We start from the raw sequence: 144,179 nt of genomic DNA on the forward strand, positions 1-144,179 counted from the left end.
AAATCATCAAGAATAACAATGTATCATTAGTGACAATAATCTTCATATAGAATCCACCACCACCATTATCAAAACCCAATTTAATAAATGTTGTAAAAATAAAGAGTACTCATCAAACCCAAAGAAAATGGTTTGCTACTCAAACAAAAGATGGTTTCTGGTGATGTAATTCCCATTGCTGTAAGGATTCTATGCTTTTAGATTGTAACCCTTCGTTAATGAAATCTTTCTGACTTGCCTCAAATAAAAAATATAAAAAAATAACTCAGTGAAGAAATCTTGATTTTTTTTTCTTCCAACAAATATAATCCTCTTGTTACTATATTTTTCTCCGATTCTGACTCTTTTTGATTTCGCACCTCTCTCGTATGAGCCCTCATCTTTAAACTTCGTCTTGTTAAGGTAATTGGGTCTGTGCAATGCTGTACTCAGTGTACTCATGTAGATTTTGTGAAAAAAAAAATGGGCCTGTGTCATGGTTTACTGTGCAATGCTTTGCAGTTCTTCTCCAAGAAAAATAGACAACAGGAAAGCAAAGAGGTTGTGGGGTTGGAGAGGGGGAAACAAAGTAAACAAAGATATGGAGGAGAGAAATTCACTGAGATTGAATAAATATGACAGAGAAAAACTATAGGTAGATGGGAAGATGAGGACTCTGAAACCATGGTTTTTTTTTTTTTGGGTAAAATAGTCTTTTGATAAGTCAGTAATTGAGTCAACAAGTATCAACGCCACGTAATATTTGAACAATTTTTCGGCCAAAAAATGCGACAATGTATCTTTACTCATTATTAAATTTACGTTGATTGTAAGTCCCATCACATAACATCTTATGATGGAATTACCACCTTATTCAAATAAATTAAATTAAGGTAGAATTCTATTCTTAAATCACTATTCATATTATTATGATAAAAATTTTGTTGCAATTTGTGCAAGTGCTCTACTTCCTTTAATCAAGAAATTGAAAAGGAAAGAGCTAGCAGAGCGTAAAATGGACAGAGACATAGATTATTCTTTATAAACTCATTTCATATAGCTCAGCATTTATTGTACTGACATACATACGTACCTTCAGATTAAAATTCATTATGCAATGTCACAAATTTGTAACATATGAGAATTTTAGATCAATTGATCAGAGTAGTAGCTAGCTTGCCATATATCACACCCCCAGAGATTCCGTCAAGCCATCTATGCTCTTGTCGTCTACATGGATTACTCATGCAATGGTATTAGTAGAATAGAGTGTAAAGAAGATTTTAGATGAGTACAGAATTTTATAGAATTAGTAAATTTTTGTGAAAAATGTTCTAGAAAGTTTGTAGGATAACTATAAATAGTTAATGGATGTCATTTTTAACCATCAAGTGAGCGTAACAAGTTCTAGGAGTGAAAGAATGTATTATTCCACTTGCTATTCCACATATCTCCATCAAAACAAAAACTTATTTGTTACCCTATGGATAATGTCTAGTACAATAAAAAAAAACTCTACTTAACTTTTTTTCTTTATACATTCAACAATAGATTTTGGTATTTTGTTCAAATTCTCTATTAGGATTGTTATAGTTTTTTAAGGTTAATTGGATGTTAAAGATTGATGTAAATTGAGTAAAGCAAGGTGAGGTCATTGCTTACCTATATAATTTTCAGAACTGTACAATTTGAAAATGTATTTGATTTAAAAAATAGTTTGCTATTAAATCATATTTGTTTGAAATTCATTGTGACGTTGAGCTGCAGATGTGATGCACTCATTGCAAATGATTGATTTAGGGGATTGTGGATTACACAACTTTTAAATTGCTAATTTGAAAAGCATTATGAATATGAAAAGCCAGAAAAATACACTATATATATATATATATATATATCTCTCGCTTGCTACTGGTTTAATGCAACAAATTGAGTGTTACTAGAAATTATTCAAGTTGTATAATCTCAAAAATCCAAAATTAAAAATTAAAATAACTTTTGCAACACAACACACTAAAATAATTATGGTTAAACAAAATGTAACATGTTCTTATTACATCATAATAAAGAATACTTTTTTGACAAAACTAAAGATACAAATGAAAACACTATTGCAATTTTCTTTATTTCAGTGCGAGATTATTGTTTGGATGTGTTCTCAACCTCTCTCTACTTTGTCATTTTCAGAACTTGAAAATACATTCACTTTTATTGGTGTTTGAGGCCAATGACTCTTTGTTCTTGCTTGTTATAGCCCCAATTACGATGCAACAGTTCTAGATGTACCATTCTTGAAAAGTAAATTCTGATAGAGAAAGGAAGAAACACAGGATCAAGCATATCTCATAAGCAATTCATATGGAATCAGCATGCTTTTTATCAAATATGTGTAGGGTAATAATTCACATTATAAACCTGAAATATTGCATAAAACGTATGAAAAAAAAAAAAAAAAAAAATCATTAAATTCCTAATTCGGATATATCCGAATACTCAAGTATCAAATTTGGTTTGTTTTAAGTTACTTCCTCTCTAAATCTACTAGTTTCTTCCTGAGCTTTTTGAAATAAATAAAGCGGGTATAGTCTTTGAAACAATAATTAGCATCTTTATTACATTAGCTAAAACTTATTTGTTCTTGTTCATTTCTATCACAACAAGATGGACTTTACCGAGGTTGAGAATGGACCAACTATTTTTTTTTTTTTTTTTTTTTACAGACTCATAAACGCCCAATTACCATGGACTAATTCATCTATCTATTATGCCAATGGTACTAAAAAATTCAAACAAATGTAGAACAATAAAGAGAAATGTAATTAAGGTTAAAACCGTATATTATGCAAGAAAAATATTTAACATTTTGTTGTGTTCAGCAGAAGATGAATCCCATAATTGTTTTTTGAATGTCAGTATTCTAGAACTGTGGGGGAGAGTTTCCAGCATAAATGTGGTGTTTATTGTGGTGATCATGTGTTATCTAACATTGCAATGTGGATTCCTAGTGTTTGGAAGGATGGATACAAGTCTTTCACTTTGCTCACATACAAGTTATGATTTGGTGCGCGGATGTAAGCTCAACGTAAAATATATTTTTTGAAGAAGATTTTTTTTTTTTAGTAAAATATTTTTTATTTTTGTTTTTTCGTGTTTGGCGAAAATATAAGTCGAGATTGAGGCTAAGTTCTTTGTAGCTTGTAAAATGACTTGCTGAAAACTGATGGGTAAATTATTTTTATCAAATTTTAATATTTTTTTTTTAGTAAATATTTACCTACACCAGAAAATAAAAAAATATTCTTTAAAAAATATTTTTCATCCAAACAAACTAGACTTACTATATGTGGAAGGAGAGGAATGAACATACCTTTTCTGGAAAAAAAAATTAGTCGGAAATGTGTTGGTCAAGCAAATTGTTGAATGCATCAAGAAGAAGCTGCTTTCTATAAAATTCAGTGACTGTCATAGTGCAAGGTCAGTCGCCGGTGGTGGTCTCTTCTGAGTAATGGGATGGACGGAGCTGCCATTGATGATTGATGTCTTTTGTTTTGTTTCCTTCACTCCTTGTTCTGGGTTCTGTTGTTTCTTCTGCTTGATTCGCTCGCAGTTGCAGCAGTGGTTTCCAAGTTTTATGGGCGGGGCTGGTTTTTTGTTTGGGCCTTGTGTCTGTTGTCTTTTTGGACTTTTTCTTTGGGCTTTGCCAGTTGTATTTTTCTTCAGTTTGGTTTAATATTTAATTACCGAAAAGAAAAAACATTGTGCTAGTTTAGTGTGGATGAATGAATAGGAATTAATGAGAATGGAGGTGAGAATTGAATGGAATGGAATGGTTATTCCTTTTGTTTGAATGTGGAATTATTTTGATAGAATGACTATTCTCTAAGAATAATGGGGAATGATGATTCCAACTTTAAAATTGGCACCGAACACGAGAATGGAAAAAAAATAAAATCATTTCATTTCACTTTCTTTTATTTCATTCCACCACACCAAACTAACCCTTAATATTTTGTGAGTAAGAGAAATGACAAACTCAACCTATAATATCAACACACCTATTTAGAAATGACGTAGATGAAATGGTTATTAAAAATTTAGAATCTAAAATTCGAATTACATTTCCATCTAATTAGATACTTAATGAAATTTTATGGGTCACATGGATTTCAAACAATACAACTTGAGTTAGAATAATTCAAAATTGTGTACAATATGAAATTAATTAGAAAATATTAAGGGATTGGCCTAGTTGAAAAAAGACTTGAGCCCGTATTTCATAAAGCATCATGACTCATGTTCGATTCCTCCTATGTGTAAACAATCTTTTAGGAACCACGCCAGTGAACATAGTATTAGCTTTATCTAATTCGTGTAGTGGCGCTTGCACGGGCACCATGAATTAGTCTGAACAAAGTTTTGAACACTTCGATTATCGGAGAAATAGAAAATAAAATAGAATCAAACACAAATAATGTAAGGTGTTGTTTGATTATTCAATTTAGCCCTTAATTTTAAATAGATTAAGCACTTATCTAATTAAATATCACTCAAAAATGTAAACTCACTTAAAATAGGATAAAATTTTAAATGACATGGTATCACTTATCATTAAATGCTAAACACTAGAAATTTTAAAAAATATTTATCTTTTAATTATCACTTAAAATTCAGCTTTTAAAATTTTTAATACTTAGTCTTATAAAACAACACCTAAGTCTGGAGTTCTTAAATATTTTATGATTTTATAAAATATTACTGAGTATATAATTACACATGGAACTTGAAATTTTGTTTGTATAGAAAGTTACAAACTATACAATACATATAAAAATTTGGATTTCGGAATTTTTAAATCAGAACTGAATTGGGAATATACTGGCCCAAGCCATCTAGCAAGGTTCTTCAACACTTCAATACGACGTCGCTTATCTCGGTGACAGTTGACAAAAAGACTTTCGTGTACGCCCGTGCCCTAAAACCCCCTCCTCCCACTGCCAGTCTTCGCCCTCGCCTTCGCCTTCGCTTCTAAGCCCTAGACCGTCGTCCTCTTGCCAGAATGAAGCTTGTCAGGTTCGTATATCTATCTCTAGCGATATTTCTGTGATTTGATGTCGATGCAAACATTAATGCTCTATTTCTGTTTCTGATGATGTTTGTTTTACTCCATATATACAGGTTCTTGATGAAGTTGAACAACGAGACTGTATCGATCGAACTTAAGAATGGAACCGTTGTTCACGGCACAATCACAGGTTTCTATCTCACTACTATTATGTTTTATTAGTGAAAAATCGAAAGAAATTTATATACATTATGTTTTCTGCCCTGCTAAAAAAAGGCACTAAAAGGTCGAGTCGTTTAAGCTTAGTGTGGAATGGATTGTGTTTAATTGGCGCAGACAAAAAAATTAGTGTCGAAGTGTCCCTGTTTTTTTTTTTTTTTTTTTCCAATCATATTTTCTTAAACCCTAATTTTCTCTTTGTAGTTTGCTAGTTCAATTGCTGAACAAACGCACATATGCTTTTGGCTACTAATGGAAACTATTAGTTGCTCAATATGTATTTTGGATTATGATTATTGCGCTTCAAGATTTGTTTTGTAAAACTATAGTCTTCGCTTTTGACAATGTTGACTCGGTATTTATGGCTTTGAATTGGCTTTTTTTTTTCTTTCTTCTCAGAACTGTTGGATGTATCAGGATTTTAAAAAAACAAATATTAGCACCTATGAACATGAGATTTTGTGGCAAGTTCAAATATCTCATTTATTATTAGTATAGCCTCTCTGTACTATGGTTCATTATTGGTGTATTGGAAAAAGTTTGGACTGCCAAGCATGGGAATGTGGATTAGAGTTTGAGGTTTCACTTAATGCAAATAATACCTAAGCTTTGGTATGCTGAACAGAGAGGGCTGGGGCCTTTTTTAAAGCCTCTCTAACCCACTTTTTCATTGTTGCCCATTCAAGATCGGCAATCTTAGGAGATTAAATAGAACATCCTTCATAATCCAATTTTGAACCCATCCCATATGTACAGATTTTCCAATTAATCTGACAACCCCACATTTCAATAAGGTGCTAGTCTCCTTTTTTGTTAATTTCCCTCTATGAATGATTATTGATTTTTCTTTATCAAAATGGAGTATTTATTTAGTTTATGTGAAGCTAGCATTTGTTTTGGAACAAGATCATCTATTAGCAAGCTACCCATAGCTTAGCTTAGTGTGATACTTAAGAAGAAGTTGTTACCCAGTGAAAATAGAGAATAGATCTCTGGGGAGTTTACAATTTCAGTCGGATCCAAGGTCTGGAAAGCTATTAGGTAGGAGCAGACTGAATTATCCGGATACTTAAGTATGTTATATATAATGGTTGAAGATGAGATTTTAGCATAATGGTATGGGATTATGCCCGTGAATATATCCTCCCTACAGCTATTCTGTATTGCATAGAAGTTTAGTTTGGGAACCTCCTTTTGAGCTCTTCAGAATTGCGAGTGAAACAGGATTGAGTTTTTATTTGAGATTTTATATGGTGGCTTGGTGTGTGGGGGATTGGGAGGATACATTGAGGTGGAATGCTGACAAACGCATTTGAGGGTAGAGATGCCTTCCAAGTTGTCATCATTTATGTGGTACGTGGATTTTGAGGTAATGATTACTATAAATAATTTGAACAAGTAATGTTAACTATGAATAATAGGTGTGAAATGATCCTAATTAATCCTGCATTTGCAAAAAGGCTGAAGAATCCACTTGTTATATTCTTTCACTGTGAGGTGGTAAGGGAATTGCAATCCCTATTTACTGTTCTTTGGGTTTTTGGGCTGGTGAATTTGTCAAGGAAGAGGTCATCAGCTTGACAAGTCACACCTTTAGGCCTTATGTGGAGCGCGTTGCTGGAGTAGAACATACAATCTTTTGAGGATAAGGAAATGCTTATTATTGGGATTCTGAAAGTGTTGCTAGAGGCTTCAGGTCTGTTTAGTTCAGTTTTCTATTTTTGGAGAACTGAAAATAAGAAAAGTGTACAGAAACTTGTTTGGTTGTTTTGTAAACTGTTTTTAAAAAACTCATTAAAAAAGGCTTGTTTTTAGGGAACTGCTTTTTGAGTTCTCTAAATACAGTTTCTTTTTCTGAGTTCTCAAGAACAAAACTATTTTCAGAAAACTGAACCAAACCAGCCTTTCTCTTTCTCAGAGGGAGATTTTGAGATCTTATTCATTATTTTGTAAATCTTTTTGAATGTTTCACCTTACATAGAGGGAGTCTAGTTGTGTGATTTACGTACACTGTTAGTGTACATGATGTGCTCCCTCTATTGCTTAGTATATTCATAATATTATATATATATATATATATAAAGAAGATTTGGTGGGAAAAAGCGCTTGAGCCAGGATCTTCAAATTTAATAAACTATTATATTGGTGTGTTTTTTTTTTTTTTTTTTTTTTTTGGGGGGGGGGGGGGGGGGGGAATGTTTTTAACGTGGGTCAAGACATAATAACAAAAAATGCTTATTCAAAAAATAAAAATGAAAGAATTTGGTCTGTTTTTTTAAGGATCTGCAAATAAAATTCATATTAGAGTAGGACTTATCAAAATAAAAAATAAAAATCATATTAGAGTAGGTCCATGGGCATAATAATTTTGGGATGTAGAGTTAGTGAGTTATAATGGGAACCAGCTGAAGCAAAGCAGACTAGTTGGTGGTGTTAAAGATATGACATTCTATAAAGTTTCATGAGGGGTGCCATGATCCCTCTCTGGTTATCCAGCGGTGAATTGTCGCGGTGACAGAAGTAATTTCCAATAGCAAAACTTTCAATATCATTGTTTTGGCTATCAAGTGAGTATTTCCAATAGCAATACTTTTAACCCGGTGACATGAGTATTTCCAATAGCAATACTTTTAAGCCGGAGACATGAGTATTTCCAATAGCAATACTTTTAACCCGGTGACATGAGCATTTCCAATAGCAAAACTTTCAATATCAGAATTTTGGCTATCAAGGGATTCAATGAAGTTGCATTTTGAACTTCTTTGTTTTTGTTTTTTTCGACAAAGGAAAAAATAAGGGTGGTGTTAAGTAAGGGCAGGGACTAAATTGAACTCTACAAGATGATATTTCATTATATTTGAAGGTGCTTTTTGGTGTGATGAAATTGAACATTCTCAATGCATCTGTTTTTTCTACTGTGTGTGTATATTCTGTCAAATTAACTTCACTTTTAGATTTAGAGTAACATAATTGGAGAGACTTACTAGTATGCTTATCTTTCTTCCTATGGGTGATTGGATTGTTAACTGAAACAAACATGTGCTTACATGTAAAAACTTCAGCTGTGTGAACCAAAGTTTCTGACTGGTAGCTTTGTTGGCTTGTTTTATTATAGGTGTAGATATTAGTATGAATACACATTTGAAGACAGTAAAGCTTACACTGAAGGGGAAAAATCCAGTGACTTTGGATCACCTGAGCGTGAGGGGTAACAATATTCGTTACTATATCCTTCCTGACAGCTTGAATCTTGAGACCTTGCTCGTGGAAGAGGCACCTAGGGTCAAGCCCAAGAAACCGACAGCTGGTATTTCAAATATCTGTGCCATTCCTTGCTATTTAATATAATTTTGGTTGATCCTGTTGGTACTTTCCGTAATCTTTTTTTAATGCCTTACTATTGTCCAATTCAGGGAGGCCTGTGGGCCGTGGTCGGGGCCGTGGTCGTGGGCGTGGACGTGGTAGAGGCCGTTAGATACGTTGCAGTAGTTGCAATTTTTGGAGCATATTTGTTTATGTAAACACCTGTGTCATGGGAGAGTTTATTGGGTTATGCCCTTTCCCAGGAGGGCTTCACCGAGTTGTCTTGCTGCAGGATAATTTCTAATGATGTTTATTATGATGACTTGTTTTCTAGACTGTTGAAATAGCGTGGTCCATTTACTAGATTATTTTGTGTCCATTTACCCGTTGTCTGCCCAGTGTGGTGGGAGATGTTTAATTCTAAGAGCTTTCAATTCTTCTACTTGTTTTAAGCCAATTCTTCTACTTGTTTTAAGCAATGGTGCTAGCGAGTAATAATTACCCAGATCATGGATTTTTTTTTGTTACGACTAAAATTCTTACGGTGGTCAACTGTGATGTGTCCCGGAGCAAACCGATTGGTATAAACTAATTTTCTCTTGTATTGCTCGTGAGTAAATACACGAGATGAAAATAATGTGAAGTAATCATTGTCAATATGAATGTTGAGAAAAGAACACAGTGGAAAAATAAACAAACTTCAAATGAAATTTGAATAATATTAAAATAAAAAAGAAATATTTGTGTTGGATTGGCACTCCATGTATAACCTACATCGATACAAACAAAAAAGTGTAGATGTAAGAATATGATTTCCATTTTATTTGTGTCACCAACCAAGATGAATTGCCAAAAACTTCATGTAGTTCAATAAAATGTGTAAAATAACACTAATATTCAATAAAGTGAGCTAGACAAAAGTATGAAAATACTTCTTACAAAAATAATAAAAGAAAAGTAGAAGTTTAAATTACTTAAAAGAGCCTAGAGTAAAATTTATTAAATATATGTGTGTATATATATATATATAATTTAAAATATATATAAATATAATGTAATATATGTATCTTTAAATCAAATAAATAATTTTTATTTTTATCTTTATTTAAAAATCAAATGAAATATAATGTTATATATATATATATATATATATATATATAAAGTCAAGTGCCAAATCATATGTCTATGAATAATTACTAAATAGTAATATAAATAAATATAAAAATAGCACATATTTTTCGTATGGAATAAATTATTTTATTTTATACAAATGACAAACCTTAATACTTATCAACGGGCCAGTGACATAGCGGTATCAGCCTCTTATCTCCCAAAGGAAGGTCAGGAGGTTCAAGTCTTAGAAGTTTTTTTTTTAATAAATTAATATTTAATTATTTAATCATGTGAGGACATACAAAGAGCCTTTGATACACACTAGGACATAAATAGAATTTTTGAAGAAAGATAAATTAAATTTATTTATTATTACTAATTAAAGAAATAGAATTTATAAATGTGGGAAAAAACCGTTAGAGAGAATGAGAAGAAAAAAATATATACAAATAGAAATTAGAGAGAAAAAATATTTATATAAATAGAGTTTTTATAGAGAGAGAAACAATGAAATTATGGTATTATATGTAGAAATGAAGGAGAAATGAATGATGGCAAAGATAAACCAGAATATATATATATATATTTTTTTATCCGACCAACCCGGACAATCTTGTTGGCCAATGTTGGGGTCAGAAAAATAGTAGAGCTCATAAGAGAATCCTATCTAGTTTTTTTCCCACATGTATAAGAAACTTTTTTTGTTTTTTTCATGAATTATTTCTTATTGGCCTGGTTCATTGTTTGAAAGCTTAAACACCTAAACCAAAAAAGAAAAACGTCAACGGCAGGGTTCGAACATGCGCGGGCGAAGCCCAACAGATTTCTAGTCTATCTCCTTAACCACTCGGACATATCGACGCGTTTGCTTGATTGTACGACAGAAAGATATTTAAAATAGGGATCCTGTATTTTTGATCAAGTAGAAGACGTGTTAGATGGACGTCATTGGTGGGGACCAGAAACCCGTGTTTGATGCACAAGTCACAATTCACACCATCGTTCGGTCCACGCAAAGAGATTGTATAAAACAAATGCTGTTGACCCAGAAGTTGGTTATACGCGTACATATACAATACACATCGTATAAGCTTTTGTTGCACAAGGAGGAGAAGGATTTTTGATTTGGCTTCCATGGGGCGATCAAAGAACAATGCACTGAAGTCGACGATCGTGGTGTTCGGAGCCCTAGCTTTTGGGTGGATGGCCATAGAGCTCGCGTTCAAGCCCTGGCTCGATAAGGCTCGAGCCGCCATGAACAAGTCTGACCCAACCCGTGACCCTGACGACGCCGACGACAAAGAATCTAAAAGTTCGCCGGCTGTTGATGATGCCTCCGACGACCGCCCCTAATCGCCGTAATTCAAAACCCTAGGTCTTTAGTTATTTAGATCTCTTCTTAGCCGCCTGGTGGATTATGTGCTTTGATTTTTACGGATTTGCCTGATATCATTAAACAAGCATCTTATTAGATCGTGGGTTACTACCTTGTTTGTCATTTACTTTCAATTTCAACTACCAGTGGGACTCTTTCGAATATATAAAGTTGATTTTATTTAGAACAGATATATATATTTGTTTGTTTGATGGGAATATATTTATCTGTTTGTTTGATAGGAATTTAATCCAACGAATCCATCTTATTCAGTTTCTTGGTGATGTTAGTATATTTTTAATTGAAAAAAAAAAAAAAAATATGGCATTTTTACAAAAAATTTCAATTTACCTTAAGTTGCCAAAAAACTTGGAACAACTTATATAATGCATCTATTTCTATATATATATATACATATACATTCATTATCATTAATCTTACTTTTATTGCATACTGGCTTACTTTTATTCCAACCACCAAACAAAATATTGTCTCTGACAGTTCAATCTTAGATTCGTACCGAATCAAACCATATATTCCAAACAAAATATAGCACCTGTTTTTCTCACACACCATGTAGGTCGCAAGTTCAATTTTTAGCCATGGCTGAATGATTTAAGCATCCCTATCTGAACTGATTGGTTAAAGTGCCCAACTCAAAATTCCATATGAAATATTGATATCATAACATATAAACAGTAACAATTAGGGTTCATAACTAAATATATGGTAACGAAATTTTATTTTAGGAAATTAGTTTTAGTTCATCCGATATATTGCGATATGAATTTGGACAAAAAAAAATAAAATAAATAAATATATTATATGAACTATTTCAAATTAAGGATAATATTTAAGTTCTTCTTAATGACAATGTACAATATATGATTACAATATTTTAGTTCATCTGGTATAATATGATATAAATTTGAATAAAAAAATTTAATATATTATGAATTATTTTAAATTAAGGTCAATGTCATTTATGATATTAACCAAAATTTAAAGATAAAGATAAATATAAACAAAATAATATCACGACACATCCAAATATGCCCTTAGTATTAATTAGTCACTTTTACTCACTTTGGTGCCATCTTCCCAAAATTTCTTTGAGATCTCAAATCATCGCTCTATGTGTACTACTATAAAAAAAAGTATTTCCCACTCTGTTTCTGGCAAAGCATACTTGTCCTTTCCTAATTGATTGATCCTTGTTAAACCTGATCTCACCTTTTCGTTTTCAATTTCAATTAATACAACAATACCATCTCTCCACATACTTGCGTACATGTGTGCGCATAAATAATATTTATTATGGTAAGTAAAACAAACAATTGCAACTCCTCAGCCACATGTTTTTTTTTTTACCTCCTCTAGGTTGTTCTACTAGTTTTGTAACCCATGTGCTAGATTGTTCTAATATCAAGAGAGTCATACAAATGGGCCTGTACTTGAAAGTTGTAACTATCTTGTTCAAATACTGGGACATGTACCATGGTGTTTGTTCAGCCCATTAATTGTTCAATACCGTACACTTTGTCCCGACTGACACCTAATGCAGTTAGACGGCAGGATGAATTTTTAATGTCTAGACGAATTTTTAATGTCTATTCAAATTATTCAATGTATCAATATTGTACACTTTGTCTCACATGATGCAATTAGACGGTGAGACGAATTTTTAATGTCTCGAAACCAATTCAATGCATTCAGTGTGAATTCGAATATTTTTTATTGAGCAAGTTTACGACTTAAACCTTCACTATTTCTCCCACAATATTTTTGTTAAAAGTCACTCTTACTGACATATTTTTCTGCGTCCATCCCTGCATCTATGTGACGAGACTGGTGCAAGTGAAAATTATCAAATTAGAAAAACTTTAAAAAGAAAAAAAAATATCTTACATTTTACACATTGGTTCAAGTCATATCATGTACCCGAATTGATTATCAATAGGAGTTGGGAAGGAGGTGGTTGGGTTGGTCATATATCCAAATCATAGAAGTGGTTGGGTTAATTGTCAAAATCTTAAATCTATGAGCGCATTTGAATAGATGTTGTCTCATGAAACAAAAGACAATCACTCAATTATCCAATTTGATTTGAGTAATTGCCTTATCTCAAAAAGCACGTACTTGTAAACAGTGGCAATGTGTCACTGTCTTCCATGTTAATTTACAGTATTAAGTAGGTCTTGACATTGAAACTTGTTCATTATTTATGTTTATATGCTATAAGTAGGTTGAAGATTTTGTGTTTTGTGATAATGTGTTGGAGCACTTGTTGGGTCAAGACGTTGGCTTTTGAACCACCTTCAATTATGTGGTAATATGAGAGTAAATGTTTTTTTTCTATTACCACATGTTGGTCACCAATAATAAGTTCAGTGACTGATTAAAATCTCAGAAATTTTGACTACAAAATATATTTTTTGAAAAGTACCATTTCCATGAATAAACAAATTCTTCTTTAGGTAAAAAAAAAAAAAAAAAGTTACAATTTGAGAATTTGTTTTTAGTGGTCTTGGGTTTAAACTCCTAATTTCTAGTCAAGATTTTGATTTCGAGACTGGTAAAAAAGAACAGAAAAGAAAAAAAAACTTGAAATTGTAATATATTTAAAATATTTATGTAAAAGTGGTAAAACAAAGTTATTAGCTGTCAGTAAAATTCTTTTGAAATTTGGCATTCATGAATATAGAAGAAGATCAGTGTCTGTTTTATACATTTTCATCATTTTGAAGAAACATGAGGAAATAATGAATAAATTACTTGCAAGTACAGAAGAATTTCTTTATTCATGCAAAGGGTAAAAAGGAGAATAAATTGCAAAGTGGACTCACCCGAACCCGACAATGCAATTGGATTTTTCCCAAAACAAGCCAAAAACAAGACGTTCGATTTCCCGTACATGCGATCACACCTTGCAGAACTCGTCCGTGGGTCCTACTTTCTTCTGATCCTCCCTTCTGACCATTTAAATTCTCCACTGTCCATCACCGAGAAGGTACTTTACTGGAGTATTATATTAATATGTGTCACCGGCGAGACCCAAACCATAGAAGTTCCACAAGCATTATCAATCCATTCACGAGAAATCTTCGAAAAATTGAGAAGAAAGTGACCGCTTGACCCATTCTCGTGAACCCATTTGCCCTCAGATCAGCTTGCGGTCGGTGAAAACTCCTTAAATTCGATGAATAACTCAAACTCTGTCCAAAAATCAACAAGGCTTCATTCTCTCTGTGCCCATCTTTCAATCCCTCATACCCATTTGTTGAGGTGTGTCAATTCTCTCTCTATATCTCACTAGATTGGGTTTCTTCATTTGGAATCCTGATTTTCTTTAACAAAATATTTATTTTGTACAATTAACAATTTTTTTTTTTTATTTGTGTAAATTAATCTGTGATAAACTAGAAGAATGATATACGCATGAATCATATGTGACTATGTGTTGTATCTGCCACTGATCAATTAGCCTTTGATCTTTCTTTCAACCGGGGACTTATTTGCTAAAATTTAGGTATTGGAAAATTTAAGTTTCTGCTGTTATCTTCCATCTTTTTGATTTGCCAGAACGTGCTCTTTGTATGATACACAGAATGTGCTCTTTGTATGATACGTATGTTTTAAATTATGTGTTTGTGCACATATGAGTTCATCTGTGTGTGTATATAACTTGTTTATGTAATTACATTGTTGATATTTCAAGATTTTTGTATAACTGAGTCGCGAGAGCTTGTCATATCTCAGAATTCTACTTTTGTCTAACACAGTTATACACCTTGAATTAGAACACTCCTACTTTATAATTCTGGGTGAATCTTTTAATTCAATATTTGTGATTGGAAGCCCCTCTCTTGGATAAGTTTGCATTTTTAGGTATTCTCTCAAGCTTCCCATTGCATGTAAACTGTAAATTTGAACGCTACCCATGAATTTCAGTGTTTATCTAACTTATCTGTGTTTTGGTTTTCGATTTTTAACCATTTTCAGATTTGCAATACTTCAACGTGTTGATTTAAAAATTAAGCTGTCTGCCGAACCCTTTCTTACACATCTATTGGCACCAATGATTTTATTCTATTTTTCCCAACAAAATTTGTACCCTAAGCTGTATATGGTAAAAGTTTCTTTTTGGTTTAATTCAAGACAATTTTTTTTTTTTTTTTTTTTTTTTTTTTTTTTTTTTTTTTTTTTTTTTTTTTTGGATAAGTTAAAAAACAGACATCCATGTTTTATTCTGATTATAAGGAGTTGGCTAAATGCATCCATCTTCTCCGGTCGGCTATTGTTGAATTCTTTGATGGCACTATTCTAGAATATATGTTTTTGGACATAATACCATAATTTTACTTGGTTTGGTCGTACTTGTACATTCTTATACCCTATTTCTGCTTCTGCAATTCATGTTAATGCCATGCCCTAGTATTGGATTTTGTCTATATTATGTTTTAGCTGACCCGGACCTACTTGGTTTCTTATGGTATGGACATAGTTAGGAGATGCAATTAACCTGCATTTGCCCGATATGAATTTTAAATTTTAAATAATTCTGAGATAAATATATTGTGGACAAGGGTAGGTTTTGGACCCAATTGACCCTTTGCAAGTCTCCCGTTTGGTCTCTAGTTGTTCTATTACTTCTTCCTGCTTGAGTTCCATTGATTTTGTTTTGAAGTATAAGATTCAATAGTTAATTCAAGGATCTTTCTTGCATTGTTGCTTCTGAAAGAGCGAATACCCGTGACGTTGAATAGTATCACATTGGCCTCGTTGTGGCGTTCTCTTTTCACTTGTTAGCTTTTAACTGGCGGTACTCTCTTTTTAAAGTGGCACCTAAATTTGTTGGACCCTATAATAAGGATGCTCCAGAAGTATTGATGTGTGTAGCTTCATTGGTTTTGTTGGAGATAGAATTAAATTCTAATTAAGCACGATTGTTTGGGAGGAGTAAAACGCAAGGGTTGGAAAGAATGCTTTCAGCTCATTCAAATTTGTTCTGTGGAAGAAATTACGGCTACTTTTGGGGTTATGTGTGTAGAACTTTGGAGGGTACCTCTTTTTGCTATAATCATATATAGCATGGTCTGTTTCATCTTACCGAAGCTCTCCTAATATTTTCAATCTTTGGCCCCTCCTCCTTTGAAGTCACAGTTGAATATTGAAGTCACAAGACCTTCCGAAAAAGAAAAAAAAAAAAAAACTTGAAGTCACAAGTTGTAACACAAAAAGGTTGCCATGGATATATAATATATTTATAATAATTTTAGTATGAAGGAACCAGAGTAAAAACTGACACAAGTTAATTTTTCTTATACTTATAAAGTTGCTATAGATCAGAACATGACAGATGTCTAAAAAAGTAAAACCTATGCCTTCTAAAACGCGTCAAGCTTGGCTTACAAGTTGCTTCAGTAGTTGTCGATGAGCTTGAGCTAAGATATCTTTATCTCGGGCAAGCCTGAGCCAATTTTGAACAGTGCTGCTTTCAGCTGAGCTGAGTTCAATCAGCATGAAACCCTGTTTAGCTCATTTGCAGACTTCTGGCAACCCTGTTTTTGCTTTCTCTAGACTGCTTTGCTTGGGTGGAAAGAATTTCTGGCAATTTTATGGGAGGCTAGGAACTTTGTGACTGCAGATCTAGGGGCTTGAATCACACTAATCTAAAAGGGGATTCTCTCATTGTGATTAATTTGACCAACCCCAGAGAAATGAGTAATTAATTTTCCTTTTTACTTCATCATTTCGTTTTGTTGGGTAGTGAGTTGATTTCAAACTTCGGAGGCTTGACTTGGCAAGTGTATAGTAGTTTCAGTTTCTATTTTCCTTTAATCTGTCATATATCAGGAGTCTTTTGATTTCTTTTTCCTTCCCTTCCTTGTGGAAGAAACCTTCTCCTCCTTTCCTTCTATTTCTTGTAAAAGTAAATCAAAACATTTATGGGGAAAAAATACACTAGTAGAGTTTAGAAGACCCTAGTTGCAACCTAATATGAACTTAAATCATCACATACTACAATTAACTTACCTTAAATTTTCAACTTGACTCCAATTTGAGCCTTTTGAGGGTAGCGTTTTCTTATTCCATAGGACCGTGATGCGTAGGATCCCACAAGGCTGCACTTGGTTCTGTCCAAGTTTTTTGAAATTGGGATCCTAATGGACCAATGAGGGATCCTTAGAATAGGATTGTTCAAAGTTATATATATGAGAGAGAGAGAGAAGTTTCAGACTTGTACATATTCATCATCCTCAAACCTAATATAGTGTACAAGGCTTATATAAAGAGTACAAGTCTTACTTAACTACACAAGGGTCCCTATCAACTTTCTGTAATTACATAATGGCCCAACACTTATATATATATATATATATATATATATATATATATATATAACATTCTAACACTCCCCCTCAAGCTGGAGAATATATATCAAATAATCCCAGCTTGGAACAGATAGTTCTTAACCGGTTATAACCTAATGCTTTGGTAAACATATCAGCTAATTGATCTTCAGACTTCACAAATGGAGTAGAGATGCTCCCACTTAATATTTTTTCTCGAATGAAGTGACAATCAACTTCAATATGTTTGGTCCTCTCATGAAACACAGGATTTGATGCAATGTGAACTGCTGCTTGATTATCACAGAACAATGGAGTAGGAGCCTCAACTATCAACCCAAGTTCTTTTAGAAAATGTTGTATTCATGTCAACTCACTAGTGGTATGGGCCATTGCCCTATATTCAGCTTCAGCACTAGATCGAGCTACCACCGTCTGCTTTTTACTTCGCCATGTAACAAGATTTCCTCCTACAAATGTGCAATAGCCTGTAGTAGATCTCTTATCTGAAGGAGAACCAGTCCAGTCAGCATCTGTAAAACCTTCCACCTTGAGATGACCATTTGATTTATGTAGTAACCCTAAACTTGGAGCTTTCTTGAGATATCGTATAATCCGAAGAATAGCAATCCAATGTGGCATTCTAGGAACTCACATGAACTGACTTACAACACTGACTGCATATGAAATATCATGTCGAGTGATAGTGAGATAAATTAATTTCCCAACAAGGAGACGAAACCTGCTCGGGTCATTAAATAGATCACCCTCATCAGATACAAGTTTTGTATTTGAATCCATAGGAGTATCAACCGGACGACCACCCAACATACCTGTTTCTTCTAATAAATCTAACACATATTTGCGTTGGGATAAACTTATACTCTTCTTGGATCTAGCAACTTCAATGCTCAAGAAATACCTAAGTTTACCCAAGTCTTTAGTGTGGAATTGATATTGCAGAAACAACTTCAACTTAGCAATGCCTTCAGAATCATCACCTGTGATCACAATATCATCTACATACACCACAAGAAATATGAAGCCAGCTTTACTGCGCTAGTGAAACACCGAATGGTCTGTCTGACATCTCTTAAGACCAAATTTTAACGCGACCTCAGAGAATTTTCCAAACCAAGCCCGTGAAGATTGTTTCAATCCATACAGAGCCTTTTTAAGGCGACAAACGGTGTGAAGATACTCCCCCTGAGCAACAAACCCAGGTGATTGCTCCATATAAACCTCTTCTGCTAAGTCACCATGCAAAAAGGCATTTTTAACGTCTAACTGAAACAGAGGCCAATGTCTATTAGCAGCAAGAGAAATCAAAACACGAATAGAAGAAATCTTAGCAACGGGAGAAAATGTCTCGTCATAGTCAATACCATAAGTTTGGGTATAACCTTTGGCAACAAGACGTGCTTTTAAACGCTCAACAGACCCATCTGGAAGATACTTCACAGTATATACCCAGCGACAACCAACAGGTTTGACATCCGGAGGTAATGGAACAAGATCCCACGTGCCATTCTTATGCAAAGCATTCATTTCATCTTGCATTGCTTTCCTCCAGCCCAAATCAGATAACGCATCATGCACAGTCTTAGGAACGAATGTAGTAGACAACTTAGAGGAAAAACAGGAGAATGATGGCAATAAGGAATTATAAGAGACATAATGAGCAATGGGATGGTTAGTAACATATGAGCGAGGAGCTTTACGAAGTGTAATAGGCAAGGAATCAGACACAGTGGAAGGCGCCGGATCCAAAGACTCTCAAGACGATGGAGGAGGCACGACAACAGATGGCTTTGGTCTTCGAGTGTACACCTGTAACGGGGCAGATGAAGGAACAAGAGATCGAGGTTGAAGAGAGTGAGGGAAGAGGAACGGCAGAAGGAGGCGACTCAAGAGTGATATCAAGAAGTGAATCAGTATCTAAAAAATATGGGATGGACTCAGAAAACATTACATCTGCGCTAATAAAGTACCGTTGAGAAACATGACTATAGCAGCGATAACCTTTATGAGAGCGAGAGTAGCCAAGAAATACACACTTTGTGGCACGTAGGTCTAATTTATCAAAACCAGGACCAAGATTGTGGACATAACATACACATCCAAAAACCCTAGGAGGAAGAGAAAACAAGGGAGAATCAGGAAATAAAATAGAATGAAATAAAATAGAATGTGGAGATTTGCCATCTAATACAGATGACGGCATACGGTTAATAAGATGACAGGCAGTAAGAACAGCATCACCCCAAAACCGTTTAGGCATACGCATATGAAACAAAAGAGCATGAGTTACTTCTAAGAGATGTCGATTCTTATGTTCTGCAACTCCAGTTTGTTGTGGAGTATAAACACATGAATTTTGATGAATAATTCCTTTATCACTAAGATATGTATCAAATGAAGTTGAAGAATATTCCTTAGCATTACCAGAACGTAGAATACGAATTGGACATCCAAACTGAGTTTTGATTTCTTTGCGAAATTTTTGAAAAATTAAAAATAACTCAGAACGATCTTTCATTAAAAACAACCAAGTCAGGCGAGAATAATCATCCACAAATGTCACAAAATAATGAAATTTATTGATTGAAGAATGTTTTATTGGACCCCATACATCTGAATGAACCAAATGAAAAGGACTAAAGATACGATTATTAACCCTAGACTTGAAAGACACGTGATGGTGCTTACTAAGTTGACAAACTTCACATGACAAGAATTTCAAATGACTAAGACTAGGAACTTGACGCTTCAAAACTTGAAGTGACGGGTGACCAAGGCGACAGTGCCACTGGAATGGAGACAGAGAAGACTGAAGAGCCACAGGAGAAGGTTCGAAATCAAAATAATATAAGCCACCAGCTTCATGTCCTGTACCAATCGTCTTCTTCGTCTTGAGATCCTGAAACACACAAGAAGTAGGATCAAATTTAACAGAGCACCGGAGAGATTTAGTAAGCTTACTGATAGACATTAAATTAAAGGGAAACTGCAGAACATGTAAAACAGACGAGAGAAACAATGAATCACTAAGTTGAGTTGTCCCCAAACCTGAAACCTGAGTGGATGAACCATTAGCAAGAGTAACACTTTGAGAAGGATGTACAGAATGAAAATCAGATAGAAGAGAAGAACATCCGGTCATATGATCAGATGCTCCAGTGTCTATGATCCAAGGACTGCGAGTGGAAGACAATAGACATGTGTGTGCAGTACTTGACTGGGCAAAAGTAGCCGTGGAAGATGAATTAGATACTTGCTTATAAGACAAAAACTGAGTATACTTATCCCGTGGAACAGGAACTGTATCTGATTCAGCTATGTTGTGCGATCCAGAAGCAACATCATTCAGAGAAGAGGAAACTTGATTGGCATAACTAGATGGTTTCCCATGAAGATCCCAACAAAAGTTCACAGTATGAATAGAAAGACCACAATGGGTACACTTTTTGGATTCCCTGCCACGGCCACGTCCTCCACGTGAATCACGACCACCACGTGTGGAGCGTCCCCCACGACCTCCACGGTAAGTATTATGTTCACCATTTGAAACCACTAATGCTGAACGCTCACCACTCTGTCCAATATTCAAATTTGAGGTATCACTTGCAAGTGTAGCACGCTGAAGTCTAAAAAACACCTCAACAAGAGATGGAAGTGTTGGACTGCTTATAATCTGTGCACGAAAAGGCTCATATGCTGATGATAAACCAGTAAGAAAATGGACAACATTAAAGTCCGCACGCTGTTGTTACATATTGCGAACATCACCTGTAATGGGCTGATACATATTCAGCTCTTCATAGACTCCCATAACTTTGGAATACTCTTCTATACTTTGAGTACCTTGTTCGAGATTGAAGTACTGCTTACAGAGCTCATAAACACGAGTGATATTACCTGTCCCATAATACAATTGCTGCAATCTGTCCCATATCTCCTTGACAGTATCCAAATAAAGTAGAGTTGAACTAATTTGGAGTTCAATACTGTTTATCATCATAGAGATGATCTGAGCATCTTCCTTTTCCCTTGCATCAAAGGAGGCATCAGTTGCCTTGGGTTTCTCTTTAGTCAAATGAGAACCAAGGCCTCTGCCTTTAAGGAAAATGGCAACAAATTTAGTCCACAATATGTAATTCTTCCCATTGAGTTTAACTGAAGTCATGGGAGAATTAAGACTGTTCGTGGGTGAAAGTAAATTTGAACTAGATGCCATGTTGAATCCAGCAAAACAGAGAAGAAAAGCGGGAAAAAAAAAAAAAAAAAAGATTTTGTATTCTGGCCGAACCTGGAAAACGGGTCGGATCTGGACAACCGGGTCGGGTCAACGGACCTGCTCAAACGGGTTGGACTGACCTGGGCTATCCAGGTTTAGCAAACTAGGGTTGAAGTAGCTATAACTGTGTAGCCAAACAGAGGTCTTCTTCTTCACACCTTCACAGACGCCGGGGAATAACACGGCGGCGACGACAGCGACCCAATCACCAGTAACGGCCGAATCAATAAGCAGCGATCGCTGCAACTTCCGGCCAACAGAGATGAACCTCACCTCTATTAATCAAGATTGCAGAGGTCGGCGAGCTCGCTGGCAACCAAAGAGAAGTTGCCGGCAACGACGAACACGGCAAAGACGACAACGAACAACTCCCAGATCTGACGATGCTGCAGATCTGACGACAATGAACAAGCCGCTGCTGATGACGACAAACAAGGAACCGACGGTAGAGATCACCAACACCACAACTGCAACTCAAATCTTATACAATAAGAACCCAATTACAGATTCTCACACCCATGATCGTACCCTCTGATACCATGTTCAAAGTTATATATATGAGAGAGAGAGAGAAGTTTCAGACTTGTATATATTCATCATCCTCAAACCTAATAAAGTGTACAAGGCTTATATAAAGAGTACAAGTCTTACTTAACTACACAAGGCCCCCTATCAACTTTCTGTAATTACATAATGGCCCAACACTTATATATATATATATATATATATATATATATATATATATAACATTCTAACAAGGATCAAGAATCATACAAATATGCAACTAAGAAACATAATACTTAATATGTTTGTGTATTTATCAAAAAAAAAATACTTTGTGCATCTGAAAATATTGAAAAACACTTAATTTTCAAAAGCTCTTCAAAAACCCAATTAATATTGGATCACATTTATTTTCATAGTAATTAATTATTGTAACACATTACAATATTTAATGTTGTGGGTTCTTGTGAATGATTAATAATTGAATGTATTATATGTAATATAATGGAGGTTTGGAGATGTACTGAGTTGTATGAAAGTCGGGGTTAACTTGTAAAAGAGATAGAGATAGAGAGTGTCAGTAGCAAGGTCATCACAAAATCGGTCCCTTGCAAGAATGGTTTGGATCTCGTGCAGCTCATCCTTAAGAATGTTGATTCTTTCATCTATTTTGCCAAAGGTGGTAACGTTCTGACCTTTCAGCAACTCTTTGACCGCTTTTAGCTTTTGGACCACTTGGAACATGAGGTTGCCTTCAACCCGGATATTCCATTCTCAAGGTCAGGGCCTTTCTTATTGAGGTCAGTCCAATTCTGTGGAGGTTAAGGTTTGGTCCAGTGTTCTCAACACTCTTTAAAATGATATATAATATGCCAAAGGATCCTCCTCTAATATTGAATGAAGGTCTATATAGTTCATGGACGAGTAAGGTACTGTTCATGTCATGTAGGGTCTTTGTGGTGCTGCTACGCATTCCTCCACGGTCTAATAAGGTGCTGCCATGGGTAATGGGAAGGGGGTTGTGGTTTGATTAGGACATTTAAGAGGTTATATATGTATAAAATAACCTCTTAATTTGGTAGATATCAGATTCTACTCAAAGCTCATTAAACCTCACTCCTAATTGATCCTATTATTTGGAAGCAAATGCAAAGGGTCCATTATTGGATTGAATTAGAATTTTAATCTCAACCATTGGCAGTAGCTGTGGATGTAGAAACCAAACAATTGTTTGAGTTGATCCACTTGGAAATTTTATTTTGCTTATTCAGTGAAGTAATTTTATGATATTCTGTCAAACTAATCATTAGTTATCGGAGGAGTACAACTAGTCATTGACTTAATTATTGTGGAAAATTTCAAATGTTGAATGATGCATGTTGACTTGCATTATGCATGCACATTGCACATAGTCAATGACGTGGGAGGCAGGTGAGAATTCTGACTTAAAATAAAGATGGGGATCGTTCGCCCTTCTATCTTTATGGTACAAAGCTGAATAGTCAGGATAATTCTCTGATTTGAGCTCAATGATTTCCTGTGCTAGTCTTGTTGGATAGTGGCCTATATTTGTATATGTACTTGATATTTTCCTTGTGATTGCCTTATAGATGATCAAAAGACCATGACGACGTCAGTTGCTACATCATTAAGCAGGGATATCTTCTATGACATATTGAAGCGCCTTGATGGTGCGACTTTGGCAAGTGCAGCATGTACTTGTGCAGCATTTAGTTCCATCTCAAAAGAAGAGAAGCTATGGGAGAATGTATGTTCTTCTATGTGGCCTTCAACCAACAGGGAAGATGTCAAAAATTTAATATCATCAATTGGTGGATTCAAGAAGTTTTATGCAGATTGTTTTCCTCTTATAGTAAACAAGGAAGTTCCTGAGTTTCGATGGAATGACTACCTTGAGTATCCTGAAGAATGGACTGAGGCTGAATACTATGGTGATGTGGGTGAATTTGAAAGCATTTCACCGTCAGATTTCGTCATTATTGTAGATATCAGATATAAAGACAAAACATTTTGCTCGAAAGTCCTTTCTGGCATTCCTAATGCAAATGGCTTCAATGGTTGGTTCTACAACTGCCCCTTCCGTGTCGATCTTCTTACCTATTCAGCAAGAGATGATGACCACGAAGGTGAAGTTACTCTTTCGGTTTCTGATGGTTTGCCACTGATTACATCCATGGAAAAAGAGAGGAAAGATGGGAAGCTCTGGCAGGAGCTCTGCGATGGAATCCGGCTTAGTTGGATTGTAGTGAACAGAAAAATAAAGCAAGCAGCTAATCTTTCAAGCTGGAGCCCCCTTGGCGGGCAAAGACATTGGCCAACAGACAAGGACTTCTTGATACGCTTTGGATCCATTCTTCCTGCCAAAGATATTCTTCCATGTCAAGTAGTGGAATGCATCCTGATTATGAAGTTCAGAGTGATCCATACTGAAGGCGAGGGTGTCCAGACGAGTCTCAAATTGACAGAGCTAAGCATGCAGTTGGGAGATATGGAAGGTGCTCATGTTAATGGAAGAAACAGTTTGCTCGTCCTGAAAGAAGCATTGAGCTGCCGTAGGAGCAAAAATTACAGTGAAGCCCTCGAGTCATGCCACTTGTACTCAAAAGTGCAGAGCGAGTTAAGGGAAGAGAAGATGAGGAACGAAAGCTTGTTAGACAGACTTTGTATCTTGAGCGGTATTGCAGCGTTTTTCACATTCTGGTACTGCTTTTTGTGAAATGGAAAATAATCACTGCGATTTGAACAGAGTGTAAATTCTTTCTTGTCTAACAAACACCCAAGGTTTGCACTCTTGTGATGTAAAATTCAATTTTGGTCAACTAATAAGAACTCCCCTATCTTGTTTCTCAAGTCGGATGAGAAAGAAAGGCTTCAGGTATATATGTATTAGAACTCAGCTTTTGTTCTGTTGTGCTTTAACAGTTCTTCTGTTGGTTTAGAGAATGCAATCACACACACATAAACACAGTTTTATGTATTACTAATGGCTGTGTTTCAGGGTAAAATTTACGATAAAATATTTAAGAAATATATATATATATATTTAAACTTAACAAAAATAACTTGTTCATCAATTTTAGCTATTTTACACCTGATAGACTCGACCTCGACTTAGATCTTTGTCAAACACAGAAAAATAAAAATATTTTTAGCACATTTATATCTATTTTTTTTTAGTATACCTTGAAAAAATATTGTACTTTTAACAGAGTTTTTTCTTGCAGTTCACATAAATGATATGTGTAACATGTGACGCTCATCCAGGGTTATTTAATGAAAAGTTAGAAATTCTTGTTCATGAAGTCTCTCAAAAGGGTAGTCCTGCTGCTTGTTTATAACGAAGCACTCTATTGTTAATTGTTCGCAAATAAAAAGTCACATAGATGAAGTAATTAAAAATAATTTTAGAAAAAATAAAATAAAAAATGAAAACTTAGATAAAAGCACCAATGATGATGATGATCGGTTGCTATTTATTATGCAAATAGCTTCAACTGATTAAGGGCATGTTTGGACATGACTTCAATTTGAATTATAGTTTAATCCATATTGTTTTGGATGGAGACACTTACGGTTGTTGTTTATTTGGTCGTCAATTTAGATTTTCTTGACATGATAAAATTAGATATTTGAAAGATTACCTTACAAATAGGTACTATTTTTCTCAATAGATCATTTAGATTAAGACGGGTCCAAAGGGACCCTGAATTAATTGGTACAATAATTCACATTCAATCAAATCTCATATATCAATCCATAATTTTTAGTATGAGAGGGATATTTTATATTTGAGTAGGTCCAAGTTGGCACCAAAATTTTACCAGAATGGTTTTTACGTCCATCTGTAACTAATTTCAAATTCTGGTTATATATGACCGTGCGGCCTAATAATCTGTTATGATAATTTTTAACACTATTATATTTATTTTCAGCACATTGAAATCTAATTTTTTTATTATATATAATGTGTTTGAAAAATATACATAATTTATTGAAAATCACTTTATTAAAAAAACAAATTTATTTTCAGCACATTTATATCTATTTTTTTAGTATATATAATGCTTTTGAAAAATAGACATAATTTATTGAAAATCACTTTATTAAAAAAACAAATATAATGTATTGAAAAGTACATCACTGAAAAATAAATATGATGTGATGGAACGCGTTAAATATAATTATAACAGACTATCACATTCCATCACATTGATTTCACGTTTTATTTTGGTAATTATCTTACTTTAAATGGTTTATTAGAAAATGAAAGGCCTACTAATTGCACGATCATTATCAGGAAATGTCTATAGTCTATACTATATTATATAGTATGTATTTAAGAGAGAGAGAGAGAGGTAAGCACGTTCATGGGGACATTGCTGTACAGAGGTGTCAATGGGATGTGGAATGTATTAATTATATGTCACTAACACCCTTTAATATGATTGGTTTGTGGGTAGACAAAGTTATTCATCTTATTTTTTACTCTCATTATTATTTTTTTTTTATTTTAATTTTATATATCTAATTCATTAGAATAACTGTTTCAAGAAGTCAAACATTTTATTATTATTATTATTATTATTATTATTTATTTTATTTTATTTTATTTTTGTAACAAAGAAATTGCTTAACTGGATGTTTAATTAATCGGTTCCATCCTTAATGCCCATGTAGTGGGAATGCAAGAGGATTCCAATTTTGGGCCTTCTACCATGATCCTTTTCATATTTGCTCCATTTTACCAGTTACATGCTATTAGGACATGCTTGGTTAATGTTTTTATTTTGTATTTTTTATTGTTAGTGTGCTGTAACAAAGTAAAAGCACGAAGCATGTTTGATAACATTTGCAGTCATTTGAATAGTACCGAAACGCTTTCAAAATTGAGGCCAAAATCGGAAGCATCAAAATGATGTTTTTGTTTATTTCCGCACTGTAGCAAAACACTATTCAATTTTTTTATTTTTAATTTTTCTAAATTAACATTTTTAACTAGCCATTCAAATTTTCAAACTTACAACACTTTTTACCAAACATGCCCTCATGTTTTTGCTTTAAAAAATCTTGCAACAAAGTTACATTATCAAACATGCTTCGAAATAATGTTAAACACACTCTAAAGCGAAAATATTACTTCTATTTCGGATCAAAGCAAAAATACAAAACAACTATAGTTGTCAAACGAGTTATTAATGTTTGTTCGAAAAATCTATCAAAATAGTTTTTATTCCATAAACTTAAATACGGGTCTTATTTATTTACATCACATGAATAGAAACTCTTCAATCATAGATAGGGAGATTTTGAAAGTAAAAAAATAGACCGGCTGCCCAAACGAATAAAAACTAAAAATAATAGACAATAATGAGATGTGGCATTATTTTGTCAATCCTATATAATTATATCTATTGTTTATTTTGTTGTACTTGTGGCATTATTTAGTCAATTTATTCTTTCATTATGAATATTATACCATAAGGTGACAAAGAAGAGGCGCCATGGTCCAATGAATAGTGTTACACTGTCACCCCTACAATTTTGGTACACGTTCCACCAACAAAAATGCATTCTCTTTGACTTTTTAGAAATTAGTGAAATTTGTCAAGAAATAACGCGGACAATAAATAATCTCATTGATTAAACTTTAGATAACACTAAATGTTCCAAGTAATTGAGGACATGTCAATTTTTGTTCTGTATGGTTTTTAAAATAAAAATTATTAGACAATTTTGATTATAAATTATTTGATGATACAGTTTAATTGAAATTTATATTCAGAATTTATATTTTTGTAATATTTTATAAACTACAGTAACATCTAGTAATTCTCCTGCCAAGGGGGGCTCATAAATTTTTTTGATTGTGGGTGTCTTTTTCCATGGAAAATAAAGTCATCAAATTTGATTTGACTCATTTTTTAAATTGCGGGGTCTTTTTCCGTGGAAGCCAAGGTCATCAAATTTGATTGGACTTATTCATTTATTAACAAAATTATGATTTTGATTTGATTTGCCGGATCATTATTGGCACGAGTACGGGGATTTTACTGTGAAAAGCTTCTGATCCTATAACAACGCCACTTGGAGAATTAAAATGGTGCATCTGATTCCAATGATAGGTAACGCGAAAGAGGAAATGCACAATAAAGAATGGTGCTCTTTTAGATGGTATAACTGTGAAAAAAAAAATATATATATTGTAAAATACGATGATTCTTTTTTCTCTTCACAAATCAGAAATTAAAAACTCTTTCTCTTCTTCATTACTAAAATTTTAAATTTCAATACATAACGGACTAAACTGAGTATAAATGAACAAATTATTACTATAGTCATAAATCGTAATACATAATAAAGTGTAATACATAATAAAGTATAAATTAATGAAGATCTTAACACTCATAATTAAATGTATGTATATATTTTGAGTCCATGAGTTCTTATCAAATACTGTATTTGTTTTACTTAAATCAATAATAAAAGAAGTTTGGACTTACTCTTAAAATGATTTGATATATCATAGTTTTATAAATTTTTTATTTTTGTGAATTTAGAAATATGGAAGGAAGTAATTTCACGTTTGTGATTATTTTCTTTTGTTCTCTCCCACCAATTTTGAATAGTTATTTTTTTTCATTTTTTTTTTTTTTCAATTATACCATATAAGAGAGCATTCTTTCTTTTTTAACTCTTACGTGGCCTTGCCAGGTAAGATTGGGGAGTTTTCGTATTTTCTCTTTCGTGTTGACTATTATTACTCTTGTGCAAAGACAATAGATCCATTTGACAAATTTAAAGCATAAGTTGACTAAATTACCCTTACTTAATTATTTTATAAAATATATGAAAATAAATAATTTTATAAAATGATCAAAAATAACGCTATTAGAGGACATCCTCACGTGCAAATAACACCCCTAAAGTTTCAATTTGGTACAAATAGGTCCCTCTGACAAATTAAAATCCTAAGTTGACTAAATTACCCTTATCGAACCATTTTATAGAATATATAAAAATAAATAATTTTGTACAATGACTGAAAATGATACTATTGGAGAACGGCGTCAATGGACAAGTAAACATAAAAATAAAAGTATAAAAGAAAAGTAAAGATTAAAATAGAATATAAAAAACAAAAATAAAGTGCAAACTAAATAAAATAAAGAGTCGTGAAATTCAGGCAAAAAGATTAGATCGATTTGTTAGATAGAATCTACGTGGCACAAAAAGAGAAATTACTATGAAAATCATATGGTCCCACTAGTATGTCCATTAAAACAACACAAATTTTCAAAGACATAATTACACTTATATTGCCTTCTCGTATCCATCCTACCTTTTTTTATGATTACTTAACTGAAATTCTCATTTAAAAAATAACTGTAATTAAAAATCTCTTAAATTTGTTTTATAAATTTTATCATTTTATCATACCACTATATCTCTCTCTAAATAGATTTGCAATTCAATCCCCATAACTTTGTTTTTAAAATTTTATCAAAACACTCTCCCTCTCCTTTATATATATATATACACACACACACACACACATAGATATTTAAGAATATGCAAAATTATATAGATAGATGTATAAGAATATACAAAAAAATTATAGAAATGTTAGAAAATGCCCACCCTAAAATTTTAAAAATATATGATAAAATTTTCTTGTACTTTTTAAATTATTTTGATTCCTTATTAGAAAAAAAAAAAAATTGTTATATTCCCTTTTTTTTTAGTTAAATCCTAATTCTGTTTTCCTTTCAAATTTCTTTCTTTTTTCTTTGTTTTTCCTTTACTTTTCTTAAACATTTTTTTTTTTTTGGAAAGGTACACTTCTATAGTTTGGATTTGTATCTTGTTGCATTGTTAGTTTCAATACATTTCTTAAAAAATTGATTTATGATTGTCACTATTTTTATTAAGACTATGGTGCATTGTTAAAGCGACTAAGGACAATTAAATTATTGAAAAGCATGAGGAAGTTGATTTTTTTTTCTTTTTCTTTTTTAATAAAGTACACTACACCCCTTAAAATTCTGACTCTGCCATGATCAATACTTTTATGCAGGAAAACCAATAATAGACTGAATTTGGCTCGTCAATCGAAAACCCTACTCACCAAGTATTGTAAAGTGATATATTTGTGTATCGGGAATCAATGATGACAATGGAGAAAAGGGTGAGAGAAGAAAATAAAAAATGGTTTGATTATGGTATAGAGATGGATGATGAGAGATATTATTGGTAATTGAGATTATGTAAGAATAGTCTTGTCTGTAAAATTTTATCTTTCTAGGTGTAGTACAACTATAGTGACACATCACTATTGACTTAAGTTTTGGGTCTGAATAATCGGTGCAAGTCATTTTCCTAAAACAAATCTTTCTAAACTTCAAAAACAAGTGCACAGTGATATTGGAATTTATTTATTTATTTATTTATTTGTTCAACAATGTTGGCACCGAAAAAATAATAATAATAAAAATTTTTTTTATTTTTTTTATTTTTAGAAGACAATAAATTGAAAACTCAAAAAATTTAAATCCGTGTTATACAAATTCTCAAAGTTTAAAAAATAAAAACGAAAAATATACATAGAGAAAAAAGTTTAACACAAAAAACATAAGGTAATGCCTATATAACACCCATACTCTATAAGATTAGTAACATATAAACTCTCTTGGGCATTTTCAGAAAGGTAAAAGGACAAAAAATGTATTACAATACTAATTTATGTGACATAGGTATTTTTACACAAGATAAAAAGATTATGAATATTTTTTACATACTTTTTTAAAATAAAAAGTAAAAATACTACGCATAATATATTTTAGGAATATTTTCTACATATAATGAACTGTTCCTACGCATAATATATTTTAGGAATATTTTCTACATATAATGAACTGTTCCTACACTTATCCCAATATATAATGAACTGGTAGTGGGCCTAGTGGCTGTGGTAGTGGTATCGGTATCTGGGTGCAATGTAGTAGTTGATACGTTGGGTCTCTCTCTTGAGGCGATTTAGGGGAGAATCAATGATAAGAGAGAATTACCGGTTTTGTTTTTTTGTTTTGTTTTTGTTACATAAGCATTGAGGTCATTTTAGGGTTTTTATTACAAAATTTGGTCAAAATTGCTGATAACAGAGGTGTTTTAATACACTTAATTTTTATTAGGAAAGTTTTTAACAATTTTTTTGGTATAACTTGGATTTTTTTTACACTTTATCCTAAAAAGTATAATTAAATTATAACTGTTGTTATGTTAAAATGATACTTCTCCCAATCTTTTGAACAAGTTTTTAAAAAATAAACATAATTAGGCAGACGTGTTTAACATTAGAGGCGCAATACAAAATGATCGACAGGAGGGCTCAAATATTTAAAGTCGAATAAGAAAAATAAGATTAATTTATTTTTAAATTCATATTACGCCGTATTATATATATATATTTAAAATTCTTACAACTTTTTTTAAAAATCCTATTCTAGTCCCAGAGGGAATTATATGTAGCAAGGGATCAAATTATTATTATTTTAATCAGTTCCTTTTTTTTCTCTTCCGCCTGTCTCTGCACTAACTGCAATATTTTTGTCGGGTTTTCAAATTCTTGGCCGCAATTTTTTCGCCCTACTAATCCTCCACTATCAGGCCACACGAGTCACACGTTGCCCCTTCCAATATCATACCCAGATTCTTTCTCTCTCTCTAACTATGTTGATGTTGAAGTTCAAGTTCAAACTGGTGGTATGATTTTTAAACTCTTTATCTCGTAATAAATCAATATTTATCCTTCATTAATTATTCACACACGAAGTAATTCTCTCTCCTCCTTATCTCTATTTTCTATTTCTGTGTTGAACAAAAGTGGGATGTATGTAACTGACACAGCTCCAACTATGAATGCTTTCTTGTGCTTCTTTGAAAACACCCACTTTACATCTGTCAATTACATAAACAGCTGAACCAAACTAAAACTAACCACTCTCAGGAAACAAATCTCTGGTACAAACTGGTTTTACCATGATTTTGGTCCTCCTTTCAGACCCTACACCTCTCTCTCTCTCCAATCTCAGCTCCTCATTCTGTCTTTCTCTCTCTCTAAAGTCCCACCCCTCCTGTAATCTGTATATAAAGTCCACTCCAACATTCTATCTCCTCAAGGCCCAGTGACCCACTTTCAGTTCTTCTTCTCCTCTATCCATTCTCTTTACTTTCTCTCTCTAAAATCAAAGACCCTTCTGGTTATTTACCTAAAGATGAGTGAGAAAACATCTTCTTGTGACCTGAATTCAAAAACCCACTTGGAGGTTTTCAAGAATTTCAAGCGCTGGAATCGTTTGAAGCCCTCACAGGGGGTTCTTGGATTCTTCTCTCTCGCTGTTTGCTTCCTTTTCTGCTTCTTTTACTTGGATTATCGAGCTGTGACGCGAGGGTTTCGCTCTGGTGGGCGGCCCGGGTTTATCACGTGGTTCGGGTTAAACGGGACTTCATCATCGGGTGGAAATATTGGACGGCTGGGATTTCTTGAAGAAGGTGGTGATGGGTGTGATGTTTTTGATGGCAATTGGGTCTGGGATGAGAGTTATCCACTGTATCAGTCCAAAGATTGTCTGTTCATTGATGCTGGCTTTCGATGTTCTGAGAATGGTAGGCCTGATAATTTCTACACCAAGTGGCGTTGGCAACCTCAAGATTGCAATCTTCCCAGGTTTATAACTTTCTAAATATATCTTTCTATTTCTCTCTCTCTCTATAAATATATGTTTAAATGGAATTAAGAATTTGATTTTTAGAAAGTAATTGATAATATCGGTATATTCTTCATGTTATTAATTTTTCAGTTGTCAGCTACATTAATTTATAATTGCAGAAAATTTTGAGATTGTTTATTATTGTATGTCTCTGTAGTATGTACTGATTCTATTGAAATCTATAGTTTTTTCAGCAAGATAATTTTCATTGCGGATTCAGATTATGTACTCTTTAGAATGTGGTGTTTTCTTTCCGCTTGATTGCTGTCTGTTTTTTTTAATGTTTCTGATTGAAATGCTGGTATTTACAATGATGAACTTTTCGCTTTGGTGTCAACTCTTAATTATCAAGCTTCAATACACTGAATGTGTGTTTACATAAAATTCTTTAAGTCAATAATGTTTTTTTACAACAGGTGTTACTGCATACAACAGAAAACTCAGGACAACATCAAGAAATAATAACTAGAAATCACCTGCAGAACACGAGAAGAGACATGTGAGCCTGCAATATCAGGAATCTTCCCCTTCATCTTCTCTAGGGCTACAGTCACCATCCTTAGGGTAAATAGAAAAGGATTTGTATTGCTTAGTTTTTAACAGATACAAAAGAAGAAACCTAAACATAGCATTTGTAACAAAATATATACTTGGATCTATCTTCTTTGGAAATATTACGGCGCCTCATCTTTTCCCACATTGACGCAAGTTCCTAGTGAGGACAAGAAAATGTAAATCAGAAAACAGAGACCACAACTCACTAAGCAGGGTTTAAACTGTTCTTGATCAACAACTGGTGTTCCTCAAAATACTGTAAAACAAATACCCAAGCTTGAAATGCTTTAGAGGGTCACAACATAAAGCTGGGCATGGCCCTCCAAAAAGAATCAGGCATTAGGTTCACACCTCATGCTTCCTTAGTTAAAATTAGTACTTAAAATGACATGGCAAATCAAGAAAGGAATATATGCATATAAAATGCTTTTGCACGCGTGCAGCTGTGCAGACAACCATGACTTGGAAGACATAAGTGGAAGGGAGCAAAATTGTGCTACAATAAAGTATATGTTTTGAAATGCATATTATGCAACTAATATTCAAAATAAAAAATAAAAAATAAAAAATAACATGAGGGAGAGCTAAGTGGCGTGACAGTGGGCCAATAAAACACCACATAGATTTGTGCCTTTAAAACACCCCATAAATACTAAATAGATTTGCTTAATCAAATGAAAAACAAAATCAGAAATAGAGGTGTATTGATGATGTGTATCATTGTAACCTTGACAACAGCAAGCCTTGCTGTATATTTCCAGGGAATTATTTAGGGAAGCGAGTGCCTATCAATTTGAAAGGTTTAATTATATCCAGAATACCTACCAAGTTGTTGTAGTTCAGCTTAATCTTCTTTTTAAATAATGAAAATTAATCATACTGGTTGAACATTAATTTGTGAAGTCTGGCTGAAAGATGTTTGAATTATCAGTGCTGTTGTTTTAAATTGGGGATTTCTATAGGTATTATTCTAGTTTGACAACCCTTTTTGAATCCCATTTTCCTTGCATATTTTTGGGCATTAATCCCAATTCACTTTTGAATGTGTCCGATTGATTGGCAAACAATATAAATTTCTTATTTGGGTTATTTTATCCTAATTTGAAAACAGATTTGATGCAAAGAATATGTTGGAAAAGCTGCGGGATCGTCGTGTTGTATTTGTTGGTGATTCAATTGGAAGAAACCAATGGGAGTCCCTTCTCTGCATGCTCTCTTCTGTGGTTCCTAATAAAACTTCAATATACGAAGTGAATGGGAGCCCAATCACTAAACACACAGGGTTCTTGGTGTTCAAGTTTGAGGATTTCAATTGCACTGTCGAGTACTACAGAGCTCCATTTTTAGTGCTGCTGAGTCGGCCTCTAGCTGGAGCTCCAGAAAAGGTGAAGACTACTTTGAAGCTGGATCAATTGGATTGGAGCTCTGTGCAGTGGAAAGGTGCAGATGTGCTGGTTTTCAACACGGGACACTGGTGGAATTATGAGAAGACCATTAGAGGGTAAATGCAATCTTCCCCTGAAAATCTTTATTGCCAATTTGTTTATATGTTTATTGTCGTTGGATTCATTTCTCTCCATTACACAAACATTGTGAATGCATTTGTTTGGTGGGAAGAAGAAGGAGGTTCTAGTATGTGTTTTATGGATGCAATGCCTTCTGGTATTGTCTAGTGTCAAATAATGTGATTAGATGTCCTGAAATATGATGTAGAAGCTAACCAGGTCTTGTGAATACTGGTTTGGGTTTAGTGGAAACAGATCAGATATTTTTCTCTTTGGTGGAAGTGTAGTAGGATGCAAGTTGAAGATGAATGCAGAAGTTCTTTAGGGTACTTTAGTTGTTTTAACCATTTAAGGAGTTTAAGACTTAGGGTGGTTTGTTAGTTGGGAGAGAAGGGGTATTCATGTGTTCTCCATCAGTATGGAGAACCCTTGGGGTAAAGTTTCAAAGCTAACTTTGTGGAGTGGTATTGGCCTCGATGATAGCAATTTTGATGGGGTGGTAACAATGACAGATATAAAAAGTGATGAGTTGTTAGTTTCGACTGCTATAAATACAAATCAGTAACCAGCTTAGTTACGTATCTTGTTTCATTAAATTTTAATGGATGAAAAAAACTCAATAAAACTGAGATTATTGGTGTGATCTATATTCATTTGGTGAAAAAGTAAACAAAAGGCTGGAAAAATGATGGTACAAATTCAAGTTACAGCACGTTATACCTGTAATGTAATATAACTAACAGATCAAGCTCAACATAGGGTAGTAAGTTTAAGACATGGATGCACCTTGAACAACCTTTCTAATTTCTTTGTTTGATTAGATAGAGAGGAGAAATTGAGAAAAAAGATGTAATTGTAGCGAAGTGGCTTAGGTAGAGATGTGCTTGTCTTGCTTTATGTGAATGTAAAACTTCAAACCGGTTAATACTACATTAAATTTCTAATTAGGGCAAGAAAGAAGAAAGTAATCTGCTAAGAGAATCATTTTGATTCATTGTTTGCTTTAGAAAAGTATTAGGAAATAAAATGAGAACACCATAATCATAAGTGTTTCTTAATTTTATGCCTAAATAAATGTCAAATGAATGCTTTAGGAATGCCTTGGAGTAGCTAAATATTGGTGTGTGAGCACAGAATCAGAGTGTAATCGTGTATATAGGTCAATAATTCACACTATTTTATTGATTCATATGAGCTAGGATGGGAAGAGGAGGCCACAACATACATGTATAAAACCTTTAAGAAGAGACTTAATTCTTTGATCATATTTGGGATTCAGCTTTGCTCTCTGATTGAGGGTGGTTTGTCCTGATATTTACTTAAGTTCAAGGCTTTAAATTCAGAAGAATCCATTCTTGCGAGTGGTGTATTTCTTTACTCCCTGTCTTCCCAGGAAAGCTCATCAAGTAGCTAATGTTCCGATATATGATTATGCTCAAAATTCAAGTGGAAGTTTTAATTCATAGCATCCCTTGTATCAACACTGGGTTCATTAGAATATTCTCTAATAGCAAATGTTCTGGCCATCAATAGTTTTCGGCCCAAGGACATACCCATTTCTAAGGAGCCAAGGGCGGAGCCAATTAAGGCCCAGAGGGGGCACGTGCGCCCCCTCACTTTGCTCCAACCTACTATACATAGGTACATATTTTTGGTATATATATATACTTACATGGTAATTTTAAATAGTGCCCCCTATCAAATTTTCAAATTCTTTTAAAAAAAAAAATTACATACCTTCTTCAAATATACAATATATTTTTCCTTTTCTAATTTTTGTTTCCTTTTTCAAAAAATTTCTTTTTTCACTTATGTATAATTTATGTATTTTTCTATTTTTTAAAACTTATTTCTTTTTATCGATGACATTTGTGATTGTATTTAATTAAAATATTATTAATTAATATTTTGATTCTTATATTTGTAACTATATTTTTTTTACTGTATTTATTTAGCATATTATTTTACATCTATTTTTTTTCTTATTTGCCTTTTTGATTTTAAAAAAATTATATTGTCATATTTATTAATAAAAAAAAAAATTAACAAGTGCATTGTGCCCCCTTTGAAATAAAATCAGCCATGTCTTTGTTGGGGATGTACCGTACTCTGACATGACACTTCTGGTGTACTCATAGACATGTACGACAATATCTTGGTCGCACACATAAGTTAAAAATAGATTCTTAATTTCAGATACTCGATGATCATTTATTCTATCCTTGAAAGCACGTGGATGAAGAAGCTCCAGTGTTTGAAATTTTATTTTTTAGCAAGGAAAAATTTATTGTTCGTATATGAAGTTTTTGGCCCTCTAGTGACTCTTACCTTAATATTCTGAGCAGACAATTGACCACCTAATAGTTATATATGGATTATGTTCCCAATTCCCTAGGGAAAGGGGATCAGGTAGTTCCCTCTCTCATGCTTCTGCTTGACCTGGCTGTTTCCATAATCTACTCTATAGGCACCATACTCCATCTCTTACCTTTTCTAAAGGAATTAGTTGCCGTGGCTTTTTGTTGCTTTAGCAATTGAGATATTGTAAATGTACAAACTGTAATAGTGTGTGATTAATTTACATCGAGGACAACTTAACGTGTCCCTCTTGAAACCAACTACACTTGATGTTTTTTAGGAAGCTAATGTTGGGTTAACCTAACCAACATTGTGCCTGAACTCTGGATTACTGTCCCTTGTTAGGGGTACTTACTTCCAAGAAGGGGAGGAGGTGAAGATGAAGATGAGTGTAGAACGTGCATATCGGACGGCAATCGAGACGCTGCTGAACTGGATAAGTACTGAAATAAAGATGAACGAGACCCAGGTCTTATTTCGAAGCTATGCTCCAGTGCATTTCAGGTTTGTCTTGTCATTTTATATTTTGATAGTCTTGTCTATGTATTTTTCTCTCTTTGCCTTACAAATATTGGCCAATTTGGCCTCTATATATATATGTGTGTGTGTGTGTGTGAAAGTACATAGTCTAAGGATGCATCTTATTCAAGGATCAAAATGTTCATCTGTTTCTGTCGAAGCAGTTGAAACATTTGCATTTCTTAGTGAACCGCAGTGAAAAACAGATAGAAATTGATACCGAATGAACAAAAACATATTGAAAGGTTGAACCTTGTAATTCATGCATTGTTGAAGACTTGTAAAAGGCAATATCCATTTTTTTCTTATTTTTATTTTATTTATTTATTAAATTATTTTTTTGGTGGGGGGTGGGGGGAGATTCAACCATTGAAACCCAAAAATATTAAGAAAAGAAAAGAAAAAATTCTTTGGAATCTATCAGAAATAACAGAAACAGAAGAAGGAGAAATGATGTGAAGGGAAACTTTATGTTATTGTTTAGTTCCTAATTATTACCGATTAACTTGTTAAATATTAATGTGTGAAAAATGTTTTTCTTTGTCTGTTTTATGGTTCATGTATGTCATAGTTTATTATAATAATTCGTTGTTACACTATAAGATCAATTTTAGAATCTCTTATACTTGTTTTTTGTTAGTAAAGTGTTGTTTGACTTAATTTTTTTGCTTGTATCTGTCCTCTTGTAACAGCTGTGTTGATCAATTATTTGGCTTACCTTCTCTCGTTAATAAATCTACTTTACGTCTCCAAATGTTTTGCATGTTGCTAAATTTGGTCATTATTTTATGAGAAAATTAGATTTAAGTTACCAAAATTAAAGATAATAGTTTTAAAGAGGACTTAAAGTTACAAAAAGACTGGATAATTATCAATCCTAAAACTGTATTCCTTTTCAGTGACCGTTTTAAACTCAATTACATATACACCCTTTTTGAAATTTCCCTCCAAGCTTCTACCCCATCTCTCCCTTCCCCCACTGAAAACGACGGCAACTTATCCCTTTCAGATACCATATCCCTTGCTTATACCTTATATATATTCAAAGTCATTATTCTTTTCTTTGTAAGTTTCCCTCATCTAGTACTTATCCATACTTGACTTGCTCTTGTTGAATTCAACCTTATAAAATGGTGGATTTTTTAGACTCTGTGTTGTAACCGGAGACAGTGAATAGACAGTGAAGATTGGTTTAAACGTGAGATAGCATCGGCTTAATCTGTTTATCTCCATAAAATACAATCAGAGCCCTAACCTTTAATACATATATATTTATAAATTCTAAGAATGAAAAGTTGGGGGTTTAATTATGGCTATAGTTTCCACTTGTACATTAGATCCAACGTGAGAAGTATTAGGTTTGATATGTTAAATTAATTAATTATTTTTAGTAACTAAATAAAACCCTTGACAAAATTACCCTCAAATGGTCACTATAAAGCAATTTGGTATCAAGATTGATGACTATTAATCTCTTTTTAATTTTAAGGTCACTTTAACCTATTTTTTTTCTAATTTTGGTCACTGACATTTAATTTTCCCTTATTGCATTGTGTTTTTGAAATATTTACGGAATATTTCCATATTCAAGCCGACCAAAATAGCATTCCTAAACAAAATTTGTTTCTAAATTAGTTCATCATACCATTACATTTTTTAATTGATTCGGGGGCATTTCCAATTCCAATCCAACCAAAATGGTATTACGGTATTACCAAACAAAATTTTGTTCCTTGATTTCACCTATTAAAAATATTTTTCTTGAATATAATACTTCTCTTATTTGGTGTTAGAATTTGGGACAAATTATTCTTTTCACAAGGGATAAGGGGAGAAAGTAAAAAAGTTTACGTTTTTACTTTTTACAGTGGACAATTATAATGGGATAGAGATTAATTGTAATGGCCAATCTTTGTGTGATGGAGGGAGCACTTTGGCCTTGTTGTTCTCTGTTATACTGGACTTTGTGTGTTTTCAACTTTCAACCTCTAAGTTTCAGTCCTCTGCTGCTATGTTTTATAGTTGTGTAGTGAGACCTCTCAAGGAACTTAATAGTTTTTTCTATTTACTACACAAACGCTTATTAACATTTCATCTGAATTCTCTAGTGAAAATTCCTGAATCTTATTTTAATTTTTTTGCCAATCATTATTAGTTATCATTAATATGGTGAATATATTGAGATGTATTCGTGAAATTCCTGAAATATATTTGTAAATCTTGGGAATAAAAATGCAATTTTCTATCTTGAACATTTATTTATTAATTTAATTTTTTCTGCTGTATTTTGAGAGGTATCCGTGAAATTCCTAAATAACCTCATTTGTCAAAAAGAAAAATTGTCCTCATAATTTTGGTGTGAAGACGTATTAATCGTTCTCTAAATTTGTTCGTCATTTCATTCATGAACTTACATGGACTTCTTGAAATGCAGGAAGTATCTGTGATAATTACATGAAACTTGGGTATAAGTATGTGATATCTGTCTCACTGTCTGATGTGTTTGGTTAATAACTTAATATGCACCTAACAAGTATTATCTAATAATATAAGTTATTTTATTATTAGATATTTGACTATTGTTATTATGTTGCTTTTGTATAATTATTGTTTCAGAATTTGTGAAGTGCACATGTTGAACAATCTACGTTATATTAAAGCTCCATTTTTCTATATATATATATAAACCAAAACTATGCATATTAAGTAGTCTCCTTGTGTCCTAGGTTTGGGGTTTGATAAATAGACTCGTAGACATATACTTGAGCCTCACAGGTACCCAAGTATATGCGATGTTGATCATTAGTAATATTTGAGAGACTGAGTCAATACTGGCATTTTCATGATTAATTTTAGTTCTGAAGTATTTCAACTGCTTTATAATTCCTGAATGCAACTTTGTTATATCTTTCTAAAGATGCTGAGTGAAACCCCTCCTAATGGTAGACTCAAAAAGGGTAAATTACAAACATAACATTGTCCCCTTGTGAGTTGTGACTGTATCAACCTGCATCCTTCTTTTTAAGTTTATCACGTTGCTAAAAAAATATTATTATAGTAGAAAAACAAAATCAATCAAGAGACCTGAACTTGTTAATAGCAGCCAAATTGTTCATCTGGTCATGTAAAAAATTCTCTTGCTTATTATATCGTGGATGGGTAACAATTGTGTTTCAGTATGGTCATATAATGCAATTATCTTGTTATTTTAATAATATTCATAATAATTGATATAGCCAGTGGATTTAACAGTGGTGGTGACTGGAAGACTGGTGGTAGTTGTCACCTGGAGACGCTCCCTGACTTGGGTTCATCTCTGGTTTCATCCGAAACATGGGTTCAATTACCGATTGTCATTGATGTGTTATCAAATTTCTCTAAGGCAGCAGAAGAGGGGAAAGTGGATTTATTGAATGTGACATATATGACATCACGGAGGAAAGATGGCCACTCATCCTTGTATTATTTAGGACCCAATGAGGGACTTGCTCCTTTCCACCGGCAAGACTGTAGCCACTGGTGTTTGCCTGGTGTCCCTGATTCATGGAACGAGCTTCTGTATGCACTCTTCCTCAAATGGGAGCACATTCGCCCACGAAATTCAACAAAACCTTCTCAAGCCACACTCTGATTCGCATAGAAACCTTTCTAACTACATCAGCATCTTGAAGAACTCTGTGGGAAAGTTTGCATCTCACCTAGAACCAACACATGCCGACTTTTTTCTATTCATTCTCACAGAAGGGATATGCTTGTGCTGGCTCTTATCCGGTCATTGCATCTCTGGTTCTTCATATGATTGATAATTCTTCATACATCATTATACATGTTTTGACGTAAACAAGGTTAAAACTTGTTCAACTTGGTGAATATAGTTGTCCGTTTCTACGATGACGTGTCTCGCATCGATTGATCAACTGATGATCTTGAGATGCATAGACGGAGAGGAGCCAGATCTTGAGAAGTTGGAAATGTTGGAGGGATGCTGGGGAAAGTCTTGGCAGCCGAATTTAAATTGTCACCAGATGCCAATATGGATGGTATTTAGGTTGTTAAATTATTGGTTCCTAGTGCAAATTGATAGTTAACAGGAGATATACACACAAATATTAGATAGTAATTGTAAGATATTGCCATTCATCAATAGAGAGAAAATTGAGTTAAAAAAAAAAAAAAAATAGAGAGAAAATTATACTTGTAGCATTATTGGACATTTGTCTACTGTATTTTGTATATGAAGAAAGATTGGAAAGATATTGCCATATGTTCTTTTTTGTCTATAATTATATTTATGAACGGCTGAATTTTGTGTGGAACAGGGAGAATTGAATTTCTTATTGTTGTTGCCATAACACCTATGTTGCATGGACAAGAATCCTCCCCGGAGGTCCAGCACAATATCAGCACAATATCTGAAATTGAATTGATAAATGAAATCCATTAGTGATGATTCAAACCTGTTCACAAGTTCTCGCTGAAACTCTCTTTTTTAGTTAAACTCCCGGTTGGTTCAGGTGCCTTAAGAAGGATTGTTAGATAAAAAAAATTAATGTTATTGTCTTGATTTTACAAAATGTTACCATTTCTTCTTGTGTTCTCTATTGTATATAATTTACACAATTGCCGATATAACAAGTTGAATAACTAAGAGTGGAACAAAGAATGTAATAGGCCCTTACATAAATAACCATGTCAGTTGCTACTTGCTAGGTATGTACATAATCCCATAAAGCTTTGTAAATTGTCTTGACCGGATAGAGTACAGTAGTACTGCTTTATTTGGTAGCTAAAATAGATGTTAATACATTCACATAAAAATCTCTTTTAAATTTTTCTTAAAATTAAAGAGTCACGGCTATTACATGTTCCTGGATCATTGGTCCCCATAGGTGGTAATTGAGGTCATGTAATAACATAATTTCTCCTCAAGAGCGGGGCACAATAGAGACCCAAATCAGCAAACTTGCTATTCAAATCATCTTCCGATAGAAGAACTTTCGTTCATCAGTAGCTTACATATAATTTGGATAAATGAGAATGGATAGGTATAGCTGCTGGTATCCATGGAGTCTACGGCATGTATGTGCAATAATAATATATATATATATATATATATATATATATATATATATTACTTTGATTTAATTTAATTTATTTATTTATATTTTTTTGCGTTTCTTTTCCAATTGCTTTTGTTAGTAATTGATTTGATTGACTGTGCAGTTTGACAGCTGGAATTGGCCCTATGATCATGGATAGACGAGACAGAAAGGTAAGTCGATGAACAATTCCCATGTCGATCGATTAATCATTTGATTACAACCTGCAATTACTTTTTCAATAACACCAGTTTTCATTTTTGATTCGTTTCTTTTCCAATAAACCCTTTATATTGGTTGACAATCAGATCAGAACGAAGAATTGCAAAATCTGAAAGAAATTAAATTAGGGATGTGAGGCGAAAACAGTACGAGATAGAATAGAAACAGAAAGACTGAAGTGGATAAGGTTGCTCACATTATTAATTTGAGGTAGATCACACAGTTCCCAAAAACATGCCAACAATATTTAATCATCAAATGGATACTGCTCATACCTAATTGTACAATCATAGAGCACAGATCGAGCCCCGATCCGACTGTCACAAGTCCCGAACATGGCGGTTTTGGCGGCACCAAGACAGGTGTTGCAATCGGAGCTTGTAAGGTTCTGGTTACAAGCAGCATGACCATAGGCAAAAGCATTAGGGTAAGGAGAAATATTGTGGTAGTCAAAACCTTGGCGAGTGGGCGTCACAGTCTCTAATTCTGCAACAACATAAGCTAGACTAGTAGCGAAAGGATCCCCTTTTGTGTAGATCCCGGAGTTGCACAAAAAGGTTGACACATTGGTGTTTGGAATGCTTCTCACAACACTGCACAACCCAATCAATCCAATTAACAATCCACTTACAATTACTTCAATCTTTGAAAGAAGAAAATCCATCTCTCTGTTTCTCTTCTTTCCTTTCTTGCTTTTCTTCTTTTGAGGAGATAAGTTTTATTAACTTTTTTATTTTTTATTTTTTATGTAGGTTCTATTATTGGTTTCTCCATCAGTTCTAACAATGCATAATGAGATTTTTGTCTTTTGTAGCTTCGTTCTTTTGCTCTGTTTCTTTATTTGTTTTAGACTGAAAGGTTTTGCTCTGTTTCTTTACTTGTTTTATACTGAAAGGTTTATCTTCTATTTATTGATTTATTTCTTCTCTGTAGTTGGTGTATGTGGCCCAACTTTGTGTAGAGATGATATGATTCAGTCAATGAAAAATGAAAACTTCAACTTTCTGCAGTGGAATGACTCTTTCAATGTTTTATTCCCTTTCCCATGTTTTTGTTGGCAGCAACAAAAAAAATGATCATTCTAATGGCCATTTCATTCCATCAGAGAATTAAAATAATATTTTACTCGTCTCAAAATAAGTGTAGTCAATGTATTATTTTTTGTAATATTATCGATTTAGATGCATCCACATATATAATATAACATTACTATGTGATACATAATATGTACTAAAATATATATTATATTGTAACATTATAAATTAATTATAATATAATAGTTATGTATAATACTAAAATATTTAATACAAATATAGTATATAAATTATAAAATACCTATCATATACTCCCTGTCCCAAAAAAAAGCCCCCTCTTGGAATCCTAACTTTTTAGCTTACTAGTTTTAAATATTTTTTTATTATAGTAGTAGGGAATGAATTTCCAAATATACCCTTCTGTTAGTCCCTTGACGGTTGTCCAAGGGAAGACATGGGCATTTCAAGGCCATGACATGTTTTGGGAATACTTTGGCTTTGGTTAGACAGCCATGAGGATGCTCAGTGGGTTGTCAACGTGCACAAGATGCTCAGTGTGCACACAAGATGCTTAAAATGATGCTCGGCGTGCACTGGGGGTGCCCAGTGGCATTTTCGTAAATATGGGGAAAAGTGAAACTTGGAGTTTTGACTCGGGATCTTTATGGGAGGTACCTTGAGTCCATAGAAGTTGGTTGGCGCAGACGGCACTCGATTTAGATGTCGGGAAGGGTCTGAAAGGCCTTTATGACTCCTCAAGCATGGGTGATGTTTACTCCTATCAGAGTGCTGATTTTCCTTAAGACTATACTAGGGGGGGTCTGTTGAGCACATCAGTTGGGCTATGGCATGGCTTGCTTAGAGGGTTTAGCCAACGTGCATGGGCACGTGTTTGCACCACTCCAAGATAGTTGCACAAGAGAGGAGCATATAAACTAATGATGGGCAAACAAGTGTGCACCCGCGCGCACGGGCGTGCAGCCCCGCGTGCACGCGGGCGTCCAGGTGGGCATGTAGCCATGGGCACACGAGGGTTCGAGTACGGCACACATGGATGGGCACTAGTGTATGCACCGGAGTGCAGCAGCGCGCTTATGGGCGTGCACACAGGCGTGCATGGCCTGGCATCAACGTGCGCACCGACGTGCACTCGGATTTGCACTCGGGCATGCATGGCATGGCACGCCGTGCACTTAGAGACATGTGGGTGCAGAATGGTGGACTTGGCAAGGGCTAGGTTCACAAGGTTGGCTCAAATGTTGCTAAAATATGGACCACACAAGTCATGGCTTGGGGTTACAAGAGATGGCTAAGTGGCTTAAGTGGGCTCAGTTGGTTGGGGGAAGTTACTAGCACTTCTCCACTTATTATGGGAAGTGGGGGTGTGCTGATTAACTTCCCATGCAGGTGGCACAAATCTGAGATGACAACAAGCAAGCGGTTGGAGGTGGTTTCTTCCACTATGCAGAGTATAACTTCTTGTGGGATATGTGGCATGAGCAGAGCATGCCAACTACATAGCAGTTAGGCTTGTCAACTGCATTGTAGTGCTGGCATACTTAGAGGGTGCCAGCACGACCCTAGGTGGATGGGAGTGTCATCCATCATTTTAGTGGGCAGTTATGGGCGGTTTTGAGAGTGGCCTATATAATGCTAAGGTGGGCTTTGTAGAGGGAATAGATAGGAGGGTGTGAGCCTTGGTTCCTTGTACGAACTCATATTCCTTTGTAATATGTTTAATATGAGCAAAGGTTGGGGCTTGTCCCTATAAACTGTGTGTGCCTTCTTTACATTTCTATATTGTGGGTATTGTGTTGTGTGTTGGCTGAGACTTGGTGGCCCCAAGTGCCATTACAGAGGCAAAAATTTGTGGTGTGATTTAGCCCTGTAACAATTGGTATCAGAGCCCTGTTCTACGATGGCTGGAGGCAATACTCGTGAGAGAGTTTCCCGTTTGGAAGAGTTTGTGGGTTTTCCTACAGAAACAGAGGTACAAAATGGTGCAGAGAGCCTTGTGGTTCGAATCGAAAACTTGGCTTCTGAAGTGGAGATCTTGAAGACTGATCCTGATGGGTTTGGTGACTTCATGCAGGCCACCAAAGAGCAATTGACCCCTATCTCTGAAGATATTGAGTTGCTGACTGACGTCTTCAAAAAGAACCTGAAAGACCTTAAAGATTAAGTGTCCTTGGTGAAGAGGGCCATTTATGGGAGTTCCAGAGGCGGTGGTGATCCTCTTTCACAGAAGATCAAAGTGCCGGATCCTAAGTCTTTCAGTGGTACTCGAAATGCCAAAGAGTTGGAGAATTTCCTATGGGACATGGAGCAGTACTTCAAGGCTGCTCGGATCCCCGATGGCGAGAAGGTGACCATTACAAGCATGGATCTGTCTGGTGATGCAAAACTATGGTGGCGCACACAGACAGAGGACGATGCTTCTGCGGGTAGGCCTCGGATTGAAGTTTGGGAGACCCTTAAGAAGGAATTGAAGGACCAGTTCTTGCCTCAGAACACTGCATGGATTGCAAGGGAATCTCTGAAGAAATTGAAGCACACAGGCACCGTTCGTGACTATGTGAAGGACTTTAGTTCCTTGATGCTGGACATTCGAAATATGTCAGAGGAGGACAAGCTGTTCAATTTCATGTCCGGATTGCAACCATGGGCTCAGGCAGAACTCTGTAGGCAAGGTGTGAGGGACCTTCCTACTGCCATGACAGCGGCAGATTGTCTTGTAGATTTCAAGATGACTGGGTCTACTACACAAGACAAGAAGAAGTCCAAGGAGGGGAAGAAAGACAAAGGCCAGTCCTTCAGGTTCAAGGGCAAGAAGAAGGACAAGAATCAAAAGAAGGATAAAGGCGGTGGCTTTGTCAAGGCCAAGGCAGATTACAATAACAAAGGGAGTAGTAGTGGGACTAAGCCCAACTACGGTTGTTTCATCTGCAATGGTCCCCATCGTGTTAGGGACTGCCCCAAGAGGGAGAAGCTGAGTGCTATTGTCGCTGATTCAAAAGGAGACTCGGACTCGGAATGTGGTCCAACCCGAGTTAATCCTCTGCAAATGCTGAATGCTCTTACTGAAGAACAGTCCATGGAGTTGAAAGGGCTCATGTTCATTCAGGTGACGCTGAATGGTAAGGAAGTTTTGGCAATGGTGGACACAGGGGCCACTCATAACTTCATTGCGCAGAGGGAAGTAAGTAACTTTAATTTAAAGTTAATTCCACATGCTAATAAGATGAAAGCTGTGAATTCTAAAGCCAAGCTTGTCTTAGGCATGGCCACCACTTCTATGAAAGTTGGTTGTTGGGAGGGCGTAGTTAGTCTTATGGCTGTACCCTTAGATGATTTTGATCTAATTCTTGGAATTGAGTTCCTTACGAAAGCCAGAGTGGTAGTTGTGCCATATTTGGGAGGAGTTTTTATTTGGGACAGGAATTGTCTATGTTTTATTCCATCAGTGGCTCTTTATGGGCACCAAAAGAAGGAAGATCGTAAATATGGCTGCATCGAAATAATCTCTGCATTACAAGTGAAAACAGGTTTGGAGAGGGGAGACTCTACCTTTCTTGCAGCTATGATAGAGATCAAACCGGACCAATTTGTTGAAGTTCCGGATTCTGTTGCTAAAATTTTAGAGGAATTTGCAGAAGTGATGCCACCAGAACTACCCAAGCAATTGCCCCTTCGACGTGCTATTGATCACAAGATAGAGTTGGAGCCGGGTGCTAGGGCTCCTGCTCAGGCCCCATACCGGATGGCGCCTTCAGAATTGGCTGAACTGCGTAGACAGTTGGATGAGTTACTGGAGTCTGGTTATATTCAACCATCTAAGGCACCGTATGGCGCGCCAGTGTTGTTCCAGAAGAAACAGGATGGCTCAATGCGGATGTGTGTGGGCTATAGGGCTCTGAATAAGGTGACTGTGAAGAACAAGTACCCAGTGCCCAATGCCGCAGATTTATTTGACAGGTTGTCAAGGGCATCCTACTTTACTAAGCTGGATTTATGTGCAGGCTACTGGCAGGTGCGTATAGCAGAAGGAGATGAACCAAAAACTGCATGCGTAACTCGTTATGGGTCTTATGAATTTCTTGTAATGCCGTTTGGACTAACTAATGCCCCGGCAACCTTCTGCAACTTAATGAATAATGTGTTTTATGACTACATTGATCGTTTTGTTGTTATTTATTTGGATGACATTGTAGTCTATAGTGAGTCATTGAAAGATCACTTAAAACACTTGAGATTGGTTTTCTCAAAACTGAAGGAGTTTCAGTTATATGTCAAAAAGGAGATGTGTGAGTTTTGTTGCCAAGAAGTGATGTTTTTGGGACATTGGATCAATAAAAGCCATGTCAGAATGGATGAGAGAAAGGTGAAAACCATCCTTGATTGGTCTACACCTACCAAAGTGACAGAGTTGAGATCTTTTTTAGGGTTAGCAAACTACTACAGAAAGTTTATAAATGGGTATTCCAAGAAGGTCAGTCCTTTAACAGACTTGCTGAAGAAGGACAAACAGTGGGTTTGGTCTGAGGAGTGCCACAAAGCTTTTGAGATGCTTAAGCAGACAGTGTCTACAGAACCGGTCTTGAGACTGCCTGACTTTGGTTTGCTATTTGAAGTGCATACTGATGCCTCTGACAGAGCAATTGGTAGGGTCCTAGTCCAAGAAGGACACCCATATGCCTTTGAAAGCAGGAAGCTTAAGGATGCTGAACAGAGGTATACAACTCACGAGAAGGAGATGACTGCAGTGATACATTGTCTTGACGCATAGAAGCACTATCTGTTGGGTACCAAGTTTACAGTGGTGACTAATAATGTGGCCAATACCTACTTCAAGACACAGAAAAAGCTTACTCCAAAGCAAGCTCGTTGGCAAGAGTTTCTTGGGGAGTTCAATTTTGTGTGGGTTCACAGACCTGGAAAGCAGAATCAGGTTGTTGATGCCTTGAGTAGGAAAGAAGTGCAGGAGTATGTGGCGTCGTTGACAACGGCGTATACTGATTTCCTTGACAGAATCAAAGAACAATCTCAGTCCGACAATGCCTATCAGAAACTTAAGCAACAGGTTGCTGATGGTGAAGTCAGAAAGTATTGGATTGAAGATAATCTACTCTACGCCAGAGGAGGTAGATTATATGTTCCTGTTGGAGGTTTGAAACGGGAACTAATGCGGGAGATGCATGATCCCCAGTGGGCTGGACATCCAGGGGTGGATAGAATGCTGGCGTTGATATCCAGATCATATTACTGGCCCAAGATGGAGGATGACATAGAGTTATATGTCAAGACTTGCTTGGTCTGTCAGAAAGACAAGCATGAGAGGAAGAATTAGGCAGGGCTACTGCAACCCTTGCCTATACCAGAGCGTCCATGGCAGTCAGTTTCAATGGACTTCATTTCTGGTTTTCCTAAGGTGGAAGGTATGAGATCTATTTTTATGGTAGTAGATAGATTCTCTAAGTATGCAATTTTTATTGTTGCACCACATGCATGCCCAGCGGAAGTTGTTACTGGTTTATTTCATAAGTTTGTGGTGAAATATTTTGGCTTGCCCGAGGATATTGTTAGTGATCGTGACACCAAATTTACGGGAAGGTTCTGGACATTGCTATTTGGCTTGATAGGTTCTGAACTAAAGTTCTTCACAGCAAACCATTCTCAGACTGACGGACAGACTGAAAGGATGAACCAGTTATTGGAAGAATATCTGAGGCACTATGTCACTGCAAGTCAGAAAAATTGGCTGGAGTTACTAGACACTGCACAATTTTCTTATAATTTGCACAGGTCTTCAACAACAGGAATGAGTCCCTTTGAGTTGGCAACAGGGCAACAACCTCGCACACCACAGGAGGTGGCAGTGCAGAGGACTGGTGGAAGATGCCTTGCAGCATACCGATATGCCCGTTCCATGCAAGAGATGGTAGAGGAGGCACAAGACAGCCTTGCCAAGGCTGCGAGAATGATGAAAAAGTATGTAGATAAAGGGAGAAGGCAATTAGAGTTCCAAGTGGGAGACAAGGTTCTGTTGAAGTTGACTCCACAGATTTGGAAGAAGATAAGCAGCAAGGCTGTTCACAGAGGGCTGATTCAGAAGTATGATGGTCCATTTGTGAAGAAAGTGGGAAATGTTGCTTACAGATTGCAATTACCTGAGAAGCTGAAGGTCCATCCTACTTTTCATGTGAGTTTCCTCAAGCCTTTTCATGAGGACACGGCAGATACATCAAGACAGCAGGCTAAGAGAGCCCCACCTATTATTCGGTTGCAGTTTAATAAGGAGGTGGAGAAGATTTTGTCTCACCGGACCCAGGGACAGAGTAAGAAAAATTACAGAACTGATTACTTGGTGTAGTGGAAAGGATGCAGTGAAGCAGAGACGAGTTGGGAAAAGGATGTAACATTATGGCAGTTTGAGAAACAGGTAAGGGAGTACTTGGACAAGTCGACGAGGGCGTCGATTTCTTCTGGTGGGGGTGGTTTGTTAGCCCCTTAACGGTTGTCTAAGGGAAGACATGGGCATTTCAAGGCCATGCCATGTCTTGGGAATACTTTGGCTTTGGTTAGACAGTCATGAGGATGCTCAGTGGGTTGTCAGCGTGCACAAGATGCTCAGCGTGCACACAGGATGCTTAAAAGGATCTTTATGAGAGGTACCTTGAGTCCATAGAAGTTGGTTAGCGCAGACGGCACTCGATTTGGATGTCGGGAAGGGTCTGAAAGGCCTTTATGACTCCTTAAGCATGGGTGATGTTTTCTCCTATCAGAGTGCTGATTTTCCTTAAGACTATACTAAGGGGGTTCTATTGAGCACATCAGTTGGGCTATGGCATGGCTTGCTTAGAGGGTTTAGCCAACGTGCATGGGCACGTGTTGCACCACTCCAAGATGGTTGCACAAGAGATGAACATCTAAACTAATGATGGGCAAACAAGTGAGCACCCGCGCGCACGAGCGTGCAGCCTGGCGTACGCGCGGGCGTCCAGGCAGGCGTGTAGCCATGGGCACACGAGGGTTCGAGTACGGCGCACATGGATGGGCACGAGTGTACGCACCGGCCTGCAGCAGCGCGCTTATGGGCATGCACACGGGCGTGCATGGCCTGGCATCAACGTGCGCACCGACGTGCACTTGGATTTGCACTCGGGCGTGCATGGCATGGCACGCCGTGCACTTAGAGACATATGGGTGCAGAATGGTGGACTTGGCAAAGGCTAGGTTCACAAGGTTGGCTCAGATGTTGCTAAAGCATGGACCACACAAGTCATGGCTTGCGGTTACAAGAGATGGCTAAGTGGCCTAAGTGGGCTCAGTTGGTTAGGGGAAGTTACTAGCACTTCTCCACTCATTATGGGAAGTGGGGGTGTGCTGATTAACTTCCCATGCAGGTGGCACAAATCTGAGATGACAACAAACAAGCGGTTGGAGGTGGTTTCTTCCACTATGCAGAGTACAACTTCTTGTGGGACATGTGGCATGAGCAGAGCATGCCAACTACATAGCAGTTAGGCTTGTCAACTGCATTGTAGTGCTGGCATACTTAGAGGGTGCCAGAACGACCCTAGGTAGATGGGGGTGTCATCCACCATCTTAGTGGGCAGTTATGGGCGGTTTTGAGAGTGGCCTATATAATGCTAAGGTGGGCTTTGTAGAGGGAACAGATAGGAGGGTGTGAGCCTTGGTTCCTTGTACGAACTCATGTTCCTTTGTAATATGTTTAATATGAGCAGTGATGGAGCCAGGATTTCAAGTGAGGGGGGGCACACTGCCAAAAAAAAAATAATAATAATACGGAGTGTATATATATATATATATATATATATAACAACTATAAAATTTAAAAAGACAAAGAAGAAGAAAATTATTAAAATATAAAAGGAAAATAAAAATGAAAAAACTTTAATAGGAAATAGTTAAAAAGTTTCAATTGAGGAAGAAAAATTTGACTTTTTCTATTAAGAAAATTTAAGGAATGTGAAGGGTAAAAGAGAAAATAAAGAAAAAATAAGAATATAATTTGAGGAATTACAAATTTGAAGGGGGGCACTATATAAATTTTGTCATATATATGGAAATTTTTTTAAAAATCACCACATATATTATAGGTTGCTGGCCAATTTAAGGGGGGCACGTGCCCCCCCTAGGCCTTCATTGGCTCCGTCCCTGAATATGAGCAAAGGTTGGGGCTTGTCCTTGTAAACTGTGTGTGCCTTCTTTACATTTCTATATTGTGGGTATTGTGTTGTGTGTTGGATGAGACTTGGTGGCCCTAAGTGCCATTACAGAGGCAAAAATTTGTGGTGTGATTTAGCCCTGTAACACCTTCTATGGTGGGTCCACACGAGGTCATTGCTTTTATAACTTCAAGTCTTCAAGGTAAGGAGGGTGAATTAGGAATATTATAAAAATAGTATATTGGATTTTGAATTGGGACGGTCAAAAATGGAAAGATAGACATTTTTTTTTGGAATTGAGGGAGTAATAATATATTAATATTATATAAATAAATAAAGGTTAAAGAAACATATATAAAAACTAATAAATATTTGTGTAAAAAATTTGTTTACACTATTATATAATATCTATAATAAAAATAATATACATTAGTAAATGATATATTTATTATATAATAAATTATTAAATATCTGAGGAGCACATATATATATTAGATAAATTTCATATAAAATTATATAATTAATATATTTATATAAAAATTAATGTTATATTATATTTTTAGATTTCAAATATTATTAAGAATATGCGTAAAATATCTATATAATAAAATATAACACAATTCATATAATACTATATAATATTATATATTCATGATTTATTATTATTACATTATATTTTAGATATTGATGTGATGTACAGTATAAATATTAATGTGTTATACTAAATTATTTGTTATGTAATATATGTTATATGATAGATATATAATTTGGTTTATATAATATCTTATACAATATATGTTCTATAACACATTACATCAAATACATTACTAATATATAGAAAAATAATAGATAACATATACAATTTTAATGGAGAAAAAAAAAATTACGGTATTATATAATATATAATATGTATTATGAATAATATATTATGATATATCTCATTATAAATATTATTATTATTTTTTAATTTGATAACACAGATATATGTCACTTTATAAATTTAATTTTTATTAACAATAGTAATTTGGAAAAGTTAGGGTAAAACTCATTTCATTATGACATTTAAACTAGTCTAACCAAACATGGGAATAGGAATGATCATGTCATTCCATGATTGCAACCAAATAGTGGAATGAGAATGACCATTCCATTCATGTACCATACCAAACCTAGCCTAGTTTGTAAGGTGATTATGACTATATTTCACTCTCACATTTCATCCGATTGTGAAAAATGAACAAACTATTTTAATTAAGCTTATTTGTTCACATCTCCATCCCGACTTTCGTTTTGTCATTAGAGCTGGAGTAGGTAGTTTGTTTCATGAGTAACTAATGGTTTGAACCGTTAGCACAAAGCATGATTGTCGGTTCAATTTTTCCTTACGATGGAAAAATATTTTGTACTTCCATTATTTGAAATTAGAACAACACACACTACATATGAAAAGTAATGGGCCTCTTGTTGGCAATATATCATTGCAAAAATAGGCTTTTTGATACAGAGAGGTCATTAAGTTATAACATCAGTAGTTAAATAGTTTGCAAAGGTAGTGATCCCTCTTACATAAGTCTTATGATCTCAGATCATGCTTCATCCTTGCATTTACCATTCTTAGTGTTTTGATTTTTTTATTATTTTATTTTATTTTTTATTTTTATTTTTATTTTTTATCTTCTCTTGGGAATATGATCTCCTCGCAAGACTCAATAGTTACCCGATGTTTCACATACATGTATATTTATAATGCCAAAAAATGGCTCTTATGGTTATATACAGCACAAAATGCTCATGTGAAAATGGATTAGCTATTTAGTTTGAAAATTGGCAATCTCTCCTAGTTCTTGCACTTCTTGTGCTAGTACTTCTACCTTCTCCACCATCTCCATCAATAAGAACACAAAGCTTGCAGCAGCAAGTCCTTCACCATTCTCTAATATTCCTAGCTTGGAAGTAGATGTTAGCTCCAGTTTCATGGACTGCAACTTTGGTGCTATCAAGGCCTTAGTTCGGCACCTTTTCATTTTCATGATGCTCTCTCCAAGCTCTCTCAGAGTCCACACAAGTGATGACCCAACTGCTTCACATGGTTCTTTGATTGACTGTATTAGAGTTGATGAAGGCTGGTGACACAAATTTTGAATGAATTAAGCTATTTAGTTTATGAAATTAGTTTTAGAGGTATTGAATGATTAAAACAATTGTCAAGTGTATTGTTTGGTTCTCTTTGGTTAAAGCAAGGAGATGAGTATACCAGACCTGTCTAGGAGATCGAAGACACCCTTCCAGTGAAAGAATGGTTGCAGAGAGCTCTCTAAGAACCTCCCCAATCTGTAGGTACTTCTCCCACGGATAAGAGAACCCAAATTTTCCATGCCATGGTTCCCAACTTGCAAAATTTGCCTAAAAATATAGTTTGGTATTTGTGAGCTACTAATTTTCCTTTGCACTTGATATGCAAAAAGAAATGAAAAAGAAAAATGATAATAAAACTCATGTTATGGAAAGTTATCTAACTCCCTCCCAAACAAAAAAGAAAAGAAAAGAAGAAGAAGTAGTTCTAATATGTAATTACCAGAGACACGTCGGTGGACTTCGAATTTAACACTGATTTGCAACTGTCAAGATTAACACTGGGCTGGTTTTCCTCCTCATTGACTAATCTGAAGTATTCCTCCAAGCATCCTGCATTGATGACACAGGGTTTTCAAGTTCCTTCCTATTTGAATGAAGATTAAGTTTAAAACAAGTTTTAAACAGGAGACAGATTACAATTACTTCGGAACTATTCAAACCAAAGTTCGAAATAAAAATAATAATTTCTTCAATATCAGTTGATAAGCTAAATTATAATTTCTTATCTTTTTGATTGCTGGATTTCAGAATCCTTTTAAAAATATAATATAGCTTAAGAATTTGGGATGGTTACTTTTTTTAAGAAAATAGAATATCTTTTATGAATTTTAGTTTGATTCTGATAACTTACCTTCAATACAGAAAGTGAGTTTTTCGAACTTAGAGGCCAAGGAGCAATGGAGTTCATCACTGGCCCACATGGGGAAGATGAACAAGCTTGTTAACAAGCAGACAACAAAGCCCATACCAATTGTTGAGAGGCGTTCACGGGCTAATTCCATGATCTTGTCAGCACGCACACCAGATACCACAACTAGACTGAAGGTAAGGATAAAAATCATAGCCCCATAATCATATCTCCTTTTAATGCTGGGAATCAATCGAGAGTATGTTGCAGCTGCACCTGTTTATGGTCAATATATTTTTTTAGATAATCTTCGTAACATTGATTTATGCCATCAGATGACAGCACTTTTTGCAGTGCATGGCATGTTAAGGACTTTTGAACTCAAAAACAAAGGCCTATCTGTCAAAGATGGTGTCAGTGTCAAAAAATAAAATATTTATTTATGTTGGCGAAGTGTCTTGACAACCATACTGGAAATAAGATATACTTGTTGAAAAAGAAACTATATGGACTTATAAGAAATCTACCACCCAAAGCCGCTTGTTGTCAAAACTACGCAAGTATAGACCAAAGCTCAGTTACCAGGCATGCGCTCAAGCTAGAGAACATCCTGTAGTATTAGTAAGAGGGGGAAGGGGATATACATATAGCCATTAAAATTCATACTGAATTGCTCCATTCCTACATCGGAGCTATGTAGAAAACACATGGCATGAGAGATGTTCAGTTGAATTTTAACATATTTATAAGTAGTGAATTAAATGATTGATTAATATAAACAATTTTTCAGTCAGAGATTTGTAAATATATATATATATATATATATATATTTGTATTTTCAAAAACTTAGTTAGTGCCATATGCATTGCGCCACTAATATCAAATGAGTTCATTAAGAGAAGAAATCAGCGAGAACTGAATTCTGAATTTGACAGAACGAGAAATAGAGGAAGAAAACTAGTATGATGTTGACATGAGCTTATCCTTACCAAAGATAAATACAGAAGTGCCAACAACAATGACATTGCCAATCCCACCAACTTTGTCAGCCAAAATTGCCGCCAAACAACCCAGTCCACCACCTATTATGGTACCAATTGCACGATTCAATCCCTTGCCAAGAACAGCACCTGAAAACAAATTGTCAAACTTGTTATAGAAGAGGAAAAAGTGTAGTTGACACACTGAAAAGCTTACATGATTTTCCATAAAAGCAAACTATTTCAGTTACTTCTTATAATAATGGCAAACCTGCGTAGAACTCAAAGACAACCACGACAGTCATGATAGCCCACATAGCATTTTCACCCACTTGCTTGTACAATGGGTCGAGGAGATAGAGAAGTGAAACCAGAACCAAGGCAATTCCAACCTTGATACTATGAATCACTTTTCTCATGTCCTGCGTACTTTTCTTTTCTCTAAGATATGAAAGAACAGAAAGAAGAGAAAAATGAGATTTCTTCTTCTGGTTGGGAGCAACTTCATCTCCACCTGGAATAGTTATTACAGTGGAGCTCATAGTTAATGTTTCTTTCAACTCCTTCCCCTTTTTTCTTGGATTGAGTATCTCGCTTTCTTGTTGGGAAGTTGTGTTGAAGAAAGACCAATTATATACACAGCCATTCCATGAGCTGTAAAAAGTACGTGGGTAGATAGATGTTACTATCCAAACATTTAGTGGACCGAGGTTATTTTATTTTATTTTGCACTCGTAGCCATTGGTTTGGACAAAAAAAGATAAAATGGAAATAACCATTTGTTATTTGTGGTTTTGTCTCAAAATAGATTCATTGGATAGTTTTAGTGACCATAGTGGAACATGTTTGCCCTGCACGAGCGTGCCTCCCGGTAAAATGATGTGGAGATTGGTCTCATCACAATGCTTTAATGCAATACTGACTGCTCAATCAACATCTGTTGTGGGCTGAGGTGCTAAAGGATGAGGTATTGGCATTGCAGTCTATATCACTTCTCTGTATGAGTCGAGTCGAGTTGTACAACTTGTGTTTTGGATAATCCCACTATACGTGATCAAGCAACTATACTTCCCAGTATAGAGACCAAGCTAATTAAACATAACTGCACTAAGTACCTTTCTCCATATTTTCAATTATTTTGTCATCTTTTTGGGATGCAGAAATGCCTGCAATGTCATGGTTCAATAGGTGATCATTCATTTGAGACTGTTCTCCATCATATCTCTTTCTTATGTTCTCATACAAGTACACGCATAATATGTATATTATGTGTGTGTACAGGAATCTAGGAATTTGTTAATGTACATGTTCTTCAATATATATATATATATATATATATATGTTTTTTTTTCCGGTAATTGTTCTTCAAAATTCTTTGCTAACATCAGGCAGCTGCAATCAACGATAATTTGACTGATATGCAGATCGAAAATGAGTCAAAGCCAGGAAGATATAATTGAATATAATATGATAAAAAGTGATTATTAAAAAGAAAAAATGGCACCACTTCCCACCATTAGTGAGGTGTATCATGTTGGGGCACTATCTATTGTCTATTACGTGAGTAGGTTGTCTACTTCTTTAAATCTTTGGATTCTTATATGACCAATTTTTTAAAGGACTTATAGCTAGTTTGAAGTTTATGTTATTAGTACAATTAATTTAAATCTGTTTTTGGATGTTACATAGAAAATGAATTATTTCATTTTATTGTCTGAATAAAATATCAAAGAAAAGAGTGGGCAACATCTTATTTCAACACCTTATTGCTGCAATTGATTTTTCAGAAAGTAAAAACCAAAGGAAGCAGTGGAGAACAATGTTGCTATCGTGAAACTAGTTTGTTAATATATTGATATATAACAACTATTTGTTCCTCGTATAATGCTGGAAAGTGTTATTCAATTTCCTCGGATGCACTTTCATTATAATAAACCAAATATTGAATTCTTAAAACAATAATTATCATTAAATTTTTTATTAATGATTCTTAGAATATTACTCTCATTTTTGTTGTGTATTACCGATGATATACATTATAAAATACATTATAAATTTTGGTGTAGACTACGTTTTTGCGTGCATGTTTTGTCCATGTTACATGGTTAGTATATGCTTTAATATTTTAAGATGAAGACTTCACCATTTGGGCTTCTGCTCTGCAAAATTTGGAAGACATAATTATTCATTGACATAAATACTGATCATGTTTTGCTCCTTCTGTACTAACTTACAATTTCTTGTCTTACAAGCATCCCAAAAGGATATTATACGTTCGTAATGACATCTAGACATGTTAAAAGTCACAAAACTGTAGAATAATATCAATAAATTTCAACCATAACTTGTTTACTAGTTGTTGTTGTGTATGTTGCTGTTTTATAGATACATTCATACGTTCTCAAATTGTGATGTATTTGCCATCCAAAGATTGAAATTGAATCAATTGCTTCATATATATATATATATATAGATTAGATTATCTTTTAAAATTGATTTACCTGGAACTTGTGGTGGTAGTATGGTAAGCTATGATTTATTATCGAGACGAAACGAGTAGCAGTTATACTGCAGAAGATCAAAATCCTCCATTGTGATCCCTAATGCACTTTGAAATCCCTTTTAAAATACTGAACGCACTCATATTTGGGTCAAACAAACACCATATTTCAGTAAAAGTTTGGCGTATTAGCCAATTTTTAGAACATTGTTGGTGGGCATTGATCATTTTAAATTCTTTAGTTATATGGTGGCTTCAATTCTTTGTGATGCTGACATGAGTAGAACTCGATTGCTGAGAAGGTACGTTCTTGGGGAATAACACATGAAAATGAAAAGGGTGAACATAACACGCCTCTCTTAATTTATTCATTGTACCGATACCGTACAGATGCTGGGTCCAAATAGAAAAGGAGGAAGATTTGTTTGAGAAAAAAGTTAGAGTAATAGTGGGATTGTAGTGTATTCTCAACACGTTTTGGACACGGAAACAATTTCTTTCATCAAAAAGATGGAAGGAAGAGAAAATTAATTCCACAGAAAGTGTTAGTACTTGTCAATTCTATAATCAAGCCGACCACAATGATGTAGGGTGGGAAAGTCTCCGTTATGGGAATTTCCTAGTGCATTCATAACTCATCTCATCGTTATACTCTTTGCATGTTTGTCTCTAATGCATAAAAAAACATTCTCTCTTTTCCTTCTAAATTCCAAAGAAAGGAATTTGGAGTGTTTTTATGTTAGTGTACTGTACTGTACTGTTCCTTTTCTTTTTAGCTTGGTTATCTGTCCATTTTTGGGCTTTTGGATTTTATTTTTTTATTTTTAATTTTTTGCTTTTCTGCCGTCAATCATCTCATTCTGTGATAGGTCATCTTGCTTGTTATCATCTCAAGTTTTGGGGGGTTAGCTATATTGTTGCTTCCGTTTCGTGGATTTGGTTTATTGGAGACTTGAGCGCTACATCGCCCCTTATTAAAATGTCACCGTTTCATATTTTGAATTTTCAACAGTATTTTAATTATGAAATTTAATCACGGTTTGAAATTGGTGAAATTTCACTACTTTTTTTTTTTTTTTAACTTATTTGTATTTCGTTTTGTTTACTTAACTAAAATATGAGGATGCGAGTGTTTGTTGGTTATTTAATTAGTCACCATTTTCTTGTTCCAGGGATTTGGTTGTTTATTTCTTCTCTGGACGTTTTTTTGAGCCTCTTGTGTATCATTTGTTCTTTCAATTATAATTCTCGTGCTTACCTACCAAAACATTATTTTATTTTATTTTATTTTATTTTTTAAAAAAAAGGGAAGGAAAGAACTGCTCTTATTTTTTTAATTATTTATCCTTTGTAAATATGGTGGTGGTGGAGCTTCAACAACAAATATCCTTTTAGTATTGTTAGTGGGTTATTGTATGAGGTGGGTTTCACTTGGAATTGGACCTCATCCCTCTCTACTCTAGTGCTGCAGCAGGTGATTTCACATTCAATGTACTTCCTCCTTCCGTCCCATTTTGAGTGTCTTATTTTGGGAATCATGTGGACCTCATTCTTCTTTACTCTAGTGCTACAGCAAGTGACGATTCTCAAAATAGGACACTTAAAATGGGACGGAAAGAGTATTAATATAGTAGACGGAGAGGGATGAAGGGCGTCTGGTTGGGTCCGGTCCGGTGCTGCAGTATAGAAGGCGTGGGTGTAGTTGCAATGATGAATGTCAATGGAGTTGAGATTCATACAGAGAATTTTCGGATACAAGTCACGGTTTCGGAATTAGGACACTTAAATGGAACGAAAGAAGTATTAATGTAGCATTAATGTAGTGGACAGAGAGGGATGAAGGGGGTCCGGTCCGGTGCTGCAGTATAGAAGGCATGGGTATCGTTGCAATGATGCATGCCAATGGGATTGAGATTCGTACAGAGAATTCACCGGTGCATGTCATATCATGGTGAGCCATCTTATGATTGGGTGAGTTGCCAATACGGCAGGGTATGTTCTCTAAGTGCCCATACTCAGTGCCTTTTAGGGCATATATCATATAATTATCCTATCAATTTTTTTAGTGATCCACCTACCTGCCTCGCGTCAAAACCTTAGCAGATTGATGCACCATCGGTGCGTTTTTTAGTGGCTGGGCATGGCAAATTCAAGAGGAACATATGTGGGACCCACCATACTCCAGCCCAGCCCAAATAGCATAACAAAGGGCGCACTTTAGACAATAATAACTGTGTGATCTGATGAGTGACGATGCATCAATTAAGCAGAAATGGGTCCAAATGGCAGAGTAGGGCTCTAGAAGTCAAAAACAACTGTATGATCCGTTGGGACCCGAAACGAAAGTAGGTAGTGGTCAATTCGAGTTTGAGTGGGTGGTGGGCGAGTGCTTTTCCGTGGCACGGACTAAAACTCGATTGCAGCATTTGTTACGCCAAGATGCTTACACATGACTAACGCACCAATCAACTCGGTTCGTACGGAAACGGAATGGTGACACGTTACTGCTGGTATAAAATGGGTTCACACATCACATCCATTTTTGTAGCCCCAATTATTATATATTTTTAAAGGATGATAATAAACATTGTGCTTCTTCCAAGGTCACTTTTTCTCCCACGTTCTCTTTAGACCTAAACATTGTAAGATCGCGTTTTGATTGATTCCATTAGTAGAGATTCTAAATCTGTTTATTAATATAATATTTTAAAAATAAAAATAGGCTAGTAGCACTCCATATTATTGGTCTACATTATTAAAAGGGCGAATAGTAAAAAACTCCTCTTAAATATTACTCATTTGTAAAATACTCTCCTTGAAAATGTTGTTGACAAAAAACTCCTCTCAACTATGAGAAGTGAGTGATTTAACTTATTCTCATTTAACAATCTTGTGAGCCAATGTTTTTCTGAACAAATTACTCTTACATTTAGATTTAGCTTCAATTAGGTCTTCACCACGTGAAAATAAATAAATAAATAAAGAATTTAAGGCACCTTTAATTTATTTATCACCATTGGAAGTGCTTTTTATTTAATTGTATGGTAGAAACCATTTTGAGAACTAATTTTTTTCAAAATACAGCTGCCTCTAATTTTGAAGTTTGCCAGCCATTAGAGAATATAAGTCCATGGAGAACGAGCATGTTGATGGAAAAGCGACTGAAAGATCTGGAATTGAGGGACTAGGTGATTCAAGGGTGGGATCTGGTAAAAAGTTGTAACCACTTTCTTTTGATTGGTCCGAACTAAGCCCCATGATTTTTTTCCATTGGTGTTCTCCATAAATCTCTTTTTAAAGTAGAATTTCCAGGACCATGATGCTTATGCTAGGATTTCTGGGTTTAAAATAGGTTTCGAAACTATAATAAGAGACTAATGGGCCTCAATTATTTAGATTTTTAATTCTTTCTTCCAATGGCTCTATTCTTTAGGATTTCATCGGAGTTAATTATATATGATTTGAAATTATAATCAGAGACCGTGGTATGTTTTTCATTCTGAAGGAGCATAATAAAATAAAGAAAACAAAAAAGTAGTTAAAAAAAAAAAAAAAAATCAGTGGAGAAGACCCAAATGAAGCAACTGACCCAAAGGATAATTTAGTCAGAAAAAATTAACTCACAAGATTGTTAAACGGAAGTAAGTTAAATTACCTTCTCCTCAGGGTTGAGGAGGATTTCTTATAAAAAACATTCACAATGAGGGGTTTTTGCAAATGAGTAATAGTCAGGGGGGTTTTTTTACAATTCCCCTTTATTAAAATAAATTGTAAAGAAATTAGGAGTGCATGTGGTTCAAGCTAAATCGGGATTGAATTGATTATTACAATTTTTAAAAAATTGGAATCGAAACCTTAAAAGATCGGTTCAGTTCAGTTATGAACACGTCTTATTCTTTTCTTTTTACTCTATGTTTTTAATTTTTACGTTTAAATAAATAAACTTAATAATTCAGTACCAAACACACGAGTTGACTTATAAAAGCAAATATAAGTTTATACAATAAAGGGGGCAATAATAAACTTCTAAAGCAAGAAATAAAATATAGTTGTAATTTTTTTTAAAAAAATGAGCTATTATCTTATTTGTTTTGAAACAAATGTGAAATTTAGAAATAAAAAAATAATTTGCCTGTAGTCTTATCTTTGTGTGTGGTCCAAAAATATATATTGTTAGTGTAGTTTTATTTTTGTGACATATGTAATATTATTATTTATATATATATATATATATATAGTTTACTACTCGATTATGAAATTGGAACTAGAATTGAACCGTAAAATAACTGAACCCAAACGACAGTTCGGTGCTATTCCTACCGTGTCACGATTTTAACAATTATTTTGTACCATCACTAAAGAAAACCTTCATACAACAATGAACTTCTCTTAAGTATCAAAGTATCACCATCATAAAATTAACTTCTCTTAAGTATCAAAGTATCACCATCACAAACAAAACATTTCAATTACCCAATTCAATTCATTGCAATTCAATATATATATATATATATATATATATATATATATATATATATATATATTACTTGCATTTATTGTGAAAAAAATGACATGATTACTGAACAAAAAAGAAAACAAGTTTACAAACTTGAACAAGAATAACAAGAATATAAGTATATAATTGTTATTTGACTTTTGAATTATTCTATTTAAATAATTAAATAATTAAAGTACAATACTAACCTTTATAAGTCATTTTATTTGATCAAAATGACCTTAGCTCAAAAAAAACAAAAAAAAAAACCCTTCGCTACTGTGGCAGCATGCATACAGACTTCAACATCACCACCACCCTCACATAGTCCACAAATATCAATTTATATTGCCCCGAAGAGGAGACCGAGCATATAACAAAGAAAGATTACAGGCAAACAATCTTCCCCACGCTAATGAGTTAAGATGCCTTAAGATTTCATATTTTTAGATAAGGGGGTCAACAGGGGATGATCCAGGTGCTGAAGTTCTTGTTGGGTGCGCTCAATTTTCGTGCTCTTGCTACGGTTAAACATCATCTAGCAGCAATATTTAACATTTTTAGATGCATCAAGCTAACAGTTTTCCGTTTACTAACTCAAAGACTGGATCCCATTGAGGTATTTTTGTTAACTTTATTTTCAAGTCGAACTAATTCAAGTTAACTAGCTAATCCAAAAAAAAAAAAAAAAAAATACAAATGATTTCTTGTGGGTGCTTGTGGACGGTGTGGTGGTGGTGGTGGTGGTGGTGGATGTTGAAGTCTGTATACTGGGCAGATGGCGAGGGGCCCATAGCCTCCCCAATTTTTTCACAAAACCTTATTAAGGTATTAAATTAAAGTTATGGTGATGTTTTACATAAAAATTAAGAGCATCTTCATTCAACCGTTTGTACATTTTTTTTTTTTTTTTTTTTGTGTAAATTTGATATGTCATAATAGATTTATACAAAAATTTTGAATTATTTATTTTTAACTTCAACAGTTATTTTATACTTTTTGCGTAAAAATATATTCCCTAATAATAACCAACCAGTGTCATATTTGGACCTTCATAATTTTTACAAACCTACTTAACATATGGTTGATTAGTTAATAGAATGAGAAAGGGGGAGGAGAAATGAAATATATTGATGTAATTGTGTAAAATACACAACAATTATACACATTAGTGACGTGGCAGCTGGAGATAAATAAAAATATACACATCATACGTGACAGTGTATGTTTTACACAAAAGAATGTTTTAAATATGTGACCGTGTATATTTTACACAAAAGAGTGTTTTAACTTACGGCTGGACAGTATCTCCAATCGTTGTGTGTGTGTGTGTATATATATATATATATATATATATATATATATATATATTTTGTAAATCTAATGTGTCATAATAGATTTATATAAATAATAATAAAAAAATTGAATTATTTATTTTTAACTACAATTGTTGTTTTATACCTTTTGTGTAAAATATATCCACCAATAACAATTAACTAGTGTCAAACATAATTTTTACAAATGTTCTTAATATAGGATTGATTCGTTAATAGAATGAGAAAGAAGGAGGAGAAAGAAAATCTGATGATGTGGCTGTGTAAAAATGTTGTGTAAAATACACAACAATTTTACACATTTGTGTATTTTAACATATTGTTGGGGATTAAAAAAATAATAATAAATAATAAAATAAAATAAAATTTCGCATTATACGTGGCAGTGTATATTTTATACAAAAGAGTATTTTAACAAACTACTGGAGATGCTCTTATACAACAATTTTACACACGATTACGTGGCAGTGTATCTTAATAGATTGCTGGAGATAAAAAAAATAAAAAAATAAAAAATAAATAAAATAAAATAAAATTACACTATCATACATGGCATTATATATTTTACATAAAATAATATTTTAAAGGACTGCTAGATATGCTCTAAAGTTGGTCCCCTCAATTTTTTTTGCAACACTCTATTTATGATACTAAATCATAAATATTAATAGTTGTTTTCTATATAAAATTAAAGTTGATCCCTCGAATTTTTTTTAAAAAAAATTTTATTTATGGTTCCCTAATATTAAAGATAGTTTGAAAATGAAATTACCTGTAATCCTTCAAAATCCAATAAACCTCTTGCTATAAGAGATCAAATTTTGAAAAAAAAAACTACTCCTATTAATTATTATGGTAATCATTATAACAATATACTATATTTACACACATATATCTTCCTACACAAACATAAATATTACAACGTATTTGTTATGAATTAGAAAGAAAAAAAAAATTTATTTACTTGATAACAACAATGATTCACTCCACAACTTTTCTTTTTTAATTTTCTTGCATATTATTTATAGACACATTTTTAACAATATACATTAAACATGCACACACAAATTTTCTTACAATGATTTTATATTATTTTAAAATTTAATTTTTCATTACTAGTTTGACCACCCCAATTAAAAATTCCTAGCGGCACCCTTTCTGTATTCATATGACGTTAGCGGCCACAGTGTTAGAGGTTAATATTGTACTTTAATGATTTAAATGGATCAATTCAGAAATCAAAGAGTAGTTACGTACACTTATCATAATTGAAGGTAGTGTTGTTCAAGTTTGTAAACTCGAGGGTAATTGAATCACATTCTTTTTAAATTGTATCTGTCTGTCTTTATTGCAAAACGGGAGTGTGAGAGTGCCCATTGCCCTTGATATTAATTGATTTCTGGACTGATTTTATTCCATAACAACAAAAGTTGAGTACCTAACAAATAAATAAAAATGTTGATAACGTGATAAGTGGAGGTTCCACTTAATGCCCGCTTATGCCGCTAAAGGAAATGGGATGCTGTCACCGGAGCACAATAACACTACCAGATAGAGTTCTAGTTTAAGCCGAATTAGGTTTTTGTCTCTCACACGTGACAATTAACTGTTGCAGGTGACAAAGTTGAGCTTGTGTTGGCCCCTATTACTATCTTCAATGCCTATAATCATGAGGTTCCCCATCCACCCATACTTACCTATGGTGGCCGCTGCCTTAGTTTACCTATGGTGGCCGCTGGCTTAGTCCGTATTGTCGTAAAGTTTTATCTCATTCAACGATTGACAATATATTGCACGTTAACTCTTTTTCAGTTTTTTGAAAAAGATGGATTGACATGTGCATCTTAATAAACAAATTTATATGTATAGAGTAACAGTGCGAGTGCCTTATAACGTTCAAGAGTTGTGATTGAAATATATGCACATACCCGTATTATACAACAGAGGATTCAGGTCTAATGAAAACTATTCTCTCTCATATTTTGGGCCGTTTCTCTCGATACACGTGATATATTGAGACTCAACTCGACTCGACTCCTACTGGTGCTGGGGCCGTGTAAAGTGGCTGTCACGTTGTATATGCACGAGAGTTTCGTAATCTTACTGCACCTGATTTGCTTCAGAGGACTACAAGCTAGGCAACCCAATACAATTTGTGACGTGGGTTTAAACACTTTTATCATTCATAAGTGGTTGTGAGGTAAAAGCCGACACACAGACGTGTGTGTATATTATATACGCATAAATTGAATTATATATAGATACATATATAGTTATCTATCAAACACTCGAGTAACTTTATGACCTTGTAGCTCAAGAATTTGACATTCTCGCTTCCTGTCCTGCCCACTCATTCCCAACGGATAAGAGCATTATTCATTACACGGGGATTTAACTCAAAATGGGATGTGCATTGTTCTCATTGTTGACGTAGATTAATAATAAATTGATACGTCTTCTTTAATTTTAAATCAGAGATAGTGTAATTTGGTAATAAAAAAAAATAAAAAAACGTGTCAATTTGTTATTAGTCAATATCAACAGTGAGATGATGTACATCATCACCGATGAAGACATAAGTATTGTCCAAAGAGAAAGGATGTTTATTGTTTGAATTTTGAGAAACATATTAGACCAGTAAATTAGAAAGGAGGAGTCTTTTTGAATTTTGGAGTTTGTCTCAAGGACTTTTGTGAATTTTTAAGGAGTTTAATGGGCACCTGTAATTATTAAAAAAGTAAAATTTGTATAGAAAATATAATTAAATAAAAAGTCCTCCGCTAGTCCCCCAACGTGGTGGCTCGCCACTGTGTGCATGTGTTGCTTACCCACAAGAAAACATGGGCTAGGTTGAGGTCTATTTTTCTTGGGCCTTTCTGTTTTGACCTATTTGGGCCACTTTAGCCCTAGCCCAATAATTCCTGATACCATTTGCTATCAAGGATGCTATCAGGAGTTTGGACATTGAGCCTGGATGTAGTATAATTTCATATTTGGGCTTCAGAAACTACAATTCCAGGCTGGCTAACTTCAAATATATTAGGCCCATTATTCTACATGGTTTAGGTCCAAATTGATTGGGTCATTCATTTGGACCTATTATGAGCCAATTAGGCCCAGTTGTCCATCATTACCAAAGTAAACTCTCTCTGTCTATTTGAATCCCATAGAAGTCACCAAAAAGAAAACTTGGGTGAAATGAAATTGCCAAAAAAACAATATATGGCTGATACGAAGGTTAGGAAGAAAAAGATATTTAGTGAAACTCAGCTGGACCTGTTCATCCCATGCATTTACAACGAGAATGATGATATGGTACATGGCTGTGATCACAGTCACCAATATATATATATATATAAATTGATAAATAAATTATTTTACGGCAATCAAACACCAAAAAATAAAAAAATATTTTATGAAAAATATTTTACTTTACTTTGGCCCAAACTTGTTACTTTCTTTGTGTGCATTTTAGTTTGCCTCACACTCATGATAGAAAATAAAAGATCTCGGCCAAACTCTTAACAAAAAAAATAAGATGAATAGACACACACATATATATATACAAGTGATTCTTCATGTTTACCATGCATGACCAATTAAAAGTTATAGGTTTAATAAACAAATCAGCCAACAAATCATTTTTCTACTTTTAAATGATGCATGTCAAGTTCATTACACACAAATAACATTCTTGTGTAAATTTTCAAGAAAAAAAATAAAATAAAAGTCTTTGTGTAACAGTGACATGCATATATTCGTTTAAAAGAGTGTCAAACTCTTCTGCAAAAGTAGACGAAGTAATCAAAGAAGATATGAAAAAATGGTACTTCTCAAACCCTATAAAACTCTCTCTATCCCTAAAAATATTACCCATCTCCCTAAACTAACAACCATCTTCCACTTAGAGCTACATCATTCTCTTATAACATCAATTGAAAATTGAATCTCTCCATCAAAATCATCATCTGCCTTTTCCTTCTCACCTACAAGTCACACCTTCTCTTCTCTCTCTCATACACACAGTGACACACACAAAAACACACACTGTTTTAGTGGTTTAAGGGCCCTGGGGTTTGATTTTTAGCTAGATGATCCTTTGAATTAAACTGGTATATTCAGCTTCTTCTTCTTTTTCTTTTCTCTTCTTTCTCTCTCTCAAATTAAATTTGATAGATGGAAAGATAAATCTTTGGAAGATTAAAGAAAGTGTGGTAGTGACAACTCTGCAGCAGCAGCAGATTGAAATGGCTGCGTCGCCAAGTAGGCAGCTCCAGACTATGTTACAGACTGCAGTGCAAGCGGTTCAATGGACATATAGTCTCTTCTGGCAATTATGTCCCCAACAAAGGTATATATTTTAATTCGTTATTTGTTAAGAGTAAAGAATTGTATTCACAAGGGGTACGTATTCAATTTGGATTAGGTTTAGAAGTTTAGATCATGTACGTTTATGATCATTAGAATGGTACTGCATGGTATAGGATGTTAGTGTGGGGAGATGGATATTACAATGGAGCCATCAAGACGAGGAAGACAGTGCAGCCAATGGAAGTCAGTGCCGAGGAGGCATCGTTGCAACGAAGCCAGCAGCTCAGAGAGCTGTATGAGTCACTGTCTACAGGAGATCAGTTGAACCAGCCAGCACGGCGACCCTCTGCTGCACTGTCACCGGAAGATTTGACAGAGTTGGAGTGGTTCTATCTCATGTGTGTCTCCTTCTCTTTCTCTCCTGGAGTAGGGTAAGTTTTGCTATAGTAATTAGTTAACTCATAAATTACCTGATTTTCACTAAAGCATGTTTACTTTAAATATATAAGGATATATATATATCTATCAATTAGGTTGTATTTTTATCAGTTATATGTATATGGTCTATGTACTTTAATTTTATTTTCTGTATTAGTGGACTTATTTCAAATCAAGTAAACGAAGAAAATTTTATGGGTCATGCATGATTTTTTGTTTTTTTTTACCAGTCATGCACGATTAATTAATGATTTATTTTGGTTTACCCTCTTGTCAAATATGTACAAGCTAGTGTACCGCATTGATTTAATTATCTATCTCTACCTCTCTCTATCTTGTATAAATTCGATTTACCTTTCCAGCCCAGACTAGGACATCACCAAATTGTGCACACAATTCAATACTTACTACAAGAAGAAAGAAGAAATTAAAATGCGATGGAGTACACTCTCTCTCTGAAATTAAGTTGGAGTAAAAAATTGAGGGTGGTTTTTTTTTTGAAAGTTAAATTCAATTTATTGATAAAATTGAGGGTGGTTGTGTGAATGAAATGCGAGGAAGCAAGTACACATGCATATGAATAGTAGTTATTGAGACTGGTAGGATGATGGGTAGATATTGCAATAGTGTTAAACCTATAGATATATGATGGTGACCACATGCATGCATCAAGTGAAAACAAAACCTATTCTTGATTGCCAGATCAGTACTTCACAAGGCTGGTGCATAAATGCTAGTTGAGTTACAAGAAATCTTACAAAAAGTTAGATGAGAGGCTTCATGATACCGTACGTGCTTGTCTTTCTCATCTTATCTGTTGAAGAAAAGAGATTGGTTAGACTTAAATTAATGATAGAAACTTGTTCTTGGGAAAATGAAAGGGAGACTATATACAAAGTGGATTCTCCATGACGTAGTTGATCAGTCACAGCTGCAGTAAATTAACTTCACAATCTCTCTCTCTCTATGTGTGCATGTGCGCTTTAAAGCATTCAGCAACCAAAAGCGGATGGGCATTGAATTGTTACATACAAGTACATGCATGTTGGTAATTCTAGCTTGGTTATGCATGTTAACACACAGCATGGTTGTCAAAATCGCGATTCTAAATTATAGAATCGCACGATTTTACGACTCAGAACTCAAAATCGAGTCAAATCGTAGCAGAATCATTCAATTAGTAGAATCGATAGAATCGGGGGTAGAATCGTAAAATCGGAAGCTGAATCGTACGATTCTACACGATTCTACGAAATTGGTTGTTTGGGCCTTTATTTTTGGGCTTTCTTTTATTTTTTGGTTGGTTTCCTCCGGGCTATAAAATAAAAGAGGCCTGGCCCAAGTGTAGTATACAAAGTTAAATATTTATTATATAAAATATAAATTATTTTTCATTAGTGGCAGAAAAAGAAATATATATATATGTATATATATCAATTATTTTTACCATGTATGTTGATGTTCCATAATATATTTTTGTGTTTAATTATAAAAAATTAAAATGATCAATTATATCTCAAAAATGCATACTCGTAACTAACAGGTTTAGGCAAATTTTGATTTCATTTGACTATTTTTATTTTTTGAAGGCTTATCATATATATTAAAAATTAAAAATAATTTAAAAGCTTAAAAGACTTGCCAAATATGTCAGCCAATGTATAATCTTGTAGTTTAAACTGATAATATAATGAGATCAAGTTAACACGTAATTCATATTTTGTTGTGCTAACTCTTGATTAATTTCATACTTGTGACTAATAAGGTCACATACACCGTAACACTTGGATTGGTGGACAAAAAGGTCTTCTTATTTCTTCAGTTTAAAAAAAAAAAAAAAAAAAAAAAAAGAAGAAGCAGTTTACTTTTGATATGTAATTTTATTTTCTAACTTTGGAGATGGATGGGTTAAGATTTGAGATTTGTAAACTCATGTTATTTTGAGCTAAATTTTCTTTTATTTATATTCGGACTTTGAAATATTATTAAGATTTGAGATTTGTGAACTCATGAATGTGTAATATTGTGTGTTTTGGCCTCATTTTTGTTATATTTTACAGATCTTATTATTTAAGAAGTTAGTTTCAATTGTTTTTTCACAATTTGGTAAAATCTTACGATTCACGATCCGATTTTACGATTCCGATTCTACGGAGTCCAAAACGATTGTACGTAGAATCCCGATTTTAACAACCTTGACACACAGTGATTTGTGTTCAGAGTATAAATATATTGTTGCTGGTACTTATGCATGCATTAAGTTCTAGTAGAGCATCATTTTATCTAAAAATCCTTATTGTACAATACTCGATCCTTTTAATACAAGAGTCTCGATATATAATTATACTCCGTGTAAAGTTTCACAACTTTGACTGTTTTGATGCATGTGAGCCAGCTGATGTCATGAGTCCCACCGCATCAAAACAATCTGAATTGTCCAACAGATCCATAATCATAAAGCAACGCATTACACTATATATGCTTCTCATCTCACTGAAAACAAAGAAATTTTATTAGTAATGGAAGTTTGTTTTAGAAAAGTACCAATGATCGAGTTGAAACCATGCACTGAAGCTCTCAAGGGCTAGCTAGCTAGCTTCCTTCTTGTAGTTCGCTTCACTATTTATAAAAAGAAAGGTCTAGTAAAGGGGCTAAGAAAGCACAAGAACTATAGTCACATCTATCCCTCCATCTGTGGGAACTAAAGTGGCAACCGATTCAATTCAATCTTATTGATCACCCCTCCGTCTTTATTATAGGTTTCATTGACCCGGGGGAAGAATTCTAGGTCTCATATATACCGGGAAGTTGGAGAGAAGTGTAATGCATACTGTTCGTACCCAAATATTTTTTTTAATTGAAATTAAATCGAAAAGTTATAATTCAAAGAGATAGTCTTAATTTGTATATGCATGGCCGGCCCTCTCTGTACCATGTCTTAAGAGTCAAGTATTTTCATTAATTAATGATGTTAACTCTAACTTTAACATCATTAATTAATTGTGATTAATTTGCAGATTACCGGGGAAGGCGTACACAAAGCGGCAGCATGTATGGCTAGTTACTGGTGCAAATGAGGAGGATAGCAAAGTATTTTCCCGAGCTATTCTTGCCAAGGTACCATCACATCTCTTCTACTTGTCTGATACCCCGTATATCCTTAACAACAATATTAATATATATCTTATTTCTTTATATCGACTAGCTTCAACACAAACTACTAAAAATATTTCTTTTTCTCTCTATTTCTCAATGAAACTTCCATGCTGTTGCGCGCAGCAGAGTGCTGGTATAAAGGTACTTTTCCGCATGTCGATTTTGTAACATTCTGGCCTGGATATTTGTATTTGTATTTTATTTTTTTCCATCTGTTGTTGAGTCATATATGGAAAACCTAACCCTTGCAATATATATATATATATATATATGATGCTGCAGACTGTAGTATGCATTCCTCTACTAGATGGTGTAGTCGAACTCGGCACAACAGAAATGGTGATCATCTACCAACGTTCTTCCACATGTGAAGTGCTTAAGGATTTCATCTTATTTATTCAGAGAATTAAGGATTTCATGTTGTATAGAGAGTAGTGCGCGCTGTTTATTGATATTGAAAATGCTAATTAATACTATCTAAATATCAAACACTTATTGGCACTGCAGGTTCAAGAGAACCTAGGATTTGTCCAGCATGTGAAGACCTTCTTCACTGATGAGAGCTTGACGCAGCCTCCAAAACCTGCCCTCTCCGAGCACTCCATTTCTAACCTACCTGCAACCTCATCACAGAATTCACGTTTACACCCACCTTCAATGCTGGCTGCCATATATGCACATGTCGATTCACCGGCAAATGCCAATCAAATCGATGATGATGGAGAAGATGAAGAAGAAGAAGAAGAATTGAATTCAGAGGGTGATATGCACAACAGCTGCGGTGTAACTGATCAGGGAGTAGTCGTGGCTCATGCAGCGGCTGAGCCAATTGAGCTGATTCAACTTGACATGTCTGAGGATTTTTGGCTCGGTTCACCAGACGATGCCTCCATTAATAATAAATTGGAGGAGGATTTTCACCTGCAAGCAGCAGCCCATCATCAACGCCAAGTTGACTCTTGTAGGCCGGCTGAATCTTCCCGCATGTGTCCACTTTTACAACGCCCATTAAACCACAACCTTCAACCACAAAATTCAGGTAAATATAGTTCTGATACATTACTGAAATCAAGTCTTATTTCTAAATTAATAATTAGCATTATCCAATCTTTCCCTCATATATAAATTACCAATATATATATATATATTTGAATACCCACGTCACACATACACAGTTTGCATCTCCAACAAAATGTTATACTGTATCCAACGGTCCTTATTACTCATTAACATGTTCATGTGAGCACTATCACGTGTTTAAGTCTGATGTGGAACCACGTCATGCACTTACTCATCCCAAACTCCATTATATGCGGGTTGGTAGAATTCACATCAAACGTACGAGTGGTCTCAATCTGACTATTGTCACGACTCACAACTCTAGATATGCATGCATTATCTAAATTTTATCCATCCATCTTTTTTCAAATTTTAAAGGAAAATTATAAATAAATCCTACTCATACATCTTAACTCCCTTATCTTATTTGCATAGGAGCCCTTCCATTGGAAGAATTTTCACAAGAGGACACCCACTACACTCACACAGTCTCAGCCATCCTCCACCACCACCAATCCATCCCGTGGTCCAAATCACCGTCCACTCACCACCTCATGTACTCCACCCACTCAGCCTTCTGTCAGTGGCCAAACCGCTCCGACCACCACCACTATCTCCTCCATGACGCTGTCAAAGGCACCTCCCAGTGGCTACTTAAGTACATTCTCTTCACCGTTCCCTTCCTCCACAACAAATGCCATTACTACAATTCTCCCAGGTACCACGAAGCCAATACCGCCACCAACGAGCTCAGCGCCAACCACGTCCTAGCGGAGAGACGCCGTCGACAGAAGCTCAACGAGCGATTCATCTTACTGAGGTCTCTAGTCCCCTTCGTGACCAAAATGGACGAGGCCTCAATTCTTGGAGACACTATCGTGTACGTGCAGCAGTTACGCAGGAAGATTCATAGCCTCGAGGCACTACAGATAAAGATGGATCAACGGTCCAGATTGGCGATGGACCCACAGAGAACGACTGGGTTGAACTTGAAGGATAAAAGGAGTGGGGTCACGCTGGTGGACAAGAGAGAGTTGAGGAGGATTGGGGAGGGGAGCGGTGGCGCGAAGCCGGAGGCAGTGGAGTCTCCGCCGCCGCATACGGTGGCGAGGGTTGGTTTGGAGGTACAGGTGTCGATAATAGAGAGCAATGCGCTGGTGGAGCTGCAGTGTCCGTACAGGGAAGGGTTGTTGCTGGATGTTATGCAGATGCTGTGGGGCCTTCTTCTTGAGATCACAACCGTCCAGTCATCGTTGACCCATGGAGTCTTTGTTGTCAAATTGAGGGCTAAGGTATGTGATCTATTCATCTGGGCCGTCATATTTTACTACTGATTTACTTAAGCATCCACGACGAGTCCCGGCCATCCTGGAGCACTCCGTGCTTGCGCTCTATTGGACTCATTAGTATGTCTGGGCCTCGAACCCATCTATAATAGGAACGGCCCATTTTTTATCAGGCTTTACATCAAGACCCGATGTAAAAATTTACTAGGACGTTATTTGATGATTGTTGTCACGGTATGTCCATTGACTAGGAAATGAGAATGTTGGTGCTATTTAAGCCGAATAGATAAACATAATTTTTTGACGAAAATTTGTTGATTGTTCAGATACAATAAATATAAAGAAGTGAGAAGTTGAGAACTGAGAAGTCCCATTTTATTATTATTATTATTATTATTATTATTATTATTATTATTATTTATTTATTTATTTATTTGCATATAACTCACCAATAAAAAAGGTGTTCGATCAGGGAAATTTAAATTTCTCAAGTTAAAAAACAGTTTCCTTCATCTAATTTATGGGTGAATAGTGGGAGCAGTTGATCAGGTCATTAACTTAGAAAATTGATAATCTTATGTCATCTTTTGCTTCCAAAATAGTATTGAATTTAATAAAACGCTAACTATTTGTATCTTCAATTTCATACTCAGGTGAAGGAGAATGCTAAGGGGAAGAAACCAAACATTATGGAAGTGAAGAGAGCAATACATAAAATAATTCTCCCCAAGTAATATATATATATATATATATATATATGGGTCTCGAATTTGATTAGCCTCATGAGGAAATTTGACAAATGACATTGAAGTGTAAGTAAATTAGTAGTCTATCAATAATTAATTAAATATATTATTTATATATACATATAAGAGAGGTTACACTCTTAAAATTAATAGTCACATGTAAAGAGTTGTGTCGGTTGATAGAACCACACATCTCTTCACGTATAAATGAAACGGTCATAACCCTTATTATATATATGCGTAAAAGGCCCTAGAGTCCATTATCCGATTTTACAGACATAGGAAAAGGTTGAAGATTGTTTCTGTTGTAATTCTCTTAAATAGAGTTTCATAATGAGTTTCATATCGGATATGTTTTCTTATTAAATTTATGCATTAGATCCATGAGTTTATTTGTATTCAAAATTTCTTACATGTGGTATCAGAGCCAACATGGATTCTGATGCATAAATTTGATTTATTTGTTAACATTATATTGTTAATAGTATAGTATAATATTTATATATAATACATGTTTGAGATGGATAAGGATATATATATATATATATATATATATATATATATATATATATATATATATATATATATATATACTTTGTATTTTATGTATATATATCGTGATAAAATATTTATATACGTAAATTCCATGTGTGTGGAAAGCATATTTAGTATGCTTATATTATATTACAAACATGTATGTACAACGTCTTCAAAATTTCTGCTAATATGCAAATATGAAATATATGAATCAGTCTCTATACGATGTCATCACACAGTTATTTTAACATGAATATTTTCCATGCACGGTTAACATGCTGATGGCAACAATATTTTTTTGTTTTCACACCGGAAGGCTCCAATATCTTAGAACTTCATAATTTTCACATATCTATAATGCATAAATAAATGGTTAGATATAAATATCTCGATTCATGATATCAAACCTTGTTGAGATTAAATCCAACGTCTATATCATTTAACCACGAACTAATCTGCAACTCTGATCAACAGGCAAAGGTGGAAACTGGTTTCTCTCTTTTGGCCTTTTGTACACATAAAACTTTTACGTGTTGTATCATTAATCGTACATAATTGATGGAGTATATGCACTTTTATAAAGACAGAGAGATGATCAGTTTTGCTTTTAGTAATATAATTCTACTTTCCATCAAAGTAAGGAATAAGAAAGGAAAACACTTCTCCAATAAGTAATTATCAATCACAACAACATGAATATTTTCTTTCACACGCAATTATTTATTATAACGTCTCTCTAATTTCTTTAGAATGAATTACTCAATCTAAAGAGAATCATATTTAGAAGTAAATAAATTTAATCACGTTACAGATGTAATGTTACAAATGTAATAAATGTCGCTTATTTGGGTGTCATACATATCACGTTAAGCGGCAACATGAATTTATAACATTCATGTACCAGTGTTACCTATTGTCAATTATATCAAGAGGTCACGACTGTTTATGAACGTTATAAGTAGGGATGGAAAATTCCCCATCCCCGTCAGGTCCCCGCCCCGCCCGTTTATAGCAGGGATGGAGACTCTTTTATGTAAACGGGGATGGGGATGAGGGTAAATTTTGAAAACCCGCCGGAGCCGGGGATGGGGTAAACCCGCCCCGCCTCGCCCCGCCCCGATTAAGTATTAAATTACTAATATACTCTTACATTTAATAATTTATTACTAAATTAGATTTATTATATATATGAAAATAAGAAAAATTATATTTTTAAAAAAAATAATAATATATGTTAATCGGGGCTGGAGTCGGGGATGGGGCGGGGATGGAGATAAGAGGTCGGGGGCGGGGGCGGGGGCGGGTATAGGAGTGGTGGTGAAATTTTAAGCAGAGATGGGGATGAGGAATGAGATCCCCGCCCCACCCCGCCCTATTGCCATCCCTAGTTATTAGTGAAATAGTACCACTCATACAACATCGTACCATGACATGTTTTAGTTTGGGTCATAAATATTCATTCGACATATATATATATATATATATATATATGGATGTCATGTCTTTTGATTTTCAATCAATAGTCATGTCTTATGAAATTAATAATCATGTCTTTTGAGTTTAAACCAATAACCATGTCTTTTGGATTTTAACCAATAGGCGTGTCTTTTGGATTTTAATCGTCTATGCAGCTATTGATTATACGTGTTGCATGCACCTGTATTTGCGGTCTATGCATCAAGAGTTATGCATGTAGTATTCTAGGGGTGTTTTGCTATAGACCCATAGCAAACTCAATTAGAGCATACACGATTCTACTAGAAATTTCTTAAACTTAATTAGAGCGTACACGATTCTACTAAATATTTCTTACATTATATGACACATAAGATTCTTTATTCTATAGCATGCATAAATTTTAAGGCTTGAGATTTGATTTAGTGCTTTAATAATTTTCATAAATATGTCATTTCTATATCTATTATTATCACTAGTTGAATGTTTTATATCTTTGATGATATACATGGCATAATTAATGATTAATTTAAAGTTCATAGCATATAAGTTAATGAAATTATAGATGTTATTAAAATTATATACATAATTATGTATGTGCCTTATGTTATAAATTATTGCATAATTTGTATATATATATGTTTGATTCATTCGGGAAAATTGAATCATATTTTGCAATTTTAAGCACAAGTGTTATTAAGTTTGATTGAGTGTTTAGTCACCAAAGTGGCACACTCGTGAAAATTTTAATGATATTTGTAGTTAGTTGCAAAATTATTATTTTATTAAAGTTTAAGAATTGTGTTGGCGTTTAGTAAAGACAAGCAATGATCAAGCCCAAAGGTGGGTTATTGAGTTTGTCCAATTAAGTGGATTGAGGTAATTAGTGTAGAAGACACAATTGATAACTCACTACGCCCAAAGGAGTGTAAGTTGTTATTATGTTTTCTATGATTAATTTAGCTTCAAAGGTGAAAATTATTTCACCAGTGGGAGACTAACATATGATAATTTTGGCCCAAAGGAAAGATTATTACATGTTATATTGATTCCAGTTAGAGTTCATTATTTTGAGGCATTATTTAATTAACTCTGGGAAGTTTAGTTGACAACTGTAAATGTGTGGCTTTAGTTATTCTCAAAGTTAATTGGAGTAAAATTCATCTTTGCGTTAAATGTAAATGATAGTTATGACATTATTTTACATGATATTAAACAATTTGTCTCAAATATTTGAGATGAAGGTGTTAGTGAAGCCTCTTTATTGGCATTAAGTTTCACCTAAATGAATCTTATGAAATTTTTGGATTGTCACAGAGAACCTACTAAGATAAAGTTCTGAAAGTAGTTGAAATATAACACTGTAAATGTAGAATTGCACCCATTGTAAAAGGTTGAGAAATTTGGTAATCCAATTACCAAGAAAATATCTATAACAGTATTAGATAAAAGACATTTTCTACGCCTTAGAGAACCTAATGTATGCTCAGGTTTTGCATATGGTTAACTATAATATAGCATTTGCTATTGTAAAGTTAGGCATATATCACAGTGATCCTAGTTTGGATCTGTTACGGGGTTGGGATCTTGACAAGCCCCCTGACAGCCATGGGATGCTGTCAGCGTGCACTGGGGGTGCCCAGTGGCATTTTCGTAAATATTACGAAAAAGTGAAGCTTGGAGTTTTGGCTCGGGATCTTTATGGGAGGTACCTTAAGTCCATAGAGATGGTTGGCGCATACGGCACTCGATTTGGATGTCGTGCACTTTGAGACATTTATATGTGGGCGCAGATTAGTGGGCTTGGCACGGGCTAAGTTCACAAGGTTGGCTCAAGTGTTGCTTAAAGCATGGACCATACAAGTCATGGACATGTGGCATAGTTAAGTCAGGGACATGGGCACAAGGCAGTGGGTGTAAGCAAGGCTCAGCGTGCAAGGTTGGCTCAGGGGACTTAGACATGGCTCATGGTTACAGAAGATGGCTAAGTGGGCTCAGGTGGTTGGGGGAAGTTACACTTCCCACTAAGTGGGCTTAGTTGGTTGGGGGAAAGTTACTAACACTTACCACTAAGTGGGCTCAGTTGGTTGGGGGAAGTTACTAATACTTTCCACTAGTGTGCTAAGTAACTTCCCAACTTCCCACTCATATGCATATATTATGGGGAGTGGGGGTGTGCTGAGTAACTTCCCATGCATGTGGCACAAATTTGATGGGACAACACACAAGTGGTTAGAGTCGGTTTTCTTCCACTATGCTGATATATAGAAGGTGGCAGATAATGTGTAACTTCCTGTGGACAAGTGGCATGAGCAGAGCGTGCCAACAAGCTAGCAGTTGGGCTTGTCAACTACATATGTAGTGTTGGCACACTTAGTGGGTGCCAACATGACCCTAGGTGGATGGGGGTGTCATCCACCACTTTATTGGGTAGTTGTGGGTGGATGGGAGTGTCATCCACCACTTTAGTGGGCAGTTGTGAGCGGTTTTGAGAGTTTACCTATATATTGCTAATGTGAGTTCTGTAGAGAGGGCAGATTGAGAGTGAGACACAGAGTTGTGTTGTGAGAGACTCTTGTATGTTTCTGCAGGTTGAGGCCTTTCCTTATACTATTTTGTGAATAATAGTAAAAGGTTGGAAGCCTTGTGCTTCTGTAAATTCGTGGGTGTTGTCTTTACATTCTTGCAACTATACTTGTGTGTGTGAGTGTTTTACTTGCTGTGTGTTCTAGGTAGCAAGTGTGAGTTAGCTGAGCTAAGTTAGAAATTCAGAGAAAAGTTGTTCATATTTCTGGCTTAGTGCCATCACAAGGCCACTAGATTTATGTTCAGAATTTATCCCTGTGACAGAATCTATAGTGAGTGGCAAAGAAATTTATAAGGTATCTGCAAATGATTAAGAACCATATGTTTTATAATAAGATCGACAAGTTTGGGGTGGGGGAAAAAACTGACTTTGCTAGTTGTCAGGATAGTATACAAATCCACCTCAAGTATTATTTTACTTTTATTATAATTGATGGAAGCAGATTTTATTTGCATGTTATAAGGCTGCATTTCATGCATTATAAAACATCAGTTTTGGACTTCAGGTTAATAATTCCACTACAGTTTTGTATTAAAGAAACAACAAGAGTTCAAATTGGTCTAAAATATAACCGTTAATACCTTATTGTGAAATAGAGGATTTAGAACCAATTAATGTTTATTGAGCACATTAGTACACAAATATATATTGTTGATCCCATGACTAAGGGTTTGCCGCTAATGTTGTACAGTAAGCATGCATATTTCTCTTTGACAACATTAATTTACTTAATTAGTTGGAGGTTGTATTTGGCTCAGGTAAAGACAATTTTATTTTGTGATCACATTTATTATCCTCATATACTAGATTTTCCATATTAGTGCGCATGTTTATGGAAAATTTATGATTCAAGTGTCCAGTTTTGAGACACGATGTGTCCTTATCTTGATATGCTCTAATGAGTAAGAATGACGCTGAAATTGTATTCAACTCTTTTTGAAAAATCAACCATACCATAATTACCATCACCGTCCCTAATTTGAGACGAGTTTTTAATTAAACTATCGAAAAAATTAGAGTAGTAAAATGAAATATTTTCTTGAACTACAATATAGGAGGATAAATAGATTTACAATTAGAGAGAGGGAGAGAGAGAGAGTGCCAGCTTAAAATCTCAAATGTGAGGTTTCGTGATGATTCTCATATTTGAATGAGAAATGAGGTCTTTAGATAATTCTCCTTTCGATGATGAGTGAGGTCTCTATAATTTTTTTTTCCCGTACACACATAGGAGAAGTGACTGACTGGGTGAGGTCTTTATAATTGAACGGGTTCAGCACTAAATCCACTCGCTCTAAACTCGAGGTCAGTTTTAATTTAATTTACATATTTTTTCTTATACGAAATTGCGACCCATACAAGGAGGACCAAGAACAATGCACAAAAAGAAGCAAAGCAGTGAAGGACCGCGTGCCAAACACGTGAATTGACAGCACCACATCAAGGAATATCATAGAGAGTACATCGCAGGCTCCCTTTGCTTGTGAAGTTAGTTTGAGTAAGAAATGTAGCCAAGGGTACACGCAACAGATATATATATATATAGATAGAGAGAGAGAGAGAGAGAGAGAGAGAGTATCCCACTGAGGAAGGTACTTCTCCCGGCTCTCTTCTAACATAGTCAATTTGGGGCCAGTACCAGAGACTCTGTAATCCAATTTCATAGCAAATGGCATTTCTTCATAAACATCACCTTCTTCTCTATGTCCTTATTCAATCCATTCTCCTGCTTTCTTATCCTGCCTATTCCTCAGGTAAGAAATCTTTCAAATGCTCTCTCTCTATATATATATATTTGCTACACATATTTATATACATCTGGATGTTTCTGATGTAGTAGCACGCTAGCACAATACCTATATGTATTTTGGAAATCACCTTTTTCTTTTCTTTTTTTTCCCCTTTGGATAAGTAGCTAGAAAAAAGCTTCGATTCTTTATATGTTTCTTACATCTAATCAAAGGAAGATCTGAACAGAATGCGAAAAAAAAAAAAAAAGGGTATGTATGTTGAAGAGGAATATGCATGTTTTATCTGTCTAGATTTTGTTCTGTATCGGCTCGTTTTTCGCATCTTTTGCTGTTGTTTGATGTTGGATTTAATCATATTTAGCATGATTCGAAGTTAATGAGGAATGGATCTAGGAAGGCAGTGAAAAAATTAGGGCTTTAGGCCAACTTCTATAGATGAGACGTTAAAGCTAGGGAAAATCACTGAAAATATTTTTTATACATGAGAAGCACAGTCTTGTTGTTTCACAACTAAATCCAAGACACATTACACATAAAAAGTTTAATTCACAAATAATTAATAAATAGAAAAACATGTTTGAACCCTTTAATTAAACAATCTTAGCAGTTATGTTTGAGATACTAATCTTGAGTTCTTGCAAATTTAATTCCCAAATTGTGTTGCTAATAGTCGTTTCTAGGATCCTAGGCCGATTGTAGCCCGAAGGCCTACGAATGTGTTTAAGAACAAAGAAATCATCAAAGCAGAGCCTTTAACCAAGAGTTATTATTGCATCATGATCTACAACCATCAGCAGCCAATTTCTCAACAACCATGGCTCATTTCACTCTAAATGACCAGAAAATAAATGTAAGCAACAATATTCATTAGATCTCTTTCTCTTGTAACATTTTAAGGAAAATTGTGAATTTGTTCTGTTCTAATCAGTGAATATCTTCTTCGTTGTGGGGCTTAAACTTAAAAGTAGATCCTTCCCGTCTTTACATATGCTTTGTACCAAAAAGCTAATTTCGCCACATTTAAGTTACAGTAAAGCACAAATACAAAGAGAGAACTTCTTTTTCACAAGTTATGTTGAAACAATAATTTGCCAAATCCTGAATCTTGTACTCTAATTTAACAAAAATCCTTCAAGAAAGGCTTCTGAGGATTGTGGATGGCTCATTGCTGAATATTGTTAATGAGATTCATGTGGTTTAGTAGCACTACGTGACTACGCCATCTTTGCCTCTATTCATATATTCTCAAAATGCATATAAACATTCTTGAGGACTTGATCTAATATTAGCTAAGTGTTATAAGCACAATAATACTGTTATGAAATGCTTTTTATGTGTTCCTGTGACTAGAGAAAATCATAATATGACCCTTGCTACATTCTTCTCTTCACAATGACCAAAATCAAGAAAACAATTCTGCTAGCTGTTTTCAAGAAAATTTAATTTAATTTATTTTAAATAAAATGTAACATATATTTTTGCAAATGACCTTCCACAAGAAATTCATCTTCTTGCTTTGCTAGGCCCTCAAAATGGAGAGAGACAAAATTTCTTCAAGGAAATGGCGTCACGCCTCAATGGTAGCCTTTGAGAACAAAAAATACCTGTTAGTTTATAATAGTTGCTAAACAATTCTTACTGAAGTATTACCTTCAATATGTGTCTTCATTTTTCTCCACTTTATCACTCGTATTAATTTCTTTAGAAGTTCTGGATGATAATGCAGATGAGGAGGAGAATCTACTTCAAAGTCTAAATGGCTATCGAACATCCTTAAACCTCACCTCCCTTGGTGAGAACAGCAATGCAGACTGTTTTGCAGATGAAATAGCAAACCAGTTCAAGAATCAACCATGTTCCAATACTACCGGAGCAGACACTGTTCCCGGAACTGAACCTCAGTTCTCCAACTACCCGGACCTATTAGCCAAATGTAGTCTAAATATCACTGACACAAGAGACGGTGTAGTAATGCCTGTTTGTGTTCCCAACCTGGTCCCAAGCCTTGTGCTCACAAATTATACAGAGTCCCAATACTCGCAATATCTCAATGACAGCACTTACACTGGAGCTGGGATTGGTTCGGAAGGCGACTGGGTGGTGGTTGTTTTAAGCACAAAAACCACTGGAGGTAGCTTCACAACTGACAACGCTGCAACTTCGACTTCCATTGTTGGTTTGACACAAAACTTGATGCCTTTGTTGTTGCTGTTGGGAACCTTTCTCGTCCCGCTGAGCTGAGACTGGTTACAAGTTTGACCGTCCTTTTTCTCAAATTATCTCTTAACACATTCTTTGGTTGATGAAAACTGCAGATGTTATCAATAATTGTGAGGATGAGAACTTAGAGAATATGAATTTTGTCATTTTGTCATTTACTATAATCTTTTTTTTTTTTTCATCAACTTGATAAAAAGTATTCAGGTTGCTTACACACAGATAAGCTGAGGACCGACCAATTCATCCTATTCCTTTCCTTGGATGTTATCTGGCTAAACACCACCCATTCAAACTCTCCCATTATGTACAGTGTTTCAATAGCTATATCAGCGCAAACACGTAAGCAGTCATAACCGCTTTGCAAGACCATGCACATGGAAAGATTGGAACACGCTCCAACTCGATTGTGAAAGATCAATACTTGCACCAAAGGACCAACTGGCTTAGTCGTATCACCCCTTCTTTCCAAAAGGAAGATTGGGTTCGAGTTTCGGTGGAGATAGAGTATGTGTGTAATTGTTTTAACTTTCAAAAAATAAAAATAAAAATAAAATCAATACTTGCCTTCTCAAAGTGAGCAAGAACCTCTTTTTTACCACTAATGTAGCACCATGATAGAATGACATTTGTCACATTTTGAATTTAAAATATGTAAAATACACAAATTAATTTGAACATAGACGATCCTCAATAAGTGGTAACGGGTTTTAATAGGATATCCACTTGCTTTGCGGTGCCAAATTGGCAACGTCTTGCCAATGCTGAAACAAAATCCCTAATTGCTTGATCCACAAAATCTATTTGTACTTTATATACTGTAGCTATCATCACTTTTATCATATACTGTAATAATAATTTCAAATCAAAGTCAGAAGTTACATAGGTTACACAACCTGTAAAATAGGGCAAATAAATAAATAAATAAAATACAAGTCCCCAAGGAGAAAAGATACAAGTGTCATAGTATGAAGCCATAACATTGTCAATAGAGCAGAAAAGATAAACAAAAAAATTTAAAATGTTTGCAATCTCACTAGGAAGCCATAACATTGTCAATTAAGCATAAAAACCACTAAATGTTTGAAAGAGTTTCCCCAGAGATGCACCACCCAGCAAATTTCAATCTTCTCGTATTGGTTCCTTTTAAAACAAACAAGTGCGCCGAGAACAGCTACTTCGGCCAATCAACTCCATTTTGTGGACAACATGAAGTATTGGTAAACAAATCAACCAACCATCGGATAGACATTGCCATAAGGTAAGAGTCAAATCTTAAAACAACATTTCATCAACATTGCCATTGCCCATCTTCTCTAAGTCTTCTTGTGACAATAGAGTTTTAATACCGTTCCCACCATTCTTGTCATACGGTTGAGCCATCTTCCGTAAAAACTGCAAACAAAAAGTGAGTTCAAAAACTATGCACTAGTTCTACACTTGGAATCCACCAACATCATTCAACCTCTTTGGTTTTTTAGCAATTCAGAAAATTCCACAAAAATTACCAGAAAGAACCATCTCCTAGTAGTTCATTACTAACCTTTGCAGATCATATTTGAATCAGTTGCAATAGATATCCAAATATATTCCTCTTCTTGTTCTTTATGTGTGTCTAACAAATAATTGTAGGTGTACTTCGTAAAATGAATGAAATAACTGAAAAAGCAATAAGATCACACCTCTCGTGCTATATACACAGCCATGTCAGTACTCAAATTCAGGTGTGCGTCACGTAAATATGACAGTATCCATCCTGGCAATTTAGAGCGTTTGTCATGGCGACTGTACCTGCACTTATTGTCCATCCAGAGACCACATGTCAATCATTATAGAATAAAAGAAGCATAATTGTCTCAAATTGATAAGTTAGTAATTTTAATGCCAAATGCATGGTTCATTGTAAATTTGCAATTCTCTGGTCATCGCGGCAAATGAACAGAATGGCTAGTTTGGCTACAGATAACATAAGAGTGTAATACAAGAACCACCTTGCTAAGCTCTAGGCTCTTACAACCTTAAGCTTCTTCCTTCCTACATGTATGCACATGAATACCAACACTAGACCACTTCTTATAACCATTAATAGTGGCATATATTACAACACTGAACTTCAATTACATGATATTGTATATAGTTTTTTTCATTGACCTTAACAATATGTTGTTCCTGGAAAATAATGACAATTATTAATTGCTCGATCAACTAATTTTACAACTTTCCATCAGGCTGTAATTTAAATGAGGTTTAATATAATTTTTATTGACAGATCAAGCTAACAAAATTAAACTCTCATTTCGGCAGAGAATAGGTCAACCTTAGAATACAAATTCTAGACTAAAAGCACAAATACAAGAATTACCACACTACAATAAATTGAACTTCTAATAATTCAATCACACTACCGGGCCAACTTACGTAGTTTGTAAAGCTTCGGCATTGCATTTGAATGAGATAAATTGAAGAAATTTTGATGACATTTAATAAGCGAAAACAGACCTTTTGTCAGCAAAAATCATCATCCCGTAATCTGCCTTCGAACGGATCACTCGTCCAACACATTGAGCAGCTTGTCTCTGCTTCAGTATAGTACCATTACCGAGGCTCGTAGTTAAGAAAAATATTATCTTAATATGGAGAAAGAAATGCAAATTTCTTCAAATGACACAAATGCAGTTGAGAAATACCAAAGCATCGAAAGTAAGAAAGTCTCCTTCCTTAATTTGGAAAGTCTCCCGTAAATATTCCAACCTCGCATTCAGTATTCTGTGAATTTTACAAATGTAAGACCATATCAAGTATAAAAAGCATAATTTCACAATTTTGATTAGAAACAGTAAAAACATAACCACCAATTTAAGAACGAATCACCTGCTTAATGTGTACTGAAAAGGAACACCAAACATGATAACAAGCCTGCCATAATGTCTATCAAAATCTATTCCTTCTGCAACCTTCCCCCTGAAAGAATAAGGAAATTAACTTGTCATCATCATCTCACCAAATAACTTGTACATTTATCTCTCTAAAGAAGTTTCCTCCAAATGATTTTGGATTTATTTTCGTCCCGTATTACCTCGCTACTATATATATCATTATACGCCATATCTATCTACTTACTTTCCATCTAGGTTTTTTTTAGAATATTGAGATAGTCTACTCTACTGTACCAGTATCTACTACACAATTACACTTTTTTGTTTCAAATTGACATTATATACTGCTTTCTTTAATAAAAATATACTACAGTTAAAAGCATGCACACGTTATTTGAAAGAAAAGCAAATTGTTCAGATGTTAGAGTATATAGTCCGAGTCTTATAGTTTACAAACATAATAAAAATTACAATAACAGTGTTCAATGGCTGAAAAGATTTGGTTTTGAGGGCTTCATTTGCTACAGTAACACACTATAACTAGTTTGGAGATTCTAGAAAGCCATTCTAGATTGAAGCAATCATATTGATGTTCAAGTATATTATACTCGTTTTCTCTTCATAAAATTAATAAATAGAGTTGTTGAACTCTTAAAGAGTTAAAAATTCTCACACTAACTAAAACAACTTTGTTAACTTTCCAACCACCAAATAATAGATATAATAAAAAAATCGAGAAAAGAAACAAACTTTGTTTTGCCAACAATACTTGAAAACTCCCCTTTCCAGTCTAAATCTAAACAACTTTCAGTTGAATCGATAACGTAATTTCAATGATCTTTATGAAGGAAAAAAAAAATATATATATATATATATATATATATATATAAACTGTTGAATTTGAACAGTCTAAGATCGGAGAAGAGCTACCTGGCAACTGAGAAAAATACTGCACCTCTCCCACAATCACAAGCTTTCCGGTAGTTGTCCAGAGCCAATGTGGTCTCCACCACATCCTGAGTCTCAATGAATACAAGCTTATGTTGCATTATTTCCTGCAGGAAGGGTTTTTAACAAACAAAATTATTTTCAAGGAAAGTGAGTGCAAGAAAGCATCAACAATCGACCTGATTTAAATATGCAAACTGTAGAATGGTTATCAACAATTCAAAATTAAGCAAACTGAACAAGAGCAAACAAAAAATGGCAATATTCTGCAGAATTGTCAATGGGAAATATTCACATGATTTTTTTATCATTTACCAAAATCCCAAGGACGTCATAAATTGTACAAATTTCCACCAAGTTGCTTTAAGAAAGAGCATAATAAAGTAAGGAACCTTGATGGGAAAGAAGTAAAAAAGAAGAGAATAATTTCTATCGATAATTTCTACAATATGATAAGCAATATATTATCACCTTCAAGATGTCCAATTCATTCCACCTATTGACGATTGAATCCATGTATGAGTAACTGACAAAGAAACACACGACCCCATCTGGGACAACAGAGACCATCTCCAGCAAAAGCCTCCCATAATTTCTTACCACACCATCATCACTTCTCAGATCATGTTTTGTACTAACCGGAAGTTGATCACTGAAAGAGGAAGCCAAAACGATATTCAATACAGTAACACAATAACAAATTAAATAACCTAATGGAATAAATATCTCTGAATCAAACAATTAATAACAAAAATCACAGTAATAGGAATTTTAAATTACCCAAAATATCATATAAACAAAGAAACAGATATAAGTTGAATTATTACCTCCCACGAGTGAGGACCATTGGGCATATGCAATCCCTTGATAAAGACATCGTAAAGCTTCGGCTAACTACTGGATTGAAATTAAGAAGACGGGGGTAGAGTTCAATTGGGCTTAGAGTTCCAGAAGTAATCACAACTGACTGGAACCTTTCAAACACTGGCTTTATGGCAAGGGAAGCGTCGTGACAACAAAGCTGGGATGAAATATGAAAATAAATAAATGTTCATAAAATAGATCGGTTGAGTAGGATAAAAAAATAAAAAAAGAGGCAAAAAAAAAATATTAAAGCATCCACATTGCATATTATAAGATCAGATCTATTAATTGGAGACTCCCACAGCACTTTTGTGTTAATGCAGAAAACAAAGGAGGTGGACAGACAGCACTAATGGCATGATGTCCAAAAGACTCCAAACAAAGACAAACATCAAAAATAAAATCATTGAAACATCAAAGCATTAGTCTCATTGATTTGGATAATATAAATACATTATAACCCATGCAGATTTGTCTCAAGATATGATTCTGATCATAGAAAAACTATGACTTATTGATGCGATTGATAATCCATGGTGTCAGACCAGCCATAATGCTGCTATTCCATTTATGATTAATGTAAATCTACCAGTGTCTCACTTATTTTATGGATATAAAACAGAAAAATTCTAACATAAGCAAACCTGCAGTACAGGATCCGGAATATTTGGCATTCTCTCATCATATGGTTCAATTATAATTGAGAAACCCCGAGTGTATGTTCCCACGAGAGTTGCAAAGTCACATATTGTTTGGATATGTAAAAAATCATCCGTGTTTGTGATCTCTAGAGTCAACATGAGGGAGTGCAGACGATCGTAGAAAAATTTCAACATTTTCTGGTCGATTCCAGCCTGGGTGTTTAGGGAAGCAACAAAGGCAACAGGTCCCTCCTTTTCAACATTCTCAGCTTGAAGACGCCCTTTAAGATACTGGACTAATCTGCGCAAAACAGCAAGGAAATGCTCCACCCTGCGTATATTACCAGGCACTGCTTCCTTTAAAATATCGTCAGGTAAGGCAGGATTTGAGAGCCAGGTGTCTGTAGCTGCAAAGGAGAAAGTGTAGAATTCATGACAAATGAGGATATTGTTTTAGAAAAAACATAATATTAACAAATTATCTGTGCATGAGAATCCCACATACAAGGTAGGTTTCCTCTCTGTGCCAAACCCTCAACAAGCCGGTTATATTCAGCCCGCAGTCTACCTGCATCGGTGGCCTTGAACCTTCCTACCATTTCAAATGAAGTAAAATATGTATTGAACTTTATTGAAGAAGAAGGGGGGTGGGGAAGAGAGTGAGAAAGAGATAGATGAATACATAGAGAGTGACAAACAGACAGATATGGAAAGAGAGAGAAAGAGAACTGCATGACAGTATAATCCTCCACTAGTTACTCTTGGTCCTGAACAGCATTTCAAGTGGAAATTAACCAGGAGAGTGACTGGGACCACCAAAGGTAAAAGGTGTAAGCCTCAATTTTATTGCAGGTTCTGTTATTAAGTTCCATATAGCTTGAACAAACTTATAAATAAAAAAAATATGGCTTGAACAAACTTAGCAAAGCCCCTCTAATTTTAAAAACACCATTCCTGTGGCCATGTTGTGAAAACATTGAGACAAGCGTACAAAATGATCTACTGAGGATCAAAAGTTTCAGAAGATAAACACCCCAAATTAACTTTAACAAACAGATAACAGTAGTTTAGAACAATTACTTATCCCCAAAAAAAAGGCACTAGTTTAGAACAAAAATGTATATACCTTTCAATCTCCTGAGCGATCTTATTGAGATTTCTTGTCGCCCCTTCAAGGGTTTGCATCCTAACACTGACGCTAAGTGCTTCGATACACACATTGTCAATATTATGTGCCTCATCAAACACCACAACTGACTCTCTCTGCATTTCCTTTGATATAATCCCAGCAACCTTAGGATCAAGCAAGTATTGGTAACTATAAACAACCACATTTGCAAACTGCACCATATGCCGTGCTAAAAAGTATGGGCACCACCCTTTTTCCTTCCCAAACGCCCTCAAATCCTACAAGATATGCAATATTATGGGATTTAAGAGTTTTCCCTTTAAATGAAAATTAAGAGAAGATCCATTGGAATTTTAAGTAAGAAATTGTGGTGCAAGAAAATAATAATACAAGCGAATGTCAATGCACAATTTTCAGAATAATTTAAGGCTCCTCTTAAGCAATTTGATGCACTAGATAAACATAAAGAGGTTTTGATTACCGGAAACAAAGTATATGAAGAAGATACAAAGAAACAAATTTCGCATGAAAAAAAATAAATAAAAAGTGATACGGAATATTCGACTAGATAAGAATTCCAATTGACATGGAGACTCAAAAGGTATGGATAAACTTAAGGAGTTAAAAATAACAACTACTACCCTCTCCAATGACTCTTACAATCTGTAATGGACAAGGAAAATAAATTTGTTTCATGACAGAAGACTACTACCATTAATGCTTCTATAAAAGAAGTCATTAGTCAACCTAAAAAGGTACGTCATAAATCCCATATTTAATCCTTTATCGGATATTCAATCGTCAAGTACTAACTTGACCGTCGGAGTGCACCCGGCGGGCACCATGCCGGTCATCACTTCTCTCTTGTCTTGCAGGAATCATCACCGGCTCCAAAGCGTGCAAATTTTTGCATCAACAGTTGGCGCCGTCTGTGAGAACGAGTACTAATCCCCATAAATTGGTTTACACGCAACATGGTTCCACACATATATTACTATTACAATAGTACTTCTTATAGTATTTTCTTTGCTCGTTAAGACTCTACACCAATCTTACCCATCACATATACTGGCAATGAAATAAATATCCTCAATGGATGATGACTGCCATCACACGCCATCTCCGGCTACCGCGACCTCTTGATCAAGATCCTCTTATGAAAATCCGCTTCCCAGACCAAATTCGAGTTTGTTTCGTTCAGGAACAACAATCTCTATGGAGCCCCTTTCAAATCTCTCTCAATTTAGCTGGCGATCATTCAAGTATCACAATGCCTTTTGAATTTATATTTCTATCCTTCAATGACACGTGGGAGCTTGCTCCATGGGGGCATCACACTGTATCATTGACGAGCCATTCAAAGTCCTTCGGATTTTTCCATTGGCCACAACTTGCTGATTGTAAATTATGGGTAAGTCTTGAATTTTTCTTCTCTGTTGGTGTTATTAAAGGTCTGAATATATTGATCATGGTCAATACATCAACTGCTAGCTAAATTCCTTGACCCAATAAAATTATTCTCTGGACTTGTAAATCCTTCAGCATCTGAGAGATGTTTAAATCATTTAGAAGGGCACCTTTAGTACTCTGTATATAAAACAGATAAAAAAAATTAGTTCACTTTTATTAGTGTGCAATGTTAGTGTTTTATTTTAAAACATGTTAATATCCAAAGTTTGAATCTAATACCAAAGGTGAGCATTGAGACAGCATGATGGAAAACCATTGCTTTTCAAAAAGACTTATCTTTCCGCTAGTGGGTGGACTTTGTTTTCTTGTTGGTTAGACTATTCATTTATTTCTCTAATTGAGTTAGCCTGTCCAACACTTTTGTTGTGGTATACACCTTTGTTCACAATAATTTCTCTGTAAAATAAGATTCTCTATGAGTTTCAACTTTCAAGCGAGTGATGTGATTGTATTTCACACACTTAGCTATGACATTTCAAGTCCTTTATTACAAATTAAAGGAGCACTTTTTTTGTCATTATCTTATAGTCTATTAAACCGTTGCTAAAGAATTTCGCACCACTTTAGAAATTAATTAATTTCTAAAGAAGTATCTATTGTCAATAAAATAGGTATGCTTACTCTTAAAATTTATGTAGTACAATATAAATTTTATTGGATTGCCTACCATTGATATCAAAGTCTATTTTTGTTTGAATGAGTATTTTGATGATAAAGGAATGGTTACCATTATTTATTTTAATGATTAAATCATTAATAGAGATTATGGAATAGAATTCTACTAGAAGTTTACCAGTCACAATTCATAAACCCAATTTAGGTCTATTGACCATAATGTTTTTCTACGTTTTTCAATATTCATGCGCTATGTCCTATGTACTTCCTTGGATCTTTTAGATTATTTAGTATTTGAATTGTCATGATGTTTCTATACATCATCATAACAAGATGACTGAAGAAAATAAGGATAGAGGATCTTCAGGAACATCAGCACCAATACTATTTCATATGCAGAAAAAACAATTGTATTCATCATGGCCTATATTGTTAGGATGGAACAAAGTATCCAGGAGAACAACTACTGAAATCAAAACTCATACAAAGTGGTTAGGAGAGAGAGAATAAGCTTTCAACTCAACAGCACTCCGAGTTTGTTTCCATCTCTTGTGATGCTAACAAATTTAACAATTTTGTTCATATTCCTTCTGACAATATTGAAGAAAAAAATAGTGTTTGGTCAGCTTCACTACGAGTTCTAGTTTTTTTCTTTGATGAAGCTATACGCAATAAGGAGAAGGAATGCATGACATCTTTTGCAAAACTGAGTACATATGAAGAGGCCTCTACAGGTATGGCTACATAAAATAAAACAAATAAATAATTTCCATTCTAGAATATATATATATATATATATATTTACAAAAAGTGCATAGTATTTCACAACAATGAAATATATGACCTCCAGTATTTATGCTATCTTGTAGTAAAAAAAACTTGTGAGCTTTTACTTCTATCTTTACTATTTTTGAAGTTTCTTATACCACAACATGCAAAGCTTAATTTCGATGTCAACAATGCTGTGGCTAAGGTCATATGTTAGCAACTGGACCTTGTCCATAACAATTATTATATTATTATTATTTTTCCATCAGAGAGGGCCAGGATGATCACTTGGAAGCCTTTAGTTTTTTGTTGCAATAATCAATAGATCTAATCAGGCTATAAACTATGTTTCTGTTATTGGCAAAAATGACTTCTTGTTCTCTGTTGTCTATGGTTTAATTGCTTCAGTAGGGAAGCAGTTTCTTTGGAGAACCTCTAACATACTATTCAGGTTTTTCCTGCAACACCCTTTGACTGTCTTAGGGAACTTAAATGCAGCAAGGTTTCTATTTTAAAGAAATGAAGTTAGTAATGGTCGATGTGTACAAATGGAGTAACATTTCAATTATTATATAATAGAGGCTGAACTTGAGGATCTGATGTTCACTGGGCAATACCTCGCCTTTGATGGATGACAACGGGCTGAGTTATGATATTATATTTCGGAAGCTAAATGGAGCTCTCACAAGTGAAGCATGGAATCTGAATACCCTCACTCACTCTGATACTGATTTTCCCTGTGAGGCATTTCTGTCATTGCCCATCCGTACTAAGACATGAGTACAACTCGCCATGTAGAAGGGCTCCCAAATGTTTTACTTTTGAATTGAATATGAGGAATTTGGAGCACTGATTTCAAGAGTTTTCCTCGTGTTCAAGGTTTCTCAGAAATTGAAGCTCATCAAGGCTAATCTCAATGACCTGGATACTTTAAAAAGAAAATAGCAAAAAGAAAAAAAGAAGGTGACAGATGGTGGTGGTAATTAAGCTAATGTCTGGAGATAACCATTATCAAAGGGGTGAGCCAAGTAAAGCTCAAAACTAGTACACCCCCTTTATCAAAAGGGAAAGCTAAGTAAAGTTCAAAATTACTACGAACCTTCCTTGTTGAGTGGAGCTCATAATTGTCATCCCGTACTAAAAAAGATTGATATTAAATTGCCCCGTACTATAAGAGCCCGGACTGAATGAATCCCGTAATCTTCATTCCTGTATTATAAGGGATTGACATTAAAGTGTCCCGTACTATAAGGGCCCGGGCTGAATGAATCTCGTAATCTTCATCCCTATATTACAAGGGATTGACATTAAAGTGCCCCGTACTATAAGGGCACGGGCTGAATGAATCTCGTAATCTCCATCCCTGTATTATAAGGGATTGACATTAAAGTGCCCCGTACTATAAGGGCTCGAGCTGAATGCATCCCGTAATCCCCATCCCTATATGATAAGGGATTGACATTAAAGTGTCCCGTACTATAAGGGCTCGGGCTGGATGAATCCCGTAATCCTCATCCCAGTATTATTAAAGTGCCCCGTACTATAAGGCTCAAATTGAATGAATTCTGCAATCATCATCCCTATATTATAAGGGATTGACATTAAAGTACCCCGTATAATAAGGGTCTGGACTGATTAAAGTTCATAATTTTCGTTCCCCGTACTAAAATGGATCAAATCAACGTGTCTTGTATTAAAAGGCCCCCTTATTAAAGGGACGAGAGGCTGACTATACCTTATTAAAGGTTTCCTCATTAAAGGGACGGTGAGATAATTCAAGCTTCCTTCGTTTACTAGAGGGACGAGACGACTACCTCCCGTATTAAAAGGGTCACCCTCATTGAGCCTACATCTTTTTCCCCGTAAAGAAACGAAAAGTCAACTTCATCTTCTTCCCTCGGTAAAGAGACGAGGGGTTAACTACTCTTTTATTAAAGGGTGAGCTCACAAAGCTCGAGCAAATCCACTCCCCTATTAAAGGGTGAGCTCACAAAGCTCGAGCAAATCCACTCCCTTATTAAAGGGGGCAAGAAAGTTATCATCAAACATGCTTAGCTTGGAAGGACTTGGCATTCCCGATGCTTGACAAGCAAGATTTCGGGAATGGGGGGCCACTGATACGGAATATTCGACTAGATAAGAATTCCAAGTGACATGGAGAGTCAAATGGTATAGATAAGGAGTTAGAAATAACAACTACTACCCTCTCCAATGACTCTTACAATATATAATGGACAAGGAAAATAAATTTGTTTCATGACAGAAGACTACTACTATTAATGCTTCTATAAAAGAAGTCATCAGTCAACCTAAAAAGGTACGTCATAAATCCCATATTTAATCCTTTTTATCGGATATTCAATCCTCAAGTACTAACTCGACCATCGGAGTGCACCCGCGGGCACCACGCCGGTTTGTCTTGCAGGAATCATCACCGGCTCCGGAGCGCGCAGATTTTTGTATCAACAAAAAAAATTAATAAAATTGCCAAAAAGAAGAAAAAAACGAATCAGGGAATATGCATTCTTGTTCATACTACTACCGAATAATAATATGTGAAAATTATATAATAATTGAAGTTTTTTTGGCTACGAATTCAGAAAGATTGGAAGAACCTGCAATGTGTAGACCCCAGGGGGCAAGACTGCATCGGAGGCGGCTTTTTCATAGTTCTCAAAGAAGGAGCACGTCGGAATATTAGGGTTCTCAATTGCAAGGGCCCGAACCCAACTGGCGGTGAGCTGGCGGCAACCTGCATCGACGGAGTCGCGATTCTCGGCGGAGACGACGGAGGGATTGATGCAGAGGTTCTTGCGAGAGGAGAGACCGAGGGCGAGGATGCGAGCGGAGGGGCCGAGGTGGTTGAGTTGGTACTGATGGAGGAGACGGAGTTCGGCTAGGGTTTTCTCCATCTCGTGGACGGTGCGAGTGCAGTAGAGAAGCTTGAGGGGGTTGGAGGGTTTGGAGAGTGTGTAACTGGTGATGAGAGAGAGGAGTGCGATGGTCTTGCCTGTGCCAGTAGGCATCTCGAGAAGACAATGGCCTTTGGCATCTAGGGCTCGTTTCAGTTCCACCATGTATGAGTATTGTTCAGGGTATATGTTATCGTACGGGAAGTACACCGTCACGTCCTCTATCTGAAACTTCATTCTATCTCTCTCTAGATCTTACTCTCTGGTGCAAGGACCGAAGACAACAGTTGCTGATCACTTCACTTTTCACTTAAGCCTTCATATATTTATAAAGAACCAGGGATATGGAAAGTGGAAACGCAAGTATTCGATGAATGAAAATACAAATATAACCTCCGGAGCAAAAGTGGTATTGCACACTAATTAAATACTTAGGGTGTGTTTAGAGAAAAGAAATGATAGTATTAGTTAGGAGAGAAAAGTAAGGATAATAATAATTTTAATTCGTGTTTGGATAGATAGGGGAGAAAAGAAAAGAAATGATAATTATTGTTGTTTGGATGAGATAGAGGAGATAAAAGAGAAGAAATGATAGTGACCAAATTACTATCTTATCCTTTCATAACCACTTCACATATTATCCATTTCCAAAATCTCACATAGGATATTTGGAATGTTTCTTTGTGATAGTTCAATGCAATGGGTAAAAACAAAAGTAAAAAGGAAAAAAGAATAAAAATAAAAATAATGGATGAAAACAAAATTAGGACATAAATGGAATAACTTTTCTTTATATTGATTTGTGGAGGGTATTTTTGGTATTAAGAATTTATAACTTACTATCCCTCCCTATCTCTCCCTATCTCTCAAAATGGGAGAGAAAGCTTATAAGGGATAGTATCCCTCCCTATCTCTTCATATCTTCTCTTTTCTCTCCAGTTACCTAAACACACTCTCACACTGTCCTCTCTTTTCTTTTCTCTTCATATCCCTCCAAATCAACCCTACCAAACACACCCTTAAAGGCGTCAATCTTATTAGTATCCTGTTAATCTAAAAGTGCGTTTGGATGTGATGATTTGGAGGTATAAGGAAATAAAAATAAAATAAAAAATATAGGATTTAAGTGTATTTGGATGGTTTAAAATGAGAAAAAAGAAAGGATAGTGAGAGATAAGGAGGTATAGTTATCCTTCTTTATCCCTTATTTCCTATCTCTTCAAAAATGAAAACATAGGGAGAGAAATAATAATGTTTAAGTAATATAATCTCGACACTATAATGTTTAAGTAATATAATCTCGACACTGTCTTCAACAATTAAAAAGAGAAAATTATTATTCCACTCATATCCCTTCTATTTAAAAAAATATGATAGTAATTTCATTATTATCATTTCTCTTCTTTTCTCCCCTCCATTATATCCAAACAAGAATACTATCATTTCTTTTCTTTTATCTTCTATCTATCCAAACATAAATAGAGATTATTGCTATTGAAGGGTCCAATAACTTCAACGGCCAAATACGGCCCAAGGTGAAAAGTCCAATATCTTCATCGGGCTAGATTCGATCCGACCCATTGGCCCAACCACATCCATAATAGAAGCAAGCCTCCAAGCCACACAGTCTAGGAGAAGAAATCCAGCTCATCGACTCCCAACTTGGAAACCACGAAGGAAGTTTTGGGTAAAATGTAAACTTCTATAAATAGGAGTGAGAGAGAATGAAAAAGGTGGTTTTTGGAATGTAAGAAAATCTTTCCATAATAGAAAAGAAAATTTCTTGCATCTTTACCACGACGAACATGTTGAACCATTACGACCAAAGATATGTCGATCCTCACTCCTACCGAGAGTGTCGAAGTGACCTAATGGGTCCACCACCGTCTATGGTGGTTCCGCCCATCATGGGCGGTGGAATAGGTGGTGCTGCCCCAAACTATGGCTGAGGCAGGCCACTTCACTTTGGAGGCCCATCGGTGTCTGGTAAAAGGTCCGGAAGCATTCACGTGTGAGTAGTTTTAATGAGTACCCACATTTCCAACCAGGCGTCCATATTGCTCGAAGCATTGGTGTTAGAGTAAGAGGATTAGTGCTAGTAGAGGAAAATGGTGGTGGTGTTATAGATCTTGGTGGTAGAATAGTCAATAGCGATGTTCGGGATCGCAGATGTGGCGGTGGTGGTGGAAAAGGTCGTGAAATCGAGCGAGGTGGCGATTTTGTTGGAAAGAGGTGGTTTTTGGAGTGTGAGAAAATCTTTCCATAATAGAAAAAAAAAATTTCTTACATCTTCCGCTATCCTTTCTTTTCTTTAACTAATATTATCATTTCTTTTATTTTCTCTCCTATGTATCTAAACAAAGCCTAAAGGTATGTTCATTGACAATTTTAGTAATTGTGTTAGATTCTCAACACTAGCCCAATATGTTTATTAAAAAGATTACACGTGTTAACTTATTTACTAAAAAACGAGACATACTCAATCAATCAATAAATACTAAAAGAGTAATACTACTATGAGGTCTCCCTCATAAGCTCTCTTTTTTTGTCATGATTATGTACAAATATTGAAGCATGAATTCAACTCATTAAAAAGAGGACTAAACAAGGATTATATAGTTAAAATTTCATTCAAAAATTCTTTAACAGTAGATTAAACGAGTTGGGCAAAATTTGACTCTCTTTTTCTTGTTTAAATTACATTATTAATTTTGACCGACTCGTGTGATCTATTGTTTATGAATTTTTGAATAAAATTTTAACTATATAATCCTCGTTTAGTCCTCTATCAATGAGTTAAGTTCGTGGTCCAATATTTGTACAGAATCATGACAAAAAAAGGGAGAGTTCATGAGAAACTTATGAGGGAAACCTCATAGTAGCATTACTCATACAAATATATATATATATAATTCTCAATTAACCAAAATTTTCAAAGAAAGAATAAAAATATCTCATACCTTAAGTCACATAATTCAGGAGCGGGAACGGGAGCGCGAGAGCGCCAATATCCAAAATGCTCGAGAGCGGGAACATCTCGAGAGCGTCTATATATATATATATATATTCAAGCTCTTTAATTTTAAAACCCATATAAGGAGTATTATTCTACATCTAAAAGTTTAACCCTTATTATTCTAAATTCGGCCCAATAAGCATTATTTCATTAATAAGGCCCAATGTAGTATAATTGTTCTCAACCCATCATCCAAAAAAAACTTTATCCAATGTACTAGTATAACTGGTTTCCTTATCCTAAAACCTGAAACTAAAACCATAGGCAAAGTTCTCTTCTTTAAATCAACCCCACCGTGACCATAGCATAATTCACCAGCAGCACCATCCCACTTTATGCCAGTCACGCAACTCATTCTATCACTTTCATGGATCTGGTCACTTTGTATCTCTCTTAAATCTTAAGGTCAAGCATCGAAAGGTTTGATTTCTTCTTAAAAAATTGATTTCTTCTTTCTTATTTTTTGTCAGAGATGGAGGAGCTAGGTCAGATTTCATGAAAGAGACGGTGATTTTTTGCATTGGTGATGCTTGGACAGTACATGTTGAATGGGAATGATTTGAATCAGCATTCCAAAACATGAGTTCGCGAATTCTCAAAATGAATTCGCGAATTTCCAAAAACAAGTTCGCGAATTCCTGCCGAATCCGCTCTCAATTCGAAAATTCGCGCTCGGAACGCAAATCGACTTAGCTCATACCCATAGCCAAGTAGATATAATACAAATGTTTAAGTAAAAATCATAGAGTGTAGTTAAGATTTATATTAAAATGACTTAATTATCCATAATAATTGGGTCTAAACAAATAACATATTACACAGGTCATCATATTCACAATTATGACACGTTGAGTTAAACGGGTATAAATAAGTTACACAGGTTAATCGTGTTAATCCGTTTAAGGTCAACACAAATTCGATTATCTTGTATCATGTTCGAGGCTTGTTGTCGAGTCGGGTTGAAAATTTCCACCCCTATATACATTATAGGGATCTACCAAAATAGATGCATTTTTGTTTATGTGTTTGTGTTTAATTAGTGTCTGATACCATGTCATAACTATACCAAGAGTATTTAAGCTTTTTTCAAAGTAAAGACGGAGCTAGAATTTTATTTTAGGGGCACAAAGTAATACTTAATAAATTATATGCCTATATGTATAAAAAAAATTCAAGCCCAAGGGTGTTTTACAAAGGAAAAAAATTCAGAGAGGCACAAAGTAATAATTTATAAATTCTATACCTATATGTAAAAAAATTAATGGCCAGCCTTGGCCCAAGCTGGCTCCGTCCCTACCTTCAAGTAACAATTATAATTAATTGCACAAGAGGACTTTGCTTATGTGGCCGCTGTTTATAACATTTTCAGCATGTGTGTTAAAAAATCCTTTTATGTAAATTATACATGATGTGTAAAACTTTTTTATCTCTAGGAATATATTAAGATCACATTGCCACCTCACCAATATGTAAAATTGTTGTGTATTTTGCATAACCCTTTTACATAGCCACATCAGCATATTTTCTCTCTCCTTTTTCTTTCTCATTCCATCAAGGCATCTCCAATGGTTGTCTATATATATATATATATATATATATATATATATATTGTGTAAATCTGATGTGTCGTAATAGATTTACAAAAAAAAATTAGACTAAATTTTTTTTAGCTTCAGCCATTGTTTTATACATTTTATGTAAAAATATATGGACAATACTTGTCTACTCACCGATGAGTAGAAAACTTATACTCACCACGAATGCGGCGCATTGTTAAAGCGATAAATGTCCTTACATTTAAAAAAATAAAAAATAAAAAATTTAATAATTATCTGGGTTAAACCAAAATGAATCCGAATCAAACTATAATTCTCCCTCCTCTTATTCTTTCTCACGTTTGACAGGAGGGGTGTTCTTTAGCTTCCGGGTCTTGGCTCATCTTTATCCCTTTGCAAAAGGGCTTATGGGAAGGCGAGGGAGGACCCCTACAATCGTGTCTGTTTGGTCAGGGTTAATTGCAATTATTATATCTCTCCAACCTCTGGGTGGATGTAATGCCCCTAATTTTAAAATGACAGTTCTGGAATTTAATTATTGTATTTAATTACGTTTTATTAAGTTAATTGTTTTAATTACTAGTTTATTTATTTTTATCTGTTTAATTGCTCATTTTATTGTATTAATTGTTTTGTTTTAATTGGTAAATTAAAATGTATTTTTGGTTTGTTTTATTCACTGAATTGTATTATTAAGTTTTTTTATTATTACGTGCCTATGTGGCTCTGCATTTAAATGTTATTTGTGGTTGTATTATTAGGGTTTATTTTACACGCCGACAATAGTTAGGGAGTGGATTTTAGGGATAGTTTTATATTAGAATTAGGATTATGGTGTGAAGCCTATATATATACATATTATACATTAGTTTAGGGTTACAAACAAAACCCTAGTCACCATAGTCACGTCTGTGAAACAGAGAGATACACAGAGAGCAACAGAGTGTGAGATCTTTGAAGGTTTAATAGAGAGGTTCAAGGAGAAGGGAACGGGGTTGCTTCTGGATTAAACCAAGAGCGCCGGAGGTGTAGAACTGTAGTCACCAAAGTTGACGGAGAACTCAGAGACGGTGGTTTACAGTTTCAAAATCTGAAATTGCAGGCAAGTCTCTGTTCTTCTCTTTCCCGTTAATTCGTGTTCTATGCATGCCTAGTTGGACTCCAGGGATTTAAATAAAGATTAAACGGACTTAAATAAAAGTAATAACAAGTCTTTTATGCATATATGATTTTTATTTAGTCTCGTTGATAATCTAGTTTGCCTAATCCTTGATGTTTCTGTTATTTGTTTCGTTTTGGTGTATATGTTAAGCTTTGATTAAATGGGGATCCTGATTATGTATTGAGGACTAGACATTAATCTAGGATTAAGATTGAACTCTGAAATAAGTATTAAAAACAGTATTCAATTTTCACATAAGAAATTTGTTTTGAAACGCTTAAGTTTATAACTGAGATTCTGTAATCGTCGCTTTAAAAGGTTGTGTTCAATACATGTTATGGCAGGATGTTAGTGGTTTAAGATGTACCTAAGACTGAGGTTGAACCTAGAACAAGGATTTAAAACCACCACAGAGGCTCTGTTAATCATCGGAGTTGGAGAAGAAGACGCAGAAACAGACAACAGTATCTAAGGGAGGAAGAGTAGGCTCTTCCTACTCTTAGAGCCGGCTCCCAAAGGGTGGGGAGCCGGCTCTTGGAGCCTGGAGCCGGCTCTCCCTTTAAATAGAGCAGGCTCTCAAATTTTGGAGCCTGCTCTTGCCCAGTTTTACATACAGTGTGTTGTTTTGGGCGTGGGTTTGGACTATACAGTGTATTGGCATGGTTTTTAAACTGTTTTAAATGTGGTTTGAGACTGTAATATACCTATAATACTTTGGAAAACATTGATTCCCAACTGGACTAAAAAAAGAATCAGGATGAACCTATGGAAAATTCGAAGGTTGCGTACGGTTTTGAATACTTAAATTTATTTCTGGAACTTGGATTTTCTGTGGTATATAATTTATTTCTGTTTAACCATATTTAAACAGATTTATAAATATGGTAAGTTCTTGAAATCATTTGTGCTTGATTTAAAATAAGTTGATATATACATTCTGTTAATTTTATCAATTTATGGATTTCATGAGAATTTAAATGCTACGAAAAATTCTAGCTATTTAAATTTGTTAGAGCATGGTATTTAGGTTCTGTTGTGATTACCTTACATTGTTATATATGTATGTATATATATTGATGCATACTTTGGAGGATGGATATTGATTATATAATGTGGTTTTATTAACTACTCAGTTCAGAAGAGTTAAATGATCAATTATTCTTGATCAGTTTAAAGGGTTGGTTTAGGACTTCTAAACCTTATATTGAGTGCATAATTCGATCCTACACCTGTTAGATTGTTATGTACGCTTATACTGGAGTATGGTTGGTTTGTATCTAATACCGTTTTATCAACTACGTTAACTGAAGGGTTGTATGTACCGGTATGGGACGGTGACATACTAGGTATGGATTAGTTCAAACACTAAATCCTACCTAATTTGGAATGGGTTGGATTAACCATAAAAATGTTAAGTCCTACTTATATGGATATATATGAACCGGTATGGGACGGTGTCATATTAGGGATGGCTTAGTTCAAAACACTAAGACCTACCTATATTGTGAATGGATTAGTTCAAAACACTGAGTCCTACCTAATTTGGATTAAGGTATGGATTAACCATAAAGGTTAAGTCCATCACCTAGTTGTGTCATGTCAATCAAATAAATTGAATGACCTATTATGGTTTCAGGATGGATTTGTTATACATATATCAGACCACTATACATATTGATGATATTTTATATTAGGAGTACGAACTTTATATATTTATTATATATGCCATGGTATGAGCTTGAGTCTCAGAATCATGATTAGGGTGCGTATATCGCATAGGATGGATAACTGGACATAGGTGTTGTTCCCTGGTAGGTCTAGGTACTCATGCTCACCTTAGGGTGCGTATTTGCATGTTGCCTTCTATTCAGGCTGAGACAGACCTACTGGACTAGCGAGCGTCCTATAGTGTGTACTATATACATATATGGACTACTCTAGATATTGTTGAGTCTTCCTAGGATGTATCTGCATATCGGATTACTGTTTGGATTGTAGTAGATCAGGACTTGCATGTGGGCCTGACCCACTCCTTTATTTTTCAGGTGCTCGTCAGTTCCAGAGTTAGAGGTTGATCGTGCAGAGCAAATACAGATATTCATTCCTCCAACTATGTAGGAATCTTCTCTATAATAGCTTTAGAGTTTATTTTTGTCATTTCAATTTCGGTTTGAGAATTTAAATAAGGGGTCTAATGGATGGATTCCCGAGTTGTAAACTTATGGAGGTTTTGGAATATTAGATTGGACTAATTGTGATACAAGGTTTTTCTTTTAGTTTCTTTCAGCTTTTAATTTATTTCTTAAATCATTTTTTTTGTATTCCGTGTTCGATTTAACATATTAATTGTTTGATATCCCTTGGGTTTGGGCCTGGGCCTGATCAACCCGTGTCTCGGATCCGAGGGGTATCACAGTGGAGATCGACCCCCATCAAAAAAGGTTGGCAAATGCACCTAGAATAGGGGGGTCAATTTCACTGTGGGAGTTCAACCAAGCCAAAAACTTGAAGCTCTAGACAGAGATCAGAATCTAATACAAATTTCCCACACCACAATAAAAATAATAATAATAATGGAAAAGGACAAAATTCTTAATATATATGATTTTTAATTTTTAAAAATAAACAAAAATCTTTTTGACTTTGAATCAAGGATGACAATGGCGCAAAGCCTCATTTCAAAGACTAATACTCATAGAATTTAGACACAAAAAAGTGGTGCATATATTAAGAACAATCCATCATATTAATCTGCAATGTTGGTCTTGTGATTAAAGGGTCTCAAGGGAACAAATCATACACTCAGGTGATCTAAGTTTAACTATGCACAAAAACACTTAAATGATGTTTAAAAAAAAAAAAAAACAAATCTATCATATGATTTGGTCCTTTGACATGGTCAATACCAACACACAAAAGAAATGAATTCATATACCACTCGAGGCCCTTGTCCATCATTCTGGAAAGTTACTAGAGAAAAAAGCATCCGAAACTTGAAATTAAATGGGGTTCTATCTACTATGCATGAATGAGGAATGAGACTACTATTGACTAGACAGTGAAACATTATGGGAACTGGAACGACCCTTCAATTTAAGAATTTCCTGATAGGGGGTTGATTGCCACCCAGGGGAGAGATATAGTAATTGCAATCAAACATGAAAAAGAGGGAAGAAGAGAGAATTATAATTTGATTCGGATTCATTTGAGTTTAACCCAGATAGCTATGAAATTTTTTATTTTTTAAAATGTAAGAACACTTGTCAGTTTAACAATGCGCCACATACATGGTGAGCATAGGTTTCCTACTCACCGGTGAGTAGGCAAGTATTATCCAAAATATATATGTCAATAACAACTAATCATGTGTCATACTCAAGACCCCACATAATTTTTACATACCTACTTAACATATGATTGATTCATCAATGGAATGAGAAAGAGAGAGAGAGAGAAAATATGTTAATGTGGCTGTATAAAAGGATTATGCAAAATATACAACAATTTTACACATTGGTGAGGTGGCAATGTATCTTAACATACTGCTAGAGAAAAAAAAAAAAAAAAAAAATTACACATTATGTATATTTTACACAAAATTATCCTTTTAACACACTGTTGGAGATACTTTTATGCTACGTTTGGTGCGTATGAATGAAATGGAATGAAACTTAGAATGGAATGAAAATGAGAATGGAATGGAATGAGTATTACCATTCTAATGTTTGGTGTGATACGGTGAATCATTATAGAATGGAATGATTATTGTTTGGTTGAATATCATTAAATCTGGAAGGGAATACCTTTTCTCAAAAATGCCCTTTTCATTGGAGGAAGGAAAAATAAAAAAATTATAACTAAACCAACTCACCATGATTGAATATTTAACCTAAGAAGTTGATGTAAAGGCTAAAAAATACAAGAACTTGCTGGAAGGAACGAATAAAGAATACTTATATATTCTTTATACCCCTTTTTTTATTTTTATTTTTTACATTTTTTTATTGTAGATTTCTTGAAAATTCTAGTTTTGTTAAAATTCTAATCGAGCAAGGTTCTCCAATCATCCAACGATGAACTTGACTAAGGATCCAAAAGTCAAGCAAATCCACTTTTGGTTCCAGATGATTACATAAATGTTTCAACACAAAGATACAAAAAAATATATATATATATATATATAATAAAAAAAATAAAAATAAAAAAGTGATACTCAGAAGATAAAAGAGATTTAATACATACTTATCAAAAATAAATAAATAAAGAAATTAATACTTGCAATTTAGTTGAAAGTCCTGTAACTTTTTGTTAATAGCAGTTCTGGGTATATTCAGAAGAGATGAAAGATGAAAGACTTTTACCACGTCTAATAAAAAAGTCGATAAACATGAAAAATGGAATGTGAAAGATTTTTGGTGAATGCGAAATATTTTTGCCTTATTGGAATGTGATTAAGGGCTTATTGAGAATATTACAAAAATATTTTATCTTACTAATGGAATGGATTTTCATTCCCTGGAATGAATTTTCATTCAATTGGAATGGTCATTCCATAGGTTTACAAATGGAATGGATTTTCATTCCCTGGAATGAAATTTTCATTCAATTAGAATGGTCATTCCATTCCATTCCTGCACACTAAACAACTGAATGGTTCAAATGAACATTCTATTCCATTCCATTCCTGCACACCGAACGTAGCCTTAACGAATCAATCATATATCAAGTAGGTTTGTAAAAATTTTGTAAACAACCATCGGAGATGCTTTTATGTTGCTAATTTTACAAGAATATCTTTTGGTGGAGTGTTCTTATATTTGTTATAGGACTTTATAAAAGAATTGATAAAACTGTCTTTATAAAAATTTAAAAGCTAAAAGGATAAAATTATCTAGTTGTTTAATATATACAACCTATATCCTAAGTGTAGTTTTAAAAGTTAATATAAATTTTAACTTTTTAATGACCTAAATACCCTCCCTAAACTAATAGAGTAATTTTTTTCATGTCCATAGTTTGACAGACAAGACATCATCTAGTTATTTAAAATATACAACATCTATCCTCAATGTAGTTTTAAAAGGCTAAAAGTTATAATTTTTAACTTTTTAATGACCTAAATACCCTCTATAAACTAATAGAATAAAATTTTCTTTTTGATAGTTTGACAAACGAGGCATTTTTCTTCTTATAGAGGGTATTTAGGTTACTAAATAAGTTTTTTAATGTCACGTGCAGTGCAGTGCATGTGCCTTGCTTAAGGGTCAAATCAAAAATTTGTCAGCCTCAAGGGGCAATGTGAGCAATTTTAAAAGTCAGAGGGGGTTAATTGCAAAAAAAATATATATATGTTATTTGAGATTTACATTTTGCAACAAGACAATAGTTTAGACCTGTTTAGTGCACTTTTGCCTAAAAATAAATAAATGGTACATGTAAGTTATAACCAAGTACCGGGGTGTGAAAGAAGAACTATAATCTCAATTATACGAAATTAAATTAAAAATTGTAATGATAATGATATCAGACATTGAACTTTTGTTGAACAATTATATGAGAAATCTCCAGACAATTTTGATAAATCTCTTTTCCACTTATTTCTCTCTTTCCTCTAACTTAATTGTATATCTTCAATAAGTGAACAAGATTTGGTGGGCTAAGTTAGTGAACTTTTCAACCAAACTTGGGGCCAAAAAAATACCCTGGTTTTTTACCTTTATTATTGAGGTGAGCAGAGTAGGCTTCAAATTTCTTGTAACCACCTGCTTCTCTTAAAACAAACCATTTGTTGAGGAAAAGAGGAGATAATTTTTTAAAATTCTCTACCTTTTTTTCGTGGATTGGTTTACTTCATCAAAATAAAAAAGAAATGAACCGCAAATTAGAAATTACGGGCATGAATATGACTAGAGAAGGTTTTTAGCATTATTATTGGTATCATATTTGACCCTCTAGATATATGATTCAAAACTAATTTAACGCCTTTCTAAAACACAATACAAATAGCCCGTTAAATTATTGATTTGTAACTCTAAGAACAATTTTCTGTTTTTTAAAAAATGAAAACAAAAAATTATACAAAAAACACTCTGCTTGGTTCAATTTTTTAAAAACTGCTATTAAAGAGTATTTTTAGATAATTGTCGTTTATAGTTCATTGAAAACAATTTTTTGCTCTCTGAATTCTTGAGAACTATTTTCAGAGTTACAACCATTATTTTTATCTAACCCAGGTACATAACAATAAAGATAGAAAGGCATCTTTATCATTCACGGGTGCTCCTGTCTTCTATATGCAAGGGCAGTATAATGATGAAAAAGTTTTCTGCCAGTCTAATTAAAGCTAATGGTAATGATTTTCCTCAACTATACAACATTAAATTATGTCCACCAATTGGTCACCTAAAAATACATATACCACTACATCATAATAAAAAGAAAGTTTCCACATCCCGCTATCTCAAAATTAGCAAGAGTGACAGCTGAATTGCTACTAAATTACAACTAATCTATTGGATGACCCAAAAAAAACCACTAAGAAAGCACAAGCCAAAACAAAAACAATGATTTCAAAACCATAGCGTGCATCAATAGGATGAAGTGACGAACTGATATCTAGTCACAGTAGTGGCTGGTCCTCTAAATTTGGGTCTCATATTTTTTAAAGCTGGATCCTGATGTTAGGAGCATCTGAATCTCTGTTGGAATCTCATGACTTGTCAACCGGGCAATGAGAACAATAAATCTTCATTTGGAGAACTCCTGTAAATCCTGGGGAAAGAAAAAAAAAAAAAGAAGAAGAAAAGAAAGAGGAAAACTCCGTCATAACTAGCAGCATTGGATAATGTGTAGATTACCAGTCCCCCTTTGTCCTAGTGGCCTTGGGTCTTAATTCCCAAGCCCTAGGTCAAGGTTTCGAAACTGGTACAGGGAGAAAAAGGAAAATATGTTGCAGATTGTTCCTTGGTGATACTGGTAAAAAATTGTATTACCTCGAATACGAAAAACCTTGCTTAAATGTTATACACCATACCGCCTCAAAGCGTTGCTTAAACTTGGCATTACATTATATGCTTGATAGGATCTTCTCAACTCAATAATAGAGCCCACCTAGAGCAAAAGAAAGGGTCCATAGATAAATGTAAAAAATATAACGTTCATAACAATCATTTAAATTTGGAGCCCAGTCAAAGTAGTGCCTAGACACCAACATAACCCATCAGTTGGCATATATAAATTAAACTACTACCCAAACTGTAATTGCATAGAGTAAACCTATCTTACAGGACCATGAAATGCACAAAGCCAGTTTATTGGGGATGATGGGCCTGATGGCTTAAAATCAGTGACAAGCAAATTATAATGATGCTGGCACGAGTTTTTTTTTCCTTTCTGGATAAGCATGCCCCATTCAAAGAATTATGGATTCAATAAAGCCAGTTTATTGGGGATGATGGCCCTGATGGCTTAAAACCAGTGACAAGTAAATTATAATGATGCTAGCACGAGTTTTTCTTTCTTTCTGGATAAATATGCCCCATTCAAAGAATTATGGATTCAATAACTCCTACTCCAGATACAGCCTGCATGAGTTTTTTTTTTTTTTTTTTATGTTGATACCACATTTTAATGTATTTCGCTCATATTTTATATCTGTTTTAAAAATACTCTTTTTATACGATCTATCCACTCATCAAGGAGACAAACAACAAAAAAAGGTTCCTGGGGAAGGTTCATAAATTTTTTTTAAAAAAACGCAAGGAACCTAACAATACTTGAAAGGATCCAAAGATGATAGGAAATGACTTCAATTAGCAAGGACTTGGTGAACCCAATTTTCCATACTAATCCTATCAGTTGTATATTCTACAGACTTTCAGGAAAGGGGGAGAATGAGGGGGGGGGGGGGGGGGGGGGGGGATTGGTTGGGGGCGCGTTATATTTTCAGTTCTCCTTTGTAAATCAGATTACACTCCAACAAATTACTTCACAAATTATGAGAACCATCAAAGTGGGAAAGGATCACTTCAGCAAGAAGCATAAAAAGGGTAAGTGCCTTCTTAATATACCATAGTGAAGAGAGTCATGAGCTGAATGAGTAAATAGACTCATGAGTAATGAGACCTAGCTTAACCCAACTGGTTATGCCTAGCTGAGTTATCCAAGCCTGGTTGTTATGGAAGACGTGCTTTGAGAAACCAGACGAGAGGGAGAGAGGGAGAGAGATGCAATAGGTCCAACTTAGCTGAAATAGCTGAACCAATTAAGCCGGAACTCAGCTTGCAAGTCTAGTTCTACATGGGTGATTTGGAAAAGAAAAAGAAAAAAGAAAAGAAAAGAGAGAGACCCAAGGGATTGAGGAACCAATCAAGAGGACAAAGAACATGAAGAAAAAAATAGACAAAACACTGTCTCAGTAGACGCATACCCAAAACCACAAAACAGTTGGTGTGATCTTAGCACAGAAGGGATTATGTATGCAAGATAGATACATCTCTTAACCAGCTGAAGAAATTCTTCCAAGTCATTAATCAATTTTATATTCTCCACCAACATAGGTTCCTATACTGTCGTGTACAAATAAAGAATATAAAAGAACAACAAATAGAATATTTAATGGACCAAATTAAAAGGCATCACTCAAGCACAACACACTAAAACCATGTGAGGATAAAAGCGGGGCCAGAAGTTGGACATACAATGATAAGGACTGATGTAAATCCTATTCCAAATCCCTGATTGATACGGCGTAAATAGTGATCAAGAATGGTCGATGAAGTTGCCAAAATGCTTAGCAATAGGCCACCTGCACAATTTCCAACAGAGGGGGGAGAGAGAGAGAGCACAAAGAAAAGAAAAGAAAAAAAAAAAGTGTTAATTAACTGGCATCATGCTAGAGTAACTTTAGTTAGAACATTTGGGCAGAGATATACCCCAGAAACGCGTTGAAGCTTGGATCTTTGTCAGATATTCAATGGTGGCCTTCCCAGGCTTTATCTTTGGAATTCTCGCACCCATCTTGTTTAAGTAATCAGAAATTTCTTTAGGCATGTTGGCCTGGATACAAATTCACCAGTTACAACAGTGAAGAATCAGAGGATCCCAGTTATATTAGTGAAACTTCAGCAGTCATAATATCAACTTTTAGTACTAAAAATAATGATGGACGACGTCCCCCCCCCCCCCCCCGGGGGCGGAGCCAGTGTGTGTCCAGAGGGGGCACATGCCCCTCTTGGCCTGGCCTGGCCCCGCCCACTATAAAATATAGTAATTTTTATTTTAATTTATACATTTATAAGAATATTTCTATATAATGCCCCCCCTAAAATTTTAAATTTCTAAAATTGTCTTCTAAATTTTTCTTTCCTTTTGCTCTTAATATTCCTTTGATTTCCTTAAAAAAAACAGTTAAATTTTTCTTCTTTACTCAAACTCTAATTTTTTTTCCTTTCAAATTTCTCATTTTTCTTCCCTTTTTCTTCTTCTTCTTCTTCTTATTAATTTTTTTTGGCCACCTACTTCTTAACATTCTTCTTTTTGCACTTGAGAAATGATGTATATAGTCTGTAATTTTTTTTTTTTTTTTCCTTCTTATTTAAATTATAATTTTTTTTTTTTTTAACCACTGCGACCCCTCTGAATTAAAATTCTAGCTCCGCCAAAACACACACACACAACAAACAATTAAAAAAAGAAAAAGAAAAAAGAGAAGGCAGGTACTGCTGCAGTGAGTTTAGGGACTTTCATGCCTGCTGACATGAGAAAATCAACATTGCAATAACACCATAATTAGCTTGCTTTGATTATTTATTTATTCTTACAAAGTATAGAGAACAGAATTACTACCCATCAAAGCCAAGTCTGATGTGAGTATGACTTGACTAGATCAGCTCAGCTATGAACATTTAGCATCTTGGCAAGTTAGATTTCTAAGAAGAAGGATCAGTCAGGCAAAATCAACTCATAAGCTGATGCCAAGTTACCAACAAGTGAGCAATTTAATGCCTTCTCGACAATTATTAACCTTTTATCCTCCCAAGAAGAGGTATCTAAATTTATTTTGCATGATATGGTACTAAAAGGTTCTGTATAATTCAAACTCCAAATCCCTGACAAGGAAATGCAGGCTGCACCAATTTTCATGGTTCGTAGACGGCTAGATGAAAAGACAGGGATTGGACATGGAAACTAACAAAAATCTTAACTCAGCAACATGGCCTTATGTGCGTAATGGTTATCAAAATCTGAAATTTACAATCTTACAATCCAAAAATACTGAACCGATCTAGGCAGCAACACAATATTAGGATCTCTGAGATTGTGGGATCATATGTTGACCCATGGTTCAACCAATTCTACTTTTTAGCCTTACAATGTTATTCTTGATATCCTATTTCACAAGTAAGGACCCGTGAATCAAATGATACCATATAAACAAAGTTAAATGCCCCACTCAAGTGTCTTAACTAAGGCAATCAAGTACAAAATTTCTTCTCATTTTTACTATGCAGAGAAAGCGGAGAGACTCAGGACGACTCCTCTACTCTGATTCAAACTAGTTGATGACTCATTTAATTAATTTGACTCCTCATTCTGACTAGTATGGTTCTCATGTTACTTTGTTTCTTATTCTTCTTCAATTCTCTTCTGGATGGTTATTTCACCATGAAATGTAAAAGGGAAAAAAAAAGGGACAAGTGCTCTCTCTCTCTCTCTCTCTCAAACACACACACACACACAAAAAACAGTATGGGGTCCATTACATCACACTGATTTCAGACAGAATCCTTCTTCAGGTAACTTGAGTATTTGCAGGCTACATCTGGTGATGAACAGTGACTAGCTACCCACAAACTTCTTTTCCAGGTTATAGCTCTCCCCCTCAATGTCATGGGTTCTATTACATAGCATTGATTGCTGAGGATTTTAGATAGAATCTTTCTTCAGTAAGTTGAGTACTCGCAAACTGCATCTGGTCATGAACACTGACTAGTTACCCACAAACTTCTTTTCCACTTGATAACTTGCATTTAATAATGGCCTATCAAGTTTCATTGTTATAAATTTAACTGAATAACCAAAATAATAATAATAATACTAATGTCCTATCACAGTAAAAAATGTTTATCATGCAGATGACTTTACCTCACCAGCCTTAGGCTTTCAAGGCTCTTGCTTTTAGGGAGGAGAAAAATTTTCAAACAAATCAGTCATGGACCACTAAATTGATAACAGGTCTCTGCGAGCCTCTTTCTTTTCTTGCCATTCCCAAGACTTTTTCCAGTAAGATTAGAACTAATATGCCCCGAACTTCATTAGGGCTAGTGATACCCTTTCATGAGTTTTAGACTTGTTCTCTTCGTGTTTTTAAATAACCCCCACAATAATAAATATTGTTTTTTTTTTTTTTTTGATAAGTAAGATTATATAAAAGCGCTCAAAAGGGGAGCGAATCCCAAAGAAACATAAAGGCCAAAAAACGCCTCAAGCCTTCAAAGAGTCCAAAAAGAATACAATCTCCTCTATAGATCTATAATCTCTCCCTGAGACCCAACAAAAAAGAGCGGAAATAATGGAGAACTTAAGCATAGAAATAGGCTTCTCCTTTCCATCAAAATATCTCCAATTTCTCTCGAGCCAAATGCACCACCAAATACAGAGAGGCGTAGCCCTCCAAGCATCCTGAATGAAAGCCCTAACTAAGAAACCTTTCCAAACCTCAATCAACCCTCTAGAGGAACAAACCAAGCATCAAATCCCAACAATCTCTAGCCATGCTGCAATGTAACAAAAGGTGATCAACTGTCTCCTCATCGCATAGGCACAAGTAACAACGATTGACCACCACCTGATTCCTCCTCCTCAAATTGGGTTAAAATCCTACCCAAGACAGAAGTCCAAGCAAAAAAGGCCACCTTAAGGGGAGCCTTGGAGCGCCAAATAGACTTCCAAGGGAAAGGACAACCATCACCAACTGTAAGACACTTGAAAAAGGACCTCACCTCGAACCGACCTTGATAATTAGGATTCCAAAGCTAACAATCAGAATCCCCATGAGAGATCACCTAGCGAAACAGTAACCCCAAAAAACGAGTGACCTCCTCAATCTCCTAATCCTGAAAGTGCCGCCTAAACTGAACATCCTAAGTCAGTCTTCCATTATCACAGTAAACCATCAAGGCCTGCCTATCAAAAGCAATCCTGTAGAGCCATAGGAAAGAAAGAGCCAAGGGAATCTCCCCACACCAAGTGTCCTCCCAAAATCTGATCCTCCTACCATCACTAATCTGAAAACGAACATGTTTGCAAAAATTGTCCCACCCCTTCCGAATGAAAGTCCAAACCCCCACTCCCCTAGGACCACGCACCTCAATATTGTTGCGACAAATGAAGCGAACTAAGAACAAAATAAGAATCACGACAAAAAAGTAAACACCCCACACATGAGGAACAGAAAGATTTACGCAATTCAGCCAAAATTTGGGCTACGTCCACAGTGACTATCCGGCGAAAGATTTAACCATATGAAAATCAAGATATTACAAGTTTCAGCCCCCAAACCCTAGCTCTTGCTCACTCTCTTTTCGGCGATTTTCAGTGTTCTCTCGTTACACCAGACCCTAAACGCCTTTATATACCAGGGGGAGAGGGGGCGGGGGGGGGCTTCCGTCCAATCGCATTGGCCGAGACAAAATTCAGACCACAACATCACATATATTATTGGTAACAATTTCCCCGATCCAATCATGAAGACAACCCATCAACATAAGATTCTATTTTCAGTTTTTAACAATATTAGATTGCCAAATAGGGTGAGTGTGCTAGCATAGAAATGTATCCATCAGTAATTTAACTTCCTATTATTCAATAAAGGATTATTTTTAGATTTCTAAATATCATTCTCCAGAACATTTAATATCGTAATGGACCAACACTCACTTCCAACTGAAATTAAGAACCATTAACACAAAATATCAAGAACAGATTTAAGCAGGATCAAAAATAGATCATCTAAGTTTACGCACTTCTGTATTTCTATGTGCAAGAATCATGAAGCCACGGCCAAAAGGAAAAGATGAATGCTTGAAAATGATTAAAACACACAAAAATTTGCAAATTCGAATCAAGTGGCACACATTTAACAAAATTCGAGCAGTAAGTTGAGAAAATACTTACAATGTCAAATATGTTGAAAAGGAAAACAAAGAATGCATATATCAAATAATAAACCCATGGCCCCGCACCAAGAGAAGTTTCAGGATTTAATATTTCTTTCACACGTTCCCAAAAACGCGAATCAAGGAGACTGCAAAGAAAGCTATGTATTAGAAAGTTATAGTTTGAGAATTCTTCACAAAACAATATCACCAATATAAAGCACAAACATGTAATGCAGTCACTACTTTATACATGATAATCTTAAGAGGTATCTTATTATCTACAACGAATTAAATACCTAGTATTTATCTGTGACGAATCATAAAGACGAGAGACACAAATATGAATAGGTTGCCCTTTGTCTTTACCACCACAATGATTCAATAGAGATGATTTTTTTCTTTCTAAATGGCCACCATATACTATAAAAACCTCATAATCACTGGGATAAAGGATGCTGAAACAGAAGTTTCAAGTCCTTCGACAACTCTCACCTTGTTTATATCACCACAATCATTCAATGATGACTTTCTTTTTCTATATGGTCTCCAAAATGAGACCTGAAGAGACGCTAACACCTCCATCTTGAGTCCTTGTCGTCAAGATGCAACCCAAAAGTAAAAGAAAACGTAAAAAATAAATAAAATGACATGAAATTCTAAATAAGTTGCGGATAAAAACCTTGCGAGGATGCTAGGAAATGCCAAGAGATAGGTAGTGGTGAGAACAGGCTGCATTCCTGATGGATTAATGTTAAATGGGATGTATGGCTCTACATCACTAATTGAAGACTCCTCCCTGTCAAACATTGGAATCCAACAAGTAATGTCAACAAATGACTTTTCCTAGGTACATAAATGACTTCTCCTAGGTAAGTAGAATTTTCGGTTCAGCTGGAGCTACTGAAAATTGAGACATATTATTTTAATAGCATACTCTTAAAACTCTGCAGATCACAGAAGTTTAAAAGACTAATTCAATTGCCTTTAAATCAATAAGCTCATGTAAAAAAATCAAAATATTCAGGCGCAACAAATAAAAATAACATGCAACCATCTGGAAAACTTGCAGATATCACCTTGCAGCAGAAGCGAGTTTGAAACCATAGTACTGCAGCTTGATTTTCCTACAACCCTCAGTTATAACAACTGCCCACATAGTAACAACAGTAAAAACACCCAGTACTGCAAGTATGTATGGCCACCAGCTTATAGCACTTCCTGCAATATGGTAGAAGCTTGAAACAGCCCTTGAAAATGAATGAGGATATATGATAAAATACAGATGAAGGAAACCATAAGAAACTACAGATATTCTCATACATTGGTTATAGGTTACTTCGACAATTAAGAAAGATAAGTCTGGAAAAAGAAGAAATAAGAGCATCCCAAGTAATGTGGAATGATTTCGAAATGTTGGGAAGATACCAAGAAAACGGAGTTCTTGTCAGGGAAAGAATAGAAAGAAAAAAAAAAAAAAGTAAAAAAGATAAAGGCAATAAAATCTCTCTCAGTATCACACTGCCACCCAGCAATAAGCACATGAAGCCTTCTCAGTTCTCAGGCACCAAAGACTCATGCTTTAAAAATGTATCAAGAATTACTTTCAACTTTTGCAAATAATTTTTACACTACTCCAAATTAAATCAGTCAAAAGATTGACCAACTGTTAATGTGAATGAATTCAAGTAAACTGAAGATTCCAATTATTTTGCTGCACCAGGACTCATAGCTATATTGTTTGGTAAATAATATGCAGGCATTGTTTGACAATAGGATGACAATCACCAATTCAGCTTCAACAGAATACATACAAGACATCAAACAATTAAAATGATAAACATGCAAAATTGGAAGGTTGAAGTATTTTCTTATGTTTTTACACACCTGTAAGCTGGGATAACATCTTGCGTAACATGTCCGTGTAGCCAGTCAATATACCCACACATATAATCAAAGATGATCCCTGACCTGAAGCATGCAATACCAGTAAGTGAAATGAAGAAAGATGTACCTAATTGATTGAAAAACATAGGGAGGCGATATTCGCACTCCACTTTTCTACATTTGTACTACAATCTCAAATGAAATGGCAATTCTAACCTTAACTTTACAAGTAAATTATTATTACCTTTTAAATGACACAACTGTCCTTTTAGATTTCCTCTCCTTATCTCTATTCTTTAATATTTTAGGTATCTTTTGACAAAATAAAAATAAACCCCCCCAAAAAATATATATTTATTGAAGAAATTCTCTCTTTTGTCAAGATCCAGGGAAAAAAAAAAAAAAAAAAGGTACAAAAAAAAGAGGATTCAAATTTTTTTTATCTCTTTGAATAAATTCTCTCTTTTGATAAGACAAACACACCAAAAAAAAAGGTTATTTCTATTGAATATATATATAAATTTTTTACGCAAACCATAAAAAATTACCAACAAAAAAGTTACCTCTTTTGACAGGACTAAAAAAAATAGTTGACTTTGTTAAATAAATTATCTGTTTCAATTGTTAAAAAAAAAAAAATCTCCATTGAATAAATTCTCTCTTTTGACTGCCACAAGTAAAATTATCAATATGGAACAAATTTTCTTCTTTGAGAGGACATCCGAAAAAAAGAAAAGAAAATATAGCACAGGAAAAAAAATAGTAAAGGAAGTAAAGAAGGTAAAAAAAGTTAAAGTTGTATAAAGGGTAGTTATGACATTATAAAATAAGGGATGATGTATTAATGAATTCAAGGACATTCTTGTCATTTCCTTTAAAAGAAAAAAGTAAGTGGAGTGCAATTGGAGAAAACTGAAGTGCGAATATCGCCTCCCAAAACATAATGAAAATATACAAACTTCTTGGGGCTACTTCTTTGTCGAGAAAAAAAAAGGCATCTAAAGATCAACTGATTTTATGCTAGTATTTCCTACAATAACCCTGACAACAGAGAGCATAAAACAAGCAATCCTCAGTTGCTATCAATCATTTACTTCATTTGACAGCATTAAGTAGATAGCAATCAGAGGATTGAAAGAGACAAACTATTGTGCAGTGGCTACTGGCTAGAAATTTAAAAACCCATTTCTAGCTATCTTTGGGGTGTGATGCCCAGAACAGCATGAACAAGCGAGTTAGCTAGAGAGGTTGTACAATGGAAAAAAGAGCCATAAAAGTGTAGCAGGTGGCCCCATTATGTCTATGGTGTTGAATTTAGGGCAAGATGAGAGCAATGAATAGTAGCACAATCATCATCATCAGCAGCAGTATCCTTGCCTTAATCCCATATGAATGGGGTCGGTAACATGAATTCTCTCTTTCAAATCTTTTCTATTACATGCCATTTCCCCGACTATGTTTAACTTTTTAAAATCATTTTAAATAACATCATTCCATGTTATTTTTGGGCACCCTCTCCGTCTCTTACCTGGAGTATATTACAACTAGTCTTCCTCGCTTCACCGATGCGTTGCTAAGGCTCCGGCATATGTGTCCAAACCATCTAAGTCTAATCTCTCTAATTTTCTCACCAATGGGTGCTACACCTAATTTTTCTCTCACACTATCATTAGTGACCTTATCCCTTCTAGTCACTCCACTCATCCACCTTAACATTCTCATTTCTGCTACATGAAGGCGCTAGTCTTGTCCCTTTTTTAGTGCCCAACACTCCGCCCCATTCATGGGTGCATTTTGGCACTTCCTTAATCATATTTCTGCACAACAATTGTAGGGTTTGACCACCATTTGGATGAAAAAGCATCATCATATAATGTTTTTAAATTAACCATTCTCCTAGTGACCAAACATACGAAGATTATGCACGGTTATAGGGTTTTTATAGCTTTGGAAAACTATTTTCTACATTTGACAACAGAAAAATTAAAATAATGTAAATATTACTTTTGAGATGCAAATAATTGGTCAACTCAAAGCATGACACGCTGAGTCCACCAGAACCATTTAATGTTGACCACCAAAAAGAAGCACTAGAGTGTGAGAGTGGAAGTCAGACGTCTCAGTAGGTAGACCATGTGGTTGAAATGATTCATAGAAGAGAGAGAGAACAGAGAGAGAGAGAGTCAAAAGAAATAGAACTTTTAATTAGAAATACAAGGGATGCTTTAAAACATAAATTGACAGAACAATCAGTAATCACATAAGATGCATATAATTCATATTTTCGTAAGAGAAACCGACAAATACAAGACCAATTAACACTCACTTCCATTAATTGCTTCCATTTGCATTTCTCAGTCAATCAATCTTCCGTCTTTTCCTTCTTCTTTTTTACTTTTTTTCATTATTATAATTTTTATTATTTGGGGATTTGGTAGGGCCCCGGGGTGTTTCCAATAGTCTACTTTATGGAAAATTATCTTTTCACATATATGCAAAAGATGAAACAGAGGCATTCAGGTAAACAACAGCCATTTCCAGAACATACCAATACCAAGAATAATGGGCATGCTACAATGATGTCAATTAAGAAATTAATGGAAAAACAAGCAAACCATCTCAACTACTCAACAAATAGAACTATTATTAAAAAGGAGATTCAGGGAAAGAAAATAACAGGGGAATAAAAGGGGGAATCAAGAAAAACAGTAAAGGGAAAACTTAAAATTATAAAGACATGCCCAGATGTTAATGACTTTACCGAATCCAGCTTCTGATATTTTGTCACAAATCCATGTCATAGTCATGGCACCACACACCAAAAGGAAAGTTGTTGTCATGACATGCTTGACCCTGCACACAGTGCACATTGTAAATTTGTAACAATACAAATCCCTTTATAAGAGACTAATCTAACCCAAGCTGATAATGTTGGCATATCATTCGATCAACTTAACAAAGCTTTTTCTCAACTATTTGCGGTCAAATACACCAATCATTATTCACCATTGCGCTCTATCTAAAGGCCCGTGCTTTCAGTCAAAGCAGATACTATAATACACTTCCTTGTGTATCAATAACATTTTTCTGAAAAAAAAGAAGAATAAAAAAAAAAGAAAACAATTACGTGATGCTAAGTGCACGGTGCACCAATCATGATGATTCAAACATCTTCAACCTCAAGAAGGGAAATTGTAAAAGAGCATTAGAAAATGACTTTTCAATACAGCTTCTTATGGTAATTTGTCCACTCATTTCAAATCAGCATAAAAGTTGTCTGGATTTGCATTCACCCTAACACGTCAAATCATTATAAAAATTGTCAAAAAAATAGAACGGAGAGAAAAAAAAAAAAATTATATATATATACACACCCCTCTATGGTACATAATTTCCCCCCAAAAAAAAAGAAAGAAAAGGAAATGGAAATAAAAATTCCTTTTTTGCCAAATGATAGAATTGGTTTAAAGTAATTTTGAAGGTTGAAAGGAAAAGGGAAACTGAAGTCGACGGATTGAAGTAGTGTTTACAGAGCAAATTTTAACTCCTCCATTGAATATTTTAGATTACTAATAACCAATTAAAAGAAGAAGCAAAAAACAAAAAATAAATTAAAATAACATCAAACTCAAAATGGGAAACTGGATGGCCCAAATTAGTTGCATATGCAGTTGACACGTCTGAAACAAACTCGAAAAATCCTTGTCGAGTCGAAACATGGAGAAAATTTTGACATAATAATCTTAGTTAGAACATATAAGTGAATTGCGGTCTCCATTTAAATTATTATTGGGTCTTAGATCCTAACCATCAAAAAGCAACACAAGAGTTGCATTAAGGCTGTACAGTGCGATTCTACCCTCTACGAATTTTTGTGGGAGCAGATTGATTCAGTATGTATGGATTGTATGATCAGGTTGATATTTTAACAACCAAGCATACCATTCAACCTCGGACTACAAGTCATTTTCCAAATAACATAATCTAGATTCTACAAGAACTTCTTGTTGGTTCCAAGTGCATGCTATTTTAAGTCAAATGACACATGCTACAAGTAACTCATATGTCATGACCCACCCCGCTGTGGATATATTGATGATGGTAACAATGCTGTTTCCAGCTTAAGAGGCCCCTAGAAATCTACCTTTGTTGGGAATTATTGGGAAAAACAGTTGATTTGGCATATCAAACAGCAGATGAAGTAACTTCCCAATGTGAGACAGTAGTCAGAATTCAACAAGACTACTCATACAGACCAGTTGCATATAAAAAGGATGGAGAGCAATTTCCCCACTAACCACACAAACAGAAGCTGTCACTTTAAGTATTATCATCACAAGAACTAAATTTGAATGCAATACATATTTCCTAGCTCACGAAAATCATAGGAGCACACTAGCTGGAGAGAACCTCAATTATGCATGTAATCTCTTTTTTTTTCTTTTTTTTTTTGATAAGTCTCAATTATGCATGAAATCATGGTATGGCACTATTCCATGATGGTATATTGCAAATGAAAATGTGAATGTTTTATTTAACTCACAGATTGTAAAAGCACATTGACAGGAGAGAACCTCACATATGACTGCATTACTAACATAGTGATTTAGCAGGAGGCTTATTGCAATTTGCAGAACAAAATATCCATCTGGATGATACATGCTTATACAAAGTACTCACCAAGCTCTCTCTTTATCGGCAAACATCAGGTGCATTGTTCCTATGACTAAAGCTTAGATACATGAAATCTATAAAGCACCTAATTGTTGGAATCAGAAAAACATTATTGAATAAGTCTTCTAACAAAATTACCTGTGACAAGTTGCATGGATGGAATATGGAAGAGAATAACAAGAAAGAATCAGAGCCTCCAATATTGCAAATCCAAGTGAGATCCACCATCTGAAAACAAATACAAAAATTCATAGGGCTTGCAACCTTTAATATGCCATGAAAAATGATATAACTGGCTGAGAAACTAAATAGCAACGACTCGTCTCACTGCTTGAAATGAATAACTAGACACACATATAACTCTTAATCTTCTCATGACCATCTAAGCCTTCTTTCCGCAGCTTCACTAAGGAAGGAATAACATGACAAAGTACCTGCAAACATGATTTGTTATATCTCTCATATTGTCAAATGGCAATATCAATACTGACATAGGAAAGCTATCAAAGATCAAATTAATGAACATGACGGGAGAAAATTTAGCCGAATGCATGATTTCAATTAGCATACTTCTTTCAAGCATGGAGGCATGAATATTACTATCTGTGAGAAATAATAAAACTGAGCTTAACAGATATGTGTTGAATAAGTTGCATGTCATCATGCTAATAAGAATTACAGCAACACCGAAAGATAGCAGCATAACATAAAATTTGAAGGGGTATAACTACACTATTGGAGCTCCTCGTAACAAACATGTTACACTAATATCATTCCTCATATGAGAAGCAACATTTGTCTACACAACTATGCACGAAGGATTACCTGTCCTAAGTCACCACCAAAATTTCTCTTAACAAATTATAACAAACCAAAGTCTGAGAGATCTACTTGAGTGTACTCTAGAGGCAAACACAACGAGATTAATTACACTAACCCAAACTTGAGATAATAGCATTCAAATGACAAAAAAAGGATGCGTTTAGCAACTCAAAAAAGGTAAAGTGCACAAGTAGCTCCTAATACACTGAACCAACTAAGAAGGCACAAATTATTCATGTTTAAAAGAGTTATCTAAGTACACTCTAATCCTGTAAAGTGAGTTTGTAAAAGGGATCCCCAGTATACAGATTTACTATGTTTGTAACATTTAAATTTTGTGCAGCGCAAAACTCTCCTTCAGCCTCCAAATGACTCTGCCAATATATGACACTTAATTGGCAGCATAAAAACATTAAGAAAAATATGAAAATTCAAAAATATATATACATGCACAATAAGTTCTAAGTAACGGACAAAATAGTGAACCAGAGGGATAAACCTGCATAAGAATGGATGCTGCAATCTGAGGACTGATTCCAAGTTGAAAAAATGAAAGCTTAAGTTCAGGGGCAGAATCACCAAGTTCATCTGCCAAAAGCAATGGATGGATGATGTTACAAAGAAAAAACTTACAGAGTCCATTGCTTCAAAAGAAAACAGCACCCATTCATTATAACAACTGCTAGTTAAGTTATTTATAAACAAACAAGTATTACAAATCAGCTCTCCTTTACTATTTATTTGCACTTTTAGGCATAATCAACTTTCTTTGCATCCAAAATAACCTGTCATTAACATCAGAATATTTTTCTTTGGCTTAAATAATATAAACACATATGTACCAAGGATGACAATTAATATTGAGTTACATGTAAACTTGTTAATCTCAATTTTACAACCTCAGTGGGAAAACATGGAACAAAAAAAGGGAGTGAATGTAACAAAGACATAATATTCAATAAGCTTTTACAGAACTATCACCACCAGCAAATTCCTTATCTACTTCACTCAATTATTAGAGAAATATCTGCAAAAGGAAATAAAGGAACCCAGTGCAATTCAAAGTTGAATATTGATAAATATACATAAAGCAAGTTATAGCACAAGTTATACTAACCAACAGATCCCGAGAGAAAGCTAAGGTAGTCCTCAGGCATCAACCTTCTATCGAAACCCGGTAAAGGAACGAAATAACCAACACGACTCATCACAATTAATACAGCTGTCACAAATAACCTCCGCCGTATCTCACTCTTGAAAAAAGATTCAGCAGCATTGTTGAGGACTGAACCCAGACGTACAAAATCCAAAAATTTATTTTTAAACATTTTACGTTTGGATTGCAAGGTTACAAAGTTGTTGATATCCTGTGAACTTGGTATGTGTGCTCCCTCATCCAGCTGTGACAAAAAAGATTCATGGTCTAAACATTCATCTGATGTTTCCTCGACATTCATATAAGCACTACGGAGCTGATCTGAATAATGGATAAATAATTTCTTGTTCGCTCTTGAGGAAAATGGTCTGTTTAACGATAAAAAATGGTTTCTTCTGAATTCTAAAGAACTTGTCTTGAGTGTAATGTAAGTTCTAGCATACAATGAACGATCAAACCTAATATCAAGTACACACTGCACACCTGGAAGTCAGAGATAAGTAACAAAGTTAGCCCAAATGCATTCCTTCATCTACAAAAACACACAGGAAAACAAAAATTCGATGTGAAACTAGGCCTAGCTATTTTTAGTAAGTCCTAATATAGAGCACAATGTTAGTATTAAGTGATAACAATGCTGTGCAATCCCAAAACAGTTATCAATAAAGAACATTAGAGACAAGTGATTTATGACATTATTCTCAAATCTCACATATTAATGATGGAAAACAATGTAACTGAAAGTTTACGTGTCTCCTCCTTCCAAACTCTCCAAAGGACCTATAAAGGGCACGATCTATCTTTGATGAATCTACATTATGTGACCACAATATTTATTGACACTTGTGATTGATTTAAGCAAAAAATTAATCAAGAAGAACCAAAAAATTCAATTACAAAAGCTGCATAGATGAAGATGAAGTTAGGTCAGTCCATAAATCAACTTCAAAGAAGAAAAGTGTGGCAATCATAAAGTGGATAAAAATCATCGACTAATGTCAAAAGCTGGAGTCGAACAGTAGTTCAGTAGAATCAGTACAAATGAAAGCATAGAAAACAAGGAAATTTTTTGAAAATTTGCTAAATCCAGTCCAAAAGATTTGTAAAATACAATTAGTATCTTATGCCATGGCCAAGAAAATATTATATGTCGGAATATTGTAACACGAGCATGTTTTTATACCGGACTTCCCAGATGTTATCCACTTAATAATCTGAGGCATAGTATGCAGAAAATTCGAGAAAAGGAGACTGTAGGCAACATAAAACATTCACCTTCCTTACATTCTTTGAAACAGCGCACAGATTCGGCAAAGTGCACATAATATATATATATATATATGTTATTCTATTTGGCAAGGATCCTTAAATCTTGTCGTGATCAAGTCTTCTCCAACTTGAAAAGAACGGCTCCACTCATCTCGACTCAAAAAGCCTTGAGCCACAACTTCTATGGCCCTGTATCTCATACTTAATCACTATAGAATACGTTAATGGATGCCAACATAAGCATGACTTTCTAGATACTTGATAATACCAAATATAAGTAAAATATATGCGAGTTAAAGACAGATAGAGCATAAATTAATCACAAAAAGTTCCTGTAATTTAGAATCTAATTAGCAAATTCAGCTAATATCTTGGTACCTCACACTCTCTCAGTTGAGAATATTCAAGTTTTAGTGTAAGTGACAAATTGTTCGAGTGTCCTTCCAAATCATAAATAACTCATAATTATAATCACATGAAAAGCATATGGGAATGTAAACAAATATAAATTTATGAGATCAGAATCTCTTAAAAGCTTCCTTTGATAAACTCAACTTACCCCTCAATGTGCAACTCCCTTAAGCCTTCCCACCAGTGTAGCACAAAAAATTGATCTTATTGTTGAGGGAAGAAAAAAAAATCTGGACAAGAAAAGATGTACGACTCTTCTAATTAACCCTGTCTAATCAGTTTTTCTTTTTTGTTACTAATAGAATTTAACTCTAAGTGCACTCCTGCACCCAAAACTCCCTCCAAGTCGGCAACTATTATAAAATTCCATAACCTACTAGACTACACCATGGCCCAGTGGTTGAGGAGCCTCTCGGAACGAACTGTAAACTCGGACGTCCTGGGTTCGATTCTCACAAGGCGCATATATGTGTGGCATCCGGAGCTTGCAACCCATCTGAGACTCCAAAGTGGCTAGCGGGTGGGTTGATTCTTCATTACCAAATATATATACACACACACACATATATCTAACTTAAAATATTTTAAACAGACAATTCAAAAACCTAATACATACCAGCAATTATGGTCATGACATTCTATTCCACCAGGGCCTCATCACAGATGATGATGTTTCACCTTAAAATGCAAGTGTACCTCGATACAAGATGACCCTTTAAACTATAACTCACTTCTGCTTGAATTCTAGAATTTCCCATGCAAGTCTGGGTTCATTTCCCACATGCACCATTTTCTTATACCAAATTCCCAATCAATGGTAAACTTAATCTTCCTGACACTAATTAAAACTTTATAATTGGAGAAATGAATAATATTTAGCCCCTCCAAGCTTTCAACTAACAAGTCAAAAACAGTAAAATTAACCTCACTTTTAAATTGGCACAGAATACCCGCCAAATACCAGTCATACGTTACAAATTGTCCAATCAGCATACTCAACAAACATGCAATGAAGAAAAACCCTAGTTCCACACTAGATAGATGAATAAATAAATACACGCATAAGCAAGAAATGCATCCCATCTTAAACTGACTTCAACAAATTACAATTATAATCAAAATATTAATAGCAAGAAAAGTCAATAACGCAATAGCATCTACACAGCCACTTGCGCTAAGAAAATTCAATTTCTTACCAGGAAAAAAATAAAGAAATATTATGCACACAATTCGGCAAAATTTGATAGTATGATTTATGTTCAGGATACAAATGATAGTGAAATAAAACAAAGAAAGCAATACTGCAAAGTAAAAATGGAAAAGGAAAAGGAAGTGTTGATTAGACACTTAATGACCATAAAACTGTATTAGGTTTTGGTTTAGCGATTCTTACTATTTTCTTGCATGCCGCATCATATAAAATATAAAGATTCAAGGATTTAGTTTATTTACTGTTTTTCCTTCGTTTTCTGGCAAACCAAACAGTAAAAAGCGGGAGAGAATAACGCTAACCTTGATTCTCGATGTGTTTTGTTCTAAAGACTTGGGGAATAAAGTGATGAGCGCCGATGAGGGTAGCTTCCATGTCGAAACTTGTAGACAAGAAGAAATTATTACCAGCGGACTACCTATTTCGTCTCTCTTCCGGTCTATACTACATTAGTACAGTATACAGTATATACAAGAATAGTCTATATGCAGGTTTTTTGATGAGAAATATCTAGACAGACCGCCGAATCAACCACTCACAGAGCGGTGGTTTCTATCGGTACTGCTAGTGGTCGGCCGGAGCGACTCAGATAACGTTAGGGTTCATCTTTTACGTATATCCTCTTCTTTTTAATCTGTTTGCATTTTAATATTATAATGAAAATGATACTTGCCACTCTTTTGTTGCTACTCTCATTTTTTTTTTTTTTTCAAATTGGTGTATTTATGTAACAAATGTTGATGTGATTTTTATTGTACATAAATAATAAATTAAAATCAGTATAAGTATCACTGTTCATATTATAATAGTATTAAATATTGGTAAGCATGTCAATTTATAAAAAAAAAAATTTCTATTCTTCAAAAAAATTTATAATAAGTCCTACTTTTAAGTTTCAATAACAAATAACTCGTATAAAATTTTTACAAAAATAAAAGAAGTCCCATTTTTTATTTTTTTAAATAAATCCAAATTTTATGGATAATGATTATTTTTTCAATATTGTCCTTTTTGATAAGTTATCATTACTGATTTTTTTTTTTTTTATAACTAAAATACAATTTTTTTCTATACTTTCAATATTTTGTAACTAATAATTTTTATAAAAATAATTATTTGTTACCAAATTAATAATCCTAAAAAATTTAAGCAAGTATTTCAAATACATTTTGCATAAATACTCACATGTTAAAATATGAAGCAGAAAATTCATAAAGAATGGAAATAATTCATTTGTTATTCATAATTATATTTAATGAAAAACATTTCATTGTATTTTAACATGTGAGTATTTACGAAAAGTGTATTTGAAATACTTTATTAATTTTTTTATGATTATTTATTTTTTGTAACAAATTTTTTTAAAATAAAAAGTAAGACTTCTTTGTTTTGTGAATATTTCAAACGACTTATTTGTCTTTAAAGATTAATTTGTTACCAATTTTTTTTTTTTTTTGGGGGGGGGGGGGAGGGGGGCGTTTACATACCATTGTACTAGATAGTATAAAATTCCTTTATTGGGTTTTGCAATTTAAATATTTTACTAAATCAAGAGGGTTTTATGCAATTCACCAACTTATATATATAATTGGTCGGATATCATAAAAGGTAGGGGTATTTTTAACTATAAGTCAAAAAGTAATCCCTTAGTTAATTTGAGAGGGGGTGGTGGTTTTGGTAAAAAATAAATAAATAATAACTAAGGAGATTTTATTACAAAAAGCTACTAGTTAAAAGAGATTTAATGCAATTATGAAATTGGCCCTTGTTACATATAAGTCTTCATTTCAAAATATTTCAAATTATTTTGAGGCTCGGTTTGTTTGGAAGTAAAATATTTTTTGTCGTTTAGTTATTCTAAATTTTTTGCGAAAAAAAAAAAAATTAAAATTTAACAAAAATAACTTATTCATCAATTTCTGGAAAGTCCATTTACACGTCTCGTCCGATTAACTCGATCTTAACATCGACTTAGATCTTTACTAAACACGGAATAAATAAAAAGAATAAAAAAAATTATTTAAAAAAGAAAAATCTTAAAAAATAATAATAATAACATTTATATCAAAAGTTAAAACAAACCTAACCTAAATCCCGATGGACAAGGGTTGGGTTTGGTTAAGCCTCATCTGAATCCAAGGTCGCCCAGAAAATAAAAGCCTTCAAGCCTGGCAAGTGAAAAAAAAAAAAAGAAAAGCCCAAGATAGCGTTTTATGAGATGTTACGGCCAATGCAACGGAGGAATAGATTTGCAAAACGCAAACTCGTGAATACTTGCATAATATTGCATGGGACACTTGAATATTTTCTAGTGAGTAGAAATTGTAGAGAACTGAGAAGAATAGATGTATTAACTAGTGGGAACTTATAAATATTTGCCTGGCAGGTTGGATTTTAACAAATACGTTGGACAACCAAGTCCAACCTTAATTATAATTTGATACATTATTATCACTAAAATGTTATTAATTCAAATTCCACTCCTAATCGAATATAACTTAAGTTTGAAGGAATAAAATTGGATGGAAGAGAGTAAAGAAGAGATGAATGAATTCAAGGAAGAGTTTGTATCTTTTTATTTGGTTGGAGGGAAGAGAAAAAAATGAAATAATACCTTATTTTATTTGTTATGAGAGAAGAAAAAAGAGTGTATATGTTAACTATAAGGAAAGTTTTGTAATTTAATTTTTTTTTATAATAGTATTACCTCTTTTACTCGAGTTCACTTGGAGTGACGAAATTTTGTGAAGGAGGACTTAACCATTTTTTATTTTATTTTATTTTTATTATTACATCCGCTCTGCCAAACGAAATAAATTTATTTCCTTCTTCCTATCTTCCCTTCACTCCTCTTACTTTCTTTTTTCCTACCAAATTGAACATAAGGATTTTATGATCTTATGCTAAACTAAGATTTAATCGCAAACCCGCCAAATAAAATCAAGTTGCAGCTTTATAGCATGTCAAAGTTCACAAGAATCATAACTTAGAAGTGACAATAAGGTACATAGAAACCAGAGGAAAATTGGCAATTAATCACAACTTAAGTGGAAGAGAAGAAAATAGTTGAAGCACTGAAGTACGTTTTACCCTCTTGGTGGGGTGGGTAGGACGTTTGAATTTGACTGGTATTGTTGGTGATCAGTCTTTAATTACAAGTATAAAATTAAAAATCAAGAATATTAGAGATATTCCTATTGCTGTTATTATTTAAATTACATTGCATGATCATATGATATAGCTAAATGCCTTTGTTGTTTATGGATAATTTGGTGGTACGTTCCAGAGAGCTAAGCTAGTAAGTCCATTCCTTTGGAAGAAATATCTCTGGCGAGGAACTGCGGTTCTGTGAGATGACACAACACTGCTTTGATGCATCCTTGCTCATTTTATTGCTTACTGAATCACAATCTACACTTTTTGACTTCTTGTTTAGATCTGCACATAAAACACAATGTCAATGATACCGCAAATTTACAATTGGAGAAAGCTATATATATATATATATATACACACACACACACACACACACACCTCGCTCTGGTTGAATTTGCATGCCTAGTTCATGCACGTTGAGTTTGAGAGCTTGTACAACGCGGGAAGGGAGGAGAACAGGAGGACAAGCTGCAGATTGAAACAAGCTATAAATCAGGGAAGGAGCCACAATTTAATTTCAGGGGAACACATTACTTGATAAAATAAATTAAAAAATCAACTAAACCGATGGTTTTAATGTATAATATTGATTATTGACTTCACAATTAATATTGTGTACTACAGAAACCAATTCGGGTAGTGCTATATAATTTATAAATTAATATTATTTGTTTATATATATAAATATACATAATGGGCCAGCCCGGTGCCAGGGGCCTATTAGAAAGAATGTTTTTTAGAGGGAGACCATATGATACTTTACAAATGGGCCAGCCTCGTACCAGGGGCCTATTAGAAAGAATGTTTTTTAGCGGTACCATATGATACTTTACAAATTATATACCTCAATATGTAGTATTTTAATTTCAGGGCCTCAAATTGGAGTTTTAAAATATCAATTTTATCCTTGTAATATTATATTATATTTTAATCTATTTAGAAGTATTAAAATTAACTAATAACGAGACAGGTACAATAGTTTGCGAAAGGTAGTACGTATAAATTTTAAAATAACAGAGAAATACGCTGAAGTCTAATTTTTTTTCATTACACAAATACACACCCAACTTTAGCTTCAGCATATAATGATAATGCTAATTAATTCAATTAATTTGTGGTGGCTGTGACAATTAATTTGCAGGAAACGGATGAAGAAGGTAGCTAGGTAGAGGAACTAACACATGATAAAAACGGATGAAGACGGTAGCTAGCTAGGTACGTTTTGAAGATTTACCTACCTGGCTTTTTGGCTGGTTGGAGGTCATGAGTGCCTGCTCTTCGGGGAAGAAAAACTCCGGTCCCACATGATCTTTGTCCAGAATCTAGGAATATAGCTTGCATGCCATTGCCAGGTCCACCAGCTGCCCAGTTTCCGGGATGTCTTACTCTCTCATATGGTTTCAGGCTACATTTTGAGTGCTGATCATATTCAAACATATTATATTTATATATCATTCCTTTCAATATATATATATATAATAGTCAGTCAATCCAGTTCTGATATGCAAGGAGATAAATTAAGCAAAGGTATATATATATACACACACATGTACTCCTGAATATATCTGAATTCCTAACCCGATTTCAGTCGTTAGAAAATTGGTGTTAAAAAGTTCTTAAAACCCCCCCTAAATAAGTCATTTGATCTTTGAAGTACTTGAATATGAAATATTATGATTTTTTTTTTTTTTACACACCCCCCACCCTATCATATGGGAATTGAATCATCGACTTAACGAATGAACGAGTAATTTGAAAAGAAAGAAGAAAAGGAGAGTGAAATTAATTAGTACCTTTAGAACTGGTTCTGCGGGTAACTTGGGACGATGACAGTCGGGTCGGTGTCTCTGATACCTCGTATATTCCTTAAAATCAAACGAAAACATCATATTATATATAACCATGAAACAGTAAATATTAAAGCCAAAGGTTACATATAATTGATTCATTAATTGTCCCATAAAAAAAAAAAATTTAACTACATAAGTATATAAAGGAAATAATGTAGCACGAAGTTGAGAATTAAGTTGGAAAGAAAACCTTAGAATCAAAAGCCTCGTCTAAAACGGGTGTGGGAAGCCACAACATTCCTTCTTCGAATCCAACATCCCCTTCTTCAGCCATTGTAATTGTTTCCCCACTCTAGAGAGAGAAAGAAGAGAGAGAGAGAGAGAGAGACTCAGTTCTTTTTCTGAAATGGGATTGGAGAGGCTGTCGAGGTCCAACTTCAAACCTGCAACATATCTAATTATAGTTACGTGGGGATGAGAGAGAGAGAGAGACAGTATTGTTTAGATATGGTGATATTTCCATATAGTTGTTGACGCTCTCCATGGCGCGTGCAGTACAATTTCCCTACTATACAGTATGAGCGTGTTTTTCACGGGCCATATAGAGGCGCAGAGTCACCAATTATAAGAGATACGAAATGTATGAAATTAACCTTGATTTTCGACATGAATTACCCATAAAACCAAGTTATGATTTTTGTCTGTTCAATTTTGAAAATTTTATTGACAAAAAGGTTTCCAATCAAAAACATGACACGTACACAGAAGATGTACTGTATTTTGCATTATCTGCATTCAATAAGTAAGCTGTTAACTTATCAATACGTACAAAATACAGTCATATTCCAGCTGCTTTCACTAATGTGTATACCGTTACTTTATTTAGTTTACTTATGAGTTCGAATTTGTTCAAATTACATAATAAAATAATGCACTTTCCTTTTACATATGTTGCAAATTCCATTTGATTTGATTGAGTTTCGGATTTTGAATGGTTACCATATATATTCATGGATGTACATACATAGTACTGTACTTTTTGCTCTAATTATTCCTTTTTTAATTTTTTTTAAAATGATACTGGTTTTTTTTTTTCAAGGTCATTACTTGTTGAAATGAAATGGTAGATTTAAGTACTAGTAGCAATCACTTCACACAATGTTTACAAGTAATTGTCAAATTTTGGTGTTAGATCATACATCAATTCATGTCCAATTTTCTCCACTTACAATTAAACATGGTGCAACATAATAAAAAATGGTTTTCTCATTTTAGATTAAACCCTAGCTCAAAAAATGACAACCTTTAAGTAAAGATAAAAATCAAAAGTAGTAATTTTGTGTGCAAGAAAATGCTCAAATATTACCTGTGTCCTCATCTAACAATATGTATAAATGACAACAATAATGCTCAAATATTAATCAACCAATACCTGAACTGAAGGGCATTTCAGTACATAAAGATAAATAGACGACGTAGGATATGGATAGGTTGGGTTGGGTTCGGTAAACCCCTCTTTCAATTTTGGTTGCTGCAGTTATTCTTCGGAAGGCTTCATTGCTCCAAAACCTCTCCTCTTATTTTATTTTTTATTCTATACTATATATATATATATACATATCTACCATTTGCTTGGAGAAAGAAGGATGATGACCTACGTATCATTTTTATGGCATATATGCAGCGGCTAGTTCTTAGCCACCAAACCAACCCACCAACATCTTGACAAGTTGGAGTTTGGTTTAGGAAAATGGACCTTCTATGGACACATCACACATGACTTGCATCTAAGCTTAATGAGGTTGTTATGACAATTACCAGCCCTATGACCCTAACCCAGTTTGAGACTGGGGATATGTGTAATTATAATGGATTGGTTAGAGATCTTCTCCAACCAGTGAATATTTTATCAATTTCTATATAAAATACACACTATCCACTATTAGTCTCAACAATGCAAGCAGAATTTTAAACCACCCTCCACACTTCCCTTTTTTTTCCTTCTTTATTCTTTTATTTATTTTTTTCTCCAATTTCTCTCTTTCAAGTATCAAACAAAAGAACACAAATTATTATCTTCCTTTCTTCTTTTGGCTTCTATCTTATCTCTGTAAATTATGTAAAATAGAACACAAAATTGTTGGATCCTGGAAACTGAAACACGAACGTTTAACTACCGAAAGAAAACACATGAATTTTTCTGTCAGTAGCTTGCTTAAACAAAACAGCTCTAAATTTCCTAATTATTTTGTATCTTGAACAAACAAGAGAGTTGCATTCATGACAAAAATCAGCATCTGATAAGACTGCTTGTAATCATTTTAGGCAGCAGCATTAGCTACTTGATGACCATCACACTTAATATTGCAAAAATAATGCAGTGAAAGTGAACCTGGTCCCTCTCTGCTTCTTGTTTTCTTCCTATAATTCCAAACAAAAATATGCCTACATGACATCATATCTAAATAAGTTTAAAGCCAGAAATTTGATCATTCTGACAGTCACCAAAAAGGCAATTTATAATTTACAACCAGTTGTGCTAGTTTGATTGAGTTCACAAGCGTATCCATTATTTCAGAAATCCAAACAAAAGGTACCCATGAAGTGAAGGAACAGGTAATATAACTTGATGAAAATCAAAATACACAAAAAAATACTGAAACATACCATCGCACCAACCCAACTACCCATGGAACAAAAGGGCCTCCCACCCATCAGCTCTCCATGCTCAAGCTGTTTCCCTGAAATGGAAGGCACGGTCATAACAAATGTTGTCCTCCAGACTCTCTGCTTGATTTATTTTGATAACAGAAATTGTAGTTGTAGGAAGTCCAGCAGATCTTCTACCAGCCATCTTTTTCTTGACCCAAAGCATAAATAATATCTCAAGGGCCGCTACTTTTTCTTTGCCCTTTCTTGGTAATCAAGTACTATCTACATGAGAGGTTAAAATTTTATTGGAAATAGTCCTACGCTATAAAAGATTTTTGTGCACATCATCATCTCTGTTTATCCACACTTGATGCAGAAGAGTAGATTCAGCACTTTGCTTGGCTATGAAATCAAAACAAACATATATCCAACTTGACAGAGAAATGGGTAAAAATCTTACCTCAAAACAAATCATTGCAGTGTCTGCTTAAGAAAGACAGCTTGAAACTTCACTTATGCACATTTTGCTAGTTAATTTAATAAGTTCACGAGTTTCCTCGTCCAACTGGACCTTGTCCTTCTCCATGCGCTCTGTTACTAAAAGTGGCATTTTGCCAGCTTTTGCATATGTTCTCAGAAGTAAATTATAGATCTCTGTATTCACATGGCCAGCATTCCGAAGTGTAACTAGCAACTGCTCTGCCCCATCAACATTGCCTTGTTCTTCAAGGCTCCCGAAGATTTCTCGCACTATCCTTTCATCAGGATTCCATTTCTTCACACAGCTAATAGCTTTCTTGAAACAATCTAAAACTTTATCCATCTGCTTCTGTTTCAAGTAGCCCCATGTAAGCAGCTCCCATGTGGTGTATCCAAGGATGATGCCTCTTTGAACCATCCGACTGTAAAAATTCTCAGCCATTTCCATCTTGTTTTTGTTGATGTGAGCTGCAAGAAGTAAATTGGGAACCCTAGAGTCACGAGTCCCGGAAACAGACTCCCACTCTGTATAAAGATTCTCGGCTTCTTCAAATTTCTGGAGTTTTACGAGGGCAGCCATCATGCAAGTATATTCAGCATCATTCATTTTGCGGAAGGATGACTTCATTTTTTTCCATATGCGGTCAACCTCATCTTTATTTCCCATGCTCGTATGCAAGCTAATGAGAGAGGAATAAGCAACTCGAACTTTCTGAGAAGTCCTTTTCTCCATTTCCTTCAAACTAGATGCAGCCTTCTCAAGCAGAGAATTTTTAATGTACAAGCTGGTTAATGTGCTATATGTCACCCAATCCGGCTCTAATTTTGCCTTCTTTAGCCCGAGAAAGACCTTTTCTGCAGTTTCAACATCATTCTGAGAGGCACACACAGTTAACCATAGATTATAAGTGACTACATCAGGCGAAGTGTTAGCTAATAACTTTTGAATTACTTCCGGAACTTTCTCGAGTTGCCCAGTCGAGATGTACAGAGACAACATGTGGTTGTAAGGAAGGGGATACTTCAAAAACCCACATTCTGCCATTTTATCCATTAGAGTCTCTGCTTTAGAGGACACCTTATGCTGCACATAGGTGTGGAGTAGGGCAGTACAGGTAGGCTGGCCTCTCATTTTATCCGGGAGATCTTCAAAAAACTTTTCCGCACTGTTTAAGCCACGAACTTTTGCAATCAAGTCCAAATGGACTGCATAATCTCCCGGTAATAGCTTGATATCATCTTGTATTCTCATCCATTCACATATCTGCATAAATAATCAGATTTAGACCTTGAACTATAATATAGTGAGGAATTTCTTTAGTGGTTCAATATCCTGAAATATTTTCAAGTCATATCCAAGTGTGCCCCAACCAGATTCGAGAAATAGATACTGTGATAATTTTAGAATAAGATAGCTGCAGTTACTCAGGATCTACAAAACAACTTAATATACGACATGTGTGGGGGTTCTTTACTGTGATTTAATTATATGTAACAATGGTGATATCAAAGACACAAATCTGAGTGACCCAGTCAGTACCTTTAGGAGGAAGGAGAAGAAGTAGACTAGCCAATGAGATTAGTGGTGAGAGTCCTATTATAGTCTCAGACTATTGGGTAATACCCAGTGGACAATTCTCAAGCCTCTGCCTAGAGTCTTTACCTACTGTAGGTCCGTAGGAGGCAATCATGATCCTTTCGGATCTAGAGGGAAAATGGTTTTTTGGCCATGCCATCATTCGGCCTGCATGTTAATTCTACATCAGCAAAAAATGCACCCATTTCTTCTAAGACAGCGGTAGCCGGGAGCATTTAATGTGGTTAGAAGGTTCGAGGCACATGGTTCACCATCCCACTGGCTAGGCCAATAGCTAAGGCAAATTCTAGCTTCTCATCCTCCGATTCAAAGATCCTTCCGAGTCCCAAGGTGAAGATTTGCGAGCCCTCGAGACCAACCTACCTTTGTCTCGCTCTGTGCTACGCTTCTTGTTCACAGATGGAGTTCCTTTCTAGAGTGCTTTCGAAAGGTTCATGCTTGCGAGCCTATGCTTCGGCTCAAGAGTCCCCTGGTTGGAACGTGGTTATCCTTGAGGTGTTTCTCGGGGACCTCCCTTTGGTCTTTCAGCTATGACGTGTTATCATGCTAGTAAGGCCTACCTGGGCGCCACGTTCATGGTACGTGGGCCCCCCTTGTTTTGTTGAGACTCAACACGTTTTATTATGACAAACATTCAATTATGGCTCAATAGCAATTGTAAGAGTTCAAGAAGCAACTTCTAAAGAGAATGACTTTTGGTTAAAACTTTTGCTGAACTAGCAACTGTTAGAAAGGGTTAACTTGGAAGTTTCAAGGGAAAGTATTCAGTTAAAGTCGGAGACCAAAGAAAGAAATTTTGTCTCTATTTTTGTTTATTCAAAAACAATACTTGGAATTATTTCAGTTCTATCCAGTGACATTATTCCTTTCTTGAAATTTCTTTCAATTCATTATATAGAATAATGATGGGAAAGCATATAAGATCCGTTGTGCCTGCATATATGAATACTTAGCAAGTCGTTCCCTGTGAAGAGATTTCATGACAAGAAATGTGCATTTTTAACAATGTGAAACAATTCTCGGGCACAGGCCTCACAACGTGCCTTAAATGTCACATTGATTGATGGGGTTCAATAAATAGAAGGCATAATAATGATTAAATATATATTCATGAAAACAAAATTGTGGAATGCCAGATCATATAGAGGAGACAATTTCAAATTCGCTTTAAATCAAGGTTGAGAACTAAACCTAGGGCAGCAAACAAGCCGAGCTGAGCTGAGTAGAGGTCTGTTCGAGCTCAGCTCGATCATGTAGCCATAGTCTTCAAGCTAGGCTCGATCTCGACTCGAGCTCCCATATGAGCGAGCTCGGCTCGGCCATGTTTGACAATGCTTGAGCTCAGCTCGATAAGACAATAAAGTAGAAAAAAAAATGTAGTTGCGGGTTGTTATTGTATGTGTGTGTGTGAGTGATAATATATACATGGTACAAGAAATTGCCACCATTCTCCACCCTACTTATGATCTTCAGCTTAATGTATAACATTCACTTCGATTCTTCCATCCAGTATGAGAGAAATAAAAAGAGGTGAGAGATTAGGGAGAAATACGACCTAGAGAGGAGTGAAAGAAAACGTGTATTATATTCAGCCATGGTAGTACTGTCACCGGTGGTGCTGTTGCTGAGTTGCCACTTCTTTCTTCTAGGGATGCACCAATTAGTGGTTGGGGAAGATACGGGGTGAGAGAGTTGTGTAGAAATTATATGAATGGGCAGGTGATGAAGGAGCTATGATATTCGGGGATGAGCCACATGTGTTCCGCCTCTACTTTAGGAGAAGGGGCAAAGATAGGTGAAATTAGGGATTTGATGTAATTATGTAATTATGTTTTAGTTTTTGTTATTTTTGACAATGTTCTATTTTGGGGGATATTTTAATATTTTAGGGTTATGTTTTGCCTATATAAAGGCTCATATGTAATTAGATAATTCAGTTTTGAATTATTGAATAATATTAGTGAGTTTGAAAACTCTCCCTTTGTGTCTTCTTCTTCCTTGTGTTCTTTTTTTCTTAATCCCTCAGTCTCTCCAACCTATACTCTTCAATATTCTTCTCATCTCCTTCGTCTGTGTTCTCACCTCTTTCTTCTAGTTTCATCCCATCCCCTTCTTTACTTTTGGTTACTATTTGTCCTATGTTAGCTGGGAACATGGGCTTGGAGTTTTTCTTTTAGAGTTGGTTCATATTATAAATGTTATCGAATTGGGTTGGGTTGAACTGAAATGAGCTCTACTCTATAGTTAAAATAAAAAGAATGGACCTAAATTATTGAGTTATGTATATATATGTGTGTGTGTGTGTATATTGAGTTATTGACAAGCCTAATAATAAGCATGTTCATGAAAGTGTTCACAAAATAAGGAGCAGAATTGAAGGGTGTTCGAGATTTGCTTGTTTATTTATCAAACACCTAAACTTTCTTTGAGTTTGGACCGTTTGGTTCATTTATAAATAAACAAACGTGAACCAAGCCCTTAGCAAACCGAGCTTGAGCTGTTCGTCGAAAACTCAGCTCGTTTGCAGCCCTAACCAGAACCACCCAACCCCCAACCCCCCCCCCCCCCCCCCCCCCCCCCCCCCAAACACACACACAAAGAGAGATTTATTTGTTTATTGTGAGCATTTGCAGAAAACTAGCACCAATGATGACTTTAAGATGCATATGAAGAACCATCAAAGACCAAATTTGACGCATCAAAGACCAGTAGTTGACTTTTCCGATATGATACTTCATGGATAGATCAGCAAAGGGAAAAGAAACAGTACTTAGTTGACATAAAAAGTCAGTATAGCAAAACTGAAGTCCTATCTCTTACAAAGAAGGCTGAATTACATAATTCTAATTCAGCCTGAATGGCTTTGTGTATTCAATAGGAAGAAAAATTATCAGCCAACTAAGCCATTCAACTGAATGACTTAGAAGCTGTTCCAATAGAGTGGGATGACCTAAAAGCAGATGTTTAAGACCCACTCTTAGAAGTCATTGACCTTGCTTGAACATGATTCTCAAGACAGTATATTTTTCTTCATTGAGGTAGTTAAAGTAGATTGCCATGAGATTGGGGAGGATGGAGTGTAGATTGTCTGTAAGAGAAAGGCTTTAGGCCATCTAAGCAGTCTTCCAGGAAGTAAATCAAATTCAAGGAAGAAACCGAGCGTTTTCTAAAGGCAGGGTTTATCATAACGGCCTAGTATGTTAAATGGCTTTGAAATATAGTTCATGTCGTCAAAAAGAATGAGAAATTGAGAATTCTCCACCAAAATATGAGCAAGCATTGTTGGTGACCAATCAAATGGTTGACGTTGCTGCCAAGCATGAATTTTTTTCCTTTTATAGCTGGCTACTTTGGGTAGAGAGAGATCTAGATGGCAGAATAAGAGAGGTGTCCGAAACAACTTTTTGGCATCCAAGATCGATTAGGAGTTTTGAATGAGTTGTGATAGCAATTGGCCTGCATTCTCATAGGACTATGAATGTGTCATCCACGACATGGTTGACTGAAAAACTACAACAAAGCATGTGATAGATTAGGTAAAACTATTAAAAAGATGAGAACTCACAAATTAAACACGAATGCTGTGAAGTATGCATTTGCAGTTTTGGGTGGCAATTTGTTAGGAATTCATACCCTGTAGAACGGAATTGAGGTTAATAAACAAAAACAAGGCAATCGTTGAAGCTTAACCTCCAAAGGCATCTCCAGATGTGCATGCAAGATATATACCTTCTCTCCAAGCATAAAACTTCGGTATGATCAATAATTAAGATGGAAAGGACCCATCAACAAGCTTTTGAGGAAATAATAACTTACCTCACCAAACCTACGTGCCAAAACTGCTGGTTGTAAAAGAAAAAACACGTGCAAAACTGCTAGAGAACCAGCCGAACACAAGTATACTAGGAGAAGCACCACAAACAAAACATTTTCAGCTCAACCCATCAACATTAGTTCATCAACTGAAGTTCTAAAATATCTCGACATTCCTTACAATTTAGTTTCCAGCAATGTGTTCTTTCATTAACAATCACTTGTTCAATTGTAGGATTTTAAGCTCTTCAATTAGTTTACTATCCAAAGATCTATCTTACGCATTGAAGTCAATAAGGAATGCAATGAAATTTTCTTCAAAAGAGACCAAATTGTTTACCAATCTCTTACTCAAATTTTATTTCCATTTGCGGTTAAGCTATATCCCAATTAGAAAGTAAAAATATCTTCATTGAGACAATAATTACTTCTTGGAAAGGATTATCCCTACCACTGGACAATCATCCTAGTCGTTAGTGGGATTTTCCACCACCTACTGATGGTTTCACAAAATACTTAAAATTAAAATTGCCACACCTTTTTGTACATCAATACTACTGCTATTGATTAAAACCACGAATGGCAAATTCAATGCCTAGTAAGCAAAAGACAGCTTTGACTAAATTTGATGCTTAGTGAGCAAATCTTAGACAAACTACAATACTAAACATAGCATTCTAAGATAAAATGTTCAATACCAATTTTGATACTCAAAAATTCGAAGTATCGAACGTATCTCTATATCACCATGTACCAAGTGCAAAGTAATACAGTTTTACTCCATCCTCAATGATGAACGAACGATTTCAATAATCAATATGTAATAAAATTGAAATCACCGAGAATCACCTTACATAATAAATTGAAATAACCATAAATGTATGTGAATGCATAAATATTTACAAACACAAGTATATACAATCCAAATATGCATTAGAGAGCAACTGAGGTTTTGAAAGCAGGACGATAAAAGAACACAAACCTCAAGGGCGTGCTTGTAACGCCTGAATTTTCGGAGCTCTCGGACGATGCGATTGAGTTCGTACTTGCGGACTACACGCCCTTCTTCTTTCCATTTCCTTATAGTGATAACGGCGCTGCGTTTTGTGTAAATGAGGCTTAGAAGTCGTCGGCCCAGTGTGTCTCGGCCACCGGAGGTCTTGGCGGTGCTGGTTACGACGCCCGTCGATGCTGGCTTCGCCGCCGCAGCAGTCGCTTCCGCGGAGAAATGCCGAACGGCGGCGAAGGTTGTGCGGGCGCAGCGGATCAACATTTTAACCTACGTTATGTTCGCCGTTTGTTCAGTGGTCAGGGTTTTTAATCAAGACTACCCGCGCCGAGGTTTTTAGTTATTCGTTTTATTATTATTATTATTATTATTATTATTATTAATTTTTTCTTTTTATCTTGTCAAATAAACTCACACATTCACTTCTTTTTCTTTTTCTTTTTTCCTGCAATTACTTTACTCCCAAGTCCCAACCTTCTATTTTAGAGAAAATTTGGCAACCTTTTATTTTACAGAAAAATTGGCTGTTACTTAGCATTTAATCTCATACCCAAATTCAACTTAAATTTGTTTAGGTAATTTTGAGTTTTAAGTACAAATTTGATAAAAAAATATATTATAAATTCACATAAACTCTAATAAAAAAAATTAATATTTTGTTTGTAAATGTACAAAGTTAACATATTGACAATACCTTAACACATTTATTGAAAAAAAATATAAAGCTTAAAATATAAACTTGAATCTCAACTATTTTGTTTGGATAAAAAATTTCTATGACTCTCTCCCCAACCCCAATACCTATCGATGTAGACCAAACAACACAAAAAAGTTCATTCCTTTCATTTACCAAATTGACATCGTTTTATAGCTTGAATTTCAGCACATCAATTACTTTTATTTCAAAGTAATGATGGCAATTTTTCAAAGTAGTTGTAATAAAAATTGTAAAGTATTTGTCATAAAGCTTTAAAAGAGAAAGTATTGTGGGAAGGTGGTGCTGGAGAGTATTTTGATTAACAAATAAGATCAAATATAAATTTTAATTGAGCAAAATCTCAATGATAGGAGACAAATCAAGTCCAAAAAAAAAAAAAAGGAGTAATTGAAATAAATTATAGGATAAAGTCCAAAAAACTCCCCTTAACTATGTCTAAATTTTCAAATAACCCTCCTAAAGTATTTTTTTTCCCATAAAACCCCCTAAACTATCACATTTAGTTACAAAATGCTCCATTGCCTTGATTATTTTTCATTAAATGACCATAATATCATTACTTATTGAATTACACTTGATCTATTTTTCTCGTTGAAATAAATTGCGAAAAAAATCATACTAATTTGATTAAATAATCTTCATTAAATTTGCATTATTTTGCCTTCAAATTTGAAATTAATTATTTAAATAAAAATATTAAGTAGAACATTTTCAAATAATTTAAGTAATTTCTTAATTTTTCATGAATATATTGCATAAAAAAGAAGATATTTTTTTTTACTTAATTTATTAATATTGCATAAAAAATATTTTTTTATTTACGTAATTTAATAAACTTTCATGAATTTTGAATGAAAAATAAAGTATTTTTTTACACTAATTTATTTTAAGTGAGTATAATAAGTTTTATTATAATAAATTAATCATTTTAGAAAATGGTAGCTACTAATCTATTTATTATTTTCTATTTTTATGATAAATTGATACTAATTATAAAATTAAGGTAAATAGTATAATTAATTTTATAATAAGAGAATATAATTAAAATTTAATAAGAAATGACAATTTTAATAAGAAGCGGTAAAATAGTAATTTTGTGATGAATTTGTCCTTAATGGCAATAAATTAATAGCTCATGGGATTATTTACAAAAGGACAATAATTTAGTGAGGTGTTTTTGTACTTTACCCTATATTTTAAAAGTATTTTTCTTAAAAGTTGGTAAGATTATACAAATAATTAGGGTCAACTTAACAAAGTTTAATTTGTTATTATTTAATATACAAATCGTGTTTGAACATAAGTTTTTTAAAGTAAAACGTTCTACTTGTGAACACTTTGTAATCAAATTTATAAATAGAGGTTCAGGATCATGGAATGATACCCAAGTTTGTATGACTTCATGAAATATGAGTTTAGAACACTAGTTATTTACACATCGTTTGGATTGAGGGATTTTGAGAGAAAAGAAATGAAAAGATAGTAACTAGTATGTTCGGATGAAAATAATATAATATAGAAAATAAATAATTGGAAAGGATTTAGATCCCTCCAATTTTGACAAGATTTGAAGGGAAAAGAAACAAGTTAAGTAAATTTTTCATTAAAGACAAAATTAGCCTTCAAAATTCTATATACAAAATTTATATTTTATTAAAGTCCTAAGTCAATCCTAATAACAATATTAAGACAAATCAGATTCGCCGCTTCTCTAGCGCGTCTTCTCTCACGTCTGTTGCTTCTCCGGTTTCTTCTCTTTTCTAGCTCTGGCTTTTCCTCTTATCTAGTTCCGGCTTCGCCTCTTCTCCAGCTCCGACATTCAAGTTAGAGTTTTGCTATTTTTGAATCAATTTTTGGATTATTTTCTTTTTCTTTCTGTATGGTGATCTTCATTTTTTAGTATTTTCATAAGCCCAGATTGTGCTTTCGATAACTGCGATTTACCAAAAAAAGATAGATGATTGGAATTGAATTCCTTAAAAAAATTGTTATAAATTGGGTTTAATTTCCATATCTAAGTTAGAGTAGAGATTGAAATTGTATAATTGGAATCGAGTTCCTTAAAAAGGTATACTTAAAAAAGGCTTTTGCATTAGCATTTTAGTTAGTTCAT

At 34.7% G+C, this 144,179-nt stretch overlaps 9 protein-coding genes and 1 non-coding gene across 18 annotated transcripts; 5 read left to right on the top strand and 5 right to left on the bottom strand.

The window, feature by feature from the left end:
- Window positions 1-4,906: 4,906 nt before the first annotated feature.
- Window positions 4,907-9,005, top strand: LOC132268935 (small nuclear ribonucleoprotein SmD1a-like). The gene is made up of 4 exons (XM_059769859.1): window positions 4,907-5,049; window positions 5,155-5,231; window positions 8,376-8,567; window positions 8,674-9,005. Exons 1-4 carry the CDS (start codon window positions 5,036-5,038, stop codon window positions 8,733-8,735), a joined length of 345 nt encoding a protein of 114 aa, XP_059625842.1. The 5' UTR covers window positions 4,907-5,035; the 3' UTR covers window positions 8,736-9,005.
- A 1,450-nt stretch (window positions 9,006-10,455) lies between these two features.
- TRNAS-AGA (transfer RNA serine (anticodon AGA)) lies at window positions 10,456-10,537 on the bottom strand. The gene has a single exon. It is a non-coding gene; the product is annotated as a tRNA-Ser (tRNA).
- A 3,469-nt stretch (window positions 10,538-14,006) lies between these two features.
- Window positions 14,007-25,145, top strand: LOC132268936 (F-box protein At2g27310-like). The gene is made up of 2 exons (XM_059769860.1): window positions 14,007-14,336; window positions 23,816-25,145. The coding sequence occupies exon 2, from the start codon at window positions 23,830-23,832 to the stop codon at window positions 24,940-24,942; it is 1,113 nt and encodes a 370-aa protein (XP_059625843.1). The 5' UTR covers window positions 14,007-14,336; window positions 23,816-23,829; the 3' UTR covers window positions 24,943-25,145.
- A 6,751-nt stretch (window positions 25,146-31,896) lies between these two features.
- On the top strand, window positions 31,897-62,652 carry LOC132268937 (protein trichome birefringence-like 10). 6 transcript variants are annotated; one of them, XM_059769863.1, is made up of 6 exons: window positions 31,897-32,949; window positions 34,659-35,048; window positions 37,756-37,914; window positions 43,153-43,201; window positions 55,471-55,653; window positions 59,806-60,225. In XM_059769863.1, exons 1-6 carry the CDS (start codon window positions 32,498-32,500, stop codon window positions 59,890-59,892), a joined length of 1,320 nt encoding a protein of 439 aa, XP_059625846.1. In that variant the 5' UTR covers window positions 31,897-32,497; the 3' UTR covers window positions 59,893-60,225. The 6 variants fall into 6 exon arrangements, with proteins under 6 accessions (XP_059625846.1, XP_059625847.1, XP_059625848.1 ...); XM_059769864.1 differs by lacking the exon at window positions 59,806-60,225 and adding an exon at window positions 58,224-58,328 and having other exon boundaries at window positions 31,898-32,949; XM_059769865.1 differs by lacking the exon at window positions 59,806-60,225 and adding an exon at window positions 62,021-62,652 and having other exon boundaries at window positions 31,899-32,949.
- LOC132268938 (antifungal protein ginkbilobin-like protein) lies at window positions 43,351-44,145 on the bottom strand. Its single transcript, XM_059769868.1, has one exon. It carries the CDS (start codon window positions 43,912-43,914, stop codon window positions 43,498-43,500), a length of 417 nt encoding a protein of 138 aa, XP_059625851.1. The 5' UTR covers window positions 43,915-44,145; the 3' UTR covers window positions 43,351-43,497.
- A 5,901-nt stretch (window positions 62,653-68,553) lies between the features above and the next one.
- On the top strand, window positions 68,554-76,269 carry LOC132268939 (transcription factor BHLH42-like). 2 transcript variants are annotated; one of them, XM_059769869.1, is made up of 8 exons: window positions 68,554-69,116; window positions 69,250-69,507; window positions 72,532-72,631; window positions 72,794-72,811; window positions 72,953-73,009; window positions 73,178-73,709; window positions 74,165-75,021; window positions 75,669-76,269. In XM_059769869.1, the coding sequence occupies exons 1-8, from the start codon at window positions 69,013-69,015 to the stop codon at window positions 75,747-75,749; spliced, it is 2,007 nt and encodes a 668-aa protein (XP_059625852.1). In that variant the 5' UTR covers window positions 68,554-69,012; the 3' UTR covers window positions 75,750-76,269. The 2 variants fall into 2 exon arrangements, with proteins under 2 accessions (XP_059625852.1, XP_059625853.1); XM_059769870.1 differs by having other exon boundaries at window positions 72,797-72,811.
- A 5,554-nt stretch (window positions 76,270-81,823) lies between these two features.
- Window positions 81,824-84,465, top strand: LOC132268942 (uncharacterized GPI-anchored protein At3g06035-like). 2 transcript variants are annotated; one of them, XM_059769872.1, is made up of 3 exons: window positions 81,824-82,094; window positions 83,615-83,671; window positions 83,818-84,465. In XM_059769872.1, the coding sequence occupies exons 1-3, from the start codon at window positions 82,010-82,012 to the stop codon at window positions 84,330-84,332; spliced, it is 657 nt and encodes a 218-aa protein (XP_059625855.1). In that variant the 5' UTR covers window positions 81,824-82,009; the 3' UTR covers window positions 84,333-84,465. The 2 variants fall into 2 exon arrangements, with proteins under 2 accessions (XP_059625855.1, XP_059625856.1); XM_059769873.1 differs by lacking the exon at window positions 83,615-83,671 and having other exon boundaries at window positions 81,831-82,094.
- A 747-nt stretch (window positions 84,466-85,212) lies between these two features.
- On the bottom strand, window positions 85,213-96,843 carry LOC132268940 (general transcription and DNA repair factor IIH helicase subunit XPD-like). Its single transcript, XM_059769871.1, has 12 exons — window positions 96,235-96,843; window positions 90,764-91,044; window positions 90,143-90,225; window positions 89,641-90,044; window positions 88,960-89,153; window positions 88,604-88,784; window positions 88,115-88,239; window positions 87,180-87,269; window positions 86,996-87,074; window positions 86,808-86,884; window positions 85,991-86,099; window positions 85,213-85,703 (listed from the first exon to the last, which is right to left on the bottom strand). Exons 1-12 carry the CDS (start codon window positions 96,766-96,768, stop codon window positions 85,584-85,586), a joined length of 2,277 nt encoding a protein of 758 aa, XP_059625854.1. The 5' UTR covers window positions 96,769-96,843; the 3' UTR covers window positions 85,213-85,583.
- An 11,759-nt stretch (window positions 96,844-108,602) lies between these two features.
- LOC132268943 (preprotein translocase subunit SCY2, chloroplastic) lies at window positions 108,603-127,492 on the bottom strand. The gene is made up of 14 exons (XM_059769874.1): window positions 127,154-127,492; window positions 123,923-124,444; window positions 123,305-123,393; window positions 122,338-122,417; window positions 122,122-122,211; window positions 120,071-120,162; window positions 117,310-117,393; window positions 116,502-116,643; window positions 116,105-116,221; window positions 115,442-115,571; window positions 111,199-111,322; window positions 110,965-111,071; window positions 109,258-109,375; window positions 108,603-109,036 (listed from the first exon to the last, which is right to left on the bottom strand). Exons 1-13 carry the CDS (start codon window positions 127,224-127,226, stop codon window positions 109,286-109,288), a joined length of 1,740 nt encoding a protein of 579 aa, XP_059625857.1. The 5' UTR covers window positions 127,227-127,492; the 3' UTR covers window positions 108,603-109,036; window positions 109,258-109,285.
- A 6,767-nt stretch (window positions 127,493-134,259) lies between these two features.
- On the bottom strand, window positions 134,260-141,665 carry LOC132268944 (pentatricopeptide repeat-containing protein At4g02820, mitochondrial). 2 transcript variants are annotated; one of them, XM_059769878.1, is made up of 3 exons: window positions 141,322-141,665; window positions 134,910-136,193; window positions 134,260-134,538 (listed from the first exon to the last, which is right to left on the bottom strand). In XM_059769878.1, exons 1-2 carry the CDS (start codon window positions 141,610-141,612, stop codon window positions 134,937-134,939), a joined length of 1,548 nt encoding a protein of 515 aa, XP_059625861.1. In that variant the 5' UTR covers window positions 141,613-141,665; the 3' UTR covers window positions 134,260-134,538; window positions 134,910-134,936. The 2 variants fall into 2 exon arrangements, with proteins under 2 accessions (XP_059625861.1, XP_059625860.1); XM_059769877.1 differs by having other exon boundaries at window positions 134,260-134,731; window positions 141,322-141,664.
- Between the last annotated feature and the right edge of the window lie 2,514 nt (window positions 141,666-144,179).

The sequence above is a fragment of the Cornus florida genome, unplaced genomic scaffold (genome assembly GCF_030987335.1).
Source record: "Cornus florida cultivar Cherokee Brave unplaced genomic scaffold, ASM3098733v1 CherokeeBrave_3.0.0_Hap2_Chr08, whole genome shotgun sequence".
In the NCBI taxonomy this organism is placed as follows: Eukaryota; Viridiplantae; Streptophyta; class Magnoliopsida; order Cornales; family Cornaceae; genus Cornus; species Cornus florida.

What these genes read in the sequence shown, in the direction of transcription:
- LOC132268935 (XM_059769859.1), top strand. An exon ending in TGTTCACGGCACAATCACAG is followed by an intron (nt 5,232 to 8,375) that starts GTTTCTATCTCA and finishes GTTTTATTATAG; the next exon opens with GTGTAGATATTAGTATGAAT. An exon ending in GCCCAAGAAACCGACAGCTG is followed by an intron (nt 8,568 to 8,673) that starts GTATTTCAAATA and finishes TGTCCAATTCAG; the next exon opens with GGAGGCCTGTGGGCCGTGGT.
- LOC132268936 (XM_059769860.1), top strand. Translation starts at nt 23,830, where the DNA reads ATGACGACGTCAGTTGCTACATCATTAAGCAGGGATATCTTCTATGAC.
- LOC132268937 (XM_059769861.1), top strand. Translation starts at nt 32,498, where the DNA reads ATGAGTGAGAAAACATCTTCTTGTGACCTGAATTCAAAAACCCACTTG. An exon ending in CAAGATTGCAATCTTCCCAG is followed by an intron (nt 32,950 to 34,658) that starts GTTTATAACTTT and finishes ATTTGAAAACAG; the next exon opens with ATTTGATGCAAAGAATATGT. An exon ending in TATGAGAAGACCATTAGAGG is followed by an intron (nt 35,049 to 37,755) that starts GTAAATGCAATC and finishes GTCCCTTGTTAG; the next exon opens with GGGTACTTACTTCCAAGAAG.
- LOC132268938 (XM_059769868.1), bottom strand. Translation starts at nt 43,914, where the DNA reads ATGGATTTTCTTCTTTCAAAGATTGAAGTAATTGTAAGTGGATTGTTA.
- LOC132268939 (XM_059769869.1), top strand. Translation starts at nt 69,013, where the DNA reads ATGGCTGCGTCGCCAAGTAGGCAGCTCCAGACTATGTTACAGACTGCA. An exon ending in CAATTATGTCCCCAACAAAG is followed by an intron (nt 69,117 to 69,249) that starts GTATATATTTTA and finishes TGCATGGTATAG; the next exon opens with GATGTTAGTGTGGGGAGATG. An exon ending in AACTCGGCACAACAGAAATG is followed by an intron (nt 73,010 to 73,177) that starts GTGATCATCTAC and finishes TTGGCACTGCAG; the next exon opens with GTTCAAGAGAACCTAGGATT.
- LOC132268942 (XM_059769872.1), top strand. Translation starts at nt 82,010, where the DNA reads ATGGCATTTCTTCATAAACATCACCTTCTTCTCTATGTCCTTATTCAA. An exon ending in TTATCCTGCCTATTCCTCAG is followed by an intron (nt 82,095 to 83,614) that starts GTAAGAAATCTT and finishes TTGCTTTGCTAG; the next exon opens with GCCCTCAAAATGGAGAGAGA. An exon ending in AATGGCGTCACGCCTCAATG is followed by an intron (nt 83,672 to 83,817) that starts GTAGCCTTTGAG and finishes ATGATAATGCAG; the next exon opens with ATGAGGAGGAGAATCTACTT.
- LOC132268940 (XM_059769871.1), bottom strand. Translation starts at nt 96,768, where the DNA reads ATGAAGTTTCAGATAGAGGACGTGACGGTGTACTTCCCGTACGATAAC. An exon ending in ACAGAGAGGAAACCTACCTT is followed by an intron (nt 90,045 to 90,142) that starts GTATGTGGGATT and finishes TCTCCTTTGCAG; the next exon opens with CTACAGACACCTGGCTCTCA. An exon ending in TTTCAGTACACATTAAGCAG is followed by an intron (nt 87,075 to 87,179) that starts GTGATTCGTTCT and finishes TAAAATTCACAG; the next exon opens with AATACTGAATGCGAGGTTGG.
- LOC132268943 (XM_059769874.1), bottom strand. Translation starts at nt 127,226, where the DNA reads ATGGAAGCTACCCTCATCGGCGCTCATCACTTTATTCCCCAAGTCTTT. An exon ending in CTTTCTCTCGGGATCTGTTG is followed by an intron (nt 123,394 to 123,922) that starts GTTAGTATAACT and finishes TGCTTTTGGCAG; the next exon opens with ATGAACTTGGTGATTCTGCC. An exon ending in TTACATCAGTCCTTATCATT is followed by an intron (nt 109,376 to 110,964) that starts GTATGTCCAACT and finishes CTTTTGCTCTAG; the next exon opens with GTGGGCTCTATTATTGAGTT.
- LOC132268944 (XM_059769878.1), bottom strand. Translation starts at nt 141,612, where the DNA reads ATGTTGATCCGCTGCGCCCGCACAACCTTCGCCGCCGTTCGGCATTTC. An exon ending in GTTACAAGCACGCCCTTGAG is followed by an intron (nt 136,194 to 141,321) that starts GTTTGTGTTCTT and finishes TTATTTATGCAG; the next exon opens with ATATGTGAATGGATGAGAAT.